This window comes from Osmerus eperlanus, chromosome 6, assembly GCF_963692335.1.
Source record: "Osmerus eperlanus chromosome 6, fOsmEpe2.1, whole genome shotgun sequence".
Taxonomy (NCBI): domain Eukaryota; kingdom Metazoa; phylum Chordata; class Actinopteri; order Osmeriformes; family Osmeridae; genus Osmerus; species Osmerus eperlanus.
In genome coordinates this window covers 5,744,311-5,883,118 of record NC_085023.1, presented here as the reverse complement: position 1 = coordinate 5,883,118, position 138,808 = coordinate 5,744,311, and the positions used below count along the sequence as shown (strand labels likewise).

The window sequence follows — 138,808 nt, the reverse complement described above, 5'->3', positions numbered from 1 at the left end:
CAGTCTTTTATTTATTAAAGCTATGTTTCTGCATATGAGAAAATTGATGACCAATGACATGCTGGGGCTGAGCTGCACATGAATTACATGCATTGTCTACATTTATACGTGCTGGGTGCTACATTTAATATTGTGTGTGATTGAAATTCATGTAGACTATACATTGCAAAGGTGTCAGAACTGAGAGCAGTCCAGTGTGATCTCTCCATCTCTGGATAAACCCATATATTGCACTCGAGATCCGTTGTCCTGCGACCAAAGAGCGACTTAACCGCAACTTAACCCATGGTACCAAAATTAATGTATCCAGCTGACCAAGGTACAACGTCACGGCAACGTTGTCCACGGGACCAAAAAATAACGTAACCAGCCGACCAAGGTATGACGTCGCGGCAACGTTGTCCACGGGTCTAAAAATAAGGTAACCAGCCGACCAAGGTACGACGTTGCGGCAACGTTGTCCATGGGACCAAAAAATAACGTAACCAGCCGACCAAGGTACAACGTCGCGGCAACGTTGCCCACGGGCCTAAAAATAACGTAACCAGCCGACCAAGGTACGACGTTGCGGCAACGTTGTCCATGGGACCAAAAAATAACGTAACCAGCCGACCAAGGTACGACGTCGCGGCAACGTTGCCCACGGGTCTAAAAATAACGTAACCAGCCGACCAAGGTACAACGTCGCGGCAACGTTGTCCAGGGGACCAAAAAATAACGTAACCAGCCGACCAAGGTACGACGTCGCGGCAACGTTGTCCACGGGTCTAAAAATAAGGTAACCAGCCGACCAAGGTACGACGTTGCGGCAACGTTGTCCATGGGACCAAAAAATAACGTAACCAGCCGACCAAGGTACAACGTCGCGGCAACGTTGCCCACGGGTCTAAAAATAACGTAACCAGCCGACCAAGGTACGACGTCGTGGCAACGTTGTCCATGGGACCAACTGGCAACATTCCCTTTATAACGTTGCTACGACGTTGCCACAACGTTGCCAGAAGGTAACGTCGCGGGTTACCAACTGAGCACTTACTGGCAACGTTGCCGCAACGTCATGTGTTAGCTGGGTACGCATTGATTGTCTATGAAAGATTAAAAATGACAGAATAAAGTAATCATATGTGAGAAATATGCATTTACATTTATGCATTTAGCAGACGCTTTTATCCAAAGCGACTTCCAAGAGAGAGCTTTACAAAAGTGCATAGGTCAATGAACATAACAACGAGATAGCCCCAAACATTGTGGGTATCCAAACATGAAGCATACATTGTGAAAACCAAATAAGTCCCAAAGGGAATAACCATAAGATCATGTAGTTAGACAAGTAACAATTAAACAGCATAAACCTCAAAAGTGCAAGAGTGTACCTGTGGAAAAAGCAAGCAACAAATAATATATTTCACAGATTACAATCATTTTAAATCAGTTACAGCTAACCAACAACAGCAGCAAGTCTCTCAATAAGACTCATTGTGATCCTGGAGGAAACTTTACATTTAGTCATTTAGCAGACGCTCTTATCCAGAGCGACTTAAAGATGACATGACATGAAAACTTCACTTTAGGAGGTTATTTAACATTAATATGAGTTCCCCTAGCCTGCTTTTGGTCCCCCAGTGGCTAGAATTTTCGATCGGTGTAAACCAAGCTCTGGGTGTTCTTCTCTGCCTTTCAGAAAATGAAAGCTCAATTGCTCTGTTTGAAAATCTCCTCTTTGTTACGTCACAAGGAGGAAGGTTACCTCCCCTCTCTCTGCTTTGCCCGCCCAGATAATCTGGCCCGCCCACAAGAAACTGAGCTACGACCGTGCAAGTGTTTTTATCCTCGAGGGACATTATGGCTTGAAAACGAACGAAGCATTACATTTGCTCAGTTTGGATGTACAAAGGAAAACAAAAATATTTTTACAGTTCCAGCCTCTGAAGACCCAGTGTCTTAATTTTATTTTCTCTGGAAATGCGCCTACACAACTTCAGTTGTAGGCGCATTTGTTTTGTATGTCTGCGCCAAACACTTCAGCCACGACTGTTTCCTCAACTTGAGCTAATACAAAACTGGCCTTGCTGAAATTAAATTCTGGATCAGTACTAACTCTCCTTCGTCCAGCTACTAACCTCGGACAAGTAAGTTAACTAACGCTGTATAATTTTGTAGCTTCACTGTATATGGTTACCTAGCTTGCTACCCTTAGAATGTGGCTGTAACATTAGCTCTGCAGCTAACAGCTGAGTTACTGTCGCTAATGTAAAGGTAGATAGCATCAAGTATGTGTGTGAATACACATGCTGTAACGTGAGTGTTGTACACTTCTTTGTTATTTGGATAACCGTTCTGCTGTTGGTGTTATGGCGCGCGCGATATCCGCCTTTCCCCTCAGTGAAATGACTGAGTGTGTACCTCTGCAAACCAGGGTTATCAGATGAGAATGGGCAAATTCGAGGCATCTTACAGCAACGGGGCTACAGCAACGGGGCTACAGCCATTGCGATACATCCATTGTAAACATTAGCGCATGGTGCCGCCCCTCCGCTCCTCATTAGCATTTAAAGCTACAGACACCAAAACAGCGCGTTCTGAGGAAAGCTCCTTGTGGGACTGCTAGTAGTGGCTGTAATTCTGCACCAAGGCTGAATTTCGGGAAAGAGACTTCTGATACAGTATTAGGGGACCACTAAGGCATATATAAAAGCATCCAAAAACAGCATGTCATGTCACCTTTAAGGCCGAAATATGCTTCTGCGTCTCCGTTTACGGATGGGCGGGCGCACGTATACGCACGGATACGGACAGATATACTTCGTTTATGGTTCTCCATAGGCTGTGGGTGCTGAAAACAATTCACCGCCAGAAGAGTAGGTGGCGCAACGGTTTTTTGTAAGTCGTTGTCGAGTGTTTATTTACCTAGGTTATCGAGAAGTCGGAGCAAAATTACAAATTAGACGTCCATTGCCCATTTCTCGTCACATTTTAATTCAGATGCTGATTTACATGTACTGTTTAGCTGAAATATGAATTCTAAAAACTTACAGCAATGGCGGTCAAAGGATTCTGTTCGTCCTGTTTATCACGTCAACCCCGCCCCTGACGCAAGCGGTTCTTAATACTGACCAATCAGAATCAGAATCAGAATGGGATTTATTTGCCATGAAAGTTTGCACAGACAAGCAATTTGCTTTGGCAGGAAGGTGCATACAATAAACATATAGGGACCTAAAATATAAATATGTGGACTATCTATACTAAGGGTACATAAACTAGCAGTACTAAGTGGAATTAGAATTAAATAAAATATACAATAAAATATAAGTTGCCATAATTTACAATATAAAAAAAAAAAAATACAAATATGACAAAAAATACAAATGTACAAGATACAATTTTGTAATGCAGTGCAAAAATCAGTGTGTTTTAAGCAGGAAGTCATTAGAGTCAGTGTGGTCCCTTGGCCTTGTTGAAGAGGCCAACAGCGGAAGGGAAGAAACGTGGCGTGAGGTATTGGTCCTGATGGACCGCAGCCGTCTGCCGGAGGGGAGTGACTGAAACAGGGAGTGTCCAGGGTGGGAGGAGTCGGCCACAATCTTCCTCGATCGCCTCAGGGTCCTCGAGGTGTGCAGGTCCTCGAGGGTAGGAAGATTGCAGCCAATCACCTTCTCAGCAGTGCGGATGATACGCTGCAGCCTGCTCTTTTCCTTGGCAGTGGCAGCAGCGTACCAGACGGTGATGGAGGAGGTGAGGATGGACTCAATGATGGCTGAGTATAAGTGCACCATCATTGTCTTTGGCAGGTTGAACTTCTTCAGCTGCTGAAGGAAGTACATCCTCTGTTGCGCTTTCTTGATGAGGGAGCTGATTTTCAGTTCCCACTTGAGGTCCTGGGAGAGGATAGTGCCCAGGAAGCGGAAGGACTCCACAGTGTTGACTGGGGAGTCACACAGGGTGATGGGGGTGAGGGGGGCTGTGTTCTTCCTGAAGTCCACAACCATCTCCACTGTCTTAAGAGCATTGAGCTGTAAGTTGTTCTGGCTGCACCAGGTCACCAGGTTGGCCGCTTCCCACCTATAATCAGACTCGTCTCCACCAGAGATGAGCCCAATAAGGGTGGTGTCGTCCGCAAACTTCAGGAGTTTGACGGACGGATGACTGGAGGTGCAGCTGTTGGTGTACAGGGAGAAAAGCAGAGGAGAAAGGACGCAGCCCTGAGGTGATCCGGTGCTGATGGACCGGGAGTCAGAGACTTGTGTTCCCAGTTTAACGCACTGCTTCCTGTCAGACAGGAAGTCTGTGATCCACCTGCAGGTGGAATCAGGCACGTTCAGCTGGGAGAGCTTGTCCTGAAGCAGGGAGAGGATGATGGTATTGAAGGCAGAGCTGAAGTCCACAAACAGGATCCTGGCATAGGATGCTGGGGAGTCCAGGTGCTGTAGGGTGAAGTGGAGGGCCATGTTAACTGCATCGTCCACAGACCTGTTGGCTCTGTAGGCAAACTGCAGGGGGTCCAGTAGAGGGTCTGTGATGGATTTAAGGTGTGCCAGCACCAGGCGCTCAAGACTTCATTACCACAGAGGTCAGGGCGACAGGTCTGTAGTCATTATGTCCTGTTGGCCTTGGATTTTTGGGCACAGGGATGATGGTGGAGGACTTGAGACAGGCTGGCACATGGCATGTCTCAAGGGAGGTGTTAAAGATGTAGGTAAACACCGGAGACAGCTGGTCAGCGCAGTGCTTGAGGGTGGCTGGAGAGACAGAGTCCGGCCCAGCTGCTTTGCGGGGATTCTGCCTAAGTTAAAATTCTGTTAACTGAATGTCCTGAATGGAGAGAGTCGTCACTGTAGAGGGGGGGAGGTGGGAGGCCTCCTGGGTGGGAAGGGGTAGTTCAGGACTGTCCAATTGTCTTTCAAATCTGCAGTAGAACTCATTCAGGTCGTTGGCCAGGCGGGAGTCGTTAGTGGAGTGGGGGGCTCTGGGCTTGTAGTTGGTAATCTGCCTGAGCCCTCTCCAGACAGAAGCAGAGTCGTTTGCAGAGAATTGGTGTTTTAGTCTCTCCGAGTACAGTCGTTTAGCCTCCCAAACTCAGTATCTGGCTGGCGAGCACACGTTGAGCCTCGTTGACGCTAGCCTGCGGAGGCATGTAGACGCCAACCAGAATGAATAATGCAAACTCTCGTGGCGAGTAAAAAGATCTACAGTTAATAAAAAATGATTCCAGATCAGGAGAACAGTGCTGCAGAATCACTGTCACATCTTCACACCAGCCAATGTTAATGTCAAAACAAATACCACAGCCTTTCGTTTTGCCAGAGAGCACAGGGTCACGATCCGCTCTCAGCAGTTTGAAACCTGCTAGCTGTAGCGCAGAGTCTGGGATCAGTTCACTCAGCCATGTCTCCGTAAAGCACTAAACGGAAGATGAATGAAAGTCTCTGTTTTTCCACACCAGAAGCTGAAGTTCATCTAGTTTGTTGCTCAGTGAACGCACGTTGGAGAGAAATATCCCCGGTAACGCTGTGCGTGCCCCACGCCGACGGAGTCACACCAGAGCACCGGCTCGTTTGCCTCTCCTACGACGCTTCGCTGCTAGGACAAAGCCGAGGGTGGCTTTTAGGGATGGAGATTTGAACTGATTTCACTATTCGAATAGTATCCTAAATTATTTTCGAATATCCGGATAATCTATTTTTATTCATGCGGTTCCGTTATGTAATTAGCCTGACATGACGCAAAGCATACAGTAAACACATGAACCATCAAACATTCTGGCAATAATTGGGATTGTTAAGCTATGAGATTAAATAAGGATTGAATAAAGAAAACAAATGAAAGATCAATTTATCAACATGACAAAAAGACAATGAACTTGAAAACGCTGCGTCTTCAGATGTATAGTGAAGGATTCAAAATCTATGTGTCTATTCCAATATGTAATGATGGTAATTCAATGACACAAATCTGTGTTCTAGAAAGAGTGGTCTGGAGTCGCAGAGGTCCGATAATATCAGCTTTAATGCAGCAGTTGGAAATCAACAAGTACAGAGCTCTGGGGTTGTCTACGTTTCCCTACCCGCAACAGAGTTTGGGCTGGTTCACGAAGTCCAACTGGCTATCTTTCCCTGCCCCAGCATATATTATACAATTCAATAGAAACACAAGTATCAAAAAAGGGTTGAGCTTGTTCTCTCGTGCGTCGGGGAGTTGTTCTTGCCTCCGCGTCCCACCTGCTCGGGTGCCATCTCCACCCAGATTCAAGGTTGTTTCTGAAAATGAAGAGATAGAGACACAGAGAACAGCCTGCTTCCCACACCCAGTGTGAGACCCAATGTTTAAGCCTGAGCACACTTCTAAGTTCATAACTTTAATAAGCACAATGCATAACTTTAATAAGCACAATATATTCTTTAATAGGCTCTTAAATTGGTGGAATAGTGCTGAGCTATTAGCATATGTGTAATAGAAAGTTAAAAAAAATACATTGGACGAAATTAAACACATTGGGTATCCTCGATAAAAAACGAACGACACACATGGAGATAATATTGCATGTTAACTTGGATATTAACTTGGAACCGGAATCCTATAGGATACGGTGCTTCACCACACAATGCAAACATAAATAGCCGCTTATGCTAGCTCTACATGGCTACTGGTAAAAAAATAAATAAGCCACAACTGCATTAGCCATACGCATTTTTATTCAGGAAAATTAGCATATAAACAGAGAGGCGAGTACGGAGTCGATATACGAGCAGGCCGGCGTAGAAACGACTCTGCAGGAACTGAGGTTGCTGCGAGGTACCTACTGCTTAGCCAGGAAACTAAGCTTCGAGTAGCGCCAAATGAAATGAAAGGAGACTCGCAGCAGAACGCAGGGTCACGTAGCTTACCTTTTTTGATGGTTTTCATCATTTCTAACGTCACAACTATTAGAATTCACACCAAGACGCAACGGTTTTTCATTAAAAAAAAAAGTTTTTTAATTAAACTATGCTCATAAGTATTCGAAAAAAGTATTCGAATACTAACTTACTTTAGGATATCCGGATATTCGATTAACCACGCCCATCCCTAGTGGCTTTGACTATAATTCCCACTAATTCTGCTGCTGGAAGCAGAAAAGTGGGAAATAAATACACAGGAGTTGTAGTCCTGATGTTTAGAAGTACTTCTCTTGTTAGAGAACCTCGGAAATCTTGGCAGAACACTGAATTAACAGACAAAACAAGACAAAAAAAGATTGCACCTAACGACCGAGGCAGCCTTCATCGGCAATCACAGCCAAGGGGGTCTTCGTAGCTCTCCGTAGCTCTCCGAAATTACGACGGATAGTTAGAAAATTCAGGAGGTGCACATCGAGGGCGTTCCCTGTAGATGAGGGCGTTCCCATGTGTCCATTTTTCAAAAAACGCAGAAGCATATATCGGCCTTTACAGTAAGTACAGGGACATTCCCCCGAGGCAAGTAGGGTGAAGTGCCTTGCCCGAGGACACAACGTCATTAGCTTCAGATTACTAGCCCGATTCCCTAACCGCTCAGCCACCTGACTCCCTAAAACTAACATCAGGTCCAGCCAAACATTCCTAAGTACCGTTGTACTCCCGGGAAATTGGCGTCTTGAGCCCTTTCTTGAAGGTGGGGAGACAGTCAGTGTCTCTGATCGAGGTGGGGAGTTGATTCCACCATTGGGGGGCCAGACAGGAGAAGAGCTTGTCTTGAGTGGTGGGACCACCAGACGGTTGTCAGAAGAAGACCGTAGGTGGCGGGTGGGGGTGTAAGGTTGGTGGAGAGACTTGATGTAGTTGGGTGCAGTCCCGTTCACAGCTCGGAAGGTCAGTACCAGGGTCTTGAATCTAATACGGGCCGTGATGGGAAGCCAGTGGATGGAGATGAGGAGCGGGGTAACATGGGAGCGTCTGGGTAGATTGAAGACCAGGCGGGCTGCCGCGTTCTGAATCTTCTGGAGAGGGCGGGTTGCGCATGCTGGGAGACCGGCGAGCAGCGAGTTGCAGTAGTCCAACTTTGAGAGGACAAGTGCTTGGACTAGCAGCTGGGTGGAGTGCTCAGACAGGTATCTCTTGATCTTCCGGATGTTGTAGAGGGTGAATCTACACGACCGGGAGACCGCAGCAATGTGGGCTGTGAGGGAGAGCTTGTCATCCATGGTCACCCCGAGGTTCCTGGCAGAGGATGAAGGGGTCACCGTCGCAGATCCCAGGGTGATTGAGAGATCGTGGGAGATGGAGGGTTTGGCCGGGATGATGAGAAGTTCTGTTTTGGTGAGGTTCAGCTGGAGGTGGTGCTTGGTCATCCAGGCGGAGATGTCTGCGAGGCAGGCCTCGATCCTAGGTGAGAGCCCCAGATCAGTCGGGGGGAACGACAGGTACAGCTGGGTGTCGTCAGCGTAGCAGTGGTAGGAGAAGCCATGAGAGGTGATGATTGGTCCAAGTGAGGTGGTGTACAGGGAGAAGACAAGGAGTCCAAGGACAGAGCCCTGTGGGACACCAGTTGAGAGCTCACGGGGGCCTGACACTTTGCCTCCCCAGGAAACCTGGTAGGATCTTCCCGACAGGTAGGATGAGATCCACTGAAGTGCAGTGCCAGTGATGCCCATTTCAGAAAGTCTGGCGAGCAGGATCTGATGTTTAACCACATCAAATGCTGCAGAAGGGTCCACAGAATGATGACGGATGACCGCGAAGCCGCTCGGGCAGACTGGAGGGCAGTGGTGGCTGATAGGAGGGCAGTTTCTGTGGAGTGGCCAGTCTTGAAGCCCGATTGGTTGGGGTCAAGCAGGTTGTTCTGAGAGAGAAAGTTTGACAGTTGGTTAGATACAGCACGTTCAATTGTTTTAGAAAAGCAGGGTAGCAGTGATACCGGTCTGTAGTTCTGGAGGACGGCTGGGTTAAGGGAGGGTTTTTTTGAGTAGAGGGCTAACTCTGGCCTGTTTGAAGGCAGAGGGGAAAGTGCCGGAAGTAAGAGAAGAGTTAAGGACATGGAGAATATAAGTTATGATGGAGGGTAAGATGGTTTGAAAGAGAGGGGAGGGGACTGGTTCAGGGGGACAGGAGGTGGGGCGATGAGAAAGAATGAGGTCAGAGATCTCTGCCTCGGAAAGGGGAGAGAAAGAGTTTAAACATTTAGTTGAGTCAGTCATAGAGGGTGAGTGGGTAGGAACGTTGGCCACAGGGAACTGGCTGCTAATGGCAGCGACTTTTTCCTCAAAAAAGGAGGAGAAGTCGTCTGCCGACAGGGAGGAGGGGCGGGCGGGGGAGGTGAGTTAAGAAGGGTGGAGAAGGTAGAGAAAAGTTTGTGAGGATTTGAGGCAGAGTTAATTTTGTTCAGGAAGTAGTGGGTTTTAGCACCAGTTATGTGAGCAGAGAAGGATTTAAAGAGGGAGTGATACTTATCAAGGTCCAGACCGTCTTTGGACTTGCGCCATCTCCTCTCAGCTGCCCGAAGGGTGGACCGTTCTTCACAAATAACATCCATGAGCAATGGGCAGGAGGGAGAAGATCGTGCAGGCCTGGTTGACAGGGGACAGAGTGTCAAGTAATCCAGTTAATATGGATAACAGGGTGTTGGTGGCAGTGTCAGTGGGGTGGGACGTGAACTCGTCAATGGGAGGGAGGATGTTATAATGGAGGAGAAGTGGGAGGGGATAGGGAGCGGAGGTTGCGACGGAAAGTTACGAGGGGAGGGGAGGTAGGAGGAGTTGGAGGGAGAGAGACAGATAATTGGATAAAGAAGTGATCAGAAATGTGCAGTGGGGTTACAGATGTTAAGTCAGTGATACAGTTACGTGTCAGGATGAGGTCGAGCTGTTTTCCTGCCTTGTGGGTCCCCGGTGTGTTCAGCAGCATCAGGTCGAAAGAAGTCAGGAGAGACATGAAGTCGACGGCCTGCGTTCCTTTGAGGTGGATGTTGAAGTCCCCAAGGATTATCCGCGGGGTTCCATTATCCGGGAGGACGCTGAGGAGCATGTCCAGCTCTTCCACAAAGTTGGCAAGCGGTCCAGGTGGGCGATAGAGGACAACTAAGATTGCTTTGATAGGATCAGTTAGCATCACATAGTGGTGTTCAAATGATTTGGCGGTGACAGAGAGTGGGGTGGATGTGTATTTAATATGTAGGGAAAGAAGCAAACCTGTCCCACCACCTCGCCCAGTTGAGCGGGGTGAGTGAGAGAACGAGTGGTTGACGGAGAGAGCAGCTGGAGTTGCTGCTCTGGGCGAATCCATGTCTCTGTCAGCGCAAGGGCATGAAGAGAAGCATGGGATGCGAACGCCGGGGTGAAGTCTGCCTTGTTCACAGCAGACTGGCAGTTCCAGAGCCCTATAGAAAGAGAGAGGGCAGGTGGAGAAGATCTGGATAGGTAGTGAAGGTTACAAGTGGACCTATGGGCATATGTTGGGCATATGTGAAGCCCTCTGTGACATGCTTGCGTGTAAAAAGGGCTATACAAATACATTTGATTTGATTTGGACCGTATATACTTTGTGACATATGTATGTCTGCGAGTGGTGTAATGGACGGGAATGCTGAAGAAACACATGCTAGCTATGAATATGTTCTAGGTAGAATAGAATAAAAGTATATTTTAGAATTTACTTTTTAAATTGTTTAATTTTTTAGTTTGTTAGTTCCTAGGATTAGTTATACTACTGTACTTTTATACTTTTTGATTGTAGATCCGTGTATGTTTATTGTTTGCACCTTCTGGCCACAGTAAACTATGTGTTTGTGTAAACCTACATGGCGAATAAAACCAAATTCTGATTCTGAACATTTGATGGATTGACCGAGGTTCCTCTTATTGACACACAAAACAACAACCTTTCACAAACATTGCTTTAGCCAGTTACGGGACCAAAAAGCTAGATATTCAATGGTGCATCAATGACACACACAGTGAATTGTAATTCCACAGAATTTCATTTAAATTGGTTGGTTCTCACTAAACCGTGGAATATGTAAAATGTTAGTAAATATAGATATTGTTGCAGATCCGTGTAAAGACAAAGTATCCTGCCTCCACAATTGCAAGTCCCCTTTCCACCATTGTTGCTGTTCCTGTGTAGCTAACTACAGGACTTCCCTTCACTGATTATCAAACAGTAATTTAGCTTGAAATGTTCATCCCTACTGCATTTCCCAAACAGTTGGCAGCAGTAGCAAGGCAAGTTTATTTGTATAGCACATTTCAACAACAAGGCAATTCAAAGTGCTTCACATAAAACCACTAAAAGCATCAAAACATAATGCAAAAGAAAACAAGATTTAAGAACATTCAATAAAACATTCAAAATAGTCAAAAAGCAAGTAATAAAAATAAAAGTTGCAGTGAAGTTTTTTTTTTTAAATGCAGAAGTGAGATGCAGAAATTGATATCCTTGAATCTGGTTCAATTAAAAGCAACAGCAAACAGTAAAGTCTTCAATCTGGATTTAAAGGACCTGAGGGTCTCAGCAGACCTGCATCTTTCAGGTACCTTGTTCCAGGTATGTGGTGCAGAAAAACTGAACGCTCCTTCTCCATGTTTAGTTCTGACTCTTGGAACACAAAGTAGACCAGTCCCAGATGACCTGAGGGGTCGGGAAGGTTCATAAAGTAGCATCAGATCACAAATGTATTTAGGCCCTAAACCATTCAGTGCCTTATAAACCAGCAGCAGGATTTTGAAGTCAATTCTTTGTTGGACAGGAAGCCAATGCAAAGACCTCAGAACTGGAGTGGTGATCCACTTTCTTGGTCTTAGTGAGGACTCGAGCTGCAGCGTTCTGAATCAGCTGCAGCTTTCTGATTGACTTTTTACAGAGACATGTGAACACACCGTTACAGTAGTCGAGTCTACTGAAGATAAATGCATGGACAAGTTTCTCCAAATCCTGTTGAGACATAAGTCCCTGCCTCCTGACTGTGAATCAGCTTAATGTGTAGCTTTAGCTTTACTGTCGATTGTGCTCATTTCAGGCAAAGCTGTATTGGTCCTCACCCAGCCTTCTTTCTTCATCCAGCCCTTCATCCTTGGACCCTGTTTGTCCACTTAAGCAGGTACAACCAGGCTTGCCATACAGACTTTTTGACATCATGTCACTGTGGAGAAGAAGTTTTACTGCAAGTTGTTTTGTACTACAATAGTTTCAATCACAGCTTTAACAAATACCATTGAGTGAATTATGGTTGTAGTATAAATTATTAAACAACAATTACATGTATTTATTCACTAGAAGAGCATAGCTGGAGCAGAGGGAGGACGGGAGAGTGACTATCATCAACAATGAAGAGTTGTAGAAAAGTTTTAAAGCGATACATACAAATCGAGTTCCTCCATCGCCAGAAATCGATCAAATGACGATTATGAGCCTGTTTTAGCTATCTAGTCTGAAGTGTCTCAGCCAGGTGCTTATCAGATGTCAAATATATAATAATATGAACAAGGACGTCTACATATCTCTGATAAAAGAATAAAACGTAAAATATAAATGTGGACCATAGCCTATTATTTCCTCTCTCTGACTTAAGTTCCCTCCCATTGCAACGCCCTCGAAGTACAGAACTGGCCTCCTTCACGTCCGCTTACTCAAAATAAACATCCCGGCGCTGTGCAAGCAGAACCATTCTCACTACTGTTTTCTACGTAACGGTATCATAATGTCAGGAAGAGGCAAAGGAGGTAAAGGACTCGGAAAAGGAGGCGCCAAGCGTCATCGCAAGGTTCTCCGTGATAACATCCAGGGCATCACCAAGCCCGCCATCCGCCGCCTGGCTCGCCGAGGTGGCGTGAAACGTATTTCAGGCTTGATCTACGAAGAGACACGCGGTGTGCTGAAGGTGTTCTTGGAGAACGTCATCCGTGATGCCGTGACCTACACCGAGCACGCTAAAAGGAAGACCGTGACCGCCATGGACGTGGTCTACGCTCTGAAGCGCCAGGGACGTACTCTGTACGGTTTCGGCGGTTAAATCAACATCAAGTTAACAAATCGAGGTTCAACACAAAGGCTCTTTTAAGGGCCACCCACATGTTATGCATCAGAGACTTTATTTCCATATTCCGGGTGTTGAGTGTCTAAATTGAGTGGAGCCTTGTGAAACGAATTGTATATCATCTATTTATCCTAGGTGAATAAAACTCAATGAACAATACTGAGTTGATGAGTTTACTTTCGTCCCCCAGTTTTAGGCGCATTTGAACTCTGTTTCAATGTCAGTCTAGGCTAGAAAATCAATGTATCGCTAATAAAGCAGCGGTTATAATGACAATTACTGAAAGTTTCGTTCAAATTCTATTTCGGTGGTCATGGCGTATCACAATCATTTGAACCAATGGTATTGTAAAGGGGTTCATTATTCAGGCTTCAACTGTTTGCAGGCTACTTGGGCTATGGCATCTATAAATGAGTTATATTAGCTGAACAGGGCGAGAGAGCGTTTGACCGAGATGTATCGGTCTGTACTTAGCGTGCCTTTAGATATGAGCATCTGCTCAATGAATGCCTTATTAAAACGTGGTGTAGATAACATTGACCAAGCCCTGGATGCATGGGGGTTTCGCGTGGTACTGCAACAAAACGAAGCTTCTGACGTCAATAACCACGTGTTTCTGGTTAAACTAGGCGGTAAACTGCCCAGGGAGTTGGGCTTAACTTCCGAGCTTGATTCTTTGAAGTGTAAAAGGTACATTGAAGTGTAAAAATGTTTCAAATATTTCCTTTAAGTAATCATGACTGTCGGTTTATGATTACTGAAGGGTAAGGGGGTCGGTACATCCCATGCATACGCAGTAGATTTCAGAACAGCTTGCAAAAGTCACTTCTCAGCTGTGTGCAGCGACTAGCAGGAGGCGTGCCTCAAAATTTGCATGTCTCCCGCTACATATACCCGGTAACCTACCCCTCTACTCATCATTCGTTCCTGAGAAGCAACGATATTGACAATGCCTGAGCCAGCAAAGACCGCGCCCAAGAAGGGCTCCAAGAAAGCCGTTTCCAAGACCGCCGTGAAGGGCGGCAAGAAGCGCAGAAAGTCCAGGAAGGAGAGCTACGCCATCTACGTGTACAAGGTACTGAAGCAGGTCCACCCCGACACCGGCATCTCCTCCAAGGCCATGGGAATCATGAACTCATTCGTCAACGATATTTTCGAGCGTATCGCCGGAGAGTCGTCTCGCCTGGCTCATTACAACAAGCGATCAACCATCACTTCCAGGGAGATCCAGACCGCTGTCCGCCTTCTGCTCCCCGGTGAGCTGGCCAAGCACGCCGTGTCCGAGGGCACCAAGGCAGTAACCAAGTACACCAGCTCCAAGTAAACGGGCGTCCCTTCAAATTCACCACAAATGCTCTTTTAAGAGCCACCCACTTGTGTCTTCAATTGAGAAAAATCCATTGCACTTGTTGAATGTATGGATTGTTTTAATATGAAGAATAAATATCGTTGTGAACCGGGACAAGTTGGTCTACTCTTCTGTTAAGCCAAAGCTGTATTCTTACCTGTCACTACCTTTAAACACCATGTAGTTGCCTACATCAGTTTTTCCAGTGTTATGGTGGATCAGCCCTGAATAGGCTCTGATTGTTGAGTTCACCATGGATAATTTTCCGGTCAGGTTAATGATTCAACGTGTGTCAGTCCATTTAGCAGACGTTTTTACCCAAAGCCACGTACAAATGGAACTTGTGAGTAGTAGGCTTCTGCAGAACCCCAAGTGTATCGTTTTACAGTATTACCGTAGCTAGTCAAGGAACAGGCTGTATTTACTAACCACATCTCAGCTACCAGGCGCGGTGAAAAAACGAGACAAATACCACAGTGAAAACAGTGTTCTCAATAGCTGAAGCACAGCAAAACATCTCGATAACAATGTATGATGAACACATACTATACCACAGTGCAATATACTAACGTCTAGATTCCTCAACAATAATCTTCCAATGGTCTTTACAGTATGTGCCTGTGTAGCCCATGTTATGGAAAAAAATCTTGGGGGAATTAGATATGAATTATCGATATATTTGCATATCACCGATTATTCTTTACACATGTAGGTCAACATATTAATGAGTGCATACTAAACAAAGTTGTTTTTTAATAGTAATCATGTGCCGTTGGCAACACTGTTGTTCATCTCCTGGCAGTGGCTGCAATGTCATTGGGCGCGCGACTTCAGAGTTAGTGGAGAGAGACGAAAATATCTAAAAACAAGTACAACGAAGTTTATGATATGAGTTGAATGTAACCAAGTTATCAAACAGTAGAGTATCAAACTCGAAACCCGAAAGGATGTCAACTTAGATTGGAGCATCAATCGAATAAAGACTTCTGAATTGGATATCCTGGTTGGTTCTAGCTGTTAAAAACTCGTCAAAGGTCAACTCTTCATCTGCAGCATCGTTGCTGTATGGACTTTTAACTCTGATGATAGAATGTGCAGCAGATTCCGAAACACAAACACTTATTCAGCCTAATGAGAGAAATAAAAAGTCCTCAGGATTTATGCATTCCCCATCACCAACAACATGGACATTCACTAAGGAGTCCGGCTCACTGTGCAGGTAGACCAGACACACACTATCCACATAATACAGTCACGCTGTAGGCTACTGTCAGTTGTACAGTAAGACCTGTGTCCTTGTAGAGGAGAACAATCCATTGCACTTGTTTGACTGTATGGCGTGTTTCAACATGAAGCATAAACATATTTGTGAACCGGGACAGGTTTATTCTTCTGTACAGCCCAAAGTGTATATTCTTACCCGTAACCATCTTTAAACATCATATAATTGCTTAAAAAAATCATGATGGTGGATCACGCCTGAGACGTTTTTACCCAAAGCCACGTACAAATGGAACTTGTGAGTAGTAGGCTGCTGCAGAATCCCAAGTGTATCACGGTTTTGCCGTAGCCAGTCAAGGAACAGGCTGTATTTACTCATCTCAGCTACCAGGCGCGGTGAACAAACGGAACAAATACCACAGTGAAAACGATGTCTAAATAGCTCAAGCACCGCAAAACAACATCTCGATAACTATGTATGATGAGCACAAATACTATACTACAGTGCAATACTAACGTCTAGATCCCCCAACAAAATTATTCACATGGTGTTTACAGTATGTGCCTGTGTAGCCCAGGTTATGGGAGACAATCTTGAAGGAATTATCGATTCATATCACCGATCATACTTTCCACTCATGTAATAAGTGAATACTAAACAATGGCGGTTGTTTTATTTAATTATTAGAAATCATGTGCAGTTGGCACCACTGTTGCAGCTGCGTAGTTTGTCTCGTGGCTGCTATGTCATCGGGCGCGCAACTTCAGTGTCAGTCCTGTAGTGGAGAGGCACGAATGGAGAGACGAAAATATCTAAAAACAAGTACAATGAAGTTTATGATTGGAATGTAATGCAACCGAGTTGTCAAAGAGTAGAGTATCAAGCACAAAACCGAAAGGATGTAAACTTGGAGCTAAGATTGGAGCATCAATCGAATAAAGACTTCTGAATAGGATATCCTGGCTGGTTCTAGTTGTTGAAGACTCGTCAAAGGTCAACTCTTAATCACTCTCCTCACCGGCTCGTCATCTGCAGCATAGTTGCTGTCTGGAATTCTAATTTTGCTGACAGAATATGCAGCGGAATCCGAAACACAAACACGTATCCAGCCTAATGAGAGAAACAAAAAAAGTCCTCACGACTTATGCATTCCCCATCACCAACAACATGGACATTCACTAAGGAGTCCGGCTCACTGTGCAGGTAGACCAGACACACACTATCCACATAATACAGTCACGCTGTAGGCTACTGTCAGTTGTACAGTAAGACCTGTGTCCTTGTAGATTAAAAACTATAGGGGAAGGAGAGCGATTGGGAGACCAAGATTTCCCCGACCTCCACCCCCGGTCTTCAGCCACACACTGTGTTTTGTATTCCCCAAAATGCACCCCCTTTAAAGTCCCTGGTACACCAGCTGTGTATTCTAAGCAGTTACGTTTCTCGGCAGATTATTTTTTTCACTGGAAAAGGTTTGCTCGTTGTCAACGCCAGCAATTTTAGACACTATTGGGAGCAAATGGCACAGACAACAAGGTGCGCACAGCTCCCTCAGCAAGGCGAACGGCGATGATTTGAGCCGGCCACAACAAAACACAGAGTGCCTCCGGTCCACATAACGTCTTATTTTTAACGTTAAAAAGGCTGCTCGTGGCCCAATTTACTTTTAGAACGCAGAACAATTCCAACAGTGATTTTTAGCCCGTTGTTCTCCGGGAGAAAACACAAGTGCAAACGGAGAGAAGCCGGGCCGGGGGTTGAGTCTACACAGTTCTCATGTCGTATTTAAACCTAGCCCTCTGATCGCTGAAGCGCTACTCAACAGCAGAGAGCAGCCTCGCACATTCAAATTTCACACGTCCCACGAGCGTTTTAGACATGGCAGAAGTCGCTCCAGCTCCCGCTCCGGCCAAGGCACCCAAGAAGAAGGCGGCAGCCAAGCCCAAGAAAGCTGGACCCAGCGTCGGCGAGCTGATAGTCAAGGCCGTTTCTGCTTCCAAGGAGAGAAGCGGTGTGTCCCTGGCAGCGGTCAAGAAAGCCTTGGCGGCCGGCGGCTACGACGTAGAGAAGAACAACTCCCGCGTCAAGATCGCAGTGAAGAGCCTCGTCACCAAAGGAACCTTGGTCCAGACCAAAGGAACGGGCGCTTCTGGCTCTTTTAAGATCAACAAGGAGACGGATACCAAGGCAAAGAAGCCCGTGAAGAAGGTCGCCGCTGCGAAAGTCAAAAAGGCAGCCGCCAAGAAACCTACAGTTGCTAAAAAGTCGCCCAAGAAGGTCGCTGCGAAGAAGCCCGCGGCTGCCAAGAAGTCACCCAAGAAGGCTAAGAAGCCCGCGGCTGCCAAGAAGGTAACCAAGAGCCCCAAGAAGGTGAAGAAGCCCGCAACACCCAAGAAAACAGTGGCCAAGAGCCCCAAGAAGGCAGCCAAGCCCAAAGCCGCCAAGCCCAAAGCCGCCAAGCCCAAGGCGGCCAAGGCAAAGAAACCAGCGCCTAAGAAGAAGTAAACCTTAGTCCGCGTCTGTGACGGTATCACAAAAAGGCTCTTTTAAGAGCCACCCACTTGTCCTGAAATGTGCATGTCCATGTTGTTTGCCCGTGTAGGCTACCAAACAGTTGCATAATGGGTCTTTCATCTCGCTCAGTTAACTTGGAGTCTTTGGAACTTTATGACAGGCCACTTCTGTTGCACCTTAAATTCTCTTGGTCTCAGACATGAGCTAAATCCCGGAGTCGGCCAATATGAAAACAAAGTAGCCAGCCAGTACCAGAGGTAGAAGTGATACTTGTTACGCGTCCGCCACAAAACGATGATAAATAAGATATGGACTAGTTGCAATGACACTTCCCATTTGGGATAATCTACCGAGAAAACCATGACAGATGAAGAACATTAATGATACCGCTAGCTAATTGGAGAAATACACGTTGCATGGGACTTTCATAGGTAAAAGTGCTTCGTGGAACTGTAGAGCTGCATATAAATTGTGCTTCTGCTATTAGCAACCTGCAAATAGTTGTTTGGAATATTATTAAGGATGCAAATCCAATATAAATATATATCTGGTAAAAATGTATGTGGATATATGAAATAGTTCTCACTACACGATTGACGATTGTATAGTGGACTAGGCATTCATTCAGCCATCCATGCAACATTAATGTATTTGGCGCCTTAAACGAGGACCGACTGGATGAACAAAGAGAGGTGATGAGGGTGGGTAGACGAGACGACCAATCGCGCCTTCTGCGGGAGAGAGAATGGCTCCACCCCCGAGTTTGTCGCCACCTACGAATGGATCGAGACCCAACCGAAATTGTGACCAATGAAAGCCGTTTACCATCAGCTAGCCTATAAAGTCTGTATTGCGACAGACGCTTTAAGCTACTCGTTTGAACAGCAATATCACGAAGATGAGCGGAAGAGGCAAAACCGGAGGAAAAGCCAGGGCTAAGGCCAAGACCAGGTCGTCCCGCGCTGGGCTCCAGTTCCCCGTGGGTCGTGTTCACAGGCTTCTCCGCAAGGGCAACTATGCGCAGCGTGTGGGAGCTGGTGCACCCGTCTACCTGGCAGCAGTCCTGGAGTACCTCACCGCTGAGATCCTGGAGTTGGCCGGCAACGCGGCTCGTGACAACAAGAAGACCCGCATCATTCCCCGTCACCTGCAGCTGGCCGTCCGCAACGACGAGGAGCTCAACAAACTCCTCGGTGGCGTTACGATCGCTCAAGGTGGAGTGTTGCCCAACATCCAGGCGGTGCTTCTCCCCAAGAAGACCGAGAAGGCCGTTAAGGCCAAGTAAAGACTAAACCTTGGTTTCACTTTCCCCAAAGGCTCTTTTAAGAGCCACCCACTACACTCTTCAAAAGCGCATTGTTTTTAACTTCTCACTAGATAGTGTTGTATTGGACTCGGTCAATTAAAAGCCACAATCAATAATAGAATAAGACTATCGCCACGCTGGAACCACTTTTATAAATTCTCCCACTGTAAGTAAACCTACATGGTTTGCTGTGCTGTTCATTCTACATGTATAAGCCAGGGCGCATCCCATAGGAATGGTCAAGAAAATGCTGGATTACTTTGGGTTAATATGCGCAGTAATTTGACATCATTTAATACTGTATGTTCAGTTTGTCATTGGTGTGAACAAGGTCGATTTTAAATGCAAGAATGAATTTAGGCCGCATGTTTATTAATGTACTTATTCATTAAACGATTACGTGCCCGCCACTGGGCGCAGCAGTGCGAAGGATTAGAGCGGAGCCAGAAGGTTTCAAGTGTGGGCGGGAACGGACGCTAGGTCCCCGCGTCCAATTGCCAAAGGAGAAGGTGTCGACGGTCTTCCAATCAGTCTGCTCGGGAGAGAAGTCCAATCAGCGGACGACAAACCGACGATATAAACTTGTACTTATTCTTTCTACTAGGACTTCACTTCAACTCGGAGACGAGAAGACAAGTATCATGGCCAGAACCAAGCAGACCGCTCGTAAATCTACCGGTGGCAAAGCCCCGAGGAAGCAGCTTGCTACCAAGGCTGCTCGTAAGAGCGCGCCAGCTACCGGTGGCGTGAAGAAGCCCCATCGTTACAGGCCCGGGACCGTGGCTCTGAGAGAGATCCGTCGTTACCAGAAGTCTACCGAGCTGCTTATTCGCAAGCTGCCTTTCCAGCGCCTGGTGAGGGAAATCGCCCAGGACTTCAAGACTGACCTGCGTTTCCAGAGCTCCGCTGTGATGGCTCTGCAGGAGGCCAGCGAGGCTTACCTGGTCGGTCTGTTCGAGGACACCAACCTGTGCGCCATCCACGCCAAGAGGGTCACCATCATGCCCAAGGACATCCAGCTGGCCCGCCGCATCCGCGGAGAGCGCGCCTAGACTTGTCGACTTGTCTGTGATCTCGAAACCCACAAAGGCTCTTTTAAGAGCCACTTCACTGTTTAAACCAAAAGACAAATGCCTTCTGTGTCAAACGTCTTGGTCATAGTGTTCTTATGTCTGAGTAATTATTGCTGGCACTTGAAATGCAAACTAGGATCAAGGCCTTTTCTTCTCAAATTGGCTTTATTTCCATGTAGGATTACACAATTTACTGTGGCAGGAAGGTGCATTCAATAATGTGGATCTTAATTTTAAAAGTAGAATATGTAAAGTTTAATACGAGAGCTAACAAGATGTAAGAATATAAATAATATCAATATAAAATGGTGCAATATAACGTGCAAATAGGTGGTGGATGGACTATATGTGTATAATAGATACAAGTGTTATGTCAGTGTGAGTCCTCCACTGCTGGCCTTGTTAAAGAGGCCAGCAGTGGGTGGGAAGAAACTTCTTTTGGCATGACGTTTTGGTCCTGATGGACCCCGGCCTTCTGCCGGAGGGGAATAGCTGGAACAGTGTCCAGGGTGGGAGGAGTCGGCCACAATCGTCCTTGCTCGCCTCGGGGCCCTGGAGGGTAGGCAGATTGCAGCCGATCACCTTTTCAGCAGCGCGGATAATAGGCTGCAGTCTGCTCAATAGTCCACTGTGACATTGGACACTGTGTGTCCAATGTTCTATTTCGTGGAGCTCCGCCCCATAGGGGAGCTCTGCTCCTATTGGTTTACCCGCTGCCTAGTGCAGCTAATGACTGAAGATCAAAATATACACACACCTGTCACTCACACAGGTGCCCTATATAAGGGGGTGACAGCCGTCACTCATCCTCCCAAAAAAGTTCAGCCACCCGCTGGTCAAGCGTTTTCTGGCTGGGGTGTGTAGGCTCAGGCCGCCTCCGAGAGCGTCAACACCTACATGGGATTTATCTCTGGTGTTAGACGCTCTGTGTGGGCCACCTTTCGAGCCCATAGACGATGTGTCATTACGTCTGCTTTCTCTCAAGACGAGTCTGCTTCTCGCTTTGACTACGGCTAAGCGAGTGAGCGACTTGTGCGCTTTGTCAACACGCGCGGATTGTTTGGTCATCTCGGGTGATCGAACAAGAGCGGTGTTGCGTCCTAACCCGGCTTTTATCCCCAAGGTGATAAGCCGAGCGTTCAGGGCACAAAGCTGCGAACTGAGAGCCTTTTTCCCACCTCCGCACAGCGGAGAGGAGGAAAGACGCTTACATGGCCTGTGCCCAGTGCGCGCTCTCTCGCGCTATCTGGAATGCACAGCAAGCATCAGATCTTCTCCCCAGTTACTGATCTGCTACGGTGGATCGAGAGCTGGCTTGCCACTCTCCAAACAGAGACTTTCTCACTGGCTCTGCGAGGCTATTGGTCTCGCGTACGAGTCTATGAGATGTCCCGTGCCACCTGGCATTCGGGCTCATTCCACCCGAGGAGTGGCGGCATCAGCCGCCATCCTCAGGGGTGTAGGAGTGGAGGAGATTTGTGAAGCGGCGTCTTGGTCGTCGCCTTCACCATTTGTGCGATATTATCTATTGGACGTTTCCTCCTCATCTTTTGCGCATTCTGTCCTCAGCATGGCTGGTGGATCAGGTGTAGCGAGATGACAACTCGCAAGGTTCTTGTGGGCTCTAGTTGCGAGTTGTTCGTTGGGTTTATCGCCAAGTGTGGGACAGTCAGACATTCTCAGTTGTGAGGTCTATACTGTATGTGTTCTGTTGCCCCTACAGCTTAGCTGTTGTGCAGGCGAGAGGAACAACATGAGTTTTTAAGTAAACTCTCCTGTTTTCACCCTGGACGGCTCTCTGTCACAGTAGCGGCCTGACCAGGAGGACAGACCCTGTGTATTATTTACATCAGCAGGTCTGTCCTCGGTGCCTTGTGAGATTATGTGTCTTTTAGATCTAGTCTCGCTGGGGGTATATCTGGCCTCGCTCGCTCCGCCTAAACCAATAGGAGCAGAGCTCCCCTATGGGGCGGAGCTCCACGAAATAGAACGATAGTTAATGGAGGTAACTCCAGTTCTATGAGTGGAGCGGAGCCCCATAGGGCTGCAGGCCCAGCTCGACTTATTCAACCCGGCTGTATTAATACTTTTGGGAGGATGAGTGACGGCTGTCACCCCCTTATATAGGACACCTGTGTGAGTGACAGGTGTGTGTATATTTTGATCTTCAGTCATTAGCTGCACTAGGCAGCGGGTAAACCAATAGGAGCAGAGCTCCCCTATGGGGCTCCGCTCCACTCATAGAACTGGAGTTACCTCCATTAACTATCGTTTCATCAGTTTGTGATAGGACATGATTATTGTACAACCAGATGTTTGAAGTATTAACCCTTCTGTTAAGTTCAAAATGACCTGTTTTCAAGCTTGACAAACTGAAATACCATTAAGCTTGAGTTGTTCAGAGGATTGGTGATATCCCCAACATAAGCTAAATTGAAACACAATACATTTAGGCATTAGGCAACCATTTTGCTTCAAGTACACGTAAAGTAATGAGACAATTGATAATTAATAATATAATAAAATGGCCGTTTTCACCTCCTCGGCACTTGAAGAGTTGGCTTGCAATTCAGTTGTTGCCTTCTTTTGGGTATCTTGACATTAATACCAACTCCTCCAACGGCCTTGGCATTTTCAAGTAAGAAAATAAATGGTTAAGAAAAGAGATGTGAAATAGCTGTCCTTTGCACAGCCAAGAGGTATTGAAAGGACCCGCAGCCCTCAACTGACACTAGACAGATCAACAGTAGCTTTGTGGTATTGTAAGATACCAACATCAGTCTCTTAAGAGTTTGCCTTCTCACTATAAAACACCCACCACCATTTCTAACCTTATAAACATTTTTCACCAAGGTTCACCATGGCTGTGATTATTTTCAGGTTTGCGATAATGACACTAATGTATGTAATTGTGCCAACAAACAATAGATACAAGTCAACACACACTGATTTCAAGCATGGATTTATTTATGGGAGGTATATACAAGCACAAGATTGACACTTTCATGAAAAGATGAAAGAAATGAAGAAAATCAAATAGCAAAAATTGGTCCGAGCCTCGGAGATAGACCTGGAGACTTCCTCATCATAATAATCACACAGGTATCCTAGGGGAGACACCAGCAGTTAGGGGATATACTTACAATCGGTGTCATCATCATCATTAACTTCTTCTCTGTTGAAAACCCAAGCACATGACAGTCCACTTGACTCCATTCTTCTTTGTGTGAGTAAGATGCGTATGTCTCCTGTGAACCCACCTGTTGTGTGAGGCTTTCGTTTGTTTGGTCCTTCTGTGTGTATATATGGTTAGTTTGGTCATTCTATGAGTATATTTGGTTAGTTTGGTCATTCTGTTTATATATTCTGTATATATGGTAAGTTGCTGGTAATATCTAGTTGCTCCCTTTGTCAGTCCTTGTTGCGTGGTTGCGTCTTTACGTGTCAGTATGCTTTTAGCGTTGATCCTGTATGGCCTCTCCCTGCTTTTGGGTTCACCTTCTTCAACCACACCTTGACAGGATGTCGTCATCTGGAAGCCTCCCTGTCCTAAACCTGAAGAGATTTAGCCTCTCATACTTAATGATCAAACTCTGTACCAGTATTCCCTAAACCTCGCTCCAGTTGAAAGAAACATATTATTATGAGGAATTCTCTCCGCATTTCTAACATGGATAGATATCTGAAATTCCTTTGTGCAATTTGTTGTTCTTGGCCAGCCTGTTCCTCCCTCTGGAAGACATCTGGGGGGGCTTCTGTTCAGGGGGACGGGGCACCGGGTAAGTGTCGCCCATGGGGTCTGGGCAGGGAACAAACAACAAGGTCAGCTACGACAACAACTGGACACTTCGGTAATGGCGCTCTTGTTGATCATTGCCAGCAACAAGTATATACAATCATTAACTTAATATTAAGTTCAGTCAAGACAATCACGTATTAGATTTGAGCATTTATTGATACCATGACATGGACATAGATTTGATTTTGGGGGAGTGGATAATCTAAAGGAAGCGACCATAGAGACATAATCCCCATGAAGGATAGAACATACAGACAGCAAGGGGGAGAAGGGGATGGTGGAGGGCGGCAGCAGCACGGATCATACAACAACCGGGGTGAGTGTGTGCGTATCCGCTCGGCCTTTGAGGCCGTCTTATCAAACGTGGCCCAATGGGCTCGCGCTGGCTACACACGTGTGGTAGTGAGTGGATGACGCGCGCTGCCCGATTGCCCTGCCTGAACTAGCTTTGCTCATCGACTAACTGAAATATTAAATGTCAAATATTGTATATATTTTGAGATAAGAAGTAGGCCAAATTATATAAAGATATGTCATCACATTGATATCTGACCTTACACAATATGGAACTCAGCATTTATCTTGTGTTTTATTCACGCAGAATACATGTGAAATGCAGACGGATATAATAAAGCCTTACAGATGGAGACACTTTCTGACTCCAACTCCATATCCACCTCGGGGCGCTCCCTACGCCTGGATACACACACACATGGAACACACGCACACACACACACCAGCATGAGAAAAACTGTCCTGTGGGACACGTGCACAGACCCTACCATAGTCACCTTCTGTCATTACAGTAGTGGAGGGTGTTACCTGTCACTCATGAGACAGTCCAGCTCTTCCCACTCTGAGAGCATCAACTGTCCCTTCACACGTTTCTGTTTGCTGCGCAGCTTTCTACTGATCGCAGCTAACTGACAGAGCACTCTTCTCTTGTCCTCTGGTAGGCAGCCTGACACACATGCACACACACCAGTTACTACTAATCTAATATGTTTTGTTTCTGGCTATATGGAACATTTTGTATGTGTGTGTGTTACCTGCAGCTCTCAGCTCCTTCCTAGCAGCTGGGACAGAGGGTGTCTGGGACTGGAGCCCTGAAAGAGAACCCTCCTAAAAGGTGTGTGTGGGGGAGAGAGACATCAGTTGATACCTGTTTTCAGACCATGCTCTCCATACTACATTTATGGTTTATACAAGTGGGTAACTTACAGACAGGGGGGTGGTGGAGCGTTTGCTGTCCATGCTGGGTGGACTGGGGGGCCCTGTGTCTCTCCTGGAGGGTGGGGATGGGGGGGGGGGGGGGCAGATCTCCCTGCGCACCTGCAGATAGACAGCATGATGGGATCATACTAACATTTCTGTTTGTTCAAATCTTTCAGCGACATTTCACAACACTTGTAATGTTACATGCATTCATTCTGTTCGAGTGTTCTCATAGGGCAATAAGTGGTATTCAGCCCTTTCTTGTGTATTTGGATGTTTGTGTTCCCATTGGCCACTTAAAGTCTCATTGTTGTTGGTAACCATTAGTAACCATTTCTCGGTAAAGCAAGCTAGGTAATGTTCTGCCCCGCTGGGCCGACGCATTTTAGGGCCGAATCGCCGATATAATTTATAGGATTTTTTTGTTTTTGGTCGGGCCTGCCCATAAAGAACTGACAGCGGCCCATTGGTTAATTATCTTTATTGGCACTGGCCTGACCCAATCAGATCCAGGAACTCCCTTCCCCTGATTCATAATATCGCCGCCCTGAGACACGAGCCGTTGGCTGAAGCGTATGCTGGTTTAGTATCGTTAAAGTTTAGCATCGATAAAATGGAGAAACAACCACCAAAGCGCAAGAGGGGCGCAGAAAAGTTAAGGGAGAAAAATATAAAAAATCTACAGGTGAATGCTTAAGTTTCTTTTGAAGCCTCTCTATAATTTTTGTTTTGTTAGGTTTAGTAAAAGCATGCATTTTGTTTCTTTCGCTGCAGAAATTCAGAACAAAAAATGAATGACCCATCTCAGAGTAGCTTTATAGAATGTACGGTTACTGTATTGAAAAAAATAAGACAGAAACATATTGTTGCAGTAAAGGCTTCATTTGCAACAGGACATTACTGCAAGAAATATGCAATGTAGCTGCCATTGTCGGAGATCTGGTTCTTTTTGATGATCGAAAAGGACTTTTCGATTATCAGCTTTATTTACTTCAATACAGGATATAGACACACTGGGTATTTCGCGCATGAAAAGCCTGCATAAGCACAGCTTGCTTTATACTCATAAAACGTCCTTTCTACCTTTCTAAACATAAATGTGCTGCAAGATAACCAGTTGATTACCTGTCAATTTCCCTCTGCTTCTTGTCAATATTAGATATGCCAAGGGGGCCGGCCTGACATTTACGTAACTCAGGGGTTGCAGTGTTCTAATGTCCTCATTTGGTTATTGGATAGAGCCCATGAGTTCCTTACGTATTACTTGCTTATCAGTTATAACAGGCCTCCAATGCCTGGAGCAAAGTTCATGGTAAGAGCATGTGTTCCCTAACTTTGCATTTTGGATGGATACTCTGTGTTCCTAACGTCAATCCTTCTCTCAAGGATCCCTCCCATATCAGCTGGTTCACATAAGGACAGACATGACATATTTACGTAAAGGCAGTCTTACTGTAATTCACTAGGGACCGTCCTCCAGTTTTCCACTCCGACACCATTTACAGTATTTCATCAGTTTCCCTAGCTCTGGCCCTTCTTTGAGCACCACCACACATTTTAACTCCTCTCCTTCTCCCTTGCCCTTGTCCCACTCCTCTCCCTTGTCCTGGTACTTGTCTTCCTCTCCCTCGTGCAGGCATTATTCTTACTTTCTTTGTTTTGCTCTATATTGTTCTTTTTCCACACAAGATCAGCCCAAAGAGGTCCTCTTTATATTGTCATAATAATTGTCTAATTGTCTAATTGTCATAGCGATTGTAAAATACTGTATAAATAACTTTTATGTCCATAAATAACGTTTCTGGACATAAATGGAGGAGTCAGGTGGCTGAGCGGTTAGGGAATCGGGCTAGTAATCTGAAGGTTGCCAGTTCGATTCCTGGCCGTGCAAAATGACGTTGTGTCCTTGGGCAAGGCACTTCACCCTACTTGCCTCGGGGGAATGTCCCTGTACTTACTGTAAGTCGCTCTGGATAAGAGCGGCTGCTAAATGTAAATGTTTATGTCAATTTTCTTGGATATAACAAAGGAAACATGCATAAAGCACATTAGCCGGATTTTTACGAAATCACCCGACTTATTTTGGTGACGTTTCGTAAAAATCTAAAAGCCACTCATCAAAATCTATGGGAGACCTAATGCGTGAAAATACAACCCCATATTTCAGAATTTTCTACGGGAAAAGCCGAATATATTAACATGGAAGTCAATGTGCAACCGTAGGCGTCAAGAAACGCCGAAAAAGGCGCCCCCCGGCGTCAGTATAGTGACGCCAAAGGGGTCTGCCCACGTGTCAATGTTTGACGAGTTGGGATGAGACTGGGTTGGGTTCAGTCCCATATTGGGGACATCCCATATTCAAATCTGGTCAAAATGTCGCCCCTAATATATTGATATAAAAATATAAATAAAATAGAAATGTGCTACGTTAAGACAGGCAACCACGCACGCTGTCCGAAATTATCATAAAAAATGTAATAACTAAACATAAAAAAATAAGGAAAGGAAAAAAAGCTGAGGGTTTTCCAGACTTGCAACAGTCATGTACAGTTAGGTCCATAAATATTTGGACATTGACACAATTTTCATAATTTTGGCTCTGTATACCACCACAATGGATTTGAAATGAAACAATCAAGATGTGCTTTAAGTGCAGACTTTCAGCTTTAATTTCAGGGTATTTACATCCAAATCAAGTGAACGGTGTAGGAATTACAATACAATTTATATGTGGCCCCCCCCTTTTTAAGGGACCAAAAGTAATTGGACAATTGGCTGCTCAGCTGTTCCATGGCCAGGTGTATGTTATTCCCTCATGGGAGTTCGTTATTTCATTGACAAGGAGCAGATAAAAGGTCTAGAGTTCATTTCAAGTATGGTATTTGTGTTTGGAATCTGTTGCTGTCAACTCTCAATATGAAGTCCAAAGAGCTGTCACCATCAGTGAAGCAAGCCATCGTTAGGCTGAAAAATCAAAACAAACCTATCAGAGAGATAGCAAAAACATTAGGTGTGGCCAAATCAACTGTTTGGTACATTCTTAAAAAGAAAGAACGCACTGGTGAGCTCAGCAACACCAAAAGACCCGGAAGACCACGGAAAACAACTGTGGTGGATGACTGAAGAATTCTTTCCCTGGTGAAGAAAAACCCCTTCACAACAGTTGGCCAGATCAAGAACACTCTCCAGGAGGTAGGCGTATCTGTGTCAAAGTCAAAAATTAAGAGAAGACTTCACCGGAGTAAATACAGAGGGTTCACCACAAGATGTAAACCATTGGTGAGTCTCAAAAACAGGAAGACCAGATTAGAGTTTGCCAAAAAACAGCTAAAAGAGCCTGTACAGTTCTGGAACAACATCCTATGGACAGATGAGACCAAGATCAACTTGTACCAGAATGATGGGAAGAGAAGAGTATGGAGAAGGGAAGGAACTGCTCATGATCCAAAGCATACCACCTCATCAGTGAAGCATGGTGGAGGTAGTGTTATGGCGTGGGCATGTATGGCTGCCAATGGAACTGGTTCCCTTGTATTTATCAATGATGTGACTGCTGACAAAAGCAGTAGGATGAATTCTGAAGTGTTTCTTGCAATATTATCTGCTCAGATTCAGCCAAATGCTTCAGAACTCATAGGACGGCGCTTCACAGTGCAGATGGACAATGACCCGAAGCATACTGCGAAAGCAACCAAAGAGTTTTTTAAGGCAAAAAAGTGGAATGTTCTGCAATGGCCAAGTCAATCACCTGACCTAAATCCAATTGAGCATGCATTTCACTTGCTAAAGACAAAACTGAAGGGAAAATGCCCCAAGAACAAGCAGGAACTGAAGACAGTTGCAGTAGAGGCCTGGCAGAGCATCACCAGGGACGAAACCCAGCGTCTGGTGATGTCTATGGGTTCCAGACTTCAGGCTGTCATTGACTGCAAAGGATTTGCAACCAAGTATTAAAAGTGACAATTAGATTTATGATTATGTTAGTTTGTCCAATTATTTTTGGTCCCTTAAAAAGGGGGGGGCCACATATAAAATGTGTTGTAATTCCTACACCGTTCACCTGATTTGGATGTAAATACCCTGAAATTAAAGCTGAAAGTCTGCACTTAAAGCACATTTTGATTGTTTCATTTCACATCCATTGTGGTGGTATACAGAGCCAAAATTATGAAAATTGTGTCAATGTCCAAATATTTATGGACCTAACTGTACTTGAGACACTACATCCTACTGTACCCCAGCACCACGGACTGCTCACTATGTTGTTTGTTTGTAATTCTGTTGTATCAACTAAAAGTAAAGAAGGAGCGGTATCGCAGGTCCTTCCTTCCTGCTGCTGTGAGACTATACAACCAGCACTGCTTTACACACACAAACACACACAGGACTCAACCACTACATAACTCATGGACACACTTAAGGTGCAAACTACTGTGCAAAATGTATATTTATTTATTTATATTTGGTCTCCATATGCAACTGGTGTTATCTTTTTTATATAGATTTTTTAATAATATCTCGTACTTACTTTGTAAATTGTATGTATACTTCTGTCAACTTTGCTGCTGCAATGCCTACATTTCCCCATTGTGGGATGAATAAAGGTTCAGGCAGGAGGACTCAGTAGTAGTATTTACTTGATACCTTATTGCATACAATACAATACATGATTGTAATACTTGATTTGGCATAATGGTTCTGCTTGCATCGGCTCCCTGCCGCACCCAACGGAGATACCGTCTCGACAGCCGAGCAGAGAGCAGCGACGCATTCCCCCTACGAAAGGAACAGAGAACCAAGGGTGGAGGCCGGGGAGGCGGAGGCAGCAGATTGAAACAGAGAGCATGCTGTGTCGCACTAGCAATGCAGAGTGCAGCGTTATCCTGATTAAATAGCCTGCCCTGCTAAGAAGGTGTGCCCCGACTGCGTGATATGACGAGTTGCTAGTGACGCGCTACGTCTCGCGTCTCCTGCATGAACCAGCTCGATTTATCTTATCTTATCTTAAACACAAATATAATATACAGTACCAGTCAAAAGTTTGGACACATTTTCCCTTGAAGATGTGTCCAAACTTCACGCGAACCAAAAGTTTGGACACATTTTCCCATTCAATTGAGTGGGAAAATGTGTCCAAACTTTTGACTGGTACTGTAGGCCATATCATGCCAATGTGAGACAGAATAAACAATCATTTGATTTCTGCTTTTTCTGAACTTCAAACATGTGATATGCATCTAAACTTAACATAACACCTGAAGTCAAGTTCAAGTCTTTTATTGTCAGATGCACAGAACACAAAGTCAGACTGGGCACTGAAATTCTTAGGACAAGACAATGCAAAGCAACCTGGCATAACATAACATATAAGTACACAGAACATAGATCACGTCTATGATAAGCTAAAATATAGTAAATCTACTAAATATACCAATAATATACAATATTCAATACAGTATACTAAACCTCTAATACTCATAATAACATACTTAATAACGTATACTAACCTTATAAACCTATACTGACCACACTACATAGGCCTTGCAACTTGCAGGGCCTTGCAAAGTCAACGATATTGGTCAGTATGACACTGAACTACAGTATAACCATAAACTGTACTGTACCTGCCACTGTGAACTGCAGCATGGCTGACATTTTAAACAATTCTACCATCAGGGGTAAAAAGGTTTGCTGGTCTGGTGATTTTTTTCTAATGATTTGCCTGTCTAGCTGACCTGAAGCAGATGAACAAGCAGAATGAGGAAGCTTGGCTGAACCCCGAGACTTCTCAGAAAAGAGCCAAAATCACCATGCCCATCCTGAGAGAGGACAGACTGCCTCCCATCAACACAGTCTCAGGGAAACAGTTGCTGCACCAGTTGACAAATAGCAGACAGCACATCCACAACCACATGTGTAACTGTCTAGAACTATGCATTAATACTATGCATTAACTATGCACGCACATAGTTGTCATATCTCTCTATATACATACATGTATATTGTTGATAAATAAGGATTGTTGATAGTAGGTACATATGTTTTCGAGTGTACTTGTACTTGTTACAATGGGACAATAAACAAAAACGTGAACTTGAGTTGGAATATATTTGATCTTTGCAGGTTTTGACTGTGTCCAGACTTCGAGGCATGCCAGAGGCAGTGTGTTTGCCAACCAGCCCCACCTCAGGAGCTAACAGAACAGGATAAGTACATGTCCTATCTGAAACAACTGCTGGTACTGCTGCGTTTTTAGATGTAGGGGCGTTTATACATGCCTATTTTCCCATCAAAATTCAAGAACCTGGCCTCTGGCGGCTGTAGGTGCATCTTGCAATGAAAGCCTTTAATTTGAAGGATATTGCGTAGTCCAACACACACACAGGTACATGTTGTTGTATAACAAACTGTTCATCCCTTGGGCCCTGCTCAGATTGTGGAGAAGTGCCTTAAGGAGGCAGAGGAGAGGGACAAAAAAAGTCTGGAGGAGAAGGAGGAGAGGAGGCTGGCGGAGCAGAGAGCTTGCACCCAGAGATAGTACAATGAGGAGCAGGAGAGGATGATATGCCGGGAGATAGAGGTCAGCTGGGCACTGATTGACTAAGATAGATTTGGCAGAAATGACCCTTTACATGTTGTATTGTAATATACAGTATACAACTTATCTTATTTGGACCACCCACTCTTGAATAACAGCTGCTCCTATCTATGGGATATAACAGAAGTGCTAAACAATCTCTATAGTAGATTTTAACGGTGTGGCCAATAAACACTTGTCTTCAAAGTAGATAAAACGTAAACCAGTGTAACGCATTCTTGTGACTCAGATTTTATTAGCAGAATTAAGTTGGATCTTCATCTTCCAACAGAAAAAGACCAAGGACGAGGAGCTTATCCATCTTGCACAGGAGCGAAGGGAGAAGGAAGAGAAGAAGAAAGAGCCGGAGGAGAAGGATACTGCTGCTGTGAGGATGCAGCATAATAAAGAGAAACAGGCGCGCATCAATGAGGTGAGAGGACCACAAAACCTTGAATTGCATCTGTATTTCATGTGCACTCAAAACTTTGGAAGTTGTGAACACAAAAGTCAAAAGTGCAGCGGCTAGCGCCGCTAGCCGGCGCTACAATATGAAATTTAGTCTTTGGTGTTAGCCTAATTATAATTAACCTACACCAAATTTATTTCGGATTATTCCAACGGCAGAATACGAGGCGCAGGGAACTTAGATGTGCGTAAACGCTATTTAGAGGTGGATAAACGCTATTTACGAATTTCTGGAGCTGCGTCGTTTACGTGCGTTTAGCCCCCACTACATCCCTGGTTACGTTGCCATAAATGTAGGCCTAGACAATGCATGCAATTCATGTGCAACTCAGCCCCAGTATGTCATTGGTCATCAATCTTCTCATATGCAGAAACGTAGCTTTGATAAATAAAATACTTCACTGAATTTTGAATATAAATCAGTCTTTCATTCTTTACTATAAACATCTACACAAGTAATCAATTGGTGATGTGTAACATAAGCAAACATTCTTTGTATAGCATACCAAAGCTGTATGACACACAATGCAAATTTGTGCTCCAATAATTTTGGAATACAAAATTGTTAAATGTGACCAAAAGGTAAGCGACTCTTAAGAGTTTCATTTCCAAAGACCAGTTATCACAGAATATTACAGTTCTTCCTTAGCAAACCTGCCCCTCAGTCTGCCCCTGAGCAACAACGTTGCGCATGCCCACTTCAACGCATCGCTGAAACTGGGGTTTCAGAAGATATTTTGCAGGGGTTATCATAAAGGGGTGATTGACTTGGTTTTTGGGGTATTTCACACTGTTCCTTAAGGTCTCCGAATAGGGTATGTAACATTGGTTGGGCTGAAAATGGCCCGGGTGCTGTTCTATGCCCCCTGATACATCCAGTGAAATTTTCCCGGGAAAAAACGCTAGGTTTTCTCTTTTTATGGAATGCTCATGAATATATAGATGAGCTGCGCGCTGATTGGTTGGTTTACAACAAGTGAAGCTGAGGATCAAAGACGCAACACTGCCACAACACTCACTGAAACAACGAAGGTGGAGACTTTAAATAAAAACGAACAAACACATCCATTGTGTCTACACAACACTGTTTTCAACAGATTGACTAGATATCATTTGACATGATTACGTTAGTTGTTTCCACTTCTGTTGTCGAAGCAAACAGGATCGCCTTAGGTGGGTAACGTTAGCACTACAGCTTAGCAAACAAACTATCGTGATTCAACTCAGTTAGCTATAGCTATCTTGCTGAAAAATAGATCTGGACAAACATGCATCTTGAATTGTAGATTTACATGACAACACTGGTTATTTATTTGAATGAAAGACAGTCAGGAACATGAAATAACGTTAGCCCCATTGCCAATAAACTAGGCTAAATCATCACACATTCTACCTTGCTCTTGTGTTAGCAAGCTAAACTAGTTTACATGCCTACAATCTAGGTGTTTTCGCTATCTAGCTGTTCTTGTATTCCTTGCAAATCAGCGTTAATAAAAAGCGCGAACCATTTCACCAAGGACGGTTTTGAAAACCTGGGACAATGTAAAGCAGGATTTGCTATGAAGCTGTAAAAGAGGTGCGTTCCGACCTTACGTTCATCACAACCGCAAGCTGTAGTATGATTTTGTCGGTAACAGTTATTAGCAATGCTAACGTATCCTGTATCTAGCACCTGCCTTTCTCCAGTTCTTTCAAATAGATAATCTAGACAGGCGTTAACGATAGGCTAGACTGCTATTCGTTTTCTGGCTATTTTTTCGGAAGCTTCCATTCTAATGCACGTCTAGCTAGAGTTATTTGCTAAGTAAGGTAGAGCTATGTTGATGTGTTTAGAAACGTATTTAGCATTCTACCTATGCTAGATACAGGAGACGTTAGCATTGCTAATAGGCTAACTGTTAGTTACTTAGAGCTTGCGTTTGTGATGAGCATAGGTTGGAACCAGTACCGCAGCTCCCATAACGTGCACTACGCGCTGTGCGTAGGGCGTTATGGGAGCTGCGGTACAGGTTCCAAGTAGGTAACTAACAGTTAGCCTATTAGCAATGCTAACGTCCAGACCCTTGGGGGTCTGAGACAGCCCAATGGTTAAAAGAAAATGCTTCACTTTGTTTTTGTATGCGGTGAAGTTGTCGCAATACGACGGTGGGTCACAATGACTGATGGGTCAGAATGACCCGAAGATAACACAAGGGTTAAATAAAATTCAAATCTTAATAGTAATCAAATCAAATGCTCAGACAGTAATATGAATCTGGTATCTGTCTATGGCCGTTGCAGGACTATAATTAACACAAAGAATAATGAATCATTATTGGATACTGCAATTCTTTATTAGAGTAGAAGTTAATCTTTATGATTAAAGTTGGGGATAGTTTCTCCACAGAGGCAGTATATTTATGATAAATGTTACGTCCCTTGCCCTGCTTGTACGTGTGTTTTCTGTATTGTAGTGTGCTTGTGTGTTTTCCCTAGCCTGGCTGCCAGCCCAACTTCGTCCCGCCCACAAAAAAATTTGGTCGGGAAGTTGGGTCTGGAGGGTCTCGTATTGGGGACAACTACAGAAAACCAGAATCTGGGCGGACCAATGACATTGCCAGGGCGGGCTTTATACGATGATGGACAGATGATCAACAGTAACGTAATCACCCACGTCACAAAAGAGCGCTTAAGTTGAATTCGTTTTGAACAAACATGGCTACCGCTGGAGATCTGGGATGTTATGATTCTGCCATCGAGTCTGTTTTAGAAGACATCGACAGCGCATTAATTTTGAAAGAGGAACAGAGAAACGCAATTTTGTCGTTGGAAAATATTGTAGCGACCCACGGATTGGTCGCTGTTAACTCGCGCTTTTGGCGCAAAGGATTGTGGGTGGCGCAATTCTTATACTTGTTTCATGTTTAATTAATGTTGCATGCATGTTTGAGTTAAGTGTTGTTGTTCTGTCGATTAGGTTTGTCAGTGGATGATGTATCGATGTTAGTAACTATAAGTTGTCGTTGTTGCCATAACTGTGAATTGTATGTGAGTTAATGACTTGTTGTTGGCATTCACATGTGATTGGAGGAGTAGTAATAAAACCTGTAGTCGAGCGGTGTATGGGACACAGGATAAAAAGGTCTTCTTCTCGGTGTCACATCATTGAACATCCACTCCATTATAGCTCTCTAGTGCCATCGTTACATTGGTGTCAGAAGTGGGATGGCGCAACCAAGCAGGATGGAGGAAGAAATCGCAGATCTGGAAGAGACCATTGAGAGGACTCAGAAAAACGGAGGCTGAAGATGGAGCATTCCAGTGCAAGAACATCATCCCACGCTGATGGGTCCAGTGTGCCACGGCCTCGTCGCCCCCTAGAGGCCGGGAGTGGAACCACAGAACACACAGCCATAGCTGTGAACATCCAACCTGACCTACCTGGGGCGTCTCCACAGGTGGATGTTGGGGCCAACCTGCCCCGTTCCACTGCCATTCCCAGAACACCAGCGAAGGTGCCCAAGTTCAATGGAGAGACTCTCCTGGAGCCCATCTTGCCCAGTTCCAGTTGGCAGTGTGGCACGGTGGTTGGAGCAGCGAAGAAGCCGCCACTCATCTGGCCCTGGTGCTGGAGGGAAATGCGCTGCAGGTGCTCCTGGATCTGACCCCTGGGGAACAGCGGAACCTGGAGACCTTGACCAGGGCCTTGGAGAGGCGGTTTGGGCAGCAACCATTCCCTGACCAGAGTAGGGACAGGCTAGCCAGCTGTCGCCGCCAGGAGGGGGGGAGTTTGGGCGCTTTCGCCGCGGATATCCAGCTCTACGCCCGCCATGGCTATCCAATGTTCGACGCCGCTGCACGAGGGGAGCTGGCTCTCCATGCATTCCTCAAGGGGCTTATGCCAGAGCAGCTACGCCAGCATTTGCGTCTCACCATGCCCAGAACCCTGGAGGGGGCTCTTCAAGAAGCGGTACGGGCGGAGGCGGTGCTCTGCACTCAGGCTGCCCCACGGCTGACCCTTCCACACGTCCGGGCCATCGACTGTGAGGGTGAGGAGGCCGAGCCAGTTTGTCAGGTGCAGTTTCAGCGGCGGCCAACCTCAGCTGGGAACCGTCGACCTCGATCCACTCTTCGGTGCTATCGTTGTGACGAACCTGGTCACATTGCTCGTGACTTCCCAGCACCAGTCGCCAGAGCACCACAGCAGACGGGAAACGACGGGGGGGTGGCGCAGTGAGGGGCCCGCCACTCCAGTTGTTGACCCCTCCCTTGAGCCAAGAACTGTTGATTGGTCGTGTAGGCCACACTAGGGGACTGTATTTGGACTGCTGGCTTGATGGCCAACCCTGCAAAGCTCTAGTAGACACGGGGTCTACCGTCTCACTGGTGCGTCCTGGCGTCCTTCCAGGAACGTTGGGGACGCTCTCCGGAGCATGGGCAAAGTCAGACAAGAACCTGGTGACGGTGACAGGGGAGAAGGCTGCTACAAAGGGGAAGAAGCATCTGCGGATCCAGGCTGGGAACCAGGAGGCGGAGCACGAGTTCCGGCTCGCCAATATCCAGGACTCATGCATTATCGGCCTGGACCTGCTGTCCCATTGGGGTGCCTATGTTGATGTCCCGGGGGCAGCCATCACCCTTGGTGGGGAAACGAACTGCGGAGCTTCTTGGGCCTGGCGTCCTATTACCGGCGTTTCGTCCGGGGCTTCGCCACAATCGCCAAACCCCTCCATCGGTTGACTGACAAGGGACAGCTTTTTGACTGGGACGACGTGTGTGCCGGAGCCTTCACCCAGCTCAAAACTGACCTTACCGAGGCTCCCACTTTGGCCTACCCGGATGCGGAACAGCCCTTCATCGTGGACACTGATGCCAGCAACGTAGGGGTTGGCGCCGTACTTTCCCAGAGTGTTGGAGGTGTGGAGCGCGCAGTAGCCTACTTTAGCCGCACTCTGAACCGAGCTGAAAGGAACTACTGTGTGACCCGGCGTGAGCTGTTGGCAGTGGTCCTGGCACTGCGACAGTTCCGGCCGTACCTGCATGGCAGCCATTTTCTTGTGCGCACCGATCATGCTTCCCTTACCTGGCTGTTGAACTTTAAGAACCCTGAGGGCCAGGTGGCTCGCTGGCTGGAGGCCCTACAGGAGTATGACTTCGAGATCCAGCATCGAGCAGGGCGGTTGCATGCTAATGCTGATGCCCTCTCCCGCCGGCCGTGTGCAGTATTGGAATTTCGATATTGCCAACGACAGGAGGAGCGGGACCAACCACTGACGGTGGTAGCCATTCAGACCGCTGACTGCGAGGGGAGTTCCCCATGGACCTCCGCTCAGCTGCAACAATGCCAGGAGGCCGACGCAACCTTGGCGGTGGTAATCAACTGGCTAGCAAGGGGGCGGCGTCCCGAATGGACAGAAGTATCTGCCCACGGACCGGAGGTTAAGGCTTACCAATCACAGTGGGGCAACTTGGAGCTCCACGACGGGCTGGTGCACCGGAGGTGGCAAGCTCCTGGCCGGGGAAGCGACCTCCTACAGCTGCTGGTACCCCGTGAACTCCGCCAACAGGTCCTTCAGACCGTCCATGGCTCGGTGGGGGCGGGGCACTACGGCATCGCCAAGACCCTCCGCCTCATCAGGGGCCGATTATATTGGCCAGGGTGTCGACGGGACGTGGAGCTGTACGTGCACTGCTGTGACCTTTGCACTGCAAAAAAGGGGCCAACGCAGCGCTCCCATGCCCCATTGCAGCAGTACCTGGTGGGGGCTCCGATGGAGCGAGTAGCGGTGGACATACTTGGGCCCTTTCCAATGACTGATTCCGGCAACCGCTACGTCCTTGTGGCCATGGATTATTTCACCAAATGGCCGGAGGCATACGCGGTGCCGGATCAGAGTGCCATCACAACTGCGGAAAGGCTGGTAGAGGAAATGTTTGCCCGCTTCGGGGGCCCTGCGGAACTCCATAGTGACCAGGGGCGGAACTTCGAGTCCCAGGTCTTTAGCGAGGTCTGACGACGGCTGGGAGTATCCAAGACGAGGACGACGCCTCTCCACCCTCAGAGCGACGGGCTGGTGGAGCGGTTCAACCGCACCTTGGCTACCCAGCTCGCCATCCTGACCAGCCAACATCAGCGGGACTGGGATCGCCACCTGCCCCTGGTCCTGTGGTCGTACCGGACGGCCGTCCAAGAGTCCAGCCAGTGCACACCAGCTGCCCTCATGTTTGGGCGGGAATTACGGACACCGGTGGACTTGGTTTTCGGGACCCCGCCCGAGCCGGAGATTGCTGGAGGAAAGGAGATGGACTACTACCGGAGGTTGATAGATCGCCTCCAAGTAGTCCATGAGTACGCTCGTCAGGCCCAGGCTAACTCTGGAGTGGTGCAGAAAAGAGCCTACGACACCCGGTGTCGGAAGCTGACCTTCAAGCCTGGTGACAAGGTCTGGGTGTATTGCCCTACCCGTAAGAAGGGGGTGTCGCCCAAGTTATGCAGTCACTGGCAGGGGCCAGGTGAGGTTATGGAGCGGGTTTCTGAGGTGGTGTATCGGGTGCGCATGCCTGGTCGGGGGCGTGTGGTGGTGCTGCACCAGGACAGACTATCACCTTATCGCCCACTTGCTCCAGAGACGGGTGGAGCAGAGAACGACACCAGCGGCACCACTCACACTGGACAGTGTGACCCCCCCCCTATCGCGCCTTCTACCAGTCCCAGGAGGCCAACTCTGCGGCGGCTACGGCCAGGACACTTGAGAGACTACCTGTTGGGTGATGGGGTTGTCAGGGACGACTGACCCCTCAAGTGGGGGCTATGTAGCGACCCACGGATTGGTCGCTGTTAACTCGCGCTGTTGGCGCAAAGGATTGTGGGTGGCGCAATTCTTATACTTGTTTCATGTTTAATTAATGTTGCATGCATGTTTGAGTTAAGTGTTGTTGTTCTGTCGATTAGGTTTGTCAGTGGATGATGTATCGATGTTAGTAACTATAAGTTGTCGTTGTTGCCATAACTGTGAATTGTATGTGAGTTATTAATGACTTGTTGTTGGCATTCACATGTGATTGGAGGTGTAGTAATAAAACCTGTAGTCGAGCGGTGTATGGGACACAGGATAAAAAGGTCTTCTTCTCGGCGTCACATCATTGAGCATCCACTCCATTATAGCCCTCTAGCGCCATCGTTACAATATGTTCTTGCCGTCCTTCCTACGGGATTTGGTCAAAGTTAACATACTACGTTGCTCTGATTGGTTGTAGATCTATCCAATTGAGCGAAGAGGCATTTGTTTTCCAGGTTCGTTTGAAACACGCCCCATAGTCACAGCCCAACGGAGAGTTCTCAGACTCATATTCTGACTAGAATTATGAGTATGACAACGTCAGGCTAGGGTGTGCTTGCTTGCGTCGGTTGCAGAGGGGTGCGTTTTTTACTGATATTTCAGTATTTATATAAAATGCATAGGCCTACTTATTATTTATAAAGATTACATTAAAACATTTACATTTAGTCATTTAGCAGACGCTCTTATCCAGAGCGACTTACAGTAAGTACAGGGACATTCCCCCCGAGGCAAGTAGGGTGAAGTGCCTTGCCCAAGGACACAATGTCAGTTGGCATGACCGGGAATCGAACTGGCAACCTTCGGATTACTAGCCCGATTCCCTCACCGCTCAGCCACCTGACTCCCAAAACTCCTAAAAGCATATTTTTTTTGCTGCTCATTTACAACTCAAAATACTAAGAGTGAAGTGTAGAATGAAATAGTTGTCTTCTCATTTCCCAAGAGGAAATGGTGACCAGAAGCCTCATAGTTGAATCAAAACGAATAGCCTACATTTGGCAGACCGGTGTAAAGATTGACCTAATCTCTATGACTTAAACGTCCTTTCAAGTTTTTCCCCTTCTCGTGATATTTCAGGCATTTAGCCTACTCATATTGCACTCATTCATTAATAAAGAACCCCCTTTGAAGATTATTCCAACAACGACGTTATCGGCAGTAGAGCTATCTCAGATGTAATCGCGATTTAAACAGTACCATCTGCTAACTGAAAATATGCCCCCCAAAACGTAAATAAGCTTGACATTTAGGTGGAAAACCGCTCATTCATAAAAACTGGTAGCGATCATTGTAAGAAACAACGTAAAATGCGATATAGCCCTGTGTGGAGAAGCTGCCCCGGTAAATTGTACTACTACAGTAGGCCTACAGTAGCCTACTAGACCACTACACCACTGGTTATCTGTGTAAATATCAGATGCTATTTTCAACACAAAATCGGACATCCCAAGTCTCCCGGAAGGTCCGGGAGTCTCCCGCATTTCTATGGAGCTAAATCAGGGCCAAATGTTTTGTTAATTCGAAAAAAAAATGTTGAAAAACTAAAGCTTGACATTGAAATTGTAAGTTTTGGTCAAAAACTTGAACAATAAAACCATTAATTCAAAGAAAAAATAAGTTTACCAATTTTTTCAAGTTGAATAAAATTTCGATTAAAGTCTGGAATTATTTTGAATAAATTATGAATTTTTCACTTTTAGATTTCCCCATAGTTTCACATTTAATGTTTTCAGATTGTGTGGCTTCAACTGCGGGCATGGCGTCCGCTCCGCCAAGGCAACACGCCGGCGCCAGCGCACAGGTAAGACATGAAAGATATTAGCCTTTTTGAGGGTATGTGTCAATGACAAAAAAAATGCCACTGTGGGGATAATGTCCCAAAGTATCTATTCAAATGACAACATTCTTGCTCCACGTTTTCAGACATGTCCAACCTATACATACACGTGTTGGTATAACAATTATGCTATTAAATGTACATAATACTGGGGTAGAAGGGAATAAACGTATGCGGGGGGGGGGGGGGGGGAGCATTTCATGGCAGGCCTTGTTTTCCATTTGATGTCAATGCAATGCACCCCCTGCTAACACTGACTAGGAAAGTGTCACATGCCTGAAACTTACTGTGGTTACTCATACTAGTCCCCTCAGTGTACAGTAAGAATCATTTGATGCTGGGATATACAGAACAGACAATAGAGGGGATGCATTTCATGACAGGCTTGTTGTATTCCTTCTTTCCATGAAATGCAACCCCTGCTAACTCTGAATAGGAAAGTGTTACATGCCTGAAACTTACTCTGGTTACACTAGCCCCATCTTGTGCAATGCACACACTCACCAAACTCATTCATGTAGCTAATCCCCAAATATAAAGGAAGCCTTTGTTCCACAAAAGTATTATTTTAATGTAAATAAACCAGCCTAACAATGATTAATGCCAAAACAAATTAAATAACATTTAAAAAAAACATTTTACACAAACGTCATAAGAAGTGACTTGAAAATAGATAAGTAATAATTAAACTTTGTTTAACACATTAACTAATATATAGCAATAGAGACAAATTAACAAATGACAACAAATTACTTTTTTTGGATTATGTGCACGCAAGGCACGAGTAGTCCTCCTCCAGTGTAGGCCTCTGCACGCACTCATGGTGGTACCATCTCCCACAAATGTCACAGCAGATCTTAGAAAACATTAATAATGCAAGTCCTCTTAATTTTGGCACCATCACTTCTATTAAACTGAGTGTTTAGTAATAATCGTTTCTGATTTAGTCATGTTTGTAATAATGAAATACAACTTTGTAATGATCACAGCAATCAAAATAATCTTGAAGTCTAAAAACTGAAAAATACGTCATGATTTAAAAAAATACATTACCCATAGTTACTCATCCTTCTCCTCCATCCCACAGTAGTGGCACAGGTTGCTGAGAAACAGTATTCATTAATAGTCCAACAAATATGCTAACAGTAAAATAACACATTTTGCATGATACTACTTCACTGGATGTATGCTCTCGTATTAAAGGACATGCATTTCCAAGAGCTTGGAGATTGACAACGATCAGCCAAAACAATAACACACCAGTTTCTCGGAGGAGGGCAGTGGCTAAATCTAGCCTCAGCTTGTTCACTGCCTTCTGTGTGGTTTTGATGTTTATTGCCTCCCCTAATTATTTTCTCGGCAAACTAAAGAGAACATGATTATTAGATCAGCACGATCACATAAATACATAGTCTAACAAGATGACAAGATCCATATTTTTACACAACCAGAATGAGATTACACTGGAAAATCCTAAACCACAAAAATAAAGGTCCATTACAGTACATACTCAAACATTCATACATACACAAACATTCATGCATGAAATTAGTTATCTTTAAGAAAAAAAAGATTAATGACTGAGGTTGACAACATTGTTTAAGTAATGTATCAGGGCTCAACATTAACATTTTTTGGCACTGGCCCCATCGGGCCAGTGGGTTTGAAACTTACTGGCCCCAAGACAGTTTTTACTGGCCCACCCTCCAAAAGTTGTAATTTATCATTGTTACAACAAAACCAAAGACTTATAAGTTGTGTTATTCTGTTAACATGTTTAACCATTTATTAAACACATCCTGGATATAAAAAGAACTCAAATGAAATCACATTTCTAGTGATAAAAAATTTAAAAGGTAATAGTCAACAAAACAATTGACTTTTAACCTCAAACATGACGTGCTCTCTTCCCTGCTGACAGCTATCTCTGCACAACTCTGGCTGGCTGAAACTGGTCCCTCAATGCTAATATATAAAAGCTTCCATAGCATTTCATCAGTATGATACTAGGTACCCAAGTCAACACCATTCTTCTGCTGCAGTTCAATAGCCTGGGGGAACGAGACGAACGGCTAGTCCGTCTTAATTACGTGATATGCCGTTGTTATAAGTCGTGCAAAAACACAATGGGAATCTACATTTAAATTCCTGACAACTGACCAGCATGGTCAAAGGCCTCGAAGATGGATTGTCAACCACCCGCTTAGCTGTCACGCAAACCAGGTGCTGTCTGCTAGCATGGCTGGTCAGGTATTGTTTTCGAAAATTGTTGGTGCCTCTGTAAAAATATCCACTTTTGTCTGCTTTAGACGGGAACATACGACAGACGACACAGTGCATCTTCGTTCCATTAAAAAAGTTGCCTCCGTTTGAGCTCGTAGCTCTACTTTGCTGCCATCTTCACTTTATTGTCTCGCGCCAGTCTCGCGCCAGTTGTTAAAAAATGTATCGACATTAGAGAATTACAATTTGACAACCAGTAGTCACTCACTACTCAACTCTTGATTTGCCAACTGTTTGCCCCACGAGCTGCAAAGTTATTTATGCATTTAGCAGATAGCAAAACATATGAAGGATGTTAACTTTTACAATGCTAATTTTTTTTTCAATCAATAATTTGCAGTGGCCCGATCGGGCCAGTGACTTGCTAGTTTAACTGTCCCGACGTTACTTTTAACTGGCCCCGGGCCATCGGTATTGTCGAGCCCTGTGTATAGTACAGTACATTCACCTTTAAGGCAAGGACACCACACAATGTTCTGTCTTGCTGACGTGCATGAGGGAGGGCATGCCCATCGAGAAACATTGCAACCTTTCTTCTGCATGAATGCCCTTAAGTATAAAAATATTGCTTGTGAAAACTGTTGCACAATCCTTGATTGAACATCTCGTACGACTTCTTTCTGTCTGACACTATGGTGTTAGTACTTTTGTACAATAAAACTCCATTTGAATGTATTTACCTGGTTGTCTCCAGGCACCTCTTATTGTTATCTTGAGATTCCCCCAGGGGATCCAAGAAAAGGCATCTCTTTTCTTGTGGGTACCAGACCTATTGTACATAATAATAAATAATATGCTTTACGCCAAACTCACTGTATCTGTTATAACTGAAAATGTGCAACTCTGAGAGACTATATGCATTGAACGATTTATACTTTATAATTTTAAAGGTAGGTTAACTGTAAAGAAGACAGGGCCTACATAGCCGCTCATACAGAGCTTGAAAAATCAAGTTTCACACTGTACACACTGTATTTACTAGTTGTCGGAAAAATTTAGAATGGAACATTATATTCTGAAAATACTGGTGCTAGCATTCCTTGCCAGCAGAGAACCCTCTCCCCACATGACCTATAGATGACACTAGGCTTACGTAAACAAACTGACCTAGGTTGACCATTATCATACTAGAGGTGCAATAAACCTTATCTGTGTTGAGTGAATCATATGGTCAAGCCTAGGGTCGGAGAACTCTGTAAGTTTCCACGTGCACGCGCACTCTGTCTCTGGGATCGATCATATTGACAGCTGATATGCAGGGGAGGATGCTTCTCACCAATAAATGGTCTTACCTGAAGACTTGTAAACCAGACAAACTTTGTATTGCGATCAGACTTTGTCTCCTTGCTGACAAGCATTAAACTATTGTACTTTCTTTGAATCCAATGTGCATTACTTGATAAAGAAATTATCCTCACACTCACCGTCAACATCCAGTGGTGGTGCGCATCAAGGGCGTAGGTTTGGTCTCAGCTTTAGTAGGGACACTGCCTGCCTGCCTCCCCCCCCCCGCCATATAAAAACAAAAACTACCTGAAGCCCTGATGGTCCAGCTGCTGCTCCCTCAGCTTGCACTATACTGGATTTCTGAGTTTCCTGAACGCATTTTAAAATAATGCCTTAATTAACAAAATGGCCTAATGAGAAGTACATGCAATTCATTTGTTTGTTCAGAATTATTTTGTATTTTTTTTATGTAGGTAATTGGTTCAGGTTTTATGGAGCTGTACTAGGCCTACATTATCTGTACTGGACTTCTGAGCAATGAAATAATGTATTAATGAATTATATGATGCATACATTTGGGCATCCCAATTTATAGCACCTTTTTACTACCTAAAAGTATATGTGTGAATGATAACATTCATGGATAACATTGTCTAAACATTCATCTTCTCACCTGAACCCCTGATGTTGATTCATCACCAACCTGCTCTACATCTTTAGCTTCAGGGTGCTGTTTTTCCTGCACAGTAATTCATCAATTTAATACAGACACTAACCATGCTTATTTGACTGCTGACATTGGTCGAGATTACTGGGATAGCCATATTACTATCCAAGGGATCATATAGGCCTACTTATTACCAGTTAATATCACTTTTGAGTTGCTAGCCTGCTGGTACTAGGCTAAACTAGCACGGTCCCATTATATGGGTAGGTCAGCAGCTTTATCCTTCTGGCTTCAACAAGACCAGCTGCTAGTAACACACTGGTCGAAAGATTGCAGACGCTAAGGAAAGATTTAATACAAGCAAAAGTTACATGCTCTACTACACTAACAACTTTCAAAACATGTTTCCATTGTAGAATGGTTGGCGATGTAAGGCTAGCAGTTAACAACAACCTTCTAGCTACTTACGTTCTGGGTGGGGAAAAAACTTCTTATATTCTTATATATATATAAGAAGTTTTTTGGGTGGCATTTTGATTTTCCTTTCTACAAAGCACAAAATGTTAAAAAATATCAATGCTGAGACCAAACGAAATACTAATATGAGGCTTAATTATTTCCTGGCGTATTTAAAGATCCTGTAAAGTAAATTCCATGTTTTGCTTCTAAGTACATTATATACGTGTGAAATGAGTTCCTTGAAGCATGTGCAAAGCGCTAAAACTTTGTCGCACTGAAATGTGGAGTTAGACCGAAGAACAGTTTCTCTTCCGTTTTCAGATCAAAAATCAAAACATGCCCTATCTACGTCATTTCGCCCCATCTACGTCAGATCACTGAATGGCTCCTCCTGCTGTACTGTTATTGTAGCTTACATCAGCTAGCTAGCTAGCTTCAGGATGTCTCCCACCACCCGCAACTGCATCTTCCCTGGATGCAAGAACTCCAGCTGCGCTGCAACGCCATTTAAGTTCCCTGTTGATAATGAAAGGAAAAATAGGTGGATAGATTTTGTGAAGAGCCACGCTCATGGAAAGCTTCGGATAAACTCCAACAGCCGCCTCTGCGCCACTAGGGACTTTAAGCAGTGACGTTAGAGGGACGGCTACGGTGTCCGCTAAACATTCCATGGGGTTGCCGTAGTAGTGGTATTCGATTATCACTAAGCAACATTGTAACTCTCAACGGCTACTTAATGCGCACCCAACGTTGGTCTGCACATTATTTAGGCTACAATGTCTCTTAAAATGGCCCGGGAACACTTGTTATATTCTTTAGATGATAATTTAATAACAGAGGAGGAGTTTACATTACTGTATGACATGAACAGGTCCAGCAATTTAGATTTGCCGTATAAACAGTATACACCTTTTAATTTGGATGATATGGAGGACGATGAATGCCTTGCTGAGTTTCGGGTGAGAAAAACTGACATACCACTGCTAGTGGAGGCTCTTGGCATACCCGACGAGTTCGTCTGCGAGCAGAGAAGTGTGGTGGCTGGCACAGAGGCGCTCTGCATGCTACTAAAGAGGCTCACATACCCATGCCGTTATAGCGACATGATGCAGCGATTTGGGCAGCGACCAGTACCAGTCTTGTGCATGGCAACAAATTGCGTGCTAGATTTCATTTACGATGTTCACCATCGCAGAATTACCGAGTGGAACAACACAATTTTAAACCCAGTTGCTTTGCAAACATATGCTGACTGCATACAACAAATGGGCGCACCACTGGACAACTGCTTTGGCTTCATAGACGGCACAGTACGACCTATCGCCAGACCAGGAATGAACCAGCGGGTGATGTACAATGGCCACAAAAGAGTGCATAGCTTGAAGTTCCAGGCAGTTGCCATCCCAAATGGCTTAATTGCCCACCTACATGGTCCAGTAGGTAAGTTCCCTGACTTATGTGACAAAGTGTTACAGAAAAAAAACACATTTAGGCCTACTCCTAATGCTGAGTTTGATGTAATAAATAATACCTATTTTGTTTTGCAGAGGGAAGGACACATGATTCAGGGCTTTTAGCAGACTCTGGTTTACTACCTGTGATGGAACAGCATGCAGTGTCCCCAGCCGGCCATCCAATGTGCCTATATGGAGATCCTGCATATCCACTGCGTGTCCACCTCCAAGCCCCATTCAGAAATGTCAATCTCACTCCCCAGATGATGGCATTCAACAAATGCATGAGTGAAGTGAGAGTGTCTGTAGAGTGGATGTTTGGAGACATCGCCAATTATTTTAACCCTTGTGTTATCTTCGGGTCATTCTGACCCATCAGTCATTGTGACCCACCATCGTATTGCGACAACTTTACCGCATACAAAAACAAAGTGAAGCATTTTCTTTTAACCGTTGGGCTGTCTCAGACCCCCCACATTGCAAAGGTTAAAAGAAAATTATTTTTATTTGTTTTTGTATTGGGTAAAATTGGGTAAACACAATGATGGTTCATTATGAACCTTTGGGTCATGTGACCCGAAGGCAGCACAAGGGTTAAGTTCATGGACTTTAAGAAATTTTTTAAAATGGCTTTAAAACTGCTTTATTAAGAAATGCACTCACTTGCCTGTATGGTAATCAGACATCCACATTTTTTAAATTGGATCCTCCACACATTCTGGACTATTTTATTATTAGTTATTTACTCTCTGTCGAGTGCATATGTTAACTAAGGCTAAAGCCTTAACCCACAAATCCATTGAAATAAATTACTAAATTCTATACACCGTTGATTTGATACCGTTGATACCATTTTTATGGTATTAGTGTGAATATATATAATGATAAGATTGTAGTAGAAAATTGTATTTAACCCTCGTGCTGCCTTCGGGTCACATGACCCAAAGGTTCATAACGAACCATCGTTGTGTTTACCCAATTTTACCCAATACAAAAACAAATAAAAATAATTTTCTTTTAACCTTCGCAATGTGGGGGGTCTGAGACAGCCCAACGGTTAAAAGAAAATGCTTCACTTTGTTTTTGTATGCGGTAAAGTTGTCGCAATACGACGGTGGGTCACAATGACTGATGGGTCAGAACGACCCGAAGATAACACAAGGGTTAATTGTTAATCAAGACATGTTATAGTAGCAAGACTATAAGATCTCACCTTAATAAGGAGCAATGTCCCGACATGCATGTATAATATTTTGTTTTATTATTAAACATCGGTCATCTCAAAATGATTTGTTTATATTATTATTTATTTTATTATTATTTATTTATTTTATTTTGTGAGCTTTTCAATTAGAGCAGGATGGCCAGACACTGAATATGCTCCAGTCCAGTTTCACTGCAAGAGAAAAAAAGAAAACACAAGTTGCCTGACATGTTTCTAAAAGTAACCAACATGATATCAAATGTCAACAAGATTTGTAAGACACCAGCCAAAGTGTTCACAAGTAGAATTTACAGTATACATAAAGTGTAATAACATTGCTTTCATCAAAAGCACAGCTGACAGATGCTACATATCTAGTGCTTCAGACATTACCTCCTCTCATCTTTACTATTTTTCTTCTTATATTTGTCCTGGATCAGGGCAAACCTCTCTCTCACAGACCTTTGTGAAACTTTAAATTGAAGGTCCAGGGAACTATTCAGGGCGTCTGCTATAGTAGACCAAGTCTTCCCCTTGTCCACACTCCCCTTCTTGAATCGGAAAGGCTCCGAAACTAGAATTTCTCTTGCGAGTATCACATCATGCCTCTCTGTCCACTCCATGGGGGCACTAGATACATTTGGGCAACTAGTTAACCAAGCTTCAAAATATGACCCGCTACATAGTTTTGGATATAAAGTATGCTATAGTTAAGATACCTGTCTTGATAAATCATTCTAATCAAAACTGTTGAGAATAGCCAATTTGTTAGCTGGGGGTTCACCAACACACGGCTTCTCTTGCAGCGCGGAGCCGTACCGAGCATCGCCCCCCCGGCCGTTCATCCTCCGGTCGCACCTGGACCATCCACCGCCGCCAGCAGTTCATCACTCAGTTCTGTGTGCTTGTTATAATTATACTAGATAACTTTTCCAGAGGTATCTCTGCTATAATTAGTGCAAACCGCTAACTTGATATTAGGCTACTCGGTGTAGAATGATGGTATTTTGGTGAAATGGTAGCTAATGTGCCAGAAGTAGAAGTTGGAGAGCTCACTGTCTGCTGTCTCTGCTGTAAATGTTTGCTCCTGTGTTACAGGTCAGGGGAATATTTCATTTATATGCATCTGTATGTTTCTGTACTGAACAAATACATTCTAATTCTATACTGTTTTGTTCGGCTTGACGTAGCGTCCATTATCTGGGTCGTAGGTAGCTTACTTGAGAGGCGGCGCCTTGCAGCAAGGGGGCAGAGCTTCAGCTCCTTCAGGCGACGTACGTCCCCCCAGTCTCGAACAGAGAAAACTGCTGATTTTCTTACGATTTCAAAGCCTAATTTAACATACTTGTCTGTGTTTTTTTTCATTCGAATTTGGATGGGTAGTTAATAACACACATATTCTGTGGTGTGGTGAACTTGAAACTCGTTTTTAATTCCACTTTACAGGATCTTTAATAGCTTACCGTGTCAGACTACTGCCCTCTTTCTGCAAGTCACGATTCACGAAGTTTCAGCCAATTAAATGACATCTTGTCTTGCAGGCTCGAGGCGCATTGGTTAACTTGGAAATGTATTTTTCACTTTTCTGGGCGACGAACATAGTATAGATAATAATACAAATGAGTTTTGCAAATATATTGTGCAAAATATTTTTGTCGAATATTAACAAAATATTGGTGGGGACAATTGTGTCTTTCCCAAACTTGGTCGTGACTAGTCCCTATCGACCCTATGCAAACCTACGCCCTTGCGATTCACCATTCCCACAATCAATTGGTGTGCCATTCTATCTATCTGGAAATGGGAAGACATTATGAAAGTAAGGGCTTTACTTGAGAAATACGTAACTACCATATGCATAACAATCCAATACATACCCAAAGTTTTTACAGTTTCCCTTCCCATATTGCAGTCATTGCAAATATGTCGATGACAACAGCTGCGTCTGCATTGCGACTGTTGCAGTTCCGCACGAGCACTGTCAAGTACCCAGCTAACACAGTTACGTTGCCGCAACGTCACTCGATGACCAAACATACGTTGCCGCAACGTCTTTGGCGACGTTGCGGGACCGTGCATCTGTGGGACGCCAGAACGTAACCGCAACGTAATCTTGTGACGTTGCCAGTCCGTAACCGCGACGTGGTGGCAACGTTATTTTCCGACGTTGCCAGTCTGTAACCGCGACCTCCTAGCAACGTCATTTTCCGACGTTGCCAGTCTGTAACCGCGACCTCCTAGCAACGTCATTTTCCGACGTTGCCAGTCCGTAACCGCGACCTCCTAGCAACGTAATTTTGTGACGTTGCTAGTCCGTAACTGCAACGTTAACTAAGTAACCTATATTTCTCAATTCTACTGCTTATATTGGGGCGGTTCATATGCAGACCTCATTTGCCCAAAATGCTACTTGTTCTTGTATAATAGGCTACATGGTAGCCAACTTTAGGAGGACTATGTTTGTGTGATGTGTAGCCTAACTCCAGCTAATCATAAACAAGGCAGCATTTCCATGTAACATTGTCATTTTATTTCAAACAAAGTGCCAAACAGTGAATTAAAAACTTCTGCCAGTCCCCGCTACAGGTCCTGTCTGTTGGCCCTGACAATGAAGCACAAAATAAGTTAGTGTTCTATCAACATAATTGCATGTGTAAAAAGGCGCTATACAAGTCATAAAAAATCACATCTAAAATAATATACATCATCAAAAAAAGATGTGATTCTAGATTTTTGTCACATAGCCATGTGAAAGGTTGGATATGGAAGCTGCAATCATGATTCATTCACCTGGCTTGTTTTGAATGGGCTGCCGGGGTGTGTTTGAGTGTCTCCTCTATGAGGAGCTCCACAGCTTTCTCTCCCAGTCCCGTCTTCCACTTCATCACAGCGTCTGGAATTAGAAGTCATGAACTTATTGTCAGCACCAATGTGAACGTTGAACGCTGCGTATAAGCCATAGTTCATGGCATCTCCAAACACTTACCACTCTCTTTCGCAACTCCAGCACCTTAAGGCGCTCCTCAAGGTCTTGGAGTTCAGCCTGTGTTTGGGACACCTGTAGGTCCATCACTGGCACCTCTTCAGTGTGTCTGCCCTGTAGTCGCCTGAATAGGAGAGCCTCTCGCTGGTTCTCCTCCAATGTCTCCATCTTCCGGAGCATAACCTGTAATGTGTCTGTCATTAAAGACAAGTAAAACAAGTTTACAAGAGTTAGCATGATTGGCATACACTGTGGTTCTTCTAGATTAGCTGTAACAATGATGTACATAACAAATGTTACCTTGAATGGTTGTATACAAAGCATATATTTTTTTGAGTGTCTTATATTTGCACTTGCCTGGCTGCCAGCTGTTTTCCTGGGCCCCCAATTGGTTCACCTCCACCAGACCAGAGTTGACATCTAGGGGTATGGAATCTGGTGATGCAAAAGTTTTAAGTCATGCTTTTGCTTCAAAACATAGCCTTTAGGTTGCCATGGCTCATACAATTATTGTCACTGTTTTAAACGGTCATTCATTACTTTACCATCATTTTCCAGGGACACAGTGCTAGGCCGTGTGACGGTGGTAGGATAATCTGTACAGAAATGAAAATGGAATGTTGTTTATGTACATAGTTATAGCATATTGATATTAAAGGAGTAGCATTGCACATTATGTGATCGTTCGAAAGCAGGGCCCCACATCGTAGCGTCGCACATGTGTGATTCTGAACATTCCAACCGACTGTTTTCCGATAGACAAAAACTATATGACAAACGCTATAGTAAGGCTAAATTTACAATTAGTAAGCTAACAAGTAACACTAGCAGGTGGTAGCATTGCTACGAGTATTATGCTAGGTTGCTAGGTAACGGAAGCTAATTAAAGCTACCTAGCTGCCGTTTTGGAAAAATAACTGGTGGAAGCGTCGGAAATATTTAGAACTCACGCATCTAAAGATTAAAACGAATAAACTTATCCAAAAACAGATGGCATGTACAAATTGGAAAAATTAGTGACATGATACTTTTATAGACGCCATTGCTGTGCATGCCATGGCCGACTGATTAAAACGTGATCAGCCACGCTAGCTCCACAGTCTTTGAAAATTCCGGGCTAAATAAACTATTTTGGGACAAGGTTTTTTAACAGTTCTGAACGTTTATTTTCACTGATTCTTTTGTGGGTGATTTGTGAGACGCTAAACTTTGATAACATGTAGGCCTATGCATTTTCAGTATTTCAACATAAATTTCTGGAGGGTTTAACCTCTACTGTACTGTAGCTAGCGAAATCCTAACGTAAACAATGTGAATCTGATAGCACATAAACAGGCTAAATGGCCTAAATTTCAAACATATACGTATTAGCATGCCCCATCCAATTTCTGAAAATATGTTTATATATTTAAACTATTTCTGTAAAGAAACTCACCTTTGAAGTAGCTAATTTCCAGTTGAAATCCAATGCGTACAAGACGGTGTTGAACCCCTGCAAAATCTCTTCTGAAACCCCAGTTTCAGCGATGCGTTGAAATGGGCATGCGCAAAGTTGTTGCTCAGGGGCAGACTGAGGGGCAGGTTTGCTAAGGAAGAATTGTAATATTCTGTGATGACTTGTCTTTGGAAATGAAACTCTTAAGAGTCGCTTACCTTTTGGTCACATTTAACAATTTTGTATCACAAAAATTATTGGAGCACAAATTTGCATTGTGTGTCATACAGCTTTAGTGTGCTATACAAATAATGTGTGCTATACAAATAATGTTTGCTTAATCATGTTACACATCACACATTGATTGCTGCTGATGTTTATAGTAAAGAATGAAAGACTAAATTATATTCCAAATTCAGTCTTTTATTTATTAAAGCTATGTTTCTGCATATGAGAAAATTGATGACCAATGACATGCTGGGGCTGAGCTGCACATGAATTACATGCATTGTCTACATTTATACGTGCTGGGTGCTACATTTAATATTGTGTGTGATTGAAATTCATGTAGACTATACATTGCAAAGGTGTCAGAACTGAGAGCAGTCCAGTGTGATCTCTCCATCTCTGGATAAACCCATATATTGCACTCGAGATCCGTTGTCCTGCGACCAAAGAGCGACTTAACCGCAACTTAACCCATGGTACCAAAATTAATGTATCCAGCTGACCAAGGTACAACGTCACGGCAACGTTGTCCACGGGACCAAAAAATAACGTAACCAGCCGACCAAGGTATGACGTCGCGGCAACGTTGTCCACGGGTCTAAAAATAAGGTAACCAGCCGACCAAGGTACGACGTTGCGGCAACGTTGTCCATGGGACCAAAAAATAACGTAACCAGCCGACCAAGGTACAACGTCGCGGCAACGTTGCCCACGGGTCTAAAAATAACGTAACCAGCCGACCAAGGTACGACGTTGCGGCAACGTTGTCCATGGGACCAAAAAATAACGTAACCAGCCGACCAAGGTACGACGTCGCGGCAACGTTGCCCACGGGTCTAAAAATAACGTAACCAGCCGACCAAGGTACAACGTCGCGGCAACGTTGTCCAGGGGACCAAAAAATAACGTAACCAGCCGACCAAGGTACGACGTCGCGGCAACGTTGTCCTCGGGTCTAAAAATAAGGTAACCAGCCGACCAAGGTACGACGTTGCGGCAACGTTGTCCATGGGACCAAAAAATAACGTAACCAGCCGACCAAGGTACAACGTCGCGGCAACGTTGCCCACGGGTCTAAAAATAACGTAACCAGCCGACCAAGGTACGACGTCGTGGCAACGTTGTCCATGGGACCAACTGGCAACATTCCCTTTATAACGTTGCTACGACGTTGCCACAACGTTGCCAGAAGGTAACGTCGCGGGTTACCAACTGAGCACTTACTGGCAACGTTGCCGCAACGTCATGTGTTAGCTGGGTACGCATTGATTGTCTATGAAAGATTAAAAATGACAGAATAAAGTAATCATATGTGAGAAATATGCATTTACATTTATGCATTTAGCAGACGCTTTTATCCAAAGCGACTTCCAAGAGAGAGCTTTACAAAAGTGCATAGGTCAATGAACATAACAACGAGATAGCCCCAAACATTGTGGGTATCCAAACATGAAGCATACATTGTGAAAACCAAATAAGTCCCAAAGGGAATAACCATAAGATCATGTAGTTAGACAAGTAACAATTAAACAGCATAAACCTCAAAAGTGCAAGAGTGTACCTGTGGAAAAAGCAAGCAACAAATAATATATTTCACAGATTACAATCATTTTAAGTCAGTTACAGCTAACCAACAACAGCAGCAAGTCTCTCAATAAGACTCATTGTGATCCTGGAGGAAACTTTACATTTAGTCATTTAGCAGACGCTCTTATCCAGAGCGACTTAAAGATGACATGACATGAAAACTTCACTTTAGGAGGTTATTTAACATTAATATGAGTTCCCCTAGCCTGCTTTTGGTCCCCCAGTGGCTAGAATTTTCGATCGGTGTAAACCAAGCTCTGGGTGTTCTTCTCTGCCTTTCAGAAAATGAAAGCTCAATTGCTCTGTTTGAAAATCTCCTCTTTGTTACGTCACAAGGAGGAAGGTTACCTCCCCTCTCTCTGCTTTGCCCGCCCAGATAATCTGGCCCGCCCACAAGAAACTGAGCTACAACCGTGCAAGTGTTTTTATCCTCGAGGGACATTATGGCTTGAAAACGAACGAAGCATTACATTTGCTCAGTTTGGATGTACAAAGGAAAACAAAAATATTTTTACAGTTCCAGCCTCTGAAGACCCAGTGTCTTAATTTTATTTTCTCTGGAAATGCGCCTACACAACTTCAGTTGTAGGCGCATTTGTTTTGTATGTCTGCGCCAAACACTTCAGCCACGACTGTTTCCTCAACTTGAGCTAATACAAAACTGGCCTTGCTGAAATTAAATTCTGGATCAGTACTAACTCTCCTTCGTCCAGCTACTAACCTCGGACAAGTAAGTTAACTAACGCTGTATAATTTTGTAGCTTCACTGTATATGGTTACCTAGCTTGCTACCCTTAGAATGTGGCTGTAACATTAGCTCTGCAGCTAACAGCTGAGTTACTGTCGCTAATGTAAAGGTAGATAGCATCAAGTATGTGTGTGAATACACATGCTGTAACGTGAGTGTTGTACACTTCTTTGTTATTTGGATAACCGTTCTGCTGTTGGTGTTATGGCGCGCGCGATATCCGCCTTTCCCCTCAGTGAAATGACTGAGTGTGTACCTCTGCAAACCAGGGTTATCAGATGAGAATGGGCAAATTCGAGGCATCTTACAGCAACGGGGCTACAGCAACGGGGCTACAGCCATTGCGATACATCCATTGTAAACATTAGCGCATGGTGCCGCCCCTCCGCTCCTCATTAGCATTTAAAGCTACAGACACCAAAACAGCGCGTTCTGAGGAAAGCTCCTTGTGGGACTGCTAGTAGTGGCTGTAATTCTGCACCAAGGCTGAATTTCGGGAAAGAGACTTCTGATACAGTATTAGGGGACCACTAAGGCATATATAAAAGCATCCAAAAACAGCATGTCATGTCACCTTTAAGGCCGAAATATGCTTCTGCGTCTCCGTTTACGGATGGGCGGGCGCACGTATACGCACGGATACGGACAGATATACTTTGTTTATGGTTCTCCATAGGCTGTGGGTGCTGAAAACAATTCACCGCCAGAAGAGTAGGTGGCGCAACGGTTTTTTGTAAGTCGTTGTCGAGTGTTTATTTACCTAGGTTATCGAGAAGTCGGAGCAAAATTACAAATTAGACGTCCATTGCCCATTTCTCGTCACATTTTAATTCAGATGCTGATTTACATGTACTGTTTAGCTGAAATATGAATTCTAAAAACTTACAGCAATGGCGGTCAAAGGATTCTGTTCGTCCTGTTTATCACGTCAACCCCGCCCCTGACGCAAGCGGTTCTTAATACTGACCAATCAGAATCAGAATCAGAATGGGATTTATTTGCCATGAAAGTTTGCACAGACAAGCAATTTGCTTTGGCAGGAAGGTGCATACAATAAACATATAGGGACCTAAAATATAAATATGTGGACTATCTATACTAAGGGTACATAAACTAGCAGTACTAAGTGGAATTAGAATTAAATAAAATATACAATAAAAAATAAGTTGCCATAATTTACAATATAAAAATAAAAAAATACAAATATTACAAAAAATACAAATGTACAAGATACAATTTTGTAATGCAGTGCAAAAATCAGTGTGTTTTAAGCAGGAAGTCATTAGAGTCAGTGTGGTCCCTTGGCCTTGTTGAAGAGGCCAACAGCGGAAGGGAAGAAACGTGGCGTGAGGTATTGGTCCTGATGGACCGCAGCCGTCTGCCGGAGGGGAGTGACTGAAACAGGGAGTGTCCAGGGTGGGAGGAGTCGGCCACAATCTTCCTCGATCGCCTCAGGGTCCTCGAGGTGTGCAGGTCCTCGAGGGTAGGCAGATTGCAGCCAATCACCTTCTCAGCAGTGCGGATGATACGCTGCAGCCTGCTCTTTTCCTTGGCAGTGGCAGCAGCGTACCAGACGGTGATGGAGGAGGTGAGGATGGACTCAATGATGGCTGAGTATAAGTGCACCATCATTGTCTTTGGCAGGTTGAACTTCTTCAGCTGCTGAAGGAAGTACATCCTCTGTTGCGCTTTCTTGATGAGGGAGCTGATTTTCAGTTCCCACTTGAGGTCCTGGGAGAGGATAGTGCCCAGGAAGCGGAAGGACTCCACAGTGTTGACTGGGGAGTCACACAGGGTGATGGGGGTGAGGGGGGCTGTGTTCTTCCTGAAGTCCACAACCATCTCCACTGTCTTAAGAGCATTGAGCTGTAAGTTGTTCTGGCTGCACCAGGTCACCAGGTTGGCCGCTTCCCACCTATAATCAGACTCGTCTCCACCAGAGATGAGCCCAATAAGGGTGGTGTCGTCCGCAAACTTCAGGAGTTTGACGGACGGATGACTGGAGGTGCAGCTGTTGGTGTACAGGGAGAAAAGCAGAGGAGAAAGGACGCAGCCCTGAGGTGATCCGGTGCTGATGGACCGGGAGTCAGAGACTTGTGTTCCCAGTTTAACGCACTGCTTCCTGTCAGACAGGAAGTCTGTGATCCACCTGCAGGTGGAATCAGGCACGTTCAGCTGGGAGAGCTTGTCCTGAAGCAGGGAGAGGATGATGGTATTGAAGGCAGAGCTGAAGTCCACAAACAGGATCCTGGCATAGGATGCTGGGGAGTCCAGGTGCTGTAGGGTGAAGTGGAGGGCCATGTTAACTGCATCGTCCACAGACCTGTTGGCTCTGTAGGCAAACTGCAGGGGGTCCAGTAGAGGGTCTGTGATGGATTTAAGGTGTGCCAGCACCAGGCGCTCAAGACTTCATTACCACAGAGGTCAGGGCGACAGGTCTGTAGTCATTATGTCCTGTTGGCCTTGGATTTTTGGGCACAGGGATGATGGTGGAGGACTTGAGACAGGCTGGCACATGGCATGTCTCAAGGGAGGTGTTAAAGATGTAGGTAAACACCGGAGACAGCTGGTCAGCGCAGTGCTTGAGGGTGGCTGGAGAGACAGAGTCCGGCCCAGCTGCTTTGCGGGGATTCTGCCTAAGTTAAAATTCTGTTAACTGAATGTCCTGAATGGAGAGAGTCGTCACTGTAGAGGGGGGGAGGTGGGAGGCCTCCTGGGTGGGAAGGGGTAGTTCAGGACTGTCCAATTGTCTTTCAAATCTGCAGTAGAACTCATTCAGGTCGTTGGCCAGGCGGGAGTCGTTAGTGGAGTGGGGGGCTCTGGGCTTGTAGTTGGTAATCTGCCTGAGCCCTCTCCAGACAGAAGCAGAGTCGTTTGCAGAGAATTGGTGTTTTAGTCTCTCCGAGTACAGTCGTTTAGCCTCCCAAACTCAGTATCTGGCTGGCGAGCACACGTTGAGCCTCGTTGACGCTAGCCTGCGGAGGCATGTAGACGCCAACCAGAATGAATAATGCAAACTCTCGTGGCGAGTAAAAAGATCTACAGTTAATAAAAAATGATTCCAGATCAGGAGAACAGTGCTGCAGAATCACTGTCACATCTTCACACCAGCCACTGTTAATGTCAAAACAAATACCACAGCCTTTCGTTTTGCCAGAGAGCACAGGGTCACGATCCGCTCTCAGCAGTTTGAAACCTGCTAGCTGTAGCGCAGAGTCTGGGATCAGTTCACTCAGCCATGTCTCCGTAAAGCACTAAACGGAAGATGAATGAAAGTCTCTGTTTTTCCACACCAGAAGCTGAAGTTCATCTAGTTTGTTGCTCAGTGAACGCACGTTGGAGAGAAATATCCCCGGTAACGCTGTGCGTGCCCCACGCCGACGGAGTCACACCAGAGCACCGGCTCGTTTGCCTCTCCTACGACGCTTCGCTGCTAGGACAAAGCCGAGGGTGGCTTTTAGGGATGGAGATTTGAACTGATTTCACTATTCGAATAGTATCCTAAATTATTTTCGAATATCCGGATAATCTATTTTTATTCATGCGGTTCCGTTATGTAATTAGCCTGACATGACGCAAAGCATACAGTAAACACATGAACCATCAAACATTCTGGCAATAATTGGGATTGTTAAGCTATGAGATTAAATAAGGATTGAATAAAGAAAACAAATGAAAGATCAATTTATCAACATGACAAAAAGACAATGAACTTGAAAACGCTGCGTCTTCAGATGTATAGTGAAGGATTCAAAATCTATGTGTCTATTCCAATATGTAATGATGGTAATTCAATGACACAAATCTGTGTTCTAGAAAGAGTGGTCTGGAGTCGCAGAGGTCCGATAATATCAGCTTTAATGCAGCAGTTGGAAATCAACAAGTACAGAGCTCTGGGGTTGTCTACGTTTCCCTACCCGCAACAGAGTTTGGGCTGGTTCACGAAGTCCAACTGGCTATCTTTCCCTGCCCCAGCATATATTATACAATTCAATAGAAACACAAGTATCAAAAAAGGGTTGAGCTTGTTCTCTCGTGCGTCGGGGAGTTGTTCTTGCCTCCGCGTCCCACCTGCTCGGGTGCCATCTCCACCCAGATTCAAGGTTGTTTCTGAAAATGAAGAGATAGAGACACAGAGAACAGCCTGCTTCCCACACCCAGTGTGAGACCCAATGTTTAAGCCTGAGCACACTTCTAAGTTCATAACTTTAATAAGCACAATGCATAACTTTAATAAGCACAATATATTCTTTAATAGGCTCTTAAATTGGTGGAATAGTGCTGAGCTATTAGCATATGTGTAATAGAAAGTTAAAAAAAATACATTGGACGAAATTAAACACATTGGGTATCCTCGATAAAAAACGAACGACACACATGGAGATAATATTGCATGTTAACTTGGATATTAACTTGGAACCGGAATCCTATAGGATACGGTGCTTCACCACACAATGCAAACATAAATAGCCGCTTATGCTAGCTCTACATGGCTACTGGTAAAAAAATAAATAAGCCACAACTGCATTAGCCATACGCATTTTTATTCAGGAAAATTAGCATATAAACAGAGAGGCGAGTACGGAGTCGATATACGAGCAGGCCGGCGTAGAAACGACTCTGCAGGAACTGAGGTTGCTGCGAGGTACCTACTGCTTAGCCAGGAAACTAAGCTTCGAGTAGCGCCAAATGAAATGAAAGGAGACTCGCAGCAGAACGCAGGGTCACGTAGCTTACCTTTTTTGATGGTTTTCATAATTTCTAACGTCACAACTATTAGAATTCACACCAAGACGCAACGGTTTTTCATTAAAAAAAAAAGTTTTTTAATTAAACTATGCTCATAAGTATTCGAAAAAAGTATTCGAATACTAACTTACTTTAGGATATCCGGATATTCGATTAACCACGCCCATCCCTAGTGGCTTTGACTATAATTCCCACTAATTCTGCTGCTGGAAGCAGAAAAGTGGGAAATAAATACACAGGAGTTGTAGTCCTGATGTTTAGAAGTACTTCTCTTGTTAGAGAACCTCGGAAATCTTGGCAGAACACTGAATTAACAGACAAAACAAGACAAAAAAAGATTGCACCTAACGACCGAGGCAGCCTTCATCGGCAATCACAGCCAAGGGGGTCTTCGTAGCTCTCCGTAGCTCTCCGAAATTACGACGGATAGTTAGAAAATTCAGGAGGTGCACATCGAGGGCGTTCCCTGTAGATGAGGGCGTTCCCATGTGTCCATTTTTCAAAAAACGCAGAAGCATATATCGGCCTTTACAGTAAGTACAGGGACATTCCCCCGAGGCAAGTAGGGTGAAGTGCCTTGCCCGAGGACACAACGTCATTAGCTTCAGATTACTAGCCCGATTCCCTAACCGCTCAGCCACCTGACTCCCTAAAACTAACATCAGGTCCAGCCAAACATTCCTAAGTACCGTTGTACTCCCGGGAAATTGGCGTCTTGAGCCCTTTCTTGAAGGTGGGGAGACAGTCAGTGTCTCTGATCGAGGTGGGGAGTTGATTCCACCATTGGGGGGCCAGACAGGAGAAGAGCTTGTCTTGAGTGGTGGGACCACCAGACGGTTGTCAGAAGAAGACCGTAGGTGGCGGGTGGGGGTGTAAGGTTGGTGGAGAGACTTGATGTAGTTGGGTGCAGTCCCGTTCACAGCTCGGAAGGTCAGTACCAGGGTCTTGAATCTAATACGGGCCGTGATGGGAAGCCAGTGGATGGAGATGAGGAGCGGGGTAACATGGGAGCGTCTGGGTAGATTGAAGACCAGGCGGGCTGCCGCGTTCTGAATCTTCTGGAGAGGGCGGGTTGCACATGCTGGGAGACCGGCGAGCAGCGAGTTGCAGTAGTCCAACTTTGAGAGGACAAGTGCTTGGACTAGCAGCTGGGTGGAGTGCTCAGACAGGTATCTCTTGATCTTCCGGATGTTGTAGAGGGTGAATCTACACGACCGGGAGACCGCAGCAATGTGGGCTGTGAGGGAGAGCTTGTCATCCATGGTCACCCCGAGGTTCCTGGCAGAGGATGAAGGGGTCACCGTCGCAGATCCCAGGGTGATTGAGAGATCGTGGGAGATGGAGGGTTTGGCCGGGATGATGAGAAGTTCTGTTTTGGTGAGGTTCAGCTGGAGGTGGTGCTTGGTCATCCAGGCGGAGATGTCTGCGAGGCAGGCCTCGATCCTAGGTGAGAGCCCCAGATCAGTCGGGGGGAACGACAGGTACAGCTGGGTGTCGTCAGCGTAGCAGTGGTAGGAGAAGCCATGAGAGGTGATGATTGGTCCAAGTGAGGTGGTGTACAGGGAGAAGACAAGGAGTCCAAGGACAGAGCCCTGTGGGACACCAGTTGAGAGCTCACGGGGGCCTGACACTTTGCCTCCCCAGGAAACCTGGTAGGATCTTCCCGACAGGTAGGATGAGATCCACTGAAGTGCAGTGCCAGTGATGCCCATTTCAGAAAGTCTGGCGAGCAGGATCTGATGTTTAACCACATCAAATGCTGCAGAAGGGTCCACAGAATGATGACGGATGACCGCGAAGCCGCTCCGGCAGACTGGAGGGCAGTGGTGGCTGATAGGAGGGCAGTTTCTGTGGAGTGGCCAGTCTTGAAGCCCGATTGGTTGGGGTCAAGCAGGTTGTTCTGAGAGAGAAAGTTTGACAGTTGGTTAGATACAGCACGTTCAATTGTTTTAGAAAAGCAGGGTAGCAGTGATACCGGTCTGTAGTTCTGGAGGACGGCTGGGTTAAGGGAGGGTTTTTTTGAGTAGAGGGCTTACTCTGGCCTGTTTGAAGGCAGAGGGGAAAGTGCCGGAAATAAGAGAAGAGTTAAGGACATGGAGAATATAAGTTATGATGGAGGGTAAGATGGTTTGAAAGAGAGGGGAGGGGACTGGTTCAGGGGGACAGGAGGTGGGGCGATGAGAAAGAATGAGGTCAGAGATCTCTGCCTCGGAAAGGGGAGAGAAAGAGTTTAAACATTTAGTTGAGTCAGTCATAGAGGGTGAGTGGGTAGGAACGTTGGCCACAGGGAACTGGCTGCTAATGGCAGCGACTTTTTCCTCAAAAAAGGAGGAGAAGTCGTCTGCCGACAGGGAGGAGGGGCGGGCGGGGGAGGTGAGTTAAGAAGGGTGGAGAAGGTAGAGAAAAGTTTGTGAGGATTTGAGGCAGAGTTAATTTTGTTCAGGAAGTAGTGGGTTTTAGCACCAGTTATGTGAGCAGAGAAGGATTTAAAGAGGGAGTGATACTTATCAAGGTCCAGACCGTCTTTGGACTTGCGCCATCTCCTCTCAGCTGCCCGAAGGGTGGACCGTTCTTCACAAATAACATCCATGAGCAATGGGCAGGAGGGAGAAGATCGTGCAGGCCTGGTTGACAGGGGACAGAGTGTCAAGTAATCCAGTTAATATGGATAACAGGGTGTTGGTGGCAGTGTCAGTGGGGTGGGACGTGAACTCGTCAATGGGAGGATGTTATAATGGAGGAGAAGTGGGAGGGGATAGGGAGCGGAGGTTGCGACGGAAAGTTACGAGGGGAGGGGAGGTAGGAGGAGTTGGAGGGAGAGAGACAGATAATTGGATAAAGAAGTGATCAGAAATGTGCAGTGGGGTTACAGATGTTAAGTCAGTGATACAGTTACGTGTCAGGATGAGGTCGAGCTGTTTTCCTGCCTTGTGGGTCCCCGGTGTGTTCAGCAGCATCAGGTCGAAAGAAGTCAGGAGAGACATGAAGTCGACGGCCTGCGTTCCTTTGAGGTGGATGTTGAAGTCCCCAAGGATTATCCGCGGGGTTCCATTATCCGGGAGGACGCTGAGGAGCATGTCCAGCTCTTCCACAAAGTTGGCAAGCGGTCCAGGTGGGCGATAGAGGACAACTAAGATTGCTTTGATAGGATCAGTTAGCATCACATAGTGGTGTTCAAATGATTTGGCGGTGACAGAGAGTGGGGTGGATGTGTATTTAATATGTAGGGAAAGAAGCAAACCTGTCCCACCACCTCGCCCAGTTGAGCGGGGTGAGTGAGAGAACGAGTGGTTGACGGAGAGAGCAGCTGGAGTTGCTGCTCTGGGCGAATCCATGTCTCTGTCAGCGCAAGGGCATGAAGAGAAGCATGGGATGCGAACGCCGGGGTGAAGTCTGCCTTGTTCACAGCAGACTGGCAGTTCCAGAGCCCTATAGAAAGAGAGAGGGCAGGTGGAGAAGATCTGGATAGGTAGTGAAGGTTACAAGTGGACCTATGGGCATATGTTGGGCATATGTGAAGCCCTCTGTGACATGCTTGCGTGTAAAAAGGGCTATACAAATACATTTGATTTGATTTGGACCGTATATACTTTGTGACATATGTATGTCTGCGAGTGGTGTAATGGACGGGAATGCTGAAGAAACACATGCTAGCTATGAATATGTTCTAGGTAGAATAGAATAAAAGTATATTTTAGAATTTACTTTTTAAATTGTTTAATTTTTTAGTTTGTTAGTTCCTAGGATTAGTTATACTACTGTACTTTTATACTTTTTGATTGTAGATCCGTGTATGTTTATTGTTTGCACCTTCTGGCCACAGTAAACTATGTGTTTGTGTAAACCTACATGGCGAATAAAACCAAATTCTGATTCTGAACATTTGATGGATTGACCGAGGTTCCTCTTATTGACACACAAAACAACAACCTTTCACAAACATTGCTTTAGCCAGTTACGGGACCAAAAAGCTAGATATTCAATGGTGCATCAATGACACACACAGTGAATTGTAATTCCACAGAATTTCATTTAAATTGGTTGGTTCTCACTAAACCGTGGAATATGTAAAATGTTAGTAAATATAGATATTGTTGCAGATCCGTGTAAAGACAAAGTATCCTGCCTCCACAATTGCAAGTCCCCTTTCCACCATTGTTGCTGTTCCTGTGTAGCTAACTACAGGACTTCCCTTCACTGATTATCAAACAGTAATTTAGCTTGAAATGTTCATCCCTACTGCATTTCCCAAACAGTTGGCAGCAGTAGCAAGGCAAGTTTATTTGTATAGCACATTTCAACAACAAGGCAATTCAAAGTGCTTCACATAAAACCACTAAAAGCATCAAAACATAATGCAAAAGAAAACAAGATTTAAGAACATTCAATAAAACATTCAAAATAGTCAAAAAGCAAGTAATAAAAATAAAAGTTGCAGTGAAGTTTTTTTTTTTAAATGCAGAAGTGAGATGCAGAAATTGATATCCTTGAATCTGGTTCAATTAAAAGCAACAGCAAACAGTAAAGTCTTCAATCTGGATTTAAAGGACCTGAGGGTCTCAGCAGACCTGCATCTTTCAGGTACCTTGTTCCAGGTATGTGGTGCAGAAAAACTGAACGCTCCTTCTCCATGTTTAGTTCTGACTCTTGGAACACAAAGTAGACCAGTCCCAGATGACCTGAGGGGTCGGGAAGGTTCATAAAGTAGCATCAGATCACAAATGTATTTAGGCCCTAAACCATTCAGTGCCTTATAAACCAGCAGCAGGATTTTGAAGTCAATTCTTTGTTGGACAGGAAGCCAATGCAAAGACCTCAGAACTGGAGTGGTGATCCACTTTCTTGGTCTTAGTGAGGACTCGAGCTGCAGCGTTCTGAATCAGCTGCAGCTTTCTGATTGACTTTTTACAGAGACATGTGAACACACCGTTACAGTAGTCGAGTCTACTGAAGATAAATGCATGGACAAGTTTCTCCAAATCCTGTTGAGACATAAGTCCCTGCCTCCTGACTGTGAATCAGCTTAATGTGTAGCTTTAGCTTTACTGTCGATTGTGCTCATTTCAGGCAAAGCTGTATTGGTCCTCACCCAGCCTTCTTTCTTCATCCAGCCCTTCATCCTTGGACCCTGTTTGTCCACTTAAGCAGGTACAACCAGGCTTGCCATACAGACTTTTTGACATCATGTCACTGTGGAGAAGAAGTTTTACTGCAAGTTGTTTTGTACTACAATAGTTTCAATCACAGCTTTAACAAATACCATTGAGTGAATTATGGTTGTAGTATAAATTATTAAACAACAATTACATGTATTTATTCACTAGAAGAGCATAGCTGGAGCAGAGGGAGGACGGGAGAGTGACTATCATCAACAATGAAGAGTTGTAGAAAAGTTTTAAAGCGATACATACAAATCGAGTTCCTCCATCGCCAGAAATCGATCAAATGACGATTATGAGCCTGTTTTAGCTATCTAGTCTGAAGTGTCTCAGCCAGGTGCTTATCAGATGTCAAATATATAATAATATGAACAAGGACGTCTACATATCTCTGATAAAAGAATAAAACGTAAAATATAAATGTGGACCATAGCCTATTATTTCCTCTCTCTGACTTAAGTTCCCTCCCATTGCAACGCCCTCGAAGTACAGAACTGGCCTCCTTCACGTCCGCTTACTCAAAATAAACATCCCGGCGCTGTGCAAGCAGAACCATTCTCACTACTGTTTTCTACGTAACGGTATCATAATGTCAGGAAGAGGCAAAGGAGGTAAAGGACTCGGAAAAGGAGGCGCCAAGCGTCATCGCAAGGTTCTCCGTGATAACATCCAGGGCATCACCAAGCCCGCCATCCGCCGCCTGGCTCGCCGAGGTGGCGTGAAACGTATTTCAGGCTTGATCTACGAAGAGACACGCGGTGTGCTGAAGGTGTTCTTGGAGAACGTCATCCGTGATGCCGTGACCTACACCGAGCACGCTAAAAGGAAGACCGTGACCGCCATGGACGTGGTCTACGCTCTGAAGCGCCAGGGACGTACTCTGTACGGTTTCGGCGGTTAAATCAACATCAAGTTAACAAATCGAGGTTCAACACAAAGGCTCTTTTAAGGGCCACCCACATGTTATGCATCAGAGACTTTATTTCCATATTCCGGGTGTTGAGTGTCTAAATTGAGTGGAGCCTTGTGAAACGAATTGTATATCATCTATTTATCCTAGGTGAATAAAACTCAATGAACAATACTGAGTTGATGAGTTTACTTTCGTCCCCCAGTTTTAGGCGCATTTGAACTCTGTTTCAATGTCAGTCTAGGCTAGAAAATCAATGTATCGCTAATAAAGCAGCGGTTATAATGACAATTACTGAAAGTTTCGTTCAAATTCTATTTCGGTGGTCATGGCGTATCACAATCATTTGAACCAATGGTATTGTAAAGGGGTTCATTATTCAGGCTTCAACTGTTTGCAGGCTACTTGGGCTATGGCATCTATAAATGAGTTATATTAGCTGAACAGGGCGAGAGAGCGTTTGACCGAGATGTATCGGTCTGTACTTAGCGTGCCTTTAGATATGAGCATCTGCTCAATGAATGCCTTATTAAAACGTGGTGTAGATAACATTGACCAAGCCCTGGATGCATGGGGGTTTCGCGTGGTACTGCAACAAAACGAAGCTTCTGACGTCAATAACCACGTGTTTCTGGTTAAACTAGGCGGTAAACTGCCCAGGGAGTTGGGCTTAACTTCCGAGCTTGATTCTTTGAAGTGTAAAAGGTACATTGAAGTGTAAAAATGTTTCAAATATTTCCTTTAAGTAATCATGACTGTCGGTTTATGATTACTGAAGGGTAAGGGGGTCGGTACATCCCATGCATACGCAGTAGATTTCAGAACAGCTTGCAAAAGTCACTTCTCAGCTGTGTGCAGCGACTAGCAGGAGGCGTGCCTCAAAATTTGCATGTCTCCCGCTACATATACCCGGTAACCTACCCCTCTACTCATCATTCGTTCCTGAGAAGCAACGATATTGACAATGCCTGAGCCAGCAAAGACCGCGCCCAAGAAGGGCTCCAAGAAAGCCGTTTCCAAGACCGCCGTGAAGGGCGGCAAGAAGCGCAGAAAGTCCAGGAAGGAGAGCTACGCCATCTACGTGTACAAGGTACTGAAGCAGGTCCACCCCGACACCGGCATCTCCTCCAAGGCCATGGGAATCATGAACTCATTCGTCAACGATATTTTCGAGCGTATCGCCGGAGAGTCGTCTCGCCTGGCTCATTACAACAAGCGATCAACCATCACTTCCAGGGAGATCCAGACCGCTGTCCGCCTTCTGCTCCCCGGTGAGCTGGCCAAGCACGCCGTGTCCGAGGGCACCAAGGCAGTAACCAAGTACACCAGTTCCAAGTAAACGGGCGTCCCTTCAAATTCACCACAAAGGCTCTTTTAAGAGCCACCCACTTGTGTCTTCAATTGAGAAAAATCCATTGCACTTGTTGAATGTATGGATTGTTTTAATATGAAGAATAAATATCGTTGTGAACCGGGACAAGTTGGTCTACTCTTCTGTTAAGCCAAAGCTGTATTCTTACCTGTCACTACCTTTAAACACCATGTAGTTGCCTACATCAGTTTTTCCAGTGTTATGGTGGATCAGCCCTGAATAGGCTCTGATTGTTGAGTTCACCATGGATAATTTTCCGGTCAGGTTAATGATTCAACGTGTGTCAGTCCATTTAGCAGACGTTTTTACCCAAAGCCACGTACAAATGGAACTTGTGAGTAGTAGGCTTCTGCAGAACCCCAAGTGTATCGTTTTACAGTATTACCGTAGCTAGTCAAGGAACAGGCTGTATTTACTAACCACATCTCAGCTACCAGGCGCGGTGAAAAAACGAGACAAATACCACAGTGAAAACAGTGTTCTCAATAGCTGAAGCACAGCAAAACATCTCGATAACAATGTATGATGAACACATACTATACCACAGTGCAATATACTAACGTCTAGATTCCTCAACAATAATCTTCCAATGGTCTTTACAGTATGTGCCTGTGTAGCCCATGTTATGGAAAAAAATCTTGGGGGAATTAGATATGAATTATCGATATATTTGCATATCACCGATTATTCTTTACACATGTAGGTCAACATATTAATGAGTGCATACTAAACAAAGTTGTTTTTTAATAGTAATCATGTGCCGTTGGCAACACTGTTGTTCATCTCCTGGCAGTGGCTGCAATGTCATTGGGCGCGCGACTTCAGAGTTAGTGGAGAGAGACGAAAATATCTAAAAACAAGTACAACGAAGTTTATGATATGAGTTGAATGTAACCAAGTTATCAAACAGTAGAGTATCAAACTCGAAACCCGAAAGGATGTCAACTTAGATTGGAGCATCAATCGAATAAAGACTTCTGAATTGGATATCCTGGTTGGTTCTAGCTGTTAAAAACTCGTCAAAGGTCAACTCTTCATCTGCAGCATCGTTGCTGTATGGACTTTTAACTCTGATGATAGAATGTGCAGCAGATTCCGAAACACAAACACTTATTCAGCCTAATGAGAGAAATAAAAAGTCCTCAGGATTTATGCATTCCCCATCACCAACAACATGGACATTCACTAAGGAGTCCGGCTCACTGTGCAGGTAGACCAGACACACACTATCCACATAATACAGTCACGCTGTAGGCTACTGTCAGTTGTACAGTAAGACCTGTGTCCTTGTAGAGGAGAACAATCCATTGCACTTGTTTGACTGTATGGCGTGTTTCAACATGAAGCATAAACATATTTGTGAACCGGGACAGGTTTATTCTTCTGTACAGCCCAAAGTGTATATTCTTACCCGTAACCATCTTTAAACATCATATAATTGCTTAAAAAAATCATGATGGTGGATCACGCCTGAGACGTTTTTACCCAAAGCCACGTACAAATGGAACTTGTGAGTAGTAGGCTGCTGCAGAATCCCAAGTGTATCACGGTTTTGCCGTAGCCAGTCAAGGAACAGGCTGTATTTACTCATCTCAGCTACCAGGCGCGGTGAACAAACGGAACAAATACCACAGTGAAAACGATGTCTAAATAGCTCAAGCACCGCAAAACAACATCTCGATAACTATGTATGATGAGCACAAATACTATACTACAGTGCAATACTAACGTCTAGATCCCCCAACAAAATTATTCACATGGTGTTTACAGTATGTGCCTGTGTAGCCCAGGTTATGGGAGACAATCTTGAAGGAATTATCGATTCATATCACCGATAATACTTTCCACTCATGTAATAAGTGAATACTAAACAATGGCGGTTGTTTTATTTAATTATTAGAAATCATGTGCAGTTGGCACCACTGTTGCAGCTGCGTAGTTTGTCTCGTGGCTGCTATGTCATCGGGCGCGCAACTTCAGTGTCAGTCCTGTAGTGGAGAGGCACGAATGGAGAGACGAAAATATCTAAAAACAAGTACAATGAAGTTTATGATTGGAATGTAATGCAACCGAGTTGTCAAAGAGTAGAGTATCAAGCACAAAACCGAAAGGATGTAAACTTGGAGCTAAGATTGGAGCATCAATCGAATAAAGACTTCTGAATAGGATATCCTGGCTGGTTCTAGTTGTTGAAGACTCGTCAAAGGTCAACTCTTAATCACTCTCCTCACCGGCTCGTCATCTGCAGCATAGTTGCTGTCTGGAATTCTAATTTTGCTGACAGAATATGCAGCGGAATCCGAAACACAAACACGTATCCAGCCTAATGAGAGAAACAAAAAAAGTCCTCACGACTTATGCATTCCCCATCACCAACAACATGGACATTCACTAAGGAGTCCGGCTCACTGTGCAGGTAGACCAGACACACACTATCCACATAATACAGTCACGCTGTAGGCTACTGTCAGTTGTACAGTAAGACCTGTGTCCTTGTAGATTAAAAACTATAGGGGAAGGAGAGCGATTGGGAGACCAAGATTTCCCCGACCTCCACCCCCGGTCTTCAGCCACACACTGTGTTTTGTATTCCCCAAAATGCACCCCCTTTAAAGTCCCTGGTACACCAGCTGTGTATTCTAAGCAGTTACGTTTCTCGGCAGATTATTTTTTTCACTGGAAAAGGTTTGCTCGTTGTCAACGCCAGCAATTTTAGACACTATTGGGAGCAAATGGCACAGACAACAAGGTGCGCACAGCTCCCTCAGCAAGGCGAACGGCGATGATTTGAGCCGGCCACAACAAAACACAGAGTGCCTCCGGTCCACATAACGTCTTATTTTTAACGTTAAAAAGGCTGCTCGTGGCCCAATTTACTTTTAGAACGCAGAACAATTCCAACAGTGATTTTTAGCCCGTTGTTCTCCGGGAGAAAACACAAGTGCAAACGGAGAGAAGCCGGGCCGGGGGTTGAGTCTACACAGTTCTCATGTCGTATTTAAACCTAGCCCTCTGATCGCTGAAGCGCTACTCAACAGCAGAGAGCAGCCTCGCACATTCAAATTTCACACGTCCCACGAGCGTTTTAGACATGGCAGAAGTCGCTCCAGCTCCCGCTCCGGCCAAGGCACCCAAGAAGAAGGCGGCAGCCAAGCCCAAGAAAGCTGGACCCAGCGTCGGCGAGCTGATAGTCAAGGCCGTTTCTGCTTCCAAGGAGAGAAGCGGTGTGTCCCTGGCAGCGGTCAAGAAAGCCTTGGCGGCCGGCGGCTACGACGTAGAGAAGAACAACTCCCGCGTCAAGATCGCAGTGAAGAGCCTCGTCACCAAAGGAACCTTGGTCCAGACCAAAGGAACGGGCGCTTCTGGCTCTTTTAAGATCAACAAGGAGACGGATACCAAGGCAAAGAAGCCCGTGAAGAAGGTCGCCGCTGCGAAAGTCAAAAAGGCAGCCGCCAAGAAACCTACAGTTGCTAAAAAGTCGCCCAAGAAGGTCGCTGCGAAGAAGCCCGCGGCTGCCAAGAAGTCACCCAAGAAGGCTAAGAAGCCCGCGGCTGCCAAGAAGGTAACCAAGAGCCCCAAGAAGGTGAAGAAGCCTGCAACACCCAAGAAAACAGTGGCCAAGAGCCCCAAGAAGGCAGCCAAGCCCAAAGCCGCCAAGCCCAAAGCCGCCAAGCCCAAGGCGGCCAAGGCAAAGAAACGATAGTTAATGGAGGTAACTCCAGTTCTATGAGTGGAGCGGAGCCCCATAGGGGAGCTCTGCTCCTATTGGTTTACCCGCTGCCTAGTGCAGCTAATGACTGAAGATCAAAATATACACACACCTGTCACTCACACAGGTGCCCTATATAAGGGGGTGACAGCCGTCACTCATCCTCCCAAAAGTATTAATACAGCCGGGTTGAATAAGTCGAGCTGGGCCTGCAGCCCTATGGGGCTCCGCTCCACTCATAGAACTGGAGTTACCTCCATTAACTATCGTTCTATTTCGTGGAGCTCCGCCCCATAGGGGAGCTCTGCTCCTATTGGTTTAGGCGGAGCGAGCGAGGCCAGATATACCCCCAGCGAGACTAGATCTAAAAGACACATAATCTCACAAGGCACCGAGGACAGACCTGCTGATGTAAATAATACACAGGGTCTGTCCTCCCGGTCAGGCCGCTACTGTGACACAGAGAGCCGTCCAGGGTAAAAACAGGAGAGTTTACTTAAAAACTCATGTTCCTCTCGCCTGCACAACAGCTAAGCTGGAGGGGCAACAGAACACATACAGTATAGACATCTCAACTGAAAATGTCTGACTGTCCCACACTTGGCGATAAACACAACAAACAACTCGCATCTAGGGCCCACAAGAACCTTGCGAGTTGTCATCTCGCTACACCTGATCCACCAGCCATGCTGAGGACAGAATGCGCAAAAGATGAGGAGGAAACGTCCAACAGATAATATCGCACAAATGGTGAAGGCGACGACCAAGACGCTGCTTCACAAATCTCCTCCACTCCTACACCCCTGAGGATGGCGGCTGATGCCGCCACTCCTCGGGTGGAATGAGCCCGAATGCCAGGTGGCACGGGACATCTCATAGACTCGTACGCGAGACCAATAGCCTCGCAGAGCCAGTGAGAGTCAAGTCTCTGTTTGGAGAGTGGCAAGCCAGCTCTCGATCCACCGTAGCAGATCAGTAACTGGGGAGAAGATCTGATGCTTGCTGTGCATTCCAGATAGCGCGAGAGAGCGCGCACTGGGCACAGGCTATGTAAGCGTCTTTCCTCCTCTCCGCTGTGCGGAGGTGGGAAAAAGGCTCTCAGTTCGCAGCTTTGTGCCCTGAACGCTCGGCTAATCACCTTGGGGATAAAAGCCGGGTTAGGACGCAACACCGCTCTTGTTCGATCACCCGAGATGATCAAACAATCCGCGCGTGTTGACAAAGCGCACAAGTCGCTCACTCGCTTAGCCGTAGTCAAAGCGAGAATCAGACTCGTCTTGAGAGAAAGCAGACGTAATGACATATCGTCTATGGGCTCGAAAGGTGGCCCACACAGAGCGTCTAACACCAGAGATAAATCCCATGTAGGTGTTGACGCTCTCGGAGGCGGCCTGAGCCTACACACCCCAGCCAGAAAACGCTTGACCAGCGGGTGGCTGAACAGTGTCGTTTTGGCGAACCCTTCGTGACATGCCGAAACGGCAGCCGCGTAAACACGAACCGTGCTCGCGGCTAAGCCCTCGTCAAACAACGATTGTAAGAAACACAAGAACATTTCGACCGGACATGAGACCGGGTCAAGGTTCTGTTTTCCACACCATTGCATGAAGGCTCGCCAGCGCGACGCGTACCCTCTAGCAGTAGATTGTGCGCGCGCACTCTGAATGGTCTGAATGACAGCATCAGACAGACCCCGGCGCTCTAAGAGTTCCCTCTCAGTAGCCAAGCCATAAGTGGGCCTCCGATCACTGGAGGGCTCTTCACCAGGCCTCCGGCCTGAGAGAGCGCATCCGTCTGATGAGGTATGGGCCAAGGCCCGCCCACCAGCATCCCCATCATCTCCGGGAACCATGGGGCTCCGGGGCGATCGGGGGCTACCAGAATGACCGACAGCCCGTCCGACCTCACCCGAGCCAGCAAGGGGAGGATGGAGGCCAGAGGTGGAAATGCGTATAGCAGACCTCTCGGCCAGGAACGGTGCGCGAATGCATCGACTCCAAGCGGAGGTCTGTCCTGTGCGCGCAGCGAGAACCACAGAAGACACTGTGTGTTGGCTCGTGACGCAAACAGATCCACCTGTGCTCGGCCGAAACGTGCCCAGATCAGAGACACGATGGACGGTTTCAACCTCCATTCGTCCTCTCTCGGGCCGCCTCTTGACATCAGGTCCGCTCCCTCGTTGAGCAGACCTGGAATGTGCAGAGCTCTCAGGGAGCGTAGGTGCGTGAAAGCCCAAGTCCACACTTCCTCCGCTAAGCGGTGAAGTGCTGGAGAGCGCACCCCTCCCTGTCTGTTGATGTAAGACACCGTCACCCTGTTGTCGGATCTGACGAGAACGTTTTGATCCTTCAACACCAGCGCGAAATGGCACAGAGTCAGTCGAACCGCTTCGAGCTCCAGGAGGTTGATGTGACGCGTCTCTGACGGTTCCCATCTTCCTCCTATCGAGCCCGCCTGACATACTCCACCCCACCCGGTCAAGGACGCGTCCGTAAAGACCGGATAGAGAGATGTCACTCTGCCCATGTCGACTCCGCGCGCCATGACGCGCGGGTCTCTCCAATGGTTCAGATCGGTTTTGACTGATCTCGGTATCACTAGCAGTCTGCGGCGGTGTCGCACAGGATCCAACCGCAACTGAGCAAACCATCTCTGCAGCTTGCGCATGTATAACAGGCCTAATGGCACTACTACATGAGCCGCCGCCATCAACCCCAATAGGGACATCGCCGACAGTGCGGTGATTGTGCGTGAGACCCGGAACGCGCGGAGAGCTAATGAAATAGCCTCTCTCCGTGGCGCCGACAGTCTGGCTCTCATCCCAACAGTGTCCAAATGGATACCTAGGTAGGTAAACTGTTGAGCGGGCCATGGAGCGCTCTTCTCCCAGTTGACAGCGAACCCCAACTGGCTGAGCTGACTCACCAGTGAGGTCGCGTCCTGGATAGCTCTGTCCGGAGACTGAACTAGAACTAACAGGTCGTCGAGGTACGCCAGAATGCGTATTCCTGTCCGCCGTAACGGTTCTAGAGCTGCTTCCACGCACTTGGAGAAAGTTCGAGGAGCCAGCGCGTAACCAAACGGCAGGCGCGTGTACTCGTACTTTTTCCCTTCGAAGGCAAAACGCAGAAATCTCCTGTGCTTCAGTTTGATAGGCACATGGAAATACGCGTCCTTCAGATCTATGCTGATCCCAAAGTCGTTCCGCTGTACACAAGTCAGCAAACGCTTTATCGTCAGCATGCGAAAGGGCCGTTTGGCCACACTCTCGTTGAGCACCCTCAGGTCTAGAATCGGCCTCATCCCCCCGTTTTTCTTGGGAACCAAAAAATAAGGGGAGTAGAGACCCGAGTTCTCCTGATCTCTGGGGACCGGGATCACTGTCCCTTTGGTCAGCAAGCTCGCTATCTCCGTCCGGAGAGCGAGTGCTTTCAGCGGGCAGGACAAGCGTGTCTCCCTCACTCCTCTGAAAGGAGGGGGAGTCCGCATGAACTGGATGGCACAACCCTCTCTCAGTATCCTGTCTAGCCAGCTTGGCAGTGAGCATGACTCTCGCCACTCTGCATAACGCAGAGAGAGCGGGCGTGCGTGTAGCTGCGGAGCCGCAGACAGGAAACGGCCGTACTCTTGTCTGACCCCAGCCGCCGCTGTGCACCGAATCGGCGGCACAGCCCAAGGTGGGGTCGACTCGAAAGGGCTGGGGCTGCGCCCCCTGACCAAGAGAGGTCTGAGCTCTGTCTGAGCTATGAGCTCCAAGAGGTCTCACAGTGCGGTCAGAGCTCTGGGCGCACAGCCGCAGTGATGGTTCTTGTAACGTGACAACAGAGTCACACGCTGTGTCAAGGTGCACAGAGACGGGTAGCGGTCTGGCCACACGCTTGCTAGCTGGGCCAGACTCCGCTACGAGTGCAGTGCTTGATGGTTCGGCGTCACTCGTTGAGGACAACTCGCGAACCGAAACCAACTCATTAACCCGCTCGACAACAGTACGAGTGCTCAGCTCTGTACTCGTCGAAGGCGTAAGAGGCACTGAATGGAACACTTGTCTTGGAGGTCCAAGCCTCTTTATTTCATTCAGATAGACCGGGGTGGGGACCGAAGCCTCGGTCCCCGCCGCCAGTCACGCTCTCCTCTTCCTTCCCCCTCCGCCACCACGCCAGCTGGCGTTAGGCAGGCGGCTGTGACCCGCTCTCTCGGGGGGAACAGCCAAGGGTGGAACAGGTGCCGCGGGAGGAGCAGCCTGCGTCGCAGCGGCCGCTCGTGCCACCGGACGGCGAGCTCGTTTCCTCCTGCTTTGCGAGGTACCGGAGGAAACAGAGAATGGAGCAGCGTGAGGTTTCTTCTGCAGGGGCATATGCCCTAGCAGGTGCTTCCTCTCCTCCTCCAGGCGCGAGAAGCGTTCGGAGGCTGACGCCACAGCCGGTCCGAACAGGCCCTCGCTAGCCACGGGAGCGTTGAGTAGGGCGGACTTGTCCGCCTCCCTCATGGCTGTTAGCGACAGCCACAGGTGGCGATGAACCACAACGCTGTTTCCCATCGCCCTGCCAGCGCAAATCGCTGCCCCCTGATTCAGGTGGAGCGTGGCAGATGCCATCCTGGCAACCCACGACGTCTCCTCGGCCGACAGTCCCTCAGGCCTCTCCGTGGAGAGTTTGGAGACCGCCGCCGTCAGAAGGGCGGCGTTCCCAGAGGCAGCCGCTGCCTGCGCACCCCAGACATACGCCTTGTCTGCCAGAGAGGCAGTAAGCTTGTCCCGGGATGATGGCAGGGTCGCCTTCCTCGCCGTCAACTAAGCGCTCGCCCCTGGCACCAGGTAAGCGGCGAGGGACGGTTCCAAGGGTGGGGGACCGGACTTCGCTGCCTCACCCAGCCCGCTCACCCTCGTGAACGGAAGGAGCGCCTTGACCGGGGCGTTAGCCACCGCTGGCGCCTCCCATGAGCCCTGCACATAGTCTGCCAGTCTCGGCATAGTGGGGCATAAGGGCTTCGAGGCCTTACTGCGTTTTGCATGAGGGCCGACATCCCACGGGTCATCTTCCTCCACAGGAGGAGAGGCCGGCAGGGGAACGCCCATGATTTCGGCTGCCTTCGCGATGACAGACAGACGGGAAGTCTGCCCTGCGAGACAGCGCTGAGGAGACGGGAGGGGCGGGAGCCGGCTCTTCGTCATCCTCTGAGGTCGAGGTCAACTCGCGCCCTTTTACCTCAGAGAAGTGCGGGGGGGTTGAACGCAACACGCTTGGGCAGAAAGCCTCCACAGGAGGTTCCCGCCCAGGCGCGTGCACCTCAATAGCCGCCTCGAGGTGGTCCTCAAATTCTGAACTCTCCTCCTCGGAGAGCAGAGACCACATCTTCGAGGGGCTCCTCCACCTGAAAGAAGTCGTGACGCAGCCGCCTCTCCGAGACGGAGAGGCCAGCGCACGACAAGCAGACAGGAGGGTTCACCAAACCGTCCCTGGCATGCCGAGGTCCCAAGCACACGAAACAAAATTCGTGGTGGTCTCCATCGGCCTCCAAGAAACGGCACCGGCATTGGGCTCTTAAAAGAGCCTTGCGCGGAAGCGGTGGAATGGAAACGCTCATTTCAGATATTCTTTAATCTTCAAGCCACTAAATTCGAGCAACCCGTGCTGAATTTTTTGGGAGGATGAGTGACGGCTGTCACCCCCTTATATAGGGCACCTGTGTGAGTGACAGGTGTGTGTATATTTTGATCTTCAGTCATTAGCTGCACTAGGCAGCGGGTAAACCAATAGGAGCAGAGCTCCCCTATGGGGCGGAGCTCCACGAAATAGAACCAGCGCCTAAGAAGAAGTAAACCTTAGTCCGCGTCTGTGACGGTATCACAAAAAGGCTCTTTTAAGAGCCACCCACTTGTCCTGAAATGTGCATGTCCATGTTGTTTGCCCGTGTAGGCTACCAAACAGTTGCATAATGGGTCTTTCATCTCGCTCAGTTAACTTGGAGTCTTTGGAACTTTATGACAGGCCACTTCTGTTGCACCTTAAATTCTCTTGGTCTCAGACATGAGCTAAATCCCGGAGTCGGCCAATATGAAGAGTAGCCAGCCAGTACCAGAGGTAGAAGTGATACTTGTTAGCGTCCGCCACAAAACGATGATAAATAAGATATGGACTAGTTGCAATGACACTTCCCATTTGGGATAATCTACCGAGAAAACCATGACAGATGAAGAACATTAATGATACCGCTAGCTAATTGGAGAAATACACGTTGCATGGGACTTTCATAGGTAAAAGTGCTTCGTGGAACTGTAGAGCTGCATATAAATTGTGCTTCTGCTATTAGCAACCTGCAAATAGTTGTTTGGAATATTATTAAGGATGCAAATCCAATATAAATATATATCTGGTAAAAATGTATGTGGATATATGAAATAGTTCTCACTACACGATTGACGATTGTATAGTGGACTAGGCATTCATTCAGCCATCCATGCAACATTAATGTATTTGGCGCCTTAAACGAGGACCGACTGGATGAACAAAGAGAGGTGATGAGGGTGGGTAGACGAGACGACCAATCGCGCCTTCTGCGGGAGAGAGAATGGCTCCACCCCCGAGTTTGTCGCCACCTACGAATGGATCGAGACCCAACCGAAATTGTGACCAATGAAAGCCGTTTACCATCAGCTAGCCTATAAAGTCTGTATTGCGACAGACGCTTTAAGCTACTCGTTTGAACAGCAATATCACGAAGATGAGCGGAAGAGGCAAAACCGGAGGAAAAGCCAGGGCTAAGGCCAAGACCAGGTCGTCCCGCGCTGGGCTCCAGTTCCCCGTGGGTCGTGTTCACAGGCTTCTCCGCAAGGGCAACTATGCGCAGCGTGTGGGAGCTGGTGCACCCGTCTACCTGGCAGCAGTCCTGGAGTACCTCACCGCTGAGATCCTGGAGTTGGCCGGCAACGCGGCTCGTGACAACAAGAAGACCCGCATCATTCCCCGTCACCTGCAGCTGGCCGTCCGCAACGACGAGGAGCTCAACAAACTCCTCGGTGGCGTTACGATCGCTCAAGGTGGAGTGTTGCCCAACATCCAGGCGGTGCTTCTCCCCAAGAAGACCGAGAAGGCCGTTAAGGCCAAGTAAAGACTAAACCTTGGTTTCACTTTCCCCAAAGGCTCTTTTAAGAGCCACCCACTACACTCTTCAAAAGCGCATTGTTTTTAACTTCTCACTAGATAGTGTTGTATTGGACTCGGTCAATTAAAAGCCGCAATCAATAATAGAATAAGACTATCGCCACGCTGGAACCACTTTTATAAATTCTCCCACTGTAAGTAAACCTACATGGTTTGCTGTGCTGTTCATTCTACATGTATAAGCCAGGGCGCATCCCATAGGAATGGTCAAGAAAATGCTGGATTACTTTGGGTTAATATGCGCAGTAATTTGACATCATTTAATACTGTATGTTCAGTTTGTCATTGGTGTGAACAAGGTCGATTTTAAATGCAAGAATGAATTTAGGCCGCATGTTTATTAATGTACTTATTCATTAAACGATTACGTGCCCGCCACTGGGCGCAGCAGTGCGAAGGATTAGAGCGGAGCCAGAAGGTTTCAAGTGTGGGCGGGAACGGACGCTAGGTCCCCGCGTCCAATTGCCAAAGGAGAAGGTGTCGACGGTCTTCCAATCAGTCTGCTCGGGAGAGAAGTCCAATCAGCGGACGACAAACCGACGATATAAACTTGTACTTATTCTTTCTACTAGGACTTCACTTCAACTCGGAGACGAGAAGACAAGTATCATGGCCAGAACCAAGCAGACCGCTCGTAAATCTACCGGTGGCAAAGCCCCGAGGAAGCAGCTTGCTACCAAGGCTGCTCGTAAGAGCGCGCCAGCTACCGGTGGCGTGAAGAAGCCCCATCGTTACAGGCCCGGGACCGTGGCTCTGAGAGAGATCCGTCGTTACCAGAAGTCTACCGAGCTGCTTATTCGCAAGCTGCCTTTCCAGCGCCTGGTGAGGGAAATCGCCCAGGACTTCAAGACTGACCTGCGTTTCCAGAGCTCCGCTGTGATGGCTCTGCAGGAGGCCAGCGAGGCTTACCTGGTCGGTCTGTTCGAGGACACCAACCTGTGCGCCATCCACGCCAAGAGGGTCACCATCATGCCCAAGGACATCCAGCTGGCCCGCCGCATCCGCGGAGAGCGCGCCTAGACTTGTCGACTTGTCTGTGATCTCGAAACCCACAAAGGCTCTTTTAAGAGCCACTTCACTGTTTAAACCAAAAGACAAATGCCTTCTGTGTCAAACGTCTTGGTCATAGTGTTCTTATGTCTGAGTAATTATTGCTGGCACTTGAAATGCAAACTAGGATCAAGGCCTTTTCTTCTCAAATTGGCTTTATTTCCATGTAGGATTACACAATTTACTGTGGCAGGAAGGTGCATTCAATAATGTGGATCTTAATTTTAAAAGTAGAATATGTAAAGTTTAATACGAGAGCTAACAAGATGTAAGAATATAAATAATATCAATATAAAATGGTGCAATATAACGTGCAAATAGGTGGTGGATGGACTATATGTGTATAATAGATACAAGTGTTATGTCAGTGTGAGTCCTCCACTGCTGGCCTTGTTAAAGAGGCCAGCAGTGGGTGGGAAGAAACTTCTTTTGGCATGACGTTTTGGTCCTGATGGACCCCGGCCTTCTGCCGGAGGGGAATAGCTGGAACAGTGTCCAGGGTGGGAGGAGTCGGCCACAATCGTCCTTGCTCGCCTCGGGGCCCTGGAGGGTAGGCAGATTGCAGCCGATCACCTTTTCAGCAGCGCGGATAATAGGCTGCAGTCTGCTCAATAGTCCACTGTGACATTGGACACTGTGTGTCCAATGTTTCATCAGTTTGTGATAGGACATGATTATTGTACAACCAGATGTTTGAAGTATTAACCCTTCTGTTAAGTTCAAAATGACCTGTTTTCAAGCTTGACAAACTGAAATACCATTAAGCTTGAGTTGTTCAGAGGATTGGTGATATCCCCAACATAAGCTAAATTGAAACACAATACATTTAGGCATTAGGCAACCATTTTGCTTCAAGTACACGTAAAGTAATGAGACAATTGATAATTAATAATATAATAAAATGGCCGTTTTCACCTCCTCGGCACTTGAAGAGTTGGCTTGCAATTCAGTTGTTGCCTTCTTTTGGGTATCTTGACATTAATACCAACTCCTCCAACGGCCTTGGCATTTTCAAGTAAGAAAATAAATGGTTAAGAAAAGAGATGTGAAATAGCTGTCCTTTGCACAGCCAAGAGGTATTGAAAGGACCCGCAGCCCTCAACTGACACTAGACAGATCAACAGTAGCTTTGTGGTATTGTAAGATACCAACATCAGTCTCTTAAGAGTTTGCCTTCTCACTATAAAACACCCACCACCATTTCTAACCTTATAAACATTTTTCACCAAGGTTCACCATGGCTGTGATTATTTTCAGGTTTGCGATAATGACACTAATGTATGTAATTGTGCCAACAAACAATAGATACAAGTCAACACACACTGATTTCAAGCATGGATTTATTTATGGGAGGTATATACAAGCACAAGATTGACACTTTCATGAAAAGATGAAAGAAATGAAGAAAATCAAATAGCAAAAATTGGTCCGAGCCTCGGAGATAGACCTGGAGACTTCCTCATCATAATAATCACACAGGTATCCTAGGGGAGACACCAGCAGTTAGGGGATATACTTACAATCGGTGTCATCATCATCATCATTAACTTCTTCTCTGTTGAAAACCCAAGCACATGACAGTCCACTTGACTCCATTCTTCTTTGTGTGAGTAAGATGCGTATGTCTCCTGTGAACCCACCTGTTGTGTGAGGCTTTCGTTTGTTTGGTCCTTCTGTGTGTATATATGGTTAGTTTGGTCATTCTATGAGTATATTTGGTTAGTTTGGTCATTCTGTTTATATATTCTGTATATATGGTAAGTTGCTGGTAATATCTAGTTGCTCCCTTTGTCAGTCCTTGTTGCGTGGTTGCGTCTTTACGTGTCAGTATGCTTTTAGCGTTGATCCTGTATGGCCTCTCCCTGCTTTTGGGTTCACCTTCTTCAACCACACCTTGACAGGATGTCGTCATCTGGAAGCCTCCCTGTCCTAAACCTGAAGAGATTTAGCCTCTCATACTTAATGATCAAACTCTGTACCAGTATTCCCTAAACCTCGCTCCAGTTGAAAGAAACATATTATTATGAGGAATTCTCTCCGCATTTCTAACATGGATAGATATCTGAAATTCCTTTGTGCAATTTGTTGTTCTTGGCCAGCCTGTTCCTCCCTCTGGAAGACATCTGGGGGGGCTTCTGTTCAGGGGGACGGGGCACCGGGTAAGTGTCGCCCATGGGGTCTGGGCAGGGAACAAACAACAAGGTCAGCTACGACAACAACTGGACACTTCGGTAATGGCGCTCTTGTTGATCATTGCCAGCAACAAGTATATACAATCATTAACTTAATATTAAGTTCAGTCAAGACAATCACGTATTAGATTTGAGCATTTATTGATACCATGACATGGACATAGATTTGATTTTGGGGGAGTGGATAATCTAAAGGAAGCGACCATAGAGACATAATCCCCATGAAGGATAGAACATACAGACAGCAAGGGGGAGAAGGGGATGGTGGAGGGCGGCAGCAGCACGGATCATACAACAACCGGGGTGAGTGTGTGCGTATCCGCTCGGCCTTTGAGGCCGTCTTATCAAACGTGGCCCAATGGGCTCGCGCTGGCTACACACGTGTGGTAGTGAGTGGATGACGCGCGCTGCCCGATTGCCCTGCCTGAACTAGCTTTGCTCATCGACTAACTGAAATATTAAATGTCAAATATTGTATATATTTTGAGATAAGAAGTAGGCCAAATTATATAAAGATATGTCATCACATTGATATCTGACCTTACACAATATGGAACTCAGCATTTATCTTGTGTTTTATTCACGCAGAATACATGTGAAATGCAGACGGATATAATAAAGCCTTACAGATGGAGACACTTTCTGACTCCAACTCCATATCCACCTCGGGGCGCTCCCTACGCCTGGATACACACACACATGGAACACACGCACACACACACACCAGCATGAGAAAAACTGTCCTGTGGGACACGTGCACAGACCCTACCATAGTCACCTTCTGTCATTACAGTAGTGGAGGGTGTTACCTGTCACTCATGAGACAGTCCAGCTCTTCCCACTCTGAGAGCATCAACTGTCCCTTCACACGTTTCTGTTTGCTGCGCAGCTTTCTACTGATCGCAGCTAACTGACAGAGCACTCTTCTCTTGTCCTCTGGTAGGCAGCCTGACACACATGCACACACACCAGTTACTACTAATCTAATATGTTATGTTTCTGGCTATATGGAACATTTTGTATGTGTGTGTGTTACCTGCAGCTCTCAGCTCCTTCCTAGCAGCTGGGACAGAGGGTGTCTGGGACTGGAGCCCTGAAAGAGAACCCTCCTAAAAGGTGTGTGTGGGGGAGAGAGACATCAGTTGATACCTGTTTTCAGACCATGCTCTCCATACTACATTTATGGTTTATACAAGTGGGTAACTTACAGACAGGGGGGTGGTGGAGCGTTTGCTGTCCATGCTGGGTGGACTGGGGGGCCCTGTGTCTCTCCTGGAGGGTGGGGATGGGGGGGGGGGGGGGGGCAGATCTCCCTGCGCACCTGCAGATAGACAGCATGATGGGATCATACTAACATTTCTGTTTGTTCAAATCTTTCAGCGACATTTCACAACACTTGTAATGTTACATGCATTCATTCTGTTCAGTGTTCTCATAGGGCAATAAGTGGTATTCAGCCCTTTCTTGTGTATTTGGATGTTTGTGTTCCCATTGGCCGCTTAAAGTCTCATTGTTGTTGGTAACCATTAGTAACCATTTCTCGGTAAAGCAAGCTAGGTAATGTTCTTTTCTTTTTATCTGGCTTGATTTGCCTGTGTAAGCCTTGGGAAATCTTAGTTTTTTCACACTCTTGGAAACTCTTGAAGAAAACGCTGTACTTTAATAAACGAGACGTTGTGTCCTTGGGCAAGGCACTTCACCCTACTTGCCTTGGGGGGAATGTCCCTGTACTTACTGTAAGTCGCTCTGGATAAGAGCGTCTACTAAATGACTAAATGTAAATTGGGCCACGAGCAGCCTTTTTAACGTTAAAAATAAGACGTTATGTGGACCGGAGGCACTCTGTGTTTTGTTGTGGCCGGCTCAAATCATCGCCGTTCGCCTTGCTGAGGGAGCTGTGCGCACCTTGTTGTCTGTGCCATTTGCTCCCAATAGTGTCTAAAATTGCTGGCGTTGACAACGAGCAAACCTTTTCCAGTGAAAAAAATAATCTGCCGAGAAACGTAACTGCTTAGAATACACAGCTGGTGTACCAGGGACTTTAAAGGGGGTGCATTTTGGGGAATACAAAACACAGTGTGTGGCTGAAGACCGGGGGTGGAGGTCGGGGAAATCTTGGTCTCCCAATCGCTCTCCTTCCCCTATAGTTTTTAATCTACAAGGACACAGGTCTTACTGTACAACTGACAGTAGCCTACAGCGTGACTGTATTATGTGGATAGTGTGTGTCTGGTCTACCTGCACAGTGAGCCGGACTCCTTAGTGAATGTCCATGTTGTTGGTGATGGGGAATGCATAAGTCGTGAGGACTTTTTTTGTTTCTCTCATTAGGCTGGATACGTGTTTGTGTTTCGGATTCCGCTGCATATTCTGTCAGCAAAATTAGAATTCCAGACAGCAACTATGCTGCAGATGACGAGCCGGTGAGGAGAGTGATTAAGAGTTGACCTTTGACGAGTCTTCAACAACTAGAACCAGCCAGGATATCCTATTCAGAAGTCTTTATTCGATTGATGCTCCAATCTTAGCTCCAAGTTTACATCCTTTCGGTTTTGTGCTTGATACTCTACTCTTTGACAACTCGGTTGCATTACATTCCAATCATAAACTTCATTGTACTTGTTTTTAGATATTTTCGTCTCTCCATTCGTGCCTCTCCACTACAGGACTGACACTGAAGTTGCGCGCCCGATGACATAGCAGCCACGAGACAAACTACGCAGCTGCAACAGTGGTGCCAACTGCACATGATTTCTAATAATTAAATAAAACAACCGCCATTGTTTAGTATTCACTTATTACATGAGTGGAAAGTATGATCGGTGATATGAATCGATAATTCCTTCAAGATTGTCTCCCATAACCTGGGCTACACAGGCACATACTGTAAACACCATGTGAATAATTTTGTTGGGGGATCTAGACGTTAGTATTGCACTGTAGTATAGTATTTGTGCTCATCATACATAGTTATCGAGATGTTGTTTTGCGGTGCTTGAGCTATTTAGACATCGTTTTCACTGTGGTATTTGTTCCGTTTGTTCACCGCGCCTGGTAGCTGAGATGAGTAAATACAGCCTGTTCCTTGACTGGCTACGGCAAAACCGTGATACACTTGGGATTCTGCAGCAGCCTACTACTCACAAGTTCCATTTGTACGTGGCTTTGGGTAAAAACGTCTCAGGCGTGATCCACCATCATGATTTTTTTAAGCAATTATATGATGTTTAAAGATGGTTACGGGTAAGAATATACACTTTGGGCTGTACAGAAGAATAAACCTGTCCCGGTTCACAAATATGTTTATGCTTCATGTTGAAACACGCCATACAGTCAAACAAGTGCAATGGATTGTTCTCCTCTACAAGGACACAGGTCTTACTGTACAACTGACAGTAGCCTACAGCGTGACTGTATTATGTGGATAGTGTGTGTCTGGTCTACCTGCACAGTGAGCCGGACTCCTTAGTGAATGTCCATGTTGTTGGTGATGGGGAATGCATAAATCCTGAGGACTTTTTATTTCTCTCATTAGGCTGAATAAGTGTTTGTGTTTCGGAATCTGCTGCACATTCTATCATCAGAGTTAAAAGTCCATACAGCAACGATGCTGCAGATGAAGAGTTGACCTTTGACGAGTTTTTAACAGCTAGAACCAACCAGGATATCCAATTCAGAAGTCTTTATTCGATTGATGCTCCAATCTAAGTTGACATCCTTTCGGGTTTCGAGTTTGATACTCTACTGTTTGATAACTTGGTTACATTCAACTCATATCATAAACTTCGTTGTACTTGTTTTTAGATATTTTCGTCTCTCTCCACTAACTCTGAAGTCGCGCGCCCAATGACATTGCAGCCACTGCCAGGAGATGAACAACAGTGTTGCCAACGGCACATGATTACTATTAAAAAACAACTTTGTTTAGTATGCACTCATTAATATGTTGACCTACATGTGTAAAGAATAATCGGTGATATGCAAATATATCGATAATTCATATCTAATTCCCCCAAGATTTTTTTCCATAACATGGGCTACACAGGCACATACTGTAAAGACCATTGGAAGATTATTGTTGAGGAATCTAGACGTTAGTATATTGCACTGTGGTATAGTATGTGTTCATCATACATTGTTATCGAGATGTTTTGCTGTGCTTCAGCTATTGAGAACACTGTTTTCACTGTGGTATTTGTCTCGTTTTTTCACCGCGCCTGGTAGCTGAGATGTGGTTAGTAAATACAGCCTGTTCCTTGACTAGCTACGGTAATACTGTAAAACGATACACTTGGGGTTCTGCAGAAGCCTACTACTCACAAGTTCCATTTGTACGTGGCTTTGGGTAAAAACGTCTGCTAAATGGACTGACACACGTTGAATCATTAACCTGACCGGAAAATTATCCATGGTGAACTCAACAATCAGAGCCTATTCAGGGCTGATCCACCATAACACTGGAAAAACTGATGTAGGCAACTACATGGTGTTTAAAGGTAGTGACAGGTAAGAATACAGCTTTGGCTTAACAGAAGAGTAGACCAACTTGTCCCGGTTCACAACGATATTTATTCTTCATATTAAAACAATCCATACATTCAACAAGTGCAATGGATTTTTCTCAATTGAAGACACAAGTGGGTGGCTCTTAAAAGAGCCTTTGTGGTGAATTTGAAGGGACGCCCGTTTACTTGGAGCTGGTGTACTTGGTTACTGCCTTGGTGCCCTCGGACACGGCGTGCTTGGCCAGCTCACCGGGGAGCAGAAGGCGGACAGCGGTCTGGATCTCCCTGGAAGTGATGGTTGATCGCTTGTTGTAATGAGCCAGGCGAGACGACTCTCCGGCGATACGCTCGAAAATATCGTTGACGAATGAGTTCATGATTCCCATGGCCTTGGAGGAGATGCCGGTGTCGGGGTGGACCTGCTTCAGTACCTTGTACACGTAGATGGCGTAGCTCTCCTTCCTGGACTTTCTGCGCTTCTTGCCGCCCTTCACGGCGGTCTTGGAAACGGCTTTCTTGGAGCCCTTCTTGGGCGCGGTCTTTGCTGGCTCAGGCATTGTCAATATCGTTGCTTCTCAGGAACGAATGATGAGTAGAGGGGTAGGTTACCGGGTATATTTGCATGTAGAGACATGCAAATTTTGAGGCACGCCTCCTGCTAGTCGCTGCACACAGCTGAGAAGTGACTTTTGCAAGCTGTTCTGAAATCTACTGCGTATGCATGGGATGTACCGACCCCCTTACCCTTCAGTAATCATAAACCGACAGTCATGATTACTTAAAGGAAATATTTGAAACATTTTTACACTTCAATGTACCTTTTACACTTCAAAGAATCAAGCTCGGAAGTTAAGCCCAACTCCCTGGGCAGTTTACCGCCTAGTTTAACCAGAAACACGTGGTTATTGACGTCAGAAGCTTCGTTTTGTTGCAGTACCACGCGAAACCCCCATGCATCCAGGGCTTGGTCAATGTTATCTACACCACGTTTTAATAAGGCATTCATTGAGCAGATGCTCATATCTAAAGGCACGCTAAGTACAGACCGATACATCTCGGTCAAACGCTCTCTCGCCCTGTTCAGCTAATATAACTCATTTATAGATGCCATAGCCCAAGTAGCCTGCAAACAGTTGAAGCCTGAATAATGAACCCCTTTACAATACCATTGGTTCAAATGATTGTGATACGCCATGACCACCGAAATAGAATTTGAACGAAACTTTCAGTAATTGTCATTATAACCGCTGCTTTATTAGCGATACATTGATTTTCTAGCCTAGACTGACATTGAAACAGAGTTCAAATGCGCCTAAAACTGGGGGACGAAAGTAAACTCATCAACTCAGTATTGTTCATTGAGTTTTATTCACCTAGGATAAATAGATGATATACAATTCGTTTCACAAGGCTCCACTCAATTTAGACACTCAACACCCGGAATATGGAAATAAAGTCTCTGATGCATAACATGTGGGTGGCCCTTAAAAGAGCCTTTGTGTTGAACCTCGATTTGTTAACTTGATGTTGATTTAACCGCCGAAACCGTACAGAGTACGTCCCTGGCGCTTCAGAGCGTAGACCACGTCCATGGCGGTCACGGTCTTCCTTTTAGCGTGCTCGGTGTAGGTCACGGCATCACGGATGACGTTCTCCAAGAACACCTTCAGCACACCGCGTGTCTCTTCGTAGATCAAGCCTGAAATACGTTTCACGCCACCTCGGCGAGCCAGGCGGCGGATGGCGGGCTTGGTGATGCCCTGGATGTTATCACGGAGAACCTTGCGATGACGCTTGGCGCCTCCTTTTCCGAGTCCTTTACCTCCTTTGCCTCTTCCTGACATTATGATACCGTTACGTAGAAAACAGTAGTGAGAATGGTTCTGCTTGCACAGCGCCGGGATGTTTATTTTGAGTAAGCGGACGTGAAGGAGGCCAGTTCTGTACTTCGAGGGCGTTGCAATGGGAGGGAACTTAAGTCAGAGAGAGGAAATAATAGGCTATGGTCCACATTTATATTTTACGTTTTATTCTTTTATCAGAGATATGTAGACGTCCTTGTTCATATTATTATATATTTGACATCTGATAAGCACCTGGCTGAGACACTTCAGACTAGATAGCTAAAACAGGCTCATAATCGTCATTTGATCGATTTCTGGCGATGGAGGAACTCGATTTGTATGTATCGCTTTAAAACTTTTCTACAACTCTTCATTGTTGATGATAGTCACTCTCCCGTCCTCCCTCTGCTCCAGCTATGCTCTTCTAGTGAATAAATACATGTAATTGTTGTTTAATAATTTATACTACAACCATAATTCACTCAATGGTATTTGTTAAAGCTGTGATTGAAACTATTGTAGTACAAAACAACTTGCAGTAAAACTTCTTCTCCACAGTGACATGATGTCAAAAAGTCTGTATGGCAAGCCTGGTTGTACCTGCTTAAGTGGACAAACAGGGTCCAAGGATGAAGGGCTGGATGAAGAAAGAAGGCTGGGTGAGGACCAATACAGCTTTGCCTGAAATGAGCACAATCGACAGTAAAGCTAAAGCTACACATTAAGCTGATTCACAGTCAGGAGGCAGGGACTTATGTCTCAACAGGATTTGGAGAAACTTGTCCATGCATTTATCTTCAGTAGACTCGACTACTGTAACGGTGTGTTCACATGTCTCTGTAAAAAGTCAATCAGAAAGCTGCAGCTGATTCAGAACGCTGCAGCTCGAGTCCTCACTAAGACCAAGAAAGTGGATCACCACTCCAGTTCTGAGGTCTTTGCATTGGCTTCCTGTCCAACAAAGAATTGACTTCAAAATCCTGCTGCTGGTTTATAAAGCACTGAATGGTTTAGGGCCTAAATACATTTGTGATCTGATGCTACTTTATGAACCTTCCCGACCCCTCAGGTCATCTGGGACTGGTCTACTTTGTGTTCCAAGAGTCAGAACTAAACATGGAGAAGGAGCGTTCAGTTTTTCTGCACCACATACCTGGAACAAGGTACCTGAAAGATGCAGGTCTGCTGAGACCCTCAGGTCCTTTAAATCCAGATTGAAGACTTTACTGTTTGCTGTTGCTTTTAATTGAACCAGATTCAAGGATATCAATTTCTGCATCTCACTTCTGCATTTAAAAAAAAAAACTTCACTGCAACTTTTATTTTTATTACTTGCTTTTTGACTATTTTGAATGTTTTATTGAATGTTCTTAAATCTTGTTTTCTTTTGCATTATGTTTTGATGCTTTTAGTGGTTTTATGTGAAGCACTTTGAATTGCCTTGTTGTTGAAATGTGCTATACAAATAAACTTGCCTTGCTACTGCTGCCAACTGTTTGGGAAATGCAGTAGGGATGAACATTTCAAGCTAAATTACTGTTTGATAATCAGTGAAGGGAAGTCCTGTAGTTAGCTACACAGGAACAGCAACAATGGTGGAAAGGGGACTTGCAATTGTGGAGGCAGGATACTTTGTCTTTACACGGATCTGCAACAATATCTATATTTACTAACATTTTACATATTCCACGGTTTAGTGAGAACCAACCAATTTAAATGAAATTCTGTGGAATTACAATTCACTGTGTGTGTCATTGATGCACCATTGAATATCTAGCTTTTTGGTCCCGTAACTGGCTAAAGCAATGTTTGTGAAAGGTTGTTGTTTTGTGTGTCAATAAGAGGAACCTCGGTCAATCCATCAAATGTTCAGAATCAGAATTTGGTTTTATTCGCCATGTAGGTTTACACAAACACATAGTTTACTGTGGCCAGAAGGTGCAAACAATAAACATACACGGATCTACAATCAAAAAGTATAAAAGTACAGTAGTATAACTAATCCTAGGAACTAACAAACTAAAAAATTAAACAATTTAAAAAGTAAATTCTAAAATATACTTTTATTCTATTCTACCTAGAACATATTCATAGCTAGCATGTGTTTCTTCAGCATTCCCGTCCATTACACCACTCGCAGACATACATATGTCACAAAGTATATACGGTCCAAATCAAATTTATTTGTATAGCCCTTTTTACACGCAAGCATGTCACAGAGGGCTTCACATATGCCCATACATATGCCCATAGGTCCACTTGTAACCTTCACTACCTATCCAGATCTTCTCCACCTGCCCTCTCTCTTTCTATAGGGCTCTGGAACTGCCAGTCTGCTGTGAACAAGGCAGACTTCACCCCGGCGTTCGCATCCCATGCTTCTCTTCATGCCCTTGCGCTGACAGAGACATGGATTCGCCCAGAGCAGCAACTCCAGCTGCTCTCTCCGTCAACCACTCGTTCTCTCACTCACCCCGCTCAACTGGGCGAGGTGGTGGGACAGGTTTGCTTCTTTCCCTACATATTAAATACACATCCACCCCACTCTCTGTCACCGCCAAATCATTTGAACACCACTATGTGATGCTAACTGATCCTATCAAAGCAATCTTAGTTGTCCTCTATCGCCCACCTGGACCGCTTGCCAACTTTGATAAAGAGCTGGACATGCTCCTCAGCGTCCTCCCGGATAATGGAACCCCGCGGATAATCCTTGGGGACTTCAACATCCACCTCAAAGGAACGCAGGCCGTCGACTTCATGTCTCTCCTGACTTCTTTCGACCTGATGCTGCTGAACACACCGGGGACCCACAAGGCAGGAAAACAGCTCGACCTCATCCTGACACGTAACTGTATCACTGACTTAACATCTGTAACCCCACTGCACATTTCTGATCACTTCTTTATCCAATTATCTGTCTCTCTCCCTCCAACTCCTCCTACCTCCCCTCCCCTCGTAACTTTCCGTCGCAACCTCCGCTCCCTATCCCCTCCCACTTCTCCTCCATTATAACATCCTCCCTCCCATTGACGAGTTCACGTCCCACCCCACTGACACTGCCACCAACACCCTGTTATCCATATTAACTGGATTACTTGACACTCTGTCCCCTGTCAACCAGGCCTGCACGATCTTCTCCCTCCTGCCCATTGCTCATGGATGTTATTTGTGAAGAACGGTCCACCCTTCGGGCAGCTGAGAGGAGATGGCGCAAGTCCAAAGACGGTCTGGACCTTGATAAGTATCACTCCCTCTTTAAATCCTTCTCTGCTCACATAACTGGTGCTAAAACCCACTACTTCCTGAACAAAATTAACTCTGCCTCAAATCCTCACAAACTTTTCTCTACCTTCTCCACCCTTCTTAACTCACCTCCCCCGCCCGCCCCTCCTCCCTGTCGGCAGACGACTTCTCCTCCTTTTTTGAGGAAAAAGTCGCTGCCATTAGCAGCCAGTTCCCTGTGGCCACCGTTCCTACCCACTCACCCTCTATGACTGACTCAACTAAATGTTTAAACTCTTTCTCTCCCCTTTCCGAGGCAGAGATCTCTGACCTCATTCTTTCTCATCGCCCCACCTCCTGTCCCCCTGAACCAGTCCCCTCCCCTCTCTTTCAAACCATCTTACCCTCCATCATAACTTATATTCTCCATGTCCTTAACTCTTCTCTTACTTCCGGCACTTTCCCCTCTGCCTTCAAACAGGCCAGAGTTAGCCCTCTACTCAAAAAAACCCTCCCTTAACCCAGCCGTCCTCCAGAACTACAGACCAGTATCACTGCTACCCTGCTTTTCTAAAACAATTGAACGCGCTGTATCTAACCAACTGTCAAACTTTCTCTCTCAGAACAACCTGCTTGACCCCAACCAATCGGCCACTCCACAGAAACTGCCCTCCTATCAGTCACCACTGCCCTCCAGTGGTGACTGGAGGGCTTCACATATGCCCATAGAACTGCCCTTCAACCAACCTAAACCCTCAAGGAAGACAAGGAAAAACTCCCAGAAAAACTCCCAACAGGAGAAAAAATGGAAGAAACCTTGGGAGGAGCAATTCAGAGAGGGATCCCCTCCTCCAGAGACAGTTGGTGAGGGAGAGGAGCAGAACACAGGCTAAACATACAGTGTCAATGGGTTTTGAAACACCAAAATCCATTGTTCAACTTTATAGATGTAGGACAGGACCGGGAGACTCGCGACCAGGTCCAGCGTTGGCCGACCGACGACCAGGCAGGTGCTGACAGCTCAAACCCCCCACACCACAAGGGATGTGTGTGTGTGTGGGGGGGGGGGGGGGGGCAGAGAGAGGGGAGCAGGGATCAGAGAATGCCAGGAGCAGCTAACAGTTATAGTCATAATAGAATGAGATCCCCACCGGTCAAGTGTGGACTGGTGCAGCAATTTAACAGAGCAAAAAAGGGGTATTTGATGCAGCCCCACACACCAAGACAGCGAAAGCCCCCCTCGGTTGGAACATGAAATCTGCTCCAGGGGAAAGAACTCTAAAATAAGTTATACTTATAGAATAAGGATACATACAGGACATGTACTGTACTACATGTACTACATACATGTACTGTTTAGCTGAAATATGAATTGTGAAAACTTACAGCAATGGCGGTCAAAGGATTCTGTTCGTCCTGTTTATTTTTTATTTTTTATTTTTTTTTATTATGCAAGAAAAAATACAACAAATAAGTAGCCACATACATAACAAAGAAGATACATAAAAAAATATATATATAAATAAATAAAAATAAAAATCCAGATAATGCATAATTAAGTCAAAGTTATATTTCTTTACGATAGCACATGTTTTCCCTGCTTTTGTATTTAAAATGTTGCATAAAGACATAGTGTACATGTTAAAGTCATTAATAAAGTGTGTGAAATTTGGCTTGGACAATGATCACTTACATTTATTAATATGAAATTTACCCATCAGAATCAGTAGTTGGATAAAATAAATACAATCCGAATCAACATCTGGATTGATAAAATAAAAAATTATATCAAAGCTATTAATTGTTATAACATGACCTGTTATGTTATGAATATGACGAACCAAAGCAGACCAAAAGGATTTAGTATAAATACAATTGCAAAACAAAGAATGATAGTTTCATCCTCAGTAACACAAAAAACACATTTGGGATCAATATTCAGTTTAAATCTCTTATTCAAAAGGTGTGTCACTGGATATATCTTGTGTACAATTTTAAAGGACACTTCTTTAACTTTGTTGGTAATGCAAAATTTGTTAGATATCTTCCAAACCTTTGTCCAGTCTATATCTTCAAAAACAGAAGCCCAATAAAATCTTGAATTCGGAAGGGATGATGCACACACTAAATTCCGAATATATTTATTACAACACCTTTCTTTCCTAATATTAAACTTACCTAAAAATATGTCAGATGTGGCATACGTGGAGTATTGTGTAGGTGAAAAATTTCTGAGAAGCGCTAAAACCCCAAGTGGTATCGCATCAAACACAGTAGCATATTCTTTAGGAGTTACAGGTAAGTTGAATTTGTCCAGAAAATCTTTATAAGAAAGTAATATGTTATTGGCATCTAACAGTTGAAAAACATAAATTATATTGTTATCAAACCATTTGGGTAAAAATAATGATTTATTTTTGTATTTAATATCCTTATTATTCCAAATCATATATTTGTGTGGTGAAAAGTTATGTTTGTAGGCCAGAGACCAAGCCAACGGTGCTTGTTTATGAAAGTTGGATAGTTTAATGGGGATTTTAGTAGTATCAAAGTTACATTTTAACCTTTTCATGTTCCTGTTAAATTTGCCTGAAAACGCCTAAACAGCATACCCAAAGTAAATTGGAAGCTGTTCTTGAACCATTTGGAGTACATGCATGTAAATGATCTCTTTTGAAAGCTGACACTCTGAAGTTATGTCCCCTGTTGTCAGGACCCCTGTCAGTCCTTCTAGTGTTGAGTAATAGAAGCTTGAACACAAGGAAAGTGAACATTTCTATTTCCGCCTAGATTTTGTTTTGAAAACAGAGGCCTGAAGAGGCCTAGAGGTGGTAGGTATTATCTGGAAGACTAAATTGGACCACAGGTTGAAGCCTTACCCAATTCAAATCAAAAGTCAAACATAATACCACAATATATTCATATTTGACACATGTTTTTATAAGAGTACATCCAGGAATTTTCTAAAAGGGTCTTTTGGAGACTCCAAAATGACCCTTTGTAACCAAGGTCAAGGTCAAATAAAAAGGTATTATTTTTCATAATTGTTATCTCTAATGAAAGGTGGTACTTAGAACTATCATATATAATAGCTAAATCCCTAATTAGTAATACTGAAACACAAAAACTGAAGCATGAACACATTGGAGTGCTTTATCTGATTCCAAGGATTGGCGCACAAAGAACACTGATTCTGTCAACCATATTGCGCAATCGACTGTTATTTTGAAGGCTCCACAGACGCATACAAATGAGGTATTGGCATTTTCAGCTAGCTGTCAGCTACAAGGCTAACGAGCTAATTTCAGAGCCAGTCGAAGCCAGTTCGAGAAATGTGTTTAGAACGAGTGTGGGGGGGGGGGGGGGGGGGGCAGGACGCACAGACCTAGTTGGCTTTAGAGGGCTGTCAACGGGGCATGGAAGCTCCTATTGGGTCGAACAAGGTGTCAATCAAAAGGGGAGGGTTCAACGGACATTTTGATACCTTCATATTGTAAATACTCCGTTGCTAACCGGAGAAAATAACACTTTTATGTGAACAAGTTGTTTCTTCCGTCGGCTAACTTGCATAATGAAACAAAGGATAATGGCTATTCATGAACGTAAAACATTGTATTTGGACGAATTACTTTACATGGTTAGATACTTTGAACCCTTGGGACTTACGCAGATCAAGTTTTGATGGCATGATTTGCACACCTGGACCTATTTGAACAACTTAGGGTGAGTACAACTTTTTTCTTTGGCATTGTTGAAGGAATGTTCACCGGAAAAAGACGTTGACTTTGCTTGCTATTGCGACTTGATCTTGAATTGGTTTATTTCAATGGAAGCACAAGAATCGTAGCTTTCCAACGATGTATAACATGTGTAGCGTCTAAAATATATATTTGTTAGAATTTAGTGCGTCGTAACTGAGGGAGGGGGAGGCAGCATTTTTGTCTCGCGGGCGAAACAGGAGCGTAATTTCAGACCACCGATTGTTTTAAATATATATTTTGGGAAGATGTGCCATATGCTGTTTTGATTCTTAAGGTATCTAATAATCCACATTATTTTAAAAGTATTATTTAGCGTATTCATATCTAAGACAGCTAAGCCACCTTGCTCAATAGTGTTTCTTATAACTGCTTTACTGAGGTAATGTGTTTTATTTCTCAATACAAAGTTATACAGTAACTTGTCAATTTCCTTAATGATTGTTTGAGGCATATCTAGAGAAAGTGAAACGTAGACAGATCTCGAGATACCTTCATCTTTTGACAATAACACTACCATACAATGACAAGTCTCTTAACAACCATAGATTAAATCTTTTCTTAATTTTTTCTATTTTATAATCAAAATTTAAATGGCATCTTTGTTTCTCATCCTTACATATGTTAACCCCCAAATATGTGACCTCTGTTTTGACAGGAATGTTTGCTATCTGTAAATGATTGCATTCTTTAATTGGGAATAGTACCGATTTATTAACATTCATAACCAGACCAGATGCAGCAGAGAATTCCTCAACACATTCAATAGCCTTAGTAATCTCTTCCTCACAACTAATGAATAACACAGTGTCATCTGCCAATTGACACAGTTTCAGTTCCTTATCGCTAAATTTTATACCGACAAAGTTGGAGTTCTTAACGTGAAGAGCCATAACCTGCATCGCCAGTAAAAACAAACATGGAAAGATTGGACAACCTTGTCTAATGCCACGATTTATATGAAATCTCTGTGACGTTCCATTAGAGAGTTTGACCGAGCTAGAGCAATTTTTATAAAGGGTTTGAATTGCATTCTGAAAGTATGTACCAAAACCAAAAAAAGACAATCTTTTCATAATAAATTGGTGTTCTATCATGTCAAAAGCTTTAAAAAAATCAATAAAAAAGATAAAGCTATCAACCGGTATTAGATCACTATAATCTATAATATCAGCAAATATATGAGCAAATAATTTAGCATCATTATTTGAAAGGCTAATTGGTCTCCAGTTATCTATATACAAGTTGTCCTTATTTGGTTTCGGAATTAATACAATTAAACTCTGTTTCATTGAGGTAGTAAGTTCCCCTTTAATCATCGATTCTTTAAACACCTGCAGAATGAAGGATGCTCAAAGCTCACTAAAAGATTTATAGAATTCACAAGTTAGACCATCATTACCAGGAGATTTATTCTCTTTTATATTCTTAATACAGTCTTGTACCTCTTTTAGTGTAATATCCTTTTCACATATATTTTTAAAGCCATCATCTATCCTTCTGGCATTTTTTATTGTGCTAATAAAAGGATCCATATTAGATAGGAGTTGGGAAGATGTATTTAACTTTTCATAAAAAATCCCAACAAAGTCAGAGATTTTCTTTGGGTCATCACAGAGGGTATCATCAATCATGAGTTTAGAGATAGACGCCAACTCGCCAGTTCTCTTTTCTAAATTGAAAAAGTATCTGTTTTTTTTTTCACCTGCCTCCATCCATTTTCGCCAAGATCTAATAAAGGCTCCTTTAGCTTTGTCTTCATAAATGTCATTTAGTTGAGTTTGTAAAGATGATAGGTGCACAGATTCCTGATGTAATAGATTAGTCTTTTGGGAATAATCCATAATATTTTTTACGGTTTCAATTTTGTTTTTCCTTTTATTTTCTGCCAACCTTTTCCCAGTTACAATGGCTAATTTTCTCATTTCATAAGTTCCCAATGATTTACAAATGACTGAACTGTTTCTGATAGCTTCCAACATTTATCAATTATTTCTATTACCTGGGTCCTGAAAATATTATATCCTAACATGGCTTTGTTACATTTCCAATAACTGTTCCTAATTGGAATATTTAAATGACTCTGCAAGTTAACGTGAAGAAAGATCCCTTTATGATCAGTAAGAACTACAGGTTCAATTGAGACATCAACAACTGAGTCTATCAAAACATCAGAAACCAACCAGTAGTCGATACGAGATTGGTTAGAAATTTTTTTGTTACTCCAGGTAAAGTCTTTTTTACTAGGGTTTTTATGTCTCCAAATGTCTCAAAAACCCAATCTTAAGCAAATATTCTTAATTGTAGTACCCGAATTATCCACTCTTGGAGGCCATCTATCAGTATGACTATCCAAAACCGTGTTAAAGTCTCCACCCCAAATCGTTTTGGTATTTGGAAATTGTGATGTCATAATATTAATTTGGTATTCTATGTCTGAGAACAGAATGTTATTATTTATGTTATTATTACTGGCATATACATTAACCAAAATAAAATTAGATTGGTCAACAGTTACTACTAATACAATCCACCTTCCAGCATTATCCTTCGTGTGTGTCAGTATTTTACCTCTGAAAGCGGATGTAACATAGTACACAAAACCTTAACTTAATGCATATATAAGTTAGCATGTGAAAGTCATCGCATAGAAATTATACATCCTATCATGTCCATCTGATACATTGGTATTGACAAATATCTGTAAATGACCATAGGTCTACTGAAGGATTCAAAGTCTTTGTGTCTATTCCAATATGTAATGATGGTATCCAATGACACAAATCTGTGTTCTAGAAAGAGTGGTCTGGAGTCGCAGAGGTCCGATAATATCAGCTTTAATGCAGCAGTTGGAAATCAACAAGTACAGAGCTCTGGGGTTGTCTACGTTTCCCTACCCGCAACAGAGTTTGGGCTGGTTCACGAAGTCCAACTGGCTATCTTTCCCTGCCCCAGCATATCATATACAATGCAATTGAAAACACAAGTATCAAAAAAGGGTTGAGCTTGTTCTCTCGTGCGTCAGGGAGTTGTTATTGCCTACGCGCGTCCCACCTGCTCGGGTGCCGTCTCCACCCGGTTTCAAGGTTGTTTCTGAAAATGAAGAGATAGAGACACAAAGAACAGCCTGCTTCCCACACCCAGTGTGAGACCCAATGTTTAAGCCTGAGCACACTTCTAAGTTCATAACTTTAATAAGCATAATGCATAACTTTAATAAGCACAATATATTCTTTACTACCTATATAAATCTCTTAAACTTATCAACGTGTGCAACCGTATAGAAAAAAGAACCTGAGAACCCAACTCGCAAAGATCTCCTATCATACTGATTATTTATGGCGTATTTCTTTTCTACCTTCTTTCCCATCTATGAAGGCTTTGGTGCCTACGAAGTATGCTTTGAGACCCTGTTCGCGTGCCGCCTTGACTGCTGGCCATAGCTGATTCCTTGATTCTTTGTCGGAGGACGTGAGATCTTCCTTGAATTGCAGACCATTCTTCAGGAGGTAGTTATTTTTCTTAGAACCTTTCCATATTGAATCCCTTGCCGTTCTGGAGGTGAAACGTATGATGACAGGACGTGGTAGTTGTCTGCGATTGCCATCTTCGAGCTTTCTGCCTATACGATGGACTACATCAATGTCCCTCACAATGGTATTTCCATCATCTTCCGGCAGTACCTTTCTGCAGATCTCTTTCGTTTTTTCTTTAACATTCTCTTCTGGCCCTTCGACCATACCGAGAAGTCTGAGGCACCATCTACGGCTATAGCGTTCAGCCTCATTAGACTTATTTACTAAATCGGCGATTGTCTTCTCGTGTTGTTCTACCTTCTCTTGTAGATGGCTGTTGTCTTCTTTAACCCTTGTGTTATCTTCGGGTCATTCTGACCCATCAGTCATTGTGACCCACCGTCGTATTGCGACAAATTTACCTCATACAAAAACAAAGTGAAGCATTTTCTTTTAACTGTCGGGCTGTGTCAGACCCCCCACATTGGAATGGTTAAAAGAAAATTATTTGTATTTGTTTTTGTATTGGGTAAAATTGGGTAAACACAACGATGGTTCGTTATGAACCTTTGGGTCATGTGACCCGAAGGCAGCACGAGGGTTAAGAGTCTTAACCTCTTCTATCGTGAAGTCAATGGTTTTTTGAAGATTGACAATGCTAACTGCGTTTATTTTCACCATGTCTTCAATATGGTCAGCTCTTTCATTGATTTTGGCCGTGAGGATGCTGATAATGTTATCCTGTACATCACTCAAAGAGGGTTCACTTCTCTTCTTCTTTGGAGCATTCTGTTTGATTGGAGTGACTGGGGAAGAGTCACAAACGCCACCATCTTCAGCACTACAAGCATAAGAGTGGATATCCTTGACCTTTCTTTTTTCCAAAGCGATAGCGGTCTACATATCTTCAATCCCGTCGGGGCGTTCCATTATAGAGATTTGGATTAGCCAAATATGTTAGCAACAAACACGTTGATTTCAAGAGCTCTCCGGGGCTCTCCGAGGGCTGACGGAGAGCTCGTAGAGGGCGTTCCTCGGAGAAGAGGGCGTTCCCATGTGTCCGTTTTTCGAAAAACGCAGAAGCATATATAAGCCTTAAGAGGTGCCTGGAGACAACCAGGTAAATACATTCAAATGGAGTTTTATTGTACAAAAGTACTAACACCATAGTGTCAGACAGAAAGAAGTCGTACAAGATGTTCAATCAAGGATTGTGCAACAGTTTTCACAAGCAATATTTTTATACTTAAGGGCATTCATGCAGAAGAAAGGTTGCAATGTTTCTCGATGGGCATGCCCTCCCTCATGCACGTCAGCAAAACAACACATTGTGTGGTGTCCTTGCCTTAAAGGTGAATGTACTGTACTATACATTACTTAAACAATGTTGTCAACCTCAAAGTCATTAATCTTTTTTTTCTTAAAGATAACTAATTTCATGCATGAATGTTTGTATGTATGTATGAATGTTTGAGTATGTACTGTAATGGACCTTTATTTTTGTGGTTTAGGATTTTCCAGTGTAATCTCATTCTGGTTGTGTAAAAATATGGATCTTGTCATCTTGTTAGACTATGCATTTATGTGATCATGCTGATCTAATGATCATGTTCTCTTTAGTTTGCTGAGAAAATAATTAGGGGAGGCAATAAACATCAAAACCACACAGAAGGCAGTAAACAAGCTGAGGCTAGATTTAGCCACTGCCCTCCTCTGAGAAACTGGTGTGTTATTGTTTTGGCTGATCGTTGTCAATCTCCAAGCTCTTGGAAATGCATGTCCTTTAATACAAGTGAGAGCATACAGCCAGTGAAGTAGTATCATGCAAAATGTGTTATTTTACTGTTAGCATATTTGTTGGAATATTAATGAATACTGTTTGTCTTAACAGACAATCTCAGCAACCGGTGCCACTACTGTGGGATGGAGGAGAAGGATGAGCAACTATGGGTAATGTATTTTTAAAAATCATGACATATTTTTCAGTTTTTAGACTTCAAGATTATTTTGATTGCTGTGATCATTACAAAGTTGTATTTCATTATTACAAGTGTAGCGAGGTGGGACAATGTGTATACTTATTAACGCCACCAGATGGCACTGTCAGGATTTCGTTATCACCTGTGGGGCAAGGAACTCTGGAAAATAACTGGAGAAAAGCGAGAAGCTATGTTGACGGTCATTGAACACGCATTTGCCTGGGTTCTGTGTTAAAAGGTAAATATGTATATTTTGTTGATTGTGGCATAAAATATCAATGTGTAAACATTTATTGTAATGGATGCCTATAAATCCCGAAGATGTTGTAAACTGATGTTAATGTTCCATCCAGTGTCGGACTGGCCATCGGGAGAGTCGGGAGATTTCCCGAACGGCCGGTCCAACTAACCGCCACTATGGCCACGGCACTATGCAAAAAAAAATATAGCCTAATAGTTTACGCTTTGAGGACGGCCTGAATACCAAGAAAATGTTTAACTGGAGCGATCCAAAATCCGAAGGGTGGGGGTGGGGATTCCCCCCGTGTAAACTTGAACGGTGCACTTGTCCGTCCGGTTTACAGATCACGATTGGTCAAAAATCAATCGTTTTACGAGTACGGCCAGTTAGTTGGAGTGGGTGGAAGCAATGAGATCGTGTGCAGTGTTTTAAAAGTCGTTTGCATCCGAGACATATTTAGCTATTGCTAAAGACATTGTTGTTTCTTTTGCAAATAAATGGAAAGGAAAAGAAAAGAAAAGAAAAGGAGAAAAGGGTGGCGCGGAAAAAGCAAGAAAACAAAAACAACGGGCACCCCTGCAAAATTCTGCAAAATGTAAAAACATTGAACAAATGTTTAGACTGGCAAAAGCCAAGCTAAGTGAGAGAGAGTCTGCAGCCCGAAGATGCGGCAGTAGCCTACCAGAGGCGTCAGGTGCAAGCAGCTGCATTGTCGACATTTAGAAAATTCAAATATCCAAACCATATTGTTTTCATTTTTCTAAAAACATGTACATTTGGTATTACTGTTAGCCAATATATAAGCTATATATTTTAAATGAAGGAAAATAAATGGCCAAGAGAAAAAGGCACTCTTTTAAATATGCACAACATGTTTTTTTGGCTTTAAAAATTAAATGTGCTTTTCAAATGCAATTGTCTTATTTGTTCTGTTCTGTGCAGCGACAGGTGACACGGGGCAAGAGATGGAGGCTGTGGTGACAGGGTCCAGAGGAGAGAATTTGACAGGTGCAATGCGACTGTACACAGTAGACTATATGTTAACCGGGTTATTATATGGAAATTAGTTTGTTGAATAATTTTCATTATTGACTATAGTTAACTGATTATTGTTCTTTTACATTTAAAAGCAGATGCAGAAACAGAGAAGCAAGGAAAAAGAAACTAAGGGAGAATTGCCGTATTCATATTTAGATACTGTATTAGATCAAATTTTGTTAACAGTCTTCGATAGCACTGCATGATACTTCTGCGTTTCAAAGTCCCAGGCTGTTTTTCTCTCCCGGTACAGCCTTGAACACTGCATTTATGGCGTTCCATTTTCAATATCTTGAAAACTTATGAACTTTCTTATTTGTAATTCCTGTGGATGTACCGAGCAGTGCGCAGTTAGCTAAAAAAGTGTCGTAGATCTAGGCGACCTCTGTTTATGTTCCTGGACCAGAAAACCAGAGGGTGGGTAAATGTACATTTTGGGGCGTGACAAAGTTGATGCTGCAAGTTGTGACGTCACAACTTGCACTGTTTCAAAATCTAGCGTTTGCAAGTAGCAGTTTCAAAAAGTGAAATTTTCAACTTTTTCAACTATGACAAGGTAAAATCGGTTTTGCAATCAATCGCCCCTTTAAAGTAGTGCTGTCAAACGATTTAAATATTTTATCGCAATTAATGGCATTAATGTCATAGTTAACTCGCAATTAATCGCAATTAATTGAACATTTTTATCTATTCTAAATGTCCCTTGATTTTTGTCCCATTATTTTTTCGAATTTTAATGCTCTTATCAACATGGAAAAGTGGATCGGCTTGCTTAGCGTGAATATTTTTTTGAAAACAACATTGCAATCGCCTGGCTTTGACGATGGGACGGAGAATTCGCATCAGCTGTGTGCTTGGACATTAAGTGGTATTTCAGACTGGACGTGCTGCGATGATAGCTCAGTTCACAACGACAAAACACACAGATCACATTGGTCTTGTCAATGGAACCATTTGGCAACTTTTTAAAAGTAAACTTTCCATTCAGAATCTTATTGGCATCCATTTCGGCGTTTCGCGCTCGCCATCTACTCAAAACGTAACGTTAGCCTACTACTCTTTAGCTGGCTCGCAAGCCCAAACAAGTGTGTGCCACTGGGTCACCAACAAACACACAGTATGTCTTCTATTATCCTGTATAAAACATCTTTATTTCTCCTTATTTAGTGAGAGTAGGTAGGGAGGGTGGGGGTAGGGCAGGCCAAGGGAGAGGGGATCACACTAGACATACACACAGACAGTGTGTATTCAAGTGGCTGTCATACTGTATATATAATACTGTCATATTACTGGTCCTAAGTGTAGTGTTTACAGTGTATGCATGTGTGTGTACGTGTGTGTGTGTGTGTGTGTGTGTCTAATGCCACTGGGTCACCAACAAACAAACAGCATGTCTTCTATCGTCCTGTATAAAACATCTTTATTTCTCCTTATTTAGTCAGTAAGACACAATTTAGTTCATCACATTCAGTGGAACTGAGATCAAAGACAGGATTGTTGTTTGTCAACAATGAAAACAAAACGAACAATCTACACACACCAATATTTACAAACACTCTGGGATATCAATTACAACTGTATACAGTTCAATCTTCAGTAACATCTATGTGAGAACAGTGTGTGAGAGTGTGTGTGGGCTGTTCTGTCCTGACACAGGGACACTGAGGAGTCAGACCAAACCCTGAACCCAGGATATAGGGGCTCAGTGAATGTGCTGTGGAATGTGTGCAGGTAGGTCAGTGTGTCAGAGGAGACTGTGTAGAAGGACAGAGTGCCGGCCGGCCAGTCCAGATACACTCCTACTCTGTGGGAGCGGGAGGGGGGGACAGGTATGTCAGTGCTCTTATTATTGTGCCAGGCAGAGTATCTGTTATCACTACAGAACAGACTCCAGGACTTGTCATTCCATCCAAGCCTACAGTCATCACCCTCTCCTCTCCTGCTGATTCCTTTATATGTCACTGCTATATGAACCCTTCCTCCACTCCACTCTGCCTCCCAGTAACAGCGCCCAGACAGACCCTCTCTACACAGCACCTGTGCACAGTTCTCAAATCTCTTTGGGTGATCAGGATACGGCTGCTCCTCTTCCCTACATGTCACCTTTCTCTTCTCCTGAGACAGAGAGAGTTTTCTGTGTGCTGTGTTTGGGTCCAGTGTGAGCTCACGGGCATCTGATGGGGGAGACCAAAACACAATATATTACTCATCATCATCATCATTCACATTAGAATGTCTCCCTTCCTGCCCTCCCCCTTTAATTCTCTCTCTCTACCCTTCCTCTCTCTCAATCTTTCTCTCTCCACCCATCATCACTCTCTTTCTATCTCTATTTCTGTTTCAACCTCTCTACCCTGCTCTCTGTCCCTCCATCCATTCCTCTCTTCCACTCTCCCTGTCTTCCTTTCATTCTCTCTCATTCTATTCTCCCTCACATGCTACTTCTCTCCCTCCAAATCCCTCTCTTTCTCATCATCCCTCATCTCTTTGCCCCTGATACGCCCGCCATCACTCCATCTTTCTATCCTCCTCCTGTTCCCTTTACATTTTGGGGAGTGGAGGAGGCAGGGGAGGGGGAGAGAGGAGAAGAGAGATGGAGAGACGAAAAGAGGAGAGGAGATGAGAAGGGAGGGAGGAGCGGAGGAATGGAGGAGGAGGCGAGGGAAAGGGAGGAGATAAGGAAAGGAAATGAGAAAGGAGAGGGGGAGAGAAGAGCAGAAGAAAGGAGAAAAATGGAGAAGAGCTGAGATGAGAAGGGAGGGATGGAAAACACACACACACAATCAGCAACTGGAGCTTAGAGCAGACACTGGGAGAGGGAGGCGAGAGCAAAGGTAAGGAGGGGGTGAAAGGTGGCGAGGACAAGAGAAGAGGAGGTTGTAGAGCGGGTGGAGGAGAGCAGAGGAGAGGGAGGGGGGAAGAGGGGAGGAGGGGAAGAACAGATGAGAGAAAAGAAGAGGAGGACAAGAGGAGAGGGGATGAAAGGAGATGAGGAACTGGGAGAGGGGAGTGGAGGGGAAAAGAGGAGAGGAGGACAAGAGGATAGGGTAGGGCAGTGGAGAGGGAAGGGAGTGAGGGGGAAAGGAAACACACATGCCAGCTACTGGGAAGAAGAGAGGACAAAAGAACAGAGCAGGACTAAAGGAGGAGAGGAGGGAGAGGAGGAAAGGAGAGGACAGGAGGACAGAGAAGGAGAGGAGATCAATACAGGAGAGGGGAGCGGGGGGAGAAGGGAGTGGAGGAGGAAGGAGGGGAGGACAGGTGGAGAGGGGAGTGGTGAGGGAGAGGAGAGGGTGGGATCTATGAGGCTGTCTAGGGCACATACACATCCAGTCATCAGTCCAAATCCTTTTACTCTCTCTTCCAAATTAATGAATTGCTCATTAAAATTACATATTATAATGTGTTAATTCAGGATGTATTGGCATGACATCAGTAAAATAGTACTAAAGCACAAGTGATGAGTGTATGTGTATGAGCAAGTGTTTCAGTAGTTTGGCACTAGACGGACTCTCATAGAGAGGAGAGGGAGAGATCTGCCCCCCTATCTCTCCATCTTTATATCCTCCTCATGTTCCCTCCACATTCCATTTCATCCCCCCTTTTCTTTCTCTCTCTATCCCACCCTTCTCTCCTCCTTCCTCCACTCCTCCTCTCTTTCCCTTTTCTACCCTCATCCTTCTCTCTCTCAACTATCCATCCATCCAGAGGGGGGAAGAGAGGGGTGGAGAGGAGAGGAAGGGAGGAGAGAGAAGAAGGAGAGAAGGAGAGGGGATGAAAGGAGGGGTGGAGGAGACAGGGGAGGGGAGTGGAGAAGAGAAGAAGGAAGGAGAAGAGAGGAGATGTGAGGGGAAGGGAGGGGTGGGGAGGGAGGGTGGGTGGAGAGAGGGAGAGAGAGGAGGGGAGCAGGAAGGGCAGGGCAGGGGACAGAGGAAGAGTGGAAACAGAAGGGAGGACAGGAGGAGAGGAGAGAGAAGGGAGGGTGAAGGGAGGGGACATAGCACACACAGACGTACACACAGTATTGATGTGGGTAATTGTGTTAAATTACTGCTTCTAAAAGTACTGTTTACAGTGGGTGTGCATGTGTGTCCAAGTCACTTATACAAGTTTCTTTCAACTGGAGCGAGGTTTAGGGAATACTGGTACAGAGTTTGATCATTAAGTATGAGAGGCTAAATCTCTTCAGGTTTAGGACAGGGAGGCTTCCAGATGACGACATCCTGTCAAGGTGTGGTTGAAGAGGGTGAACCCAAAAGCAGGGAGAGGCCATACAGGATCAACGCTAAAAGCATACCGACACGTAAAGACGCAACCACGCAACAAGGACTGACAAAGGGAGCAACTAGATATTACCAGCAACTTACCATATATACAGAATATATAAACAGAATGACCAAACTAACCAAATATACTCATAGAATGACCAAACTAACCATATATACACACAGAAGGACCAAACAAACGAAAGCCTCACACAACAGGTGGGTTCACAGGAGACATTTACATTTATTCATTTAGCAGACGCTTTTATCCAAAGCGACTTCCAAGAGAGAGCTTTACAAAGTGCATAGGTCACTGATCATAACAACAAGATAGCCACAAAAACATTGCGAGTAGCCAAAACATGAAGCACACATTGTGAACAACCAAAGTAAGTGCCAAAGGGAAGAACCATAAGAGCATGTAGTTAAACAAGTCACAATTAAACAACATGAACCGCTTTAAGTGCAAGTGTACCTGTGGAAAAAAACAAGCAACAATAATAAAACCAATATATCACAGCGAGTACAACATTTTTAAATCAGTTACCACTAACCACAAGAGCAACAAGTCTCTAAGCAAGAGTCATTGTGATCCTTGAGGAAACTAACATCGGGTCAAGCGAACCATTCCTAAGTACCGTTGTACTCCCGGAACAAGTGCGTCTTGAGCCTTTTCTTAAAGGTGGAGAGACAGTCAGTGTCTCTGATGGAGGTGGGGAGTTGATTCCACCACTGGGGGGCCAGACAGGAGAAGAGCTTGTGTTGGGACCGGGTGGTCTTGAGCGGTGGGACCACCAGGCGGTTGTCTGAAGAAGACCGTAGGTGACGGGTGGGGGCGTAAGGCTGCAGGAGAGACTTGATGTAAACGGGTGCAGTCCCGTTCACTGCTTGGAAGGTCAGTACCATGGTCTTGAATCTGATACGGGCCATGATAGGTAGCCAGTGGAGAGAGATGAGGAGCAGGGTAACATGGGAGCGTCTGGGTAGATTGTAGACCAGGCGGGCCGCTGCGTTCTGAATCCTCTGAAGAGGGCGGGTTGCACATGCTGGGAGACCAGCGAGCAGCGAGTTGCAATAGTCCAACTTGGAGAGGACAAGTGCTTGGACTAGCAGCTGGGTGGAGTGCTCAGACAGGTATCTACTGATCTTCCGGATGTTGTAGAGGGTGAATCTACACGACCGGGAGACCGCAGCAATGTGGGCCGTGAGGGAGAGCTCGTCGTCCATGGTAACCCCAAGGTTCCTGGCAGAGGATGAAGGGGTCACCGTCGCAGATCCCAGGGTGATTGAGAGATCGTGGGAGATGGAGGGTTTAGCCGGGATGATGAGAAGTTCTGTTTTGGCGAGGTTCAGCTGCAGGTGGTGCTCGGTCATCCAGGCGGAGATGTCTGTGAGGCAGGCCTCAATCCTAGCTGAGATCCCCGGATCGGTCGGGGGGAACGACAGGTACAGCTGCGTGTCGTCAGCGTAGCAGTGGTAGGAGAAGCCATGGGAGGTGATGATTGGTCCAAGTGAGGTGGTGTACAGAGAGAAGAGGAGGGGTCCAAGGACGGAGCCCTGTGGGACACCAGTGGAGAGCTGGCGAGGGCCTGACAGTTTGCCTCCCCAGGAGACCTGGTAGGATCTTCCCAACAGGTAGGATGAGATCCACTGGAGGGCAGTGCCAGTGATGCCCATCTCAGAAAGTCTGGAGAGCAGGATCTGGTGGTTAACCGTATCAAACGCCGCAGAAAGGTCCAGCAGAATGATGACGGATGACCTGGAAGCCGCTCTGGCAGACTGGAGGGCAGTGGTGACTGAAAGGAGGGCAGTCTCTGTGGAGTGGCCAGTCTTGAAGCCCGATTGGTTGGGTTCAAGCAGGTTGTTCTGAGAGAGAAAGTTTGACAGTTGGTTAGATACAGCACGTTCAATTGTTTTTGAAAAGAAGGGTAACAGTGATACCGGTCTGCAGTTCTGGAGGACGGCAGGGTTAAGGGAGGGTTTTTTGAGTAGAGGGGTAACTCTAGCCTGTTTGGAGGCAGAGGGGAAGGTACCGGACATACGCATCTTACTCACACAAAGAAGAATGGAGTCAAGTGGACTGTCATGTGCTTGGGTTTTCAACAGAGAAGAAGTTAATGATGATGATGACACCGATTGTAAGTATATCCCCTAACTGCTGGTGTCTCCCCTAGGATACCTGTGTGATTATTATGATGAGGAAGTCTCCAGGTCTATCTCCGTGACTCGGACCAATTTTTGCTATTTGATTTTCTTCATTTCTTTCATCTTTTCATGAAAGTGTCAATCTTGTGCTTGTATATACCTCCCATAAATAAATCCATGCTTGAAATCAGTGTGTGTTGACTTGTATCTATTGATTGTTGGCGCAATTACATACATTAGTGTCATTATCGCAAACCTGAAAATAATCACAGCCACGGTGAACCATGGTGAGAAATGTTTATAAGGTTAGAAATGGTGGTGGGTGTTTTATAGTGAGAAGGCAAACTCTTAAGAGACTGATGTTGGTATCTTACAATACCACAAAGCTACTGTTGATCTGTCTAGTGTCAGTTGAGGGCTGCGGGTCCTTTCAATACCTCTTGGCTGTGCAAAGGACAGCTATTTCACATCTCTTTTCTTAACCATTTATTTTCTTACTTGAAAATGCCAAGGCCGTTGGAGGAGCAACAACTGAATTGCAAGCCAACTCTTCAAGTGCCGAGGAGGTGAAAACGGCCATTTTATTATATTATTAATTATCAATTCTCTCATTACTTTACGTGTACTTGAAACAAAATAGTTGCCTAATGCCTAAATGTAAATGTATTGTGTTTCAATTTAGCTTATGTTGGGGATATCACCAATCCTCTGAACAAATCAAGCTTAATGGTATTTCAGAGTTTGTCAAACTTGAAAACAGGTCATTTTGAACTTAACACAAGGGTTAATACTTCAAACATCTGGTTGTACAATAATCATGTCCTATCACAAACTGATGAAACATTGTAGAGCTGTTGTCTCTTCCACCCCCCCAAAATCACAGTGGACTATTGAGCAGACTGCAGCCTATTATCCGTGCTGCTGAAAAGGTGATCGGCTGCAATCTGCCTACCCTCGAGGGCCCCGAGGCGAGCAAGGACAATTGTGGCCGACTCCTCCCACCCTGGACACTCTGTTCCAGCTATTCCCCTCCGGCAGAAGGCCGGGGTCCATCAGGACCAAAACGTCATGCCAAAAGAAGTTTCTTCCCATCCATTGCTGGCCTCTTTAACAAGGCCAGCAGTGGAGGACTCACACTGACATAACACTTGTATCAATTATATACATATAGTCCATCCACCACCTATTTGCACGTTATATTGCACCATTTTATATTGATATTTTTTATATCTTACATATTGTTAGCTCTCGTATTAAACTTTACATATTCTACTTTTAAAATTAAGATCCATATTATTGAATGCACCTTCCTGCCACAGTAAATTGTGTAAACCTACATGGCAATAAAGCCAATTCGAGAAGAAAAGGCCTTTATCCTAGTTAGCATTTCAAGTGCCAGCAATGATTACTTAGACGTAAGAACACTATGACCAAGACGTTTGACACGGAAGGCATTTGTCTTTTGGTTTAAACAGTGAGGTGGCTCTTAAAAGAGCCTTTGGGTTTCGAGATCACAGACAAGTCGACAAGTCTAGGCGCGCTCTCCGCGGATGCGGCGGGCCAGCTGGATGTCCTTGGGCATGATGGTGACCCTCTTGGCGTGGATGGCGCACAGGTTGGTGTCCTCGAACAGACCGACCAGGTAAGCCTCGCTGGCCTCCTGCAGAGCCATCACAGCGGAGCTCTGGAAACGCAGGTCAGTCTTGAAGTCCTGGGCGATTTCCCTCACCAGGCGCTGGAAAGGCAGCTTGCGAATAAGCAGCTCGGTAGACTTCTGGTAACGACGGATCTCTCTCAGAGCCACGGTTCCGGGCCTGTAACGATGGGGCTTCTTCACGCCACCGGTAGCTGGCGCGCTCTTACGAGCAGCCTTGGTGGCGAGCTGCTTCCTCGGGGCTTTGCCACCGGTAGATTTACGAGCGGTCTGCTTGGTTCTGGCCATGATACTTGTCTTCTCGTCTCCGAGTTAAAATGAAGTCCTAGTAGAAAGAATAAGTACAAGTTTATATCGTCGGTTTGTCGTCCGATGATTGGACTTCTCTCCCGAGCAGACTGATTGGAAGACCGTCGACACCTTCTCCTTTGGCAATTGGACGCGGGGACCTAGCGTCCGTTCCCGCCCACACTTGAAACCTTCTGGCTCCGCTCTAATCCTTCGCACTCCTGCGCCCAGTGGCGGGCACGAAATCGTTTAATGAATAAGTACATTAATAAACATACGGCCTAAATTCATTCTTGCATTTAAAATCGACCTTGTTCACACCAATGACAACCTGAACATACAGTATTAAATGATGTCAAATTACTGCGCATATTAACCCAAAGTAATCCAGCATTTTCTTGAACATTCCTATGGGATGCGCACTGACTTATACATGTAGAATGAACAGCACAGCAAACCATGTAGGTTTACTTACAGTGGGAGAACTTATAAAAGTGGTTCCAACGTGGCGATAGTCTTATTCTATTGATTGTGGCTTTTAATTGACCGAGTCCAATACAACACTAGGGAGAAGTTAAAAACAATGCGCTTTTGAGTGTAGTGGGTGGCTCTTAAAAGAGCCTTTGGGTAAAGTGAAACCAAGGTTTAGTCTTTACTTGGCCTTAACGGCCTTCTCGGTCTTCTTGGGGAGAAGAACCGCCTGGATGTTGGGCAACACTCCACCTTGAGCGATCGTAACGCCACCGAGGAGTTTGTTGAGCTCCTCGTCGTTGCGGACGGCCAGCTGCAGGTGACGGGGAATGATGCGGGTCTTCTTGTTGTCACGAGCCGCGTTGCCGGCCAACTCCAGGATCTCAGCGGTGAGGTACTCAAGGACTGCTGCCAGGTAGACGGGTGCACCAGCTCCCACACGCTGCCCATAGTTGCCCTTGCGGAGAAGCCTGTGAACACGACCCACGGGGAACTGGAGCCCAGCGCGGGACGACCTGGTCTTGGCCTTAGCCCTGGCTTTTCCTCCGGTTTTGCCTCTTCCGCTCATTTTGACTATATGTATGTTTCAAAAGAGTTGTGAAAGGGGGCGGTTGGAGCACAGTATTTATAGCATAGATGACGGCAACCGGCGCTCATTGGTTACAATGTCGGTTGGGTCTTGATCTAATCGTAGTTAGCGACACACTCGGGGGTGGAGCCATTCTCTCTTCCCCAGAAGGCGCATTTGCTCGCCTTGTCTCCCTCCCTCCCCTCCTCCCCTCTCTTTGTTCATTCAGTCACTCCTCGTTTTCGGCGCCAATCGCATAAATTCATGTGGCATGGGTGGATAAATGAATGGAGAGTCCGCTATACAAATCGTCAATTTGACAACTCCACAAATTTACCAGAGATATAGGCCCTAAATGTTGTTTAAACCATGAACATGTACATCCGGACTCTACAATCCACTTTATCTTGTGCCTCATCTTGAAAAGGAAGTTGCCCATAACGATAGTTAATGGAGGTAACGATAGTTAATGGAGGTAACGATAGTTAATGGAGGTAACTCCAGTTCTATGAGTGGAGCGGAGCCCCATAGGGGAGCTCTGCTCCTATTGGTTTACCCGCTGCCTAGTGCAGCTAATGACTGAAGATCAAAATATACACACACCTGTCACTCACACAGGTGCCCTATATAAGGGGGTGACAGCCGTCACTCATCCTCCCAAAAGTATTAATACAGCCGGGTTGAATAAGTCGAGCTGGGCCTGCAGCCCTATGGGGCTCCGCTCCACTCATAGAACTGGAGTTACCTCCATTAACTATCGTTCTATTTCGTGGAGCTCCGCCCCATAGGGGAGCTCTGCTCCTATTGGTTTAGGCGGAGCGAGCGAGGCCAGATATACCCCCAGCGAGACTAGATCTAAAAGACACATAATCTCACAAGGCACCGAGGACAGACCTGCTGATGTAAATAATACACAGGGTCTGTCCTCCTGGTCAGGCCGCTACTGTGACAGAGAGCCGTCCAGGGTGAAAACAGGAGAGTTTACTTAAAAACTCATGTTGTTCCTCTCGCCTGCACAACAGCTAAGCTGGAGGGGCAACAGAACACATACAGTATAGACATCACAACTGAGAATGTCTGACTGTCCCACACTTGGCGATAAACCCAACGAACAACTCGCAACTAGGGCCCACAAGAACCTTGCGAGTTGTCATCTCGCTACACCTGATCCACCAGCCATGCTGAGGACAGAATGCGCAAAAGATGAGGAGGAAACGTCCAATAGATAATATCGCACAAATGGTGAAGGCGACGACCAAGACGCCGCTTCACAAATCTCCTCCACTCCTACACCCCTGAGGATGGCGGCTGATGCCGCCACTCCTCGGGTGGAATGAGCCCGAATGCCAGGTGGCACGGGACATCTCATAGACTTGTACGCGAGACCAATAGCCTCGCAGAGCCAGTGAGAAAGTCTCTGTTTGGAGAGTGGCAAGCCAGCTCTCGATCCACCGTAGCAGATCAGTAACTGGGGAGAAGATCTGATGCTTGCTGTGCATTCCAGATAGCGCGAGAGAGCGCGCACTGGGCACAGGCTATGTAAGCGTCTTTCCTCCTCTCCGCTGTGCGGAGGTGGGAAAAAGGCTCTCAGTTCGCAGCTTTGTGCCCTGAACGCTCGGCTAATCACCTTGGGGATAAAAGCCGGGTTAGGAGGCAACACCGCTCTTGTTCGATCACCCGAGATGACCAAACAATCCGCGCGTGTTGACAAAGCGCACAAGTCGCTCACTCGCTTAGCCGTAGTCAAAGCGAGAAGCAGACTCGTCTTGAGAGAAAGCAGACGTAATGACACATCGTCTATGGGCTCGAAAGGTGGCCCACACAGAGCGTCTAACACCAGAGATAAATCCCATGTAGGTGTTGACGCTCTCGGAGGCGGCCTGAGCCTACACACCCCAGCCAGAAAACGCTTGACCAGCGGGTGGCTGAACAGCGTCGTTTTGGCGAACCCTTCGTGACATGCCGAAACGGCAGCCGCGTAAACACGAACCGTGCTCGCGGCTAAGCCCTCGTCAAACAACGATTGTAAGAAACACAAGAACATTTCGACCGGACATGAGACCGGGTCAAGGTTCTGTTTTCCACACCATTGCATGAAGGCTCGCCAGCGCGACGCGTACCCTCTAGCAGTAGATTGTGCGCGCGCACTCTGAATGGTCTGAATGACAGCATCAGACAGACCCCGGCGCTCTAAGAGTTCCCTCTCAGTAGCCAAGCCATAAGTGGGCCTCCGATCACTGGAGGGCTCTTCACCAGGCCTCCGGCCTGAGAGAGCGCATCCGTCTGATGAGGTATGGGCCAAGGCCCGCCCACCAGCATCCCCATCATCTCTGGGAACCATGGGGCTCCGGGGCGATCGGGGGCTATCAGAATGACCGACAGCCCGTCCGACCTCACCCGAGCCAGCAAGGGGAGGATGGAGGCCAGAGGTGGAAATGCGTATAGCAGACCTCTCGGCCAGGAACGGTGCGCGAATGCATCGACTCCAAGCGGAGGTCTGTCCTGTGCGCGCAGCGAGAACCACAGAAGACACTGTGTGTTGGCTCGTGACGCAAACAGATCCACCTGTGCTCGGCCGAAACGTGCCCAGATCAGAGACACGATGGACGGTTTCAACCTCCATTCGTCCTCTCTCGGGCCGCCTCTTGACATCAGGTCCGCTCCCTCGTTGAGCAGACCTGGAATGTGCAGAGCTCTCAGGGAGCGTAGGTGCGTGAAAGCCCAAGTCCACACTTCCTCCGCTAGGCGGTGAAGTGCTGGAGAGCGCACCCCTCCCTGTCTGTTGATGTAAGACACCGTCACCCTGTTGTCGGATCTGACGAGAACGTTTTGATCCTTCAACACCAGCGCGAAATGGCACAGAGTCAGTCGAACCGCTTCGAGCTCCAGGAGGTTGATGTGACGCGTCTCTGACGGTTCCCATCTTCCTCCTATCGAGCCCGCCTGACATACTCCACCCCACCCGGTCAAGGACGCGTCCGTAAAGACCGGATAGAGAGATGTCACTCTGCCCATGTCGACTCCGCGCGCCATGACGCGCGGGTCTCTCCAATGGTTCAGATCGGTTTTGACTGATCTCGGTATCACTAGCAGTCTGCGGCGGTGTCGCACAGGATCCAACCGCAACTGAGCAAACCATCTCTGCAGCTTGCGCATGTATAACAGGCCTAATGGCACTACTACATGAGCCGCCGCCATCAACCCCAATAGGGACATCGCCGACAGTGCGGTGATTGTGCGTGAGACCCGGAACGCGCGGAGAGCTAATGAAATAGCCTCTCTCCGTGGCGCCGACAGTCTGGCTCTCATCCCAACAGTGTCCAAATGGATACCTAGGTAGGTAAACTGTTGAGCGGGCCATGGAGCGCTCTTCTCCCAGTTGACAGCGAACCCCAACTGGCTGAGCTGACTCACCAGTGAGGTCGCGTCCTGGATAGCTCTGTCCGGAGACTGAGCTAGAACTAACAGGTCGTCGAGGTACGCCAGAATGCGTATTCCTCTCCGCCGTAACGGTTCTAGAGCTGCTTCCACGCACTTGGAGAAAGTTCGAGGAGCCAGCGCGTAACCAAACGGCAGGCGCGTGTACTCGTACTTTTTCCCTTCGAAGGCAAAACGCAGAAATCTCCTGTGCTTCTGTTTGATAGGCACATGGAAATACGCGTCCTTCAGATCTATGCTGATCCCAAAGTCGTTCCGCTGTACACAAGTCAGCAAACGCTTTATCGTCAGCATGCGAAAGGGCCGTTTGGCCACACTCTCGTTGAGCACCCTCAGGTCTAGAATCGGCCTCATCCCCCCGTTTTTCTTGGGAACCAAAAAATAAGGGGAGTAGAGACCCGAGTTCTCCTGATCTCTGGGGACCGGGATCACTGTCCCTTTGGTCAGCAAGCTCGCTATCTCCGTCCGGAGAGCGAGTGCTTTCAGCGGGCAGGACAAGCGTGTCTCCCTCACTCCTCTGAAAGGAGGGGGAGTCCGCATGAACTGGATGGCACAACCCTCTCTCAGTATCCTGTCTAGCCAGCTTGGCAGTGAGCATGACTCTCGCCACTCTGCATAACGCAGAGAGAGCGGGCGTGCGTGTAGCTGCGGAGCCGCAGACAGGAAACGGCCGTACTCTTGTCTGACCCCAGCCGCCGCTGTGCACCGAATCGGCGGCACAGCCCAAGGTGGGGTCGACTCGAAAGGGCTGGGGCTGCGCCCCCTGACCAAGAGAGGTCTGAGCTCTGTCTGAGCTATGAGCTTCAAGAGGTCTCACAGTGCGGTCAGAGCTCTGGGCGCACAGCCGCAGTGATGGTTCTTGTAACGTGACAACAGAGTCACACGCTGTGTCAAGGTGCACAGAGACGGGTAGCGGTCTGGCCACACGCTTGCTAGCTGGGCCAGACTCCGCTACGAGTGCAGTGCTTGATGGTTCGGCGTCACTCGTTGAGGACAACTCGCGAACCGAAACCAACTCATTAACCCGCTCGACAACAGTACGAGTGCTCAGCTCTGTACTCGTCGAAGGCGTAAGAGGCACTGAATGGAACACTCGTCTTTCAGGGAAAGGGTAGAGTGGAGGTCCAAGCCTCTTTATTTCATTCAGATAGACCGGGGTGGGGACCGAAGCCTCGGTCCCCGCCGCCAGTCACGCTCTCCTCTTCCTTCCCCCTCCGCCACCACGCCAGCTGGCGTTAGGCGGGCGGCTGTGACCCGCTCTCTCGGGGGGAACAGCCAAGGGTGGAACAGGTGCCGCGGGAGGAGCAGCCTGCGTCGCAGCGGGCGCTCGTGCCACCGGACGGCGAGCTCGTTTCCTCCTGCTTTGCGAGGTACCGGAGGAAACAGAGAATGGAGCAGCGTGAGGTTTCTTCTGCAGGGGCATATGCCCTAGCAGGTGCTTCCTCTCCTCCTCCAGGCGCGAGAAGCGTTCGGAGGCTGACGCCACAGCCGGTCCGAACAGGCCCTCGCTAGCCACGGGAGCGTTGAGTAGGGCGGACTTGTCCGCCTCCCTCATGGCTGTTAGCGACAGCCACAGGTGGCGATGAACCACAACGCTGTTTCCCATCGCCCTGCCAGCGCAAATCGCTGCCCCCTGATTCAGGTGGAGCGCGGCAGATGCCATCCTGGCAACCCACGACGTCTCCTCGGCCGACAGTCCCTCAGGCCTCTCCGTGGAGAGTTTGGAGACCGCCGCCGTCAGAAGGGCGGCGTTCCCAGAGGCAGCCGCTGCCTGCGCACCCCAGACATACGCCTTGTCTGCCAGAGAGGCAGTAAGCTTGTCCCGGGATGATGGCAGGGTCGCCTTCCTCGCCGTCAACCAAGCGCTCGCCCCTGGCACCAGGTAAGCGGCGAGGGACGGTTCCAAGGGTGGGGGACCGGACTTCGCTGCCTCACCCAGCCCGCTCACCCTCGTGAACGGGAGAAGCGCCTTGACCGGGGCGTTAGCCACCGCTGGCGCTTCCCATGAGCCCTGCACATAATCTGCCAGTCTCGGCATAGTGGGGCATAAGGGCTTCGAGGCCTTACTGCGTTTTGCATGAGGGCCGACATCCCACGGGTCATCTTCCTCCACAGGAGGAGAGGCCGGCAGGGGAACGCCCATGATTTCGGCTGCCTTCGCGATGACAGACGGGAAGTCTGCCCTGCGAGACAGCGCTGAGGAGACGGGAGGGGCGGGAGCCGGCTCTTCGTCATCCTCTGAGGTCGAGATCAACTCGCGCCCTTTTACCTCAGAGAAGTGCGGGGGGGGTTGAACGCAACACGCTTGGGCAGAAAGCCTCCACAGGAGGTTCCCGCCCAGGCGCGTGCACCTCAATAGCCGCCTCGAGGTGGTCCTCAAATTCTGAACTCTCCTCCTCGGAGAGCAGAGCGGAGACCACATCTTCGAGGGGCTCCTCCACCTGAAAGAAGTCGTGACGCAGCCGCCTCTCCGAGACGGAGAGGCCAGCGCACGACAAGCAGACAGGAGGGTTCACCAAACCGTCCCTGGCATGCCGAGGTCCCAAGCACACGAAACAAAATTCGTGGTGGTCTCCATCGGCCTCCAAGAAACGGCACCGGCATTGGGCTCTTAAAAGAGCCTTGCGCGGAAGCGGTGGAATGGAAACGCTCATTTCAGATATTCTTTAATCTTCAAGCCACTAAATTCGAGCAACCCGTGCTGAATTTTTTGGGAGGGTGAGTGACGGCTGTCACCCCCTTATATAGGGCACCTGTGTGAGTGACAGGTGTGTGTATATTTTGATCTTCAGTCATTAGCTGCACTAGGCAGCGGGTAAACCAATAGGAGCAGAGCTCCCCTATGGGGCGGAGCTCCACGAAATAGAACCAATGAGCGCCGGTTGCCGTCATCTATGCTATAAATACTGTGCTCCAACCGCCCCCTTTCACAACTCTTTTGAAACATACATATAGTCAAAATGAGAAGACAAGTATCATGGCCAGAACCAAGCAGACCGCTCGTAAATCTACCGGTGGCAAAGCCCCGAGGAAGCAGCTCGCCACCAAGGCTGCTCGTAAGAGCGCGCCAGCTACCGGTGGCGTGAAGAAGCCCCATCGTTACAGGCCCGGAACCGTGGCTCTGAGAGAGATCCGTCGTTACCAGAAGTCTACCGAGCTGCTTATTCGCAAGCTGCCTTTCCAGCGCCTGGTGAGGGAAATCGCCCAGGACTTCAAGACTGACCTGCGTTTCCAGAGCTCCGCTGTGATGGCTCTGCAGGAGGCCAGCGAGGCTTACCTGGTCGGTCTGTTCGAGGACACCAACCTGTGCGCCATCCACGCCAAGAGGGTCACCATCATGCCCAAGGACATCCAGCTGGCCCGCCGCATCCGCGGAGAGCGCGCCTAGACTTGTCGACTTGTCTGTGATCTCGAAACCCAAAGGCTCTTTTAAGAGCCACCTCACTGTTTAAACCAAAAGACAAATGCCTTCCGTGTCAAACGTCTTGGTCATAGTGTTCTTACGTCTAAGTAATCATTGCTGGCACTTGAAATGCTAACTAGGATAAAGGCCTTTTCTTCTCGAATTGGCTTTATTGCCATGTAGGTTTACACAATTTACTGTGGCAGGAAGGTGCATTCAATAATATGGATCTTAATTTTAAAAGTAGAATATGTAAAGTTTAATACGAGAGCTAACAATATGTAAGATATAAAAAATATCAATATAAAATGGTGCAATATAACGTGCAAATAGGTGGTGGATGGACTATATGTATATAATTGATACAAGTGTTATGTCAGTGTGAGTCCTCCACTGCTGGCCTTGTTAAAGAGGCCAGCAATGGATGGGAAGAAACTTCTTTTGGCATGACGTTTTGGTCCTGATGGACCCCGGCCTTCTGCCGGAGGGGAATAGCTGGAACAGAGTGTCCAGGGTGGGAGGAGTCGGCCACAATTGTCCTTGCTCGCCTCGGGGCCCTCGAGGGTAGGCAGATTGCAGCCGATCACCTTTTCAGCAGCACGGATAATAGGCTGCAGTCTGCTCAATAGTCCACTGTGATTTTGGGGGGGTGGAAGAGACAACAGCTCTACAATGTTTCATCAGTTTGTGATAGGACATGATTATTGTACAACCAGATGTTTGAAGTATTAACCCTTGTGTTAAGTTCAAAATGACCTGTTTTCAAGTTTGACAAACTCTGAAATACCATTAAGCTTGATTTGTTCAGAGGATTGGTGATATCCCCAACATAAGCTAAATTGAAACACAATACATTTACATTTAGGCATTAGGCAACTATTTTGTTTCAAGTACACGTAAAGTAATGAGAGAATTGATAATTAATAATATAATAAAATGGCCGTTTTCACCTCCTCGGCACTTGAAGAGTTGGCTTGCAATTCAGTTGTTGCTCCTCCAACGGCCTTGGCATTTTCAAGTAAGAAAATAAATGGTTAAGAAAAGAGATGTGAAATAGCTGTCCTTTGCACAGCCAAGAGGTATTGAAAGGACCCGCAGCCCTCAACTGACACTAGACAGATCAACAGTAGCTTTGTGGTATTGTAAGATACCAACATCAGTCTCTTAAGAGTTTGCCTTCTCACTATAAAACACCCACCACCATTTCTAACCTTATAAACATTTCTCACCATGGTTCACCGTGGCTGTGATTATTTTCAGGTTTGCGATAATGACACTAATGTATGTAATTGCGCCAACAATCAATAGATACAAGTCAACACACACTGATTTCAAGCATGGATTTATTTATGGGAGGTATATACAAGCACAAGATTGACACTTTCATGAAAAGATGAAAGAAATGAAGAAAATCAAATAGCAAAAATTGGTCCGAGTCACGGAGATAGACCTGGAGACTTCCTCATCATAATAATCACACAGGTATCCTAGGGGAGACACCAGCAGTTAGGGGATATACTTACAATCGGTGTCATCATCATCATTAACTTCTTCTCTGTTGAAAACCCAAGCACATGACAGTCCACTTGACTCCATTCTTCTTTGTGTGAGTAAGATGCGTATGTCCGGTACCTTCCCCTCTGCCTCCAAACAGGCTAGAGTTACCCCTCTACTCAAAAAACCCTCCCTTAACCCTGCCGTCCTCCAGAACTGCAGACCGGTATCACTGTTACCCTTCTTTTCAAAAACAATTGAACGTGCTGTATCTAACCAACTGTCAAACTTTCTCTCTCAGAACAACCTGCTTGAACCCAACCAATCGGGCTTCAAGACTGGCCACTCCACAGAGACTGCCCTCCTTTCAGTCACCACTGCCCTCCAGTCTGCCAGAGCGGCTTCCAGGTCATCCGTCATCATTCTGCTGGACCTTTCTGCGGCGTTTGATACGGTTAACCACCAGATCCTGCTCTCCAGACTTTCTGAGATGGGCATCACTGGCACTGCCCTCCAGTGGATCTCATCCTACCTGTTGGGAAGATCCTACCAGGTCTCCTGGGGAGGCAAACTGTCAGGCCCTCGCCAGCTCTCCACTGGTGTCCCACAGGGCTCCGTCCTTGGACCCCTCCTCTTCTCTCTGTACACCACCTCACTTGGACCAATCATCACCTCCCATGGCTTCTCCTACCACTGCTACGCTGACGACACGCAGCTGTACCTGTCGTTCCCCCCGACCGATCCGGGGATCTCAGCTAGGATTGAGGCCTGCCTCACAGACATCTCCGCCTGGATGACCGAGCACCACCTGCAGCTGAACCTCGCCAAAACAGAACTTCTCATCATCCCGGCTAAACCCTCCATCTCCCACGATCTCTCAATCACCCTGGGATCTGCGACGGTGACCCCTTCATCCTCTGCCAGGAACCTTGGGGTTACCATGGACGACGAGCTCTCCCTCACGGCCCACATTGCTGCGGTCTCCCGGTCGTGTAGATTCACCCTCTACAACATCCGGAAGATCAGTAGATACCTGTCTGAGCACTCCACCCAGCTGCTAGTCCAAGCACTTGTCCTCTCCAAGTTGGACTATTGCAACTCGCTGCTCGCTGGTCTCCCAGCATGTGCAACCCGCCCTCTTCAGAGGATTCAGAACGCAGCGGCCCGCCTGGTCTACAATCTACCCAGACGCTCCCATGTTACCCTGCTCCTCATCTCTCTCCACTGGCTACCTATCATGGCCCGTATCAGATTCAAGACCATGGTACTGACCTTCCAAGCAGTGAACGGGACTGCACCCGTTTACATCAAGTCTCTCCTGCAGCCTTACGCCCCCACCCGTCACCTACGGTCTTCTTCAGACAACCGCCTGGTGGTCCCACCGCTCAAGACCACCCGGTCCCAACACAAGCTCTTCTCCTGTCTGGCCCCCCAGTGGTGGAATCAACTCCCCACCTCCATCAGAGACACTGACTGTCTCTCCACCTTTAAGAAAAGGCTCAAGACGCACTTGTTCCGGGAGTACAACGGTACTTAGGAATGGTTCGCTTGACCCGATGTTAGTTTCCTCAAGGATCACAATGACTCTTGCTTAGAGACTTGTTGCTCTTGTGGTTAGTGGTAACTGATTTAAAAATGTTGTACTCGCTGTGATATATTGGTTTTATTATTGTTGCTTGTTTTTTTCCACAGGTACACTTGCACTTAAAGCGGTTCATGTTGTTTAATTGTGACTTGTTTAACTACATGCTCTTATGGTTCTTCCCTTTGGCACTTACTTTGGTTGTTCACAATGTGTGCTTCATGTTTTGGCTACTCGCAATGTTTTTGTGGCTATCTTGTTGTTATGATCAGTGACCTATGCACTTTGTAAAGCTCTCTCTTGGAAGTCGCTTTGGATAAAAGCGTCTGCTAAATGAATAAATGTAAATGTCTCCTGTGAACCCACCTGTTGTGTGAGGCTTTCGTTTGTTTGGTCCTTCTGTGTGTATATATGGTTAGTTTGGTCATTCTATGAGTATATTTGGTTAGTTTGGTCATTCTGTTTATATATTCTGTATATATGGTAAGTTGCTGGTAATATCTAGTTGCTCCCTTTGTCAGTCCTTGTTGCGTGGTTGCGTCTTTACGTGTCGGTATGCTTTTAGCGTTGATCCTGTATGGCCTCTCCCTGCTTTTGGGTTCACCCTCTTCAACCACACCTTGACAGGATGTCGTCATCTGGAAGCCTCCCTGTCCTAAACCTGAAGAGATTTAGCCTCTCATACTTAATGATCAAACTCTGTACCAGTATTCCCTAAACCTCGCTCCAGTTGAAAGAAACTTGTATAAGTGACTTGGACACACATGCACACCCACTGTAAACAGTACTTTTAGAAGCAGTAATTTAACACAATTACCCACATCAATACTGTGTGTACGTCTGTGTGTGCTATGTCCCCTCCCTTCACCCTCCCTTCTCTCTCCTCTCCTCCTGTCCTCCCTTCTGTTTCCACTCTTCCTCTGTCCCCTGCCCTGCCCTTCCTGCTCCCCTCCTCTCTCTCCCTCTCTCCACCCACCCTCCCTCCCCACCCCTCCCTTCCCCTCACATCTCCTCTCTTCTCCTTCCTTCTTCTCTTCTCCACTCCCCTCCCCTGTCTCCTCCACCCCTCCTTTCATCCCCTCTCCTTCTCTCCTTCTTCTCTCTCCTCCCTTCCTCTCCTCTCCACCCCTCTCTTCCCCCCTCTGGATGGATGGATAGTTGAGAGAGAGAAGGATGAGGGTAGAAAAGGGAAAGAGAGGAGGAGTGGAGGAAGGAGGAGAGAAGGGTGGGATAGAGAGAGAAAGAAAAGGGGGGATGAAATGGAATGTGGAGGGAACATGAGGAGGATATAAAGATGGAGAGATAGGGGGGCAGATCTCTCCCTCTCCTCTCTATGAGAGTCCGTCTAGTGCCAAACTACTGAAACACTTGCTCATACACATACACTCATCACTTGTGCTTTAGTACTATTTTACTGATGTCATGCCAATACATCCTGAATTAACACATTTAATGAGCAATTCATTCATTTGGAAGAGAGAGTAAAAGGATTTGGACTGATGACTGGATGTGTATGAGTGTTTCATGGGGTAGCACAAGTGATGAGTGTGTGTATGAGCAAGTGTTTCATTAGTTAGACAGCCTCTCATAGATCCCACCCTCTCCTCTCCCTCACCACTCCACTCTCCACCTGTCCTCCCCTCCCTATCACTTGTATTATTGTTTTTATTGATTTTATGTAAAGCACCTTGAGCTACAATGCTTGTATGAAATGTGCTCTATAAATAAAGTCTTACTTACTTACTTACTCCTTCCTCCTCCACTCCTTTCTCCCCCCGCTCCCCTCTCCTCCTGTATTAACCTCCTCTCCTTCTCTGTCCTCCTCTCCTCTCCTTTCCTCCTCTCCCCTCCTCTCTTCTCCTCTCCTCCTTTACTCCTGCTCTGTTCTTTTGTCTTCTCTTCCTCCAAGTAGCTGGTGTGTGTGTTTCCTCTCCCCCTCACCCCTCGCTCCCTTCCCTCTCCACTGCCCTACCCTCTCATCTTGTCCTCCTCCCCTCTTTTCCCCTCCTTCCCTCTCCCTTCCACCTCTCTAATCTCCCAGTTCCTCATCTCCTTTCATGCCCTCTCCTCTTGTCCTCCCTCCTCTCCTTTTCTCTCATCTCTTCCTCCCTGCTCCTGGGCCCCTGTAGGCCCCCGTGTAGAAACGCCCCTGAGGTGGTGACTGTCTGCTTGGACACAATAACAAGTCCTAGAGACTGTACTGATGATAACAGTTACAATGCCTGGCACTGCCACAGCAGCTGCCACAGAGTAGGAGTGTATCTGGACTGGCCGGCCGGCACTCTGTCCTTCTAAACAGTCTCCTCTGACACACTGGCCCACCTGCACACATTCCACAGCACATTCACTGAGCCCCTCTATCCTGGTTTCTATGTTTATGATGACTCCTCAGTGTCCCTGTGTCATGTAGAATATCCCACACACACTCTCACACACTGTGCTCACATAGATGTCATTGAAGATTGAACTGTACACAGTTGGAATTGATATCCCAGAGTGTTTGTAAATATTGGGGTGTGTAGAATGTTTGTTTTGTTTTAATTGTTGACAAGCAACAATCCTGTCTTTGATCTCAGTTCCACTGAATGTGATAAACTAAATAGTGTCTTACTGAATAAATAAGGAGAAGTAAAGATGTTTTATACAGGATGATAGAAGACATGCTGTGTGTTTGTTGGTGATCCAGTGGCCCTATAGACAAACATGTACACACACACACACACACACACGCACACATGTAAACACACACACACATGTACACACACACACAAACACACACACAATGGAAACATTACATTTAAGACCAGTAATATGACAGTATTACCCACTTGAATATACACTGTCTGTGTGTGTGTATAGTGTGATCCCCTCTCTCCCTTGACCTGCCCCCCTCACCCTCCTTTCCTACTCTCCTTCCCTACTCTTTCCCCCCACCCTCCCTTGCTACTCTCTCCCCCCAACCTTCCCTCCCTACTCTCCTTCCCTACTCTCTCCCCCCACCCTCCCTCCCTACTCTCTCTCTCCCCCCACCCTCCCTACTCTCTCCCCCCACCTCCTCTCTCCCCCCCACCCACCCACCCTCCCTCCCTACTCTCTCCCCCCACCCTCCCTCCCTACTCTCTTGCCCCTCTCCTCTCAACTTGCTCACTAACTGCACACCTTGTGGTAAAGAGTGGTATTGCTCTGTGCAACAGGAATGTGTTTACAATCTGCAGAGCTACATATGTTGTTCCATGAACCAGTGTGAGCAAATGCTGAGGGTGCCCAGAGTGGCCCCCACAGTCGTTCTGACTTTGCAAGGTGAGTTAGCAGGTGCACATGACATGTCATGGTTGCTTCCCCAGACAGCAACTGAAACCGTGTCCCAAACTGGACCAGCATGTTATCTGCTTTGTTGATGTCTTGGAAGGTGACCTTCTCTTTCAGAAGTAGAAACACTGCTGACACCAGAAGGCCTGGGCTTCACATAGCTTGGTTGAAGTTCACCATTCAGGGCTGTAGAACAGGAGCCGTGCTCGCCACTCTGAGGCTTTCCAGGACTTGAACTCTGCAAGGGGTATGGGTAGTCGTGTTATTAGGTGTGGTGGCTTTATATCCTTGATCCTGTTGTTTCAGCACCCTCGTGTAGTAGGGTGGATCACTACTGTTCAAAAGAAGCTCTGCAAGCTGTCTAATGACACCAAGTAAGACAGCATTCATCTAGTCTGGATCAAAGCCCACACTATATCAGACTCTCTAATGACACCAGGTAAGACAGCATTCATCTAGTCTGGATCAAAGCCCACACTATACCAGAATAAAGCATGTTTATGAGTGCTGATGGTCCTTCACTCCTCTTCCACTTGTGTTTGGTGCTACTGCTTGCTATGCATCTGCCAGCATGTTCTTTACCTCTCTGTCAGGATGTTCTGTAGCAGCACAGTGTACTTCACCTGTTTCTCTACTGCTTGCTATGCATCTGCCAGCATGTTATTTGCCTCTCTGTCAGGATGTTCTGTAGCAGCACAGTGTACTTCACCTGTTTCTCTACTACTTGCTATGCATCTGCCAGCATGTCATTTGCCTCTCTGTCAGGATGTTCTGTAGCAGCCACCTGTTTCTCTACTAGAGTACCAGGATGTAAACAGAACCACAACCAAAGTACCATTTCAACTGTGTGGTGTTTTGCATGGCTGGTCTAGCTTTTACATCTACACAACCACATAGTCCAACAATTTTGCTGTTCACACATGTTCCCGTTTTTCTCCAAGACACACCTTTGGATGCCAGTGTTTGGCCTGATCAACACATAGTGAGAAAAAATGGACACGAGTGTCTCTTGAGCACCAAATCAAAGACCCGCAAGCGCTCCCTTCTGAGATCTCCTTCTGGGAGGGAGCTTGTTTAAATGCAGCTGTATCGACCATATTGAACATCTGGAAGACATGTACACAGGGGAGCCGTCAGAATTGAAATGAAAAGACAAATTGTTTGGATCTGACAGAATTCCACTAGGTTTTGAAACGTTTTGATATCTTTCACCATCATATATGTCCGAGGTGACATGTTCATTCTGTGGCCTTTGGTGTCTGTAGCTCATGCTGTTTTGAATCAGAGAATTCTAAAGCAGTGCCTGAATTTGAGGTGCAACTGGTATGTTGATAAAAAAAAGCTTGCACTGTTCAAGGAACTGATTTCAATGGGAGCGCTACAGATTTCACACTGCAATTTTTTTGTCTTTTATGTCTTCTTGCTTGTATATTTGACAGGTTTCGCAGTAGAAGTGGAACTCTGCAATTTGTTGTGTTTAAAGATCTTGTTAAACAGATATTTTAATCTGGGTAACACCTCTTTGTTTGTGACCTGCTACTGCTCTACCTTGTTGATGAGGTACAAGGTGAAGCCTACATCATTTACCTGCTCTACCTTGTTGATGAGGTACGAGGTGTAGCCTACATCATCTACAGCTAAATACTGAGCCCCTGGCTGATCCCTCCCAGCCACAGCTAAATACTGTGCTTCTCCATTTCTCCAGGGTGGAACACCTGGTTGACCTACGTCTGGTATGTAGGTCCTCCCTCCACCCTGGGTGGTTATGGGGGAACTGATCACTTCCTGCCCTCCTCTCCAAGGCTGTATTCATACCAGGTGTGTCTCTGACTGCTCTATAGCAGCTCCCCAGCTCTCTAATCACATGACCAACAGGCTGGTGGTGAGCCTTCAGTTGTGTCCAGCTGGTCTAATACTAGGGCCCCTGAAGAGGTGACTAATACCAGAATAAACACATTGAGGACCGAAACAAAGTGTCCTGTAGCACCACTAGGGGGCAGCACTAGGACATGGCTGCATTGTGAACCACTTGTCTGGGTCTCCTGTTTGTGTGTGTCTGTGTTCACCCCTCTACCACACAACAACCACACACAGGACAACAATGGAGCACAATTTCTTTCTTCCTGTTACCACCTCTCTATCTCTCTCCCTTCCTCACCCCTTCTCTATCTCTCTTCTTTCCTCTTGTGAAAGAATTGATGTGGCTTTGAGAGTAATTTGACTTGGTTTTTATGTTTATTGTCAAGGAACATCCACAGACTTTGCAGAAATGATGTGGGGCAACAGAGCGCTCTGTTAGGTAATGTAGTGTACAGAATATATAATTTGTATTAATCCAGCATCCTGACTATTCAAGTACACAGTGTCTTCAGATTTCCACCACTCTAACCCCTTCTCTATCTTTCTCCTTTCCTCTCAACCTCTTTCTATTTCTCTCTCCCTTCCTCTCACCTTATTTCTATCTCTTTAAATTGTAATTGTTTATCTCAGTGCCTGGTATTTGTACCTCCCCCTCTCACCCCTCCCACCTTCCCCCATTTCTCCTCCTCTCATCCCATCTCTTCCTCCTCTCCGCTCCCCTCTAATCCCCCTATATCCCTTCACATTGGGCATGCATGCACCCTTACATAAGTTCCAGTAATGAGACTCCAAACAGGATCAACTGGTCCAACAAGGAAGTGTGTGTGTATGTATGTGGGTGTGACACATTCAAATATGTACTGTATGTTCCATGAACAGTAACAATAACAACAGCAGTAAGAGCAGTCTTTAATCTCTAATGATTAGTCTCTAATGATCAGATGAGTACAAGCAGCACTACAGGTGATCAGACTGTCAGCATTACTGTCAGACACACACAGAGCCTGATGGAGCACAGAGAGGAGGCTGATGGTGAACCCAGAGTTTTATAAAGGTCAGTATTCTGTTTCTTCATATGTTGGAGAGTGAAGGATTTACTGTCAGTCCAGAATAGGTTATGATTAAGTAAATTAGCAGCCCTACCCTGGTCTGATGTCTTATCCTTTCAAATACTGGACATGTGTTTGTTTATCAGGATAGCTCCTAGACTACAATATAACATGATTTCATGTCTCTTAAACAAGTCTTTTGTGTCTGTAAATGTTACCATAGGCTATTGTGTGTTGGCAACAATGTCAGTCAGTGGTTAAGGTCCTCCCACCTGTGCTGATCAACAGGAAGAGGATGTACTGTTTTATCAGTTATCAGTGTCCAGGGAAGGAGACAGACTAGGATATTTGACAACAACACTGTATGTGTCATTAAGGGTTTAAAGAATATTATATTTGTATATCATATTTAGAGTGCTTTGGTCCTCAATAGGCTGAGGAGCTAGTGCTAACAGCTTTTGATTGTGGGTCAAAGAGATGGCTAGCCTATGACAACCTATCATGAAATAAACTTTCATTCAATACCCTCTAGTGTTCCTCTGTGCATTGGTGAATGTTACATTTGAATGTTTCATTTGCCCTGTGCAAGAGTATCCTGAGCAAGAAGACCCTGATCAGAGACAGGGCAGAGAGAGGAGGGTTCTGGCAGTGCAGGTGATCAGAGACAGGGCAGAGAGAGGAGGGTTCTGGCAGGACAGGTGATCAGAGGCAGGGCAGAGAGAGGAGGGTTCTGGCAGGGAAGGTGATCAGAGACAGGGCAGAGAGAGGAGGGTTCTGGCAGGGCAGGTGATCAGAGGCAGGGCAGAGAGAGGAGGGTTCTGGCAGGGCAGGTGATGTAGGCTGCAGGTGTAGTTTATCAATAAGGCATTGCTTTTACAATCAATGAGGATCAAAGATGATGCTCAATTCCCTACGGATTCATATAACCAGTTTCATTGTTTGTTTGCTCTGATTCTACTAAGGAACTTGAAGAGGATTAGATAGATCTGTAAACTGATTAACGAGCCATGCTGTTGTTGGTCATTTATAACGTTTTTCTAAATACTGTAATTTCATAGCCTGGGTTCCAGCCGAACTTAGCCCCAGACCCCTTAGTTGGGTCTGGGGTCGTTCGGTTGGGGAAAAACTATGTCCGAACAAGAGCTGTTCGGACCAATCACATTGGTGGGCTTTATACGATGATGGACAGATGATCAACAGTAACGTAATCAACCACGTCACCAAAGAGCGCTTGGGTTGAATTTGTTTTCAACAAACACCATACTACGTTGCTCTAATTGGTTGTAGGTATATCCAATTGAGCAAAGAGGCTTTTTTTCACGCCCCATACTCACTGCCCAACGGAGCGGTATCAGACTAATATTCTGACTAGAATTATAAGTATGACAACGTCAGGCTAGTAATTTCAATGACATTGTTGTAATCCTATAAACTCTAAACATAGATAATCATACATCCACACAGACACACGTCATACGTTACTGATCCATCAAGGTTTTCTAAGAGCAAGTGAGGTAGTGCTCAGTACAGCTGATGGTGCAGTACGATGGAGTGGAGCTTGTTGTCTTCTCTGTTGTCTTCTGTTGTCTTATGTCAGTATGAGGTAAATGACTGAGGTACTGAATACATTTTAACTGAGATGTTTACATCATAGTGCTGTGTTCTTAATGAGGGTATAAAGTTAGTTTTCCTTCCTCTCTTGAGGTAACAGTCTAATAGGGTTGGATTCTGTTGTTTGTTTACAGGTCTACAGGTCTGGCTTCAAAATCCTTCTAATCTGACCCTGAGGAGAGAAGTTCTGACTTTGAGAGGGAGGAGGGGGTCCCTGCCTCTAAACTGAGTCTCTCTGGGAAGAGATAGGAGGGGGTCCCTGCCTCTAAAACTAGTCTCTCTGGGGAACATGACATGGACACCAAAACTAAGAGGTAAGATGAGAATCCATACCTGTTCATGACTGTTCTCCATCTCAGAGCTCAGCAGTGATATTATGACATCATCATTAGTCAGAATAAATGAGAGACTGAAGGTCTGTCTCTGTTGTGTTGAAGCCCAATCCAGCAGAGACCAGCCTCACCTGTACCCAGCTGTGTGTCCATGAAGAGTGACAAGTCTATGAATCAACCTATCATGTTCAGTGATGGAGGAGGACCTTCTAATGAGGAAGGGTATGTACTGAACTCTGCTGGTGTTCAATGTTATGTGATGAAGGTGACATGATGTGAAGAAGCCATCTGTACTGGGACTCAATATTCCTATATTATAATATATTTGTCTTATAGTTTATGTTATTATAGTGATAGTGTTTACATGTATTTGGGCCCACATGAATCAATGCAACATTACTTATTCATGTCAGACCCCGATTTGCGCTCCCGGGGGGGGTGCTCGTGATAAATCTTGCCTAGGGTGCCAAATGTGCTAGGACCAGTACTGGCCACACACATTCATTGACAACACACAAATAATTTGAAGTATAACGTCATCATTAGATTCAGGATCATCATGTGACATTTCAGGAGGACTGGGCTCTCAGAGGAGGGGGGAGGGAGGGGGGGACTTGCTGCACCTGCTCACCAGTGACATCAAGCCTGAGAGAGAGGAGGAGAGAGAGGAGCTGGAGCAGAGGGAGGACGGGAGAGTGACTATCATCAACAGTGAAGAGTTGTAGAAAAGTTTTAAAGCGATACATAAAAATCGAGTTCCTCCATCGCCAGAAATCGATCAAATGACGATTATGAGCCTGTTTTAGCTATCTAGTCTGAAGTGTCTCAGCCAGGTGCTTATCAGATGTCAAATATATAATAATATGAACAAGGACGTCTACATATCTCTGATAAAAGAATAAAACGTAAAATATAAATGTGGACTATAGCCTATTATTTCCCTTCTCTGACTTAAGTTCCCTCCCATTGCAACGCCCTCAAAGTACAGAACTGGCCTCCTTCACGTCCGCTTACTCAATATAAATATCCCGGCGCAGTGCAAGTGGAACCATTCTCAATACTGTTAGCTGCGTAGCGGTATCAAAATGTCAGGAAGAGGCAAAGGAGGTAAAGGACTCGGAAAAGGAGGCGCCAAGCGTCATCGCAAGGTTCTCCGTGATAACATCCAGGGCATCACCAAGCCCGCCATTCGCCGCCTGGCTCGCCGCGGTGGCGTTAAACGTATTTCAGGCTTGATCTACGAAGAGACACGCGGTGTTCTGAAGGTGTTCTTGGAGAACGTCATCCGTGATGCCGTGACCTACACCGAGCACGCCAAAAGGAAGACCGTGACCGCCATGGACGTGGTCTACGCTCTGAAACGCCAAGGACGTACTCTGTACGGCTTTGGCGGTTAAATCAACATGAAGTAGACAAATTGAGGTTCAACACAAAGGCTCTTTTAAGGGCCACCCACATGTTACGCATCAGAGACTTTATTTCCATATTCCGGGTGTTGGCTGACTAAATTGAGTGGAGCCTTGTGAAACGCAATGAACAATACTGAGTTGATGGGTTTAGTTTCGTCCCCCAGTTTTAGGCGCATTTGAACTCTTTCAATGCCAGTCTAGGCTAGAAAATCATCGCTAATAAAGCATCGGTTATACTGACAATTACTGAAAGTTTCGTTCAAATTCTATTTCGGTGGTCATGGCGTATCCGAATCATTTGAACCAATGGTATTGTAAAGGGGTTCATTATTCAAGCTTCAACTGTTTATAGGCTACTTGGGCTATGGCATCTATAAATGAGTTATATTAGCCGAACAGGGCGAGAGAGCGTTTGACCGAAATGTATCGGTCTGTACTTTGCGTGACTTTAGAATGTTTTATTAAAACGTTGGTGCGTTCGACTTCCTGCAGCGCCGGCGTCGCCTGCAGCCCGGCTGACTTGAAGCAGCCAATGGCATTCTCAACTTCAAAGCTGTCGGCACCGCCGGTGCTGCATGAAGTCGACCACATCTATTGACTCAGCCCTGGATGCATGGGGGTTTCGCGTGGTACTGCAACAAAACGATTCTTCTGACGTCATTAACCACGTGTTTCTGGTTAAACTAGGCAGTAAACTGCCCAGGGAGTTCGGCTTAACTTCCGAGCTTGATTCTTTGAGGTGTAAAAGGTACATTGAAGTGTAAAAATGTTTCGAATATTTCCTTTAAGTAATCATGCCTGTCAGTTTATGATTACTGAAGGGTAAGGGGGTCGGTACATCCCATGCATACGCAGTAGATTTCAGAACAGCTTGCAAAAGTCACTTCTCAGCTGTGTGCAGCGACTAGCAGGAGGCGTGCCTCAAAATTTGCATGTCTCCCGCTACATATACCCGGTAACCTACCCCTCTACTCATCATTCGTTTCTGAAAAGCAGCGATATTGACAATGCCTGAGCCAGCAAAGACCGCGCCCAAGAAGGGCTCCAAGAAAGCCGTTTCCAAGACCGCTGTGAAGGGCGGCAAGAAGCGCAGAAAGTCCAGGAAGGAGAGCTACGCCATCTACGTGTACAAGGTACTGAAGCAGGTCCACCCCGACACCGGCATCTCCTCCAAGGCCATGGGAATCATGAATTCATTCGTCAACGATATTTTCGAGCGTATTGCCGGAGAGTCGTCTCGCCTGGCTCACTACAACAAGCGATCAACCATCACCTCCAGGGAGATCCAGACCGCTGTCCGCCTTCTGCTCCCTGGTGAGCTGGCCAAGCACGCCGTGTCCGAGGGCACCAAGGCAGTAACCAAGTACACCAGCTCCAAGTAAACGGGCGTCCCTTAAAATTCACCACAAAGGCTCTTTTAAGAGCCACCCACTTGTGTCTTACAATTGAGAAAAATCCATTGCACTTGTTGAATGTATGGATCGTTTTAGCATGAAGAATAAATATCGTTGTGAAACGGGACAAGTTAGTCTACTCTTCTGATGAGACAAAACAGTATTCTTACCCTTCACTACCTTTAAACACCATGTAATTGCCTAAATCAGTTTTTCCTATATTATGGTGGATCAGCCCTGAATAGGCTCTGATTGTTGAGTTCACCATGGATAATTTTCCGGTTAATTGTAGGTTAATGATTCCACGTGTGTCAGTCCATTTAGCAGACCTTTTTACCCAAAGCCACATACAAATGGAACTTGTGAATAGTAGGCTTCTGCAGAACCCCAAGTGTATCGTTTTACAGTATTGCCGTAGCTAGTCAAGGAACAGGCTGCATTTACTAACCACATCTCAGCTACCAGGTGCGGTGAAAAAACGAGACAAATACCACAGTGAAAAGTGTTCTCAATAGCTGAAGCACAGCAAAACATATCGATAACAATGTATGATGAACACAAATACTATACCACACTGCAATATACTAACGTCTAGATTCCTTGGGGGAATTAGATATGAATGATCGATATATTTGCATATCACCGATTATTCTTTACACTCATGTAGGTCTACATATGAATGAGTGCATACTAAACAAAGTTGTTTTTTAATAGTAATCATGTGCCGTTGGCAACACTGTTGTTCATCTCCTGGCAGTGGCTGCAATGTCATTGGGCGCGCGACTTCAGAGTTAGTGGAGAGAGGCGAAAATATCTAAAAACAAGTACAATGAAGTTTATGATGAGTTGAATGTAACCAAGTTATCATACATCAAGAGTATCAAACTCGAAACTCGAAAGGATGTCAACTTAGATTGGAGCATCAATCGAATAAAGACTTCTGAATTTGATATCCTGGTTGGTTCTAGCTGTTCTCCTTAAAAGGTCAAAGGTCAACTCTTCATCGCTCGTCATCTGCAGCATAGTTGCTGTATGGACTTTTAACTCTGATGATAGAATGTGCAGCAGATTCCGAAACACAAACACTTATTCAGCCTAATGAGAGAAATAAAAAGTCCTCAGGATTTATGCATTCTCCATCACCAACAACATGGACATTCACTAAGCAGTCCGGCTCACTGTGCAGGTAGACCAGACACACACTATCCACATAATACAGTCACGCTGTAGGCTACTGTCAGTTGTACAGTAAGACCTGTGTCCTTGTAGATTAAAAACTATAGGGGAAGGAGAGCGATAGAGACACAAAGATTTCCCCGGTCCACAGCCACACACTGTGTTTTGTATTCCCCAAAAGAGACCTCTTTTAAAGTCCCTGGTACCCCAGCTGTGTATTCTAAGCAGTTACGTTTCTCGGCAGCTTATTTTTTTCACTGGAAAAGGTTTGCTCGTTGTTACCGCCAGCAATTTTAGACACTATTGGGGGAAAATGGCACAGACAACAAGGTGCGCACAGCTCCCTCAGCGAGGCGAACGGCGATGATTTGAGCCGGCCACAACAAAACACAGAGGGCCTCCGGTCCACATAACGTCTTATTTTGAACGTTAAAAAGGCTGCTCGTGGCCCAATTTACTTTTAGAACGCAGAACAATTCCAACAGTGATTTTTAGCCCGTTGTTCTCCGGGAGAAAACACAAGTGCAAACAGAGAGAAGCCGGGCCGGGGGTTGAGTCTACACAGTTCTCATGTCGTATTTAAACCTAGCCCTCTGATCGCTGAAGCGCCACTCAACAGCAGAGAGCAGCCTCGCACATTCAAATTTCACACGTCACACCAGCGTTTTAGACATGGCAGAAGTCGCTCCAGCTCCCGCTCCGGCCAAGGCACCCAAGAAGAAGGCGGCAGCCAAGCCCAAGAAAGCTGGACCCAGCGTCGGCGAGCTGATCGTCAAGGCCGTGTCCGCTTCCAAGGAGAGAAGCGGTGTGTCCCTGGCAGCGGTCAAGAAAGCCTTGGCGGCCGGCGGCTACGACGTAGAGAAGAACAACTCCCGTGTCAAGATCGCAGTGAAAAGCCTCGTCACCAAAGGAACCTTGGTCCAGACCAAAGGAACGGGCGCTTCTGGCTCCTTTAAGATCAACAAGGAGACGGAGACCAAGGCAAAGAAGCCCGTGAAGAAGGTCGCCGCTGCGAAAGTCAAAAAAGCAGCCGCCAAGAAACCCGCAGTTGCTAAAAAGTCGCCCAAGAAGGTCGCTGCGAAGAAGCCCGTGGCTGCCAAGAAGTCACCCAAGAAGGCTAAGAAGCCCGCGGCTGCCAAGAAGGCAACCAAGAGCCCCAAGAAGGTGAAGAAGCCCGCAACACCCAAGAAAACAGTGGCCAAGAGCCCCAAGAAGACAGCCAAGCCAAAAGCCGCCAAGCCCAAGGCGGCCAAGGCAAAGAAACCAGCGCCTAAGAAGAAGTAAACCTTAGACCGCGTCTGTGTCCGTATTACAAAAAAGGCTCTTTTAAGAGCCACCCACTTGTCCTGAAATGTGCATGTCCATGGTGTTTGCCCGTGTAGGCTACCAAACAGTTGCATGATGGTCTTTCATCGTGCTTAGTTAACTTGGAGTCTTTGGAACTTTATGACAGGCCACTTCTGTTGCACCTTAAATGCTCTTGGTCTCAGACATGAGCTAAATCCCCGGGACGGCCAATATGAAAACAAAGTAACCAGCAAGTACCAGAGGTAGAAGCTCTACTTGTTACGCGTCCGCCACAAAACGATGATAAATAAAATACAAAAAAGCAAATGGACTATTTGCAATGGCACTTCCCACTTCCCGTTTTCTCGATAATCTATCGAGAAAAGAAAACCATGACAGATGAAGAACATTAATGATACAGCTAGCTAATTTGAGAAATAAACGTTGCATGAGACTTTCATTGATGAAAGTGCTTCGTGGAACTGTAGAGCTGCATATAAATGGTTCTTCTGCTATTAGCAACCTGCAAATAGTTGCTTGGAATATTAAGGATGCAAATCCAATTTAAATATATATCTGGTAAAAATGTATGTGGATATATGAAATTGTTCTCACTACACGATTGACGATTGTATAGTGGACTTTGCATTCATTCAGCCATAATGTATTTGGCGCCTCAAACGAGGAGCGACTGGATGAACAAAGAGGTGAGGAGGGTGGGTAGACGAGACGACCAATCGCGCCTTCTGCGGGAGAGAGAATGGCTCCACCCCCGAGTTTAAAAGCTAACAAATATGTAAGATATTAAATATATATGTAAATGTTACAAAACATTAAGTAGTGGATAGACGGGATGAAACTGTTCTTTTGGTGTGGCGTTTTGGTCCTGATGGACCGCAGCCTTCTGCCGGAGGGGAATAGCTGGAACAGTGTCCAGGGTGGGAGGATCTTCTCGCTCACCTCAGGGCCCTTGAGGGTAGGCAGCTTGCAGCAGCGAGGATCATACGCTGCAGCCCACTGTGATTTTGGGAGGGGGGTGGGGGGGGGGGTGGAAGAGACAACAGCTCTGAATGTTCTTGTAGAAAGTAGCCTTTAAAGCCTTTGGTACAGAATACAGAATGACAAATACAGTACAATGTTTCATTAGTTTGTGATAGGACTTGATTATTAAATGGGAGTCAGATGGCTGAGTGGTGAGGGAGTCGGGCTAGTAATCTGAAGGTTGCCTGTTCGATTCCCGGCCGTGCTAAATGACGTTGTGTCTTTGGGCAAGGCACTTCACCCCACTTGCTTCGGGGGAATGTCCCTGTACTTACTGTAAGTCGCTCTGGATAAGAGCGTCTGCTAAATGACTAAATGTAATTAAATATAGATGCAATTCAAGGTTTTGTGGTCCTCTCACCTCGTTGATGCGCGCCTGTTTCTCTTTATTATACTGCATCCTCACAGCAGCAATCTCCTTCTCCTCTTCCTTCTCCCTTCGCTCCTCTGCAAGATGGATGAGCTCCTCGTTCTTGGCCTTTTTCTGTTGCAAGAAGAAGATCCAACTTAATTCTTCTAACAAAATCTGAGTAACAAGAATGCTTTACACTGGTTTACGTTTTATCTATTTTTAAGTCAAGTGTTTATTGTCCACACCGGAAAAATCTACTATAGAAATTGTTTAGCACTTCTGTTCTATTTTGTGGAGCTCCGCCCCATAGGGGAACTCTGCTCCTATTGGTTTACTGTATCCGCACCTGTCACTCACACAGGGGGTGACAGCTGTCACTCATCCTCCCAAAAAATTCAGCACGGGTTGTTCTGAATTTTGAATGAAGATTAACTATCTGAAAATGAGCTTTTCCATGCCAACTCTGCTGCATAAAGCTCTTTTAAGAGCTAAGTGCAGGTGCCATCATCTGGAGGCCGAAGGAGACCGCCACAAATTTTGTTTCGTGTGCCTGGGACCTCAGCATGACAGGGACGGTCTGGTCAATTCCCCTGCCTGTACGGAGTGCGCCAGTCTCTAAGACGGAGAGACTAAAGCGTCACAAGTTCTTTCAGGTGGAAGAGCCCCTCGAGGAGGTGGTCTCTGCTCTCCGATGAGGAGAGCTCAGACCTACTCCAGGTGTTTAGTGAGGCACAACCACTAGTGCGGGACCCTCCTGTGGAGGAGTTGCTGGAGGCAGTGAAGACCGGTCCGCCCCCCCTGGAACCATCGCTGGTGGCGTATTTGGTACCAGGGGCGAGTGCGTGGTTGACCACCAGGAAGGCGAACCTGCCACGCCCACGGGATAAACTGACGGCCTCTCTGGTAGATAAGGTTTATGTGCAGGTGGCAGCTGCCTCGAGTAATGCTGCTCTGCTCATGGCAGCAGTCTCCAAACTCTCTACCGGGAGAACTCAGGGACTGTCTGCTGAGGAGGCATCCTGGATTGCGAGGATGACGTTGGCAGCGTTGTTTCTCACACAGGGTGCGGCAATCTGTGCAGGAAGATCGATGGCGAGTAGAGTGGTGTTACAATCTCTGGCTTTCTCTGACAGCCATGAGAGATGCGGACAAAACCGCCCTCCTCAACGCCCCTGTTTCCAGGGACGGTCTCTTCGGCCCTGCAGTAGCCTTAGCCTCTGAGTGCTTCTCCAGACTGGAGGAGGAGAGGAAACATCTGATAGGGCACATGCCCTTACAGAGGAAGCCTCAGACCGCCTTTTCTTCCCCAGCCTCGGCAGGGATGTCTCAGGGCAGGAAACGGCGCGATCACCGGCCGGCGGCAGCGACCAGAGTTGTGGCAGCAACCCGACACGCAGCGGTTCCAGCAAAGAGGACGGGTTTTGCCTGGCCGTCTGCTCCTGCCTGGCGTGGTGGTGGACACAGCAGGAAGAGGAAGGCGTGACTGGAGGTGGGGATCAAGACTTTGATCCTCTCACCTGTTTTTTCTGATATAATAAAGTGTAAAGAGAGGCTTGGACCTCCACAATACTTTATCAGAGAAAGACAAGTATTCCAGTCAGTGCCTCTTGTGATCCTGACTGGTACAGAGTTGAGCACTCGTACTGATGTTGAACCATCGTGCATCACGCACGTAGCGGAGTCTGGCCCAGCTAGCAAGCGTGTGGCCAGACCGCTACCCGCCTCCGAGAACCATAACACAGCGTGTGACTGTTGTCTCGTTACATGAGTCACCGCTGCGACAGTATGCCCAGAGCTCTTGTCGCGCTGTGAGACCTTTCGAGGCTCATGGCGAGGACAAAGCTCAGACCTCTCTTGTCCATATATGGGGGGTGACAAGTGCCCTCGCACGCCCGAACAGCATACAATGTATACTAGCTTTGCCCACAATGTGCGTGTCGTCTCAGCCTTTTTATCATTGGTTCCCAATGGGGGTGATGGCGGCGACGTGGCGACGTAGTACGTGAGGGAACTTTTGTAGCGGCGATGCTAGCTTTGTAAACATTGCATTTGTGTAAATATAGTTTTAAGCAAGTTTTCATGTCATGTTTGATATGTATTAATTTCGTATTGTATGCATCACATTCTAGTAATGTTTTCAGTGTTGGAAAATGTAGCTATATTTGCTGGTTTTATAGCCTAGAGTTTTGTTGTGCAGAGGCCCAAAATGTGTTTACATATTCTCTTGTCTTGCAAAGGCTTATTTGGCTTACTGCAGCCACCAAGTACCGGTGATGGCTAAACCGATCACTGAGTTTGATTAGCCTCCTATACTTGCTAAGGTTAGGTGCGCTAGGTTTATAAAATACCTTTGTTATTGTTTGCTCTGAAGGTAGCGTTTGTTTCTGTATTGATTTTGTTACATTGTCATAATGTATTGATAATCTTACTATTTTGAGAATAAACAATGTTTTTGCATCTAAAGTTACTTGTCTTTGTGCCTGCTTTCAATGTTTGGACAATATAATTTGCTGGAGTCCTAAGTCACTATCAAGAGAGAGCCTTTTTATGTGTCCCTGACAAACAAGAGGTGAATATGAGTTGTATGTGCTGGTTTTAAAATGTAATACCATTTCATGTATTTTAAGTTGTTTTGTGTCCACAGGAGGATTGGTTTTCACCACTGTTCTACCATTTAGTCTGATTGTTAGCTGAGTTCCTTTCCTCCGTTCCTGAGGTCTTTTATTGTCAGATGCACAGAACAACACAAGGTCAGACTGGGCACTGAAATTCTTAGGACACGACAACGCAAAGCAACCTGGCATAACATAACATATAAGTACTCTGTACATAGAT

At 45.9% G+C, this 138,808-nt stretch overlaps 22 protein-coding genes and 6 long non-coding RNA genes across 28 annotated transcripts; 17 read left to right on the top strand and 11 right to left on the bottom strand.

Moving 5' to 3' along the window:
- Positions 1–6,734: 6,734 nt before the first annotated feature.
- Positions 6,735–9,525, bottom strand: LOC134022004 (uncharacterized). The gene is made up of 2 exons (XM_062463164.1): positions 9,417–9,525; positions 6,735–8,796 (listed from the first exon to the last, which is right to left on the bottom strand). Exon 2 carries the CDS (start codon positions 8,606–8,608, stop codon positions 7,241–7,243), a length of 1,368 nt encoding a protein of 455 aa, XP_062319148.1. The 5' UTR covers positions 8,609–8,796; positions 9,417–9,525; the 3' UTR covers positions 6,735–7,240.
- LOC134022746 (uncharacterized) lies at positions 9,148–12,713 on the bottom strand. The gene is made up of 4 exons (XM_062464496.1): positions 11,990–12,713; positions 11,486–11,579; positions 9,726–10,329; positions 9,148–9,237 (listed from the first exon to the last, which is right to left on the bottom strand). Exons 1-4 carry the CDS (start codon positions 12,084–12,086, stop codon positions 9,148–9,150), a joined length of 885 nt encoding a protein of 294 aa, XP_062320480.1. The 5' UTR covers positions 12,087–12,713.
- LOC134022022 (histone H4) lies at positions 12,608–13,015 on the top strand. The gene has a single exon (XM_062463184.1). The coding sequence runs from the start codon at positions 12,649–12,651 to the stop codon at positions 12,958–12,960; it is 312 nt and encodes a 103-aa protein (XP_062319168.1). The 5' UTR covers positions 12,608–12,648; the 3' UTR covers positions 12,961–13,015.
- An 864-nt stretch (positions 13,016–13,879) lies between these two features.
- LOC134022018 (histone H2B-like) lies at positions 13,880–14,354 on the top strand. The gene has a single exon (XM_062463180.1). It carries the CDS (start codon positions 13,934–13,936, stop codon positions 14,306–14,308), a length of 375 nt encoding a protein of 124 aa, XP_062319164.1. The 5' UTR covers positions 13,880–13,933; the 3' UTR covers positions 14,309–14,354.
- A 3,033-nt stretch (positions 14,355–17,387) lies between these two features.
- LOC134022006 (histone H1-like) lies at positions 17,388–18,059 on the top strand. Its single transcript, XM_062463168.1, has one exon. The coding sequence runs from the start codon at positions 17,433–17,435 to the stop codon at positions 18,057–18,059; it is 627 nt and encodes a 208-aa protein (XP_062319152.1). The 5' UTR covers positions 17,388–17,432.
- An 890-nt stretch (positions 18,060–18,949) lies between these two features.
- LOC134022014 (histone H2A) lies at positions 18,950–19,418 on the top strand. The gene has a single exon (XM_062463175.1). The coding sequence runs from the start codon at positions 18,967–18,969 to the stop codon at positions 19,351–19,353; it is 387 nt and encodes a 128-aa protein (XP_062319159.1). The 5' UTR covers positions 18,950–18,966; the 3' UTR covers positions 19,354–19,418.
- A 595-nt stretch (positions 19,419–20,013) lies between these two features.
- LOC134022013 (histone H3) lies at positions 20,014–20,508 on the top strand. The gene has a single exon (XM_062463174.1). The coding sequence runs from the start codon at positions 20,016–20,018 to the stop codon at positions 20,424–20,426; it is 411 nt and encodes a 136-aa protein (XP_062319158.1). The 5' UTR covers positions 20,014–20,015; the 3' UTR covers positions 20,427–20,508.
- A 4,510-nt stretch (positions 20,509–25,018) lies between these two features.
- LOC134022025 (centrosome and spindle pole associated protein 1-like) lies at positions 25,019–25,574 on the bottom strand. Its single transcript, XM_062463188.1, has 3 exons — positions 25,468–25,574; positions 25,296–25,368; positions 25,019–25,207 (listed from the first exon to the last, which is right to left on the bottom strand). Exons 1-3 carry the CDS (start codon positions 25,498–25,500, stop codon positions 25,065–25,067), a joined length of 249 nt encoding a protein of 82 aa, XP_062319172.1. The 5' UTR covers positions 25,501–25,574; the 3' UTR covers positions 25,019–25,064.
- A 16,118-nt stretch (positions 25,575–41,692) lies between these two features.
- LOC134021828 (uncharacterized) lies at positions 41,693–42,509 on the bottom strand. The gene is made up of 3 exons (XR_009930579.1): positions 42,415–42,509; positions 42,218–42,266; positions 41,693–42,020 (listed from the first exon to the last, which is right to left on the bottom strand). It is a non-coding gene; the product is annotated as an uncharacterized LOC134021828 (long non-coding RNA).
- An 8,513-nt stretch (positions 42,510–51,022) lies between these two features.
- On the bottom strand, positions 51,023–51,681 carry LOC134022924 (uncharacterized). The gene is made up of 3 exons (XR_009930711.1): positions 51,445–51,681; positions 51,249–51,351; positions 51,023–51,051 (listed from the first exon to the last, which is right to left on the bottom strand). It is a non-coding gene; the product is annotated as an uncharacterized LOC134022924 (long non-coding RNA).
- A 14,214-nt stretch (positions 51,682–65,895) lies between these two features.
- Positions 65,896–66,303, top strand: LOC134022021 (histone H4). Its single transcript, XM_062463183.1, has one exon. It carries the CDS (start codon positions 65,937–65,939, stop codon positions 66,246–66,248), a length of 312 nt encoding a protein of 103 aa, XP_062319167.1. The 5' UTR covers positions 65,896–65,936; the 3' UTR covers positions 66,249–66,303.
- Positions 66,304–67,130: 827 nt separating this feature from the next.
- On the top strand, positions 67,131–67,642 carry LOC134022019 (histone H2B-like). The gene has a single exon (XM_062463181.1). The coding sequence runs from the start codon at positions 67,222–67,224 to the stop codon at positions 67,594–67,596; it is 375 nt and encodes a 124-aa protein (XP_062319165.1). The 5' UTR covers positions 67,131–67,221; the 3' UTR covers positions 67,597–67,642.
- Positions 67,643–70,673: 3,031 nt separating this feature from the next.
- LOC134022008 (histone H1-like) lies at positions 70,674–71,332 on the top strand. The gene has a single exon (XM_062463170.1). The coding sequence runs from the start codon at positions 70,721–70,723 to the stop codon at positions 71,330–71,332; it is 612 nt and encodes a 203-aa protein (XP_062319154.1). The 5' UTR covers positions 70,674–70,720.
- A 6,707-nt stretch (positions 71,333–78,039) lies between these two features.
- On the top strand, positions 78,040–78,488 carry LOC134022015 (histone H2A). Its single transcript, XM_062463176.1, has one exon. The coding sequence runs from the start codon at positions 78,059–78,061 to the stop codon at positions 78,443–78,445; it is 387 nt and encodes a 128-aa protein (XP_062319160.1). The 5' UTR covers positions 78,040–78,058; the 3' UTR covers positions 78,446–78,488.
- Positions 78,489–79,098: 610 nt separating this feature from the next.
- LOC134022009 (histone H3) lies at positions 79,099–79,572 on the top strand. Its single transcript, XM_062463171.1, has one exon. The coding sequence runs from the start codon at positions 79,108–79,110 to the stop codon at positions 79,516–79,518; it is 411 nt and encodes a 136-aa protein (XP_062319155.1). The 5' UTR covers positions 79,099–79,107; the 3' UTR covers positions 79,519–79,572.
- Positions 79,573–82,600: 3,028 nt separating this feature from the next.
- LOC134022027 (uncharacterized) lies at positions 82,601–82,998 on the bottom strand. The gene is made up of 3 exons (XR_009930607.1): positions 82,949–82,998; positions 82,777–82,849; positions 82,601–82,688 (listed from the first exon to the last, which is right to left on the bottom strand). It is a non-coding gene; the product is annotated as an uncharacterized LOC134022027 (long non-coding RNA).
- Positions 82,999–86,295: 3,297 nt separating this feature from the next.
- LOC134022017 (histone H2B-like) lies at positions 86,296–86,823 on the bottom strand. The gene has a single exon (XM_062463179.1). The coding sequence runs from the start codon at positions 86,800–86,802 to the stop codon at positions 86,428–86,430; it is 375 nt and encodes a 124-aa protein (XP_062319163.1). The 5' UTR covers positions 86,803–86,823; the 3' UTR covers positions 86,296–86,427.
- Positions 86,824–87,518: 695 nt separating this feature from the next.
- LOC134022023 (histone H4) lies at positions 87,519–88,130 on the bottom strand. The gene has a single exon (XM_062463186.1). The coding sequence runs from the start codon at positions 88,087–88,089 to the stop codon at positions 87,778–87,780; it is 312 nt and encodes a 103-aa protein (XP_062319170.1). The 5' UTR covers positions 88,090–88,130; the 3' UTR covers positions 87,519–87,777.
- A 517-nt stretch (positions 88,131–88,647) lies between these two features.
- Positions 88,648–90,660, top strand: LOC134022029 (uncharacterized). The gene is made up of 3 exons (XR_009930609.1): positions 88,648–88,748; positions 89,159–89,252; positions 90,405–90,660. It is a non-coding gene; the product is annotated as an uncharacterized LOC134022029 (long non-coding RNA).
- A 9,223-nt stretch (positions 90,661–99,883) lies between these two features.
- Positions 99,884–100,537, top strand: LOC134022028 (uncharacterized). The gene is made up of 3 exons (XR_009930608.1): positions 99,884–99,939; positions 100,208–100,311; positions 100,479–100,537. It is a non-coding gene; the product is annotated as an uncharacterized LOC134022028 (long non-coding RNA).
- A 2,524-nt stretch (positions 100,538–103,061) lies between these two features.
- Positions 103,062–104,011, bottom strand: LOC134022745 (stonustoxin subunit beta-like; the record flags this gene model as incomplete). Its single annotated transcript, XM_062464494.1, has 2 exons — positions 103,062–103,066; positions 103,498–104,011. Coding segments are annotated over 2 exons (519 nt in total), but the record flags the coding sequence as incomplete, so codon positions are not given.
- Positions 104,012–109,776: 5,765 nt separating this feature from the next.
- On the bottom strand, positions 109,777–110,207 carry LOC134022010 (histone H3). Its single transcript, XM_062463172.1, has one exon. The coding sequence runs from the start codon at positions 110,195–110,197 to the stop codon at positions 109,787–109,789; it is 411 nt and encodes a 136-aa protein (XP_062319156.1). The 5' UTR covers positions 110,198–110,207; the 3' UTR covers positions 109,777–109,786.
- A 642-nt stretch (positions 110,208–110,849) lies between these two features.
- On the bottom strand, positions 110,850–111,245 carry LOC134022016 (histone H2A-like). Its single transcript, XM_062463178.1, has one exon. It carries the CDS (start codon positions 111,234–111,236, stop codon positions 110,850–110,852), a length of 387 nt encoding a protein of 128 aa, XP_062319162.1. The 5' UTR covers positions 111,237–111,245.
- Positions 111,246–117,646: 6,401 nt separating this feature from the next.
- LOC134022011 (histone H3) lies at positions 117,647–118,072 on the top strand. The gene has a single exon (XM_062463173.1). The coding sequence runs from the start codon at positions 117,652–117,654 to the stop codon at positions 118,060–118,062; it is 411 nt and encodes a 136-aa protein (XP_062319157.1). The 5' UTR covers positions 117,647–117,651; the 3' UTR covers positions 118,063–118,072.
- Positions 118,073–127,272: 9,200 nt separating this feature from the next.
- On the top strand, positions 127,273–129,532 carry LOC134022026 (uncharacterized). The gene is made up of 3 exons (XR_009930606.1): positions 127,273–127,376; positions 129,117–129,296; positions 129,420–129,532. It is a non-coding gene; the product is annotated as an uncharacterized LOC134022026 (long non-coding RNA).
- An 848-nt stretch (positions 129,533–130,380) lies between these two features.
- On the top strand, positions 130,381–130,933 carry LOC134022024 (histone H4). Its single transcript, XM_062463187.1, has one exon. The coding sequence runs from the start codon at positions 130,400–130,402 to the stop codon at positions 130,709–130,711; it is 312 nt and encodes a 103-aa protein (XP_062319171.1). The 5' UTR covers positions 130,381–130,399; the 3' UTR covers positions 130,712–130,933.
- A 762-nt stretch (positions 130,934–131,695) lies between these two features.
- Positions 131,696–132,187, top strand: LOC134022020 (histone H2B-like). Its single transcript, XM_062463182.1, has one exon. The coding sequence runs from the start codon at positions 131,731–131,733 to the stop codon at positions 132,103–132,105; it is 375 nt and encodes a 124-aa protein (XP_062319166.1). The 5' UTR covers positions 131,696–131,730; the 3' UTR covers positions 132,106–132,187.
- A 1,771-nt stretch (positions 132,188–133,958) lies between these two features.
- Positions 133,959–134,663, top strand: LOC134022007 (histone H1-like). The gene has a single exon (XM_062463169.1). It carries the CDS (start codon positions 133,966–133,968, stop codon positions 134,575–134,577), a length of 612 nt encoding a protein of 203 aa, XP_062319153.1. The 5' UTR covers positions 133,959–133,965; the 3' UTR covers positions 134,578–134,663.
- The last annotated feature ends 4,145 nt before the right edge of the window (positions 134,664–138,808 follow it).

Excerpts from the sequence above, each read along its gene's own strand:
- LOC134022004 (XM_062463164.1), bottom strand. The coding sequence starts at position 8,608 with ATGGGCATCACTGGCACTGCACTTCAGTGGATCTCATCCTACCTGTCG.
- LOC134022746 (XM_062464496.1), bottom strand. The coding sequence starts at position 12,086 with ATGATGTCAAAAAGTCTGTATGGCAAGCCTGGTTGTACCTGCTTAAGT. Across the intron at positions 11,580-11,989 it reads GGATGAAGAAAGAAGGCTGG|GTCATCTGGGACTGGTCTAC; the intron begins GTGAGGACCAAT and ends CCGACCCCTCAG. Across the intron at positions 9,238-9,725 it reads ACTTCTTTATCCAATTATCT|ACGACTTCTCCTCCTTTTTT; the intron begins GTCTCTCTCCCT and ends CCCTGTCGGCAG.
- LOC134022022 (XM_062463184.1), top strand. The coding sequence starts at position 12,649 with ATGTCAGGAAGAGGCAAAGGAGGTAAAGGACTCGGAAAAGGAGGCGCC.
- LOC134022018 (XM_062463180.1), top strand. The coding sequence starts at position 13,934 with ATGCCTGAGCCAGCAAAGACCGCGCCCAAGAAGGGCTCCAAGAAAGCC.
- LOC134022006 (XM_062463168.1), top strand. The coding sequence starts at position 17,433 with ATGGCAGAAGTCGCTCCAGCTCCCGCTCCGGCCAAGGCACCCAAGAAG.
- LOC134022014 (XM_062463175.1), top strand. The coding sequence starts at position 18,967 with ATGAGCGGAAGAGGCAAAACCGGAGGAAAAGCCAGGGCTAAGGCCAAG.
- LOC134022013 (XM_062463174.1), top strand. The coding sequence starts at position 20,016 with ATGGCCAGAACCAAGCAGACCGCTCGTAAATCTACCGGTGGCAAAGCC.
- LOC134022025 (XM_062463188.1), bottom strand. The coding sequence starts at position 25,500 with ATGGACAGCAAACGCTCCACCACCCCCCTGTCT. Across the intron at positions 25,369-25,467 it reads GCTCCACCACCCCCCTGTCT|GAGGGTTCTCTTTCAGGGCT; the intron begins GTAAGTTACCCA and ends CACACCTTTTAG. Across the intron at positions 25,208-25,295 it reads GAAGGAGCTGAGAGCTGCAG|GCTGCCTACCAGAGGACAAG; the intron begins GTAACACACACA and ends CATGTGTGTCAG.
- LOC134022021 (XM_062463183.1), top strand. The coding sequence starts at position 65,937 with ATGTCAGGAAGAGGCAAAGGAGGTAAAGGACTCGGAAAAGGAGGCGCC.
- LOC134022019 (XM_062463181.1), top strand. The coding sequence starts at position 67,222 with ATGCCTGAGCCAGCAAAGACCGCGCCCAAGAAGGGCTCCAAGAAAGCC.
- LOC134022008 (XM_062463170.1), top strand. The coding sequence starts at position 70,721 with ATGGCAGAAGTCGCTCCAGCTCCCGCTCCGGCCAAGGCACCCAAGAAG.
- LOC134022015 (XM_062463176.1), top strand. The coding sequence starts at position 78,059 with ATGAGCGGAAGAGGCAAAACCGGAGGAAAAGCCAGGGCTAAGGCCAAG.
- LOC134022009 (XM_062463171.1), top strand. The coding sequence starts at position 79,108 with ATGGCCAGAACCAAGCAGACCGCTCGTAAATCTACCGGTGGCAAAGCC.
- LOC134022017 (XM_062463179.1), bottom strand. The coding sequence starts at position 86,802 with ATGCCTGAGCCAGCAAAGACCGCGCCCAAGAAGGGCTCCAAGAAAGCC.
- LOC134022023 (XM_062463186.1), bottom strand. The coding sequence starts at position 88,089 with ATGTCAGGAAGAGGCAAAGGAGGTAAAGGACTCGGAAAAGGAGGCGCC.
- LOC134022010 (XM_062463172.1), bottom strand. The coding sequence starts at position 110,197 with ATGGCCAGAACCAAGCAGACCGCTCGTAAATCTACCGGTGGCAAAGCC.
- LOC134022016 (XM_062463178.1), bottom strand. The coding sequence starts at position 111,236 with ATGAGCGGAAGAGGCAAAACCGGAGGAAAAGCCAGGGCTAAGGCCAAG.
- LOC134022011 (XM_062463173.1), top strand. The coding sequence starts at position 117,652 with ATGGCCAGAACCAAGCAGACCGCTCGTAAATCTACCGGTGGCAAAGCC.
- LOC134022024 (XM_062463187.1), top strand. The coding sequence starts at position 130,400 with ATGTCAGGAAGAGGCAAAGGAGGTAAAGGACTCGGAAAAGGAGGCGCC.
- LOC134022020 (XM_062463182.1), top strand. The coding sequence starts at position 131,731 with ATGCCTGAGCCAGCAAAGACCGCGCCCAAGAAGGGCTCCAAGAAAGCC.
- LOC134022007 (XM_062463169.1), top strand. The coding sequence starts at position 133,966 with ATGGCAGAAGTCGCTCCAGCTCCCGCTCCGGCCAAGGCACCCAAGAAG.